This window comes from Tiliqua scincoides, chromosome 5 (assembly GCF_035046505.1).
Source record: "Tiliqua scincoides isolate rTilSci1 chromosome 5, rTilSci1.hap2, whole genome shotgun sequence".
Taxonomy (NCBI): Eukaryota; Metazoa; Chordata; class Lepidosauria; order Squamata; family Scincidae; genus Tiliqua; species Tiliqua scincoides.
Window position 1 is genome coordinate 32611490 of NC_089825.1, and position 144179 is coordinate 32755668.

The following is a 144179-nucleotide window of genomic DNA, read 5'->3' on the forward strand; positions in this document are numbered from 1 at the left end:
CCCCAAAAAAAAAAGCCATTTATCCTCATGAGTGACTATTGCCATTGGCTAATATGAACGCATTGCTAAAAATGAATGAAAAGTAAAAATGCTGTAAAGTAGATATATACAGAGTTAAAATACATTTCTTACTCACTAGACAGTGTTTCTGTTGTCACTGTGTTTTTTTGTTTTGATTTCTTCAGAATATTAAATGTACTGACAGCATTGGCATTTTCAGTGCAAGCTAAAGCAAAAAATACCTGCCTGTTGTCATTGAGATGACAGACAAATCTGGAATGTTCAAAAGCAAGTTTATCTCCTGCTACCAAGGCACCTTTAAGAAATGGCACTTACTGTATTCATCTTTAAAAAAAACAAAAACAACCAAGGGTAGCAGAAATCATTAAGTCCACATTTTTTTAATTATTGCCAAAGTCACTTGCATATGTTAACGATGTCCATGTAAGGCTTGCTGTGTTAGCATGTCTTTCCTGAGAACGGAGCTGCGACTCCTTCGTGTGTTTATCATAAGTGCGCGTGGTCCGAGCTGTGATCGCTGTGATCGCTGTCATCGTTTGCTAGTGAGTCCCCTGTGTGCTGGAGGCTGGCTGCACCAATCCCAGAAAGCTCCGAGGGGAGCAATGTGCCCTTTTTCACGTTCACCAGTTCTTTTTCTCTTGCCGCAGCCCCTTGCTGCCCCCCCTTTACCCGCTTCCATTTCATCCGTCTGTTCTGGAACCACACTTTTACCTTGAAGCAAAACAACAACAAAAGAAAACAAGGTCACTGAAGGTTTGTCATATAGCAATACGTGGTCACATTACTGACAATGAACCATCTAGAACTTCCAGCCCTTGCAAAGGGGAGAATATTGATCAGTGTTCACTCCAGCACTTGCCAGAGTTAATATGGAACATTGATGTAAACAAAGGCAAAGGTTGCTTTCAGTGGATGCTTTTGGTGGAACGGAATACAGAGAAACAGGGCCATAGACACAGGGGGCTAGGCAATCCTCAGGGTAATTCCAAGCCCTTCTCTGAATTTATGACTTTCATCTTTTCAGACATAAGTCTTAACCCTGTTCGCTAAGGGAAAAGGAGAAAGCAGTCTTCCACCTAATTGTCCAATAAGAAATAAACCTGATCCTTTCCAGTTTTTTCCCCACCATGAACGCAGAAAAGACCCTTACTTTTTCATGTTATAAAATTAAAATTTATTGTATTCATATTTCATACATGGACACAACTTTAAATATATTAGGACACAATCCAGCCCTTGACTTGGGTCAGTGCAAGTCCCTTGCGCCAGCCCAGGAGGGTCGCAAACGTTCCTAGGGAAGAAGCTGGGCCGGCACTGAGAGGAGGCTTCCTCTGAGTGCCTTGTGACAGTGTGGCTGTGCCGACACAAGGCTCTGAGGTAGGCGGGGGTTGGGGAGGCGGGAGGGAGGGAGGCGTTCCTGGGCGAGGGGAGGGTGGGCAATGGGTGGCTCCAGGGGGGTGGGGAGCGGGAGGTGCAGCTGGGATTCGGCAGGTATGCCGGATCACAACCCCTGTTCCTGAGGAGAACAGAGTGGCTCCAAGCTTCTCTTCTTGGACTTGCGCCACCTCAAGAGGTGGCACAAGTTTGAGGAGACCCATAGGGGCCAGCAGTCCTTACCTGGAGGTAAGGGGAAATGTTTCTCCTTGCCTCTGGCTGAGCCGCTTGTGGCCCCTGTCCTGCACTGGATACAGCGTAAGCCTCTTGGCTCGCCTAGTCCAGTACAGGGTAGGATTGCGCCCTTAGACTAATGGAGGCTAATAATGGCTATGCACTGCCTCCAGGTTATGCACCAGTATCACTCTAAATGTAATCATGGCAAGATCAATGGCAAGATAGAAATGTCCTTTTGTCTCCTGCTTGTGGGCTTCCCAGAGGCAGCTGGTGGACCACTTCAGAAACAGGATGAGAGAGGTCTTTGGCCAGGTTCATCAGGGCACTACTGTATCATTTGTTTATTGGTCACATTTTTATATTGCCCTTCCTCCAAGGAGCGCAGGGTGGAGTATATGGTTCCTTCCCGACTTTTTAACTTCACAACCACCCTGTGAGGTAGGTTTGACTGAGAGATAGTGACGGACCCAAGGTCACCCAGGAGGCTTTGTGACTGAGAGAGGACTTGAACCTGGATCTTCCAGGTCTAACTATAACACCAGAACCACTACATCATGCTGGCTCTTACACTTTCTCCCAACAATTATGTGAGATAAGTGAAGTTGAGTATTACTGATTGGCCCAAGGTCACTTTGGTGAACTTCATTTCAAAATTGAAATGTATCCCTGGTCATAGTCTGACTTGCTAGCACTACACCACACTGAACCCTCATATCTATGTTATTATGGCTGTTCTACCATTATTCCTCACCCCTTTAGGCCTCCTAAGATTATCAAAATGTCTGATTACAGGCATGCAGATAAGGAAAGAAGGCTGCAGAATTTCCTGCAGAGGGTGGCAAAGTCAGTCATTTGCTGGAGCTCCAACACCAGCAATCGGCACCCATCACAACAGTGCAATGTGTAGAGACGGTGAGAGAATTTTCTCTACACATGCCCTGTCCTTTCCTGGTCAAGAGGTCCGTCCCAATGAGTGGGCTCCAAAAGTCCAACAGTTTTAATTTAGAATAAAGCAATCAGATGATAAGCTTTTATGTGAAGTTTTGTAAGCTTCCCCTTGTATGTTTTATCATTTCCATGTGGTCATCTGAAGTTCCTCTTCTGCAACAGCTGTATACATTAATACATTTCATTTAAGTCATATTTTTGTAGCCAAGAAAGAGAGTTCCAAAAAGCTAGAGGGTCTTCTGCCAGTGTTAGCCAATGTGCCATCGTTAAGAGTTTCAATAGGTGACATATTGGCTAGCCATTGTTGTAAAATCCTGGAGCACAGATGTTCATTTGCAGAACTGGAAAAAGAGAAAGGTATTTTTCTTTTGTACACCATTACATATACTGCTCAAAATGTAGCTTTCTAAAACAAAAGCTGGATAGAAAAGTCTTACAATATTGAATGCATTAAAATAAAGTTGGCGTGTCCTTGGCTATGATACCTTATTTGTTACTGCTGAAGGAAAACACTGAAGAATATTTGCAAGAAGATGCATTATGTTTCCAGAAATTGGAGGTGAGAACTTTTTTTGGCTTCTTTTGTCTAAGCGGCCGTGCGTGCATGTGTTAAACCATCTCACACCTTTCAAAGGCTGATTTAACTCTGCAAGAACATTCTTACACTCAATCTGTAGATTTTATAAGCTACAATTACAGCTCCCACAATATGCCCCTCCTCCATCTGTTTACTTATCATCTGATTGATGAAGAGCCCAGTAAGATTCAAAAGCTTGCTGGCTGATATACTGTTGTTTTGGTGCAAATAAAGGCATTATTCAACTTGGAATTGTGAATTTTTATGCTACATTATTAGTAACATAAGCAACCACATCATTTCTGCAAGCCTAACATGGTGTGCATATATACATTGCCTCCACACAACTTTGGCTAAATGAGAGAAGGAAATGGCCATTAATGCAGTCTAAGCTCTGCCTCTGTTGTCCGGTGCGCTCCAAAGGGCTTCCTCCCCACCCTGAGGGATGGGGCAAAATGCTGACCACATTGAGCCTTCATGATTGGCCCCAATTTTACAGTTGAAAAATAGACTTTGAGAATTAAGTTTAGATCTATGCCATGGAGTTTACATTCACACTGATGAGCTTGTTGCACTCTTATTTGCTTTGCAACTACATATCTTGAAACAGGGTGCAGTAACTCCAGATTGATTTGAAGTTCCTAGATCTTGCCTACTACTCCCTTTCTTCTATGCCAGTGGTTCTCAAACATTCAGCACTTGGACTCACTTTTTAGATTGAGAATCTGTCAGGACCCACCAGAAATGATGTCATAACTGGAAGTGACATCATTAAGCAGGAAAATTTTTAACAATCCTAGACTGCAATCCTACCCACACTTTCCTGTGAGTAATTCCCATTTACTATCATTAGTAAAAGCATATACACAGTAGTCTGTTAAAAGTACAGAGCTGTACTATTTCCCCAGATGCAGTCATATGCCATGGTAGCATCTAATATATTAAAAATAAAGTATTGAAATGAATGGGGTCCAACCTGAAATTGGCTCACAACTCATCTAGTGGGTCCCGACCCACAGTTTGAGAAACACTGTTCTAGGCAGCTCATTAGAGCCAAAACAGCTGACTAGTAAAATAAGATAAGAAGGAAAATACTGCTAGCTGCTCTGATGTTAGGAAATATTGATACCCCATCTGCCAAAAGCTTTCACAAAACCAATGTCAGAGGGCCTATAACATATGTACAATTCATGCTGTTCTTTGTGGTAAATTATATATGTCACTTTTCCAATGAATTTCCCCTAGTAAAATAGTAGTGCATTGCTGGTGCCAAACATTGTATTAAGCTATAATACAGCTTGGGGCTGATAGAAATCGGATGTTCAGTGAGCTGTGGATTATTAGCGAGTCTTCCTGTAAAATATTATCACATTTCCCTCATTATTTCTGTATTGTTAAATGTTGCTTAATGTATTATTTATTATTATTAATGCCCCTCACACACATGCACATGGTAATACAACAGAAAAAAAATTAGAAGATTAAATCTTCCCCTATAGCTGTGGGAAAGTACTGATGAAAAATGTACGGCAAGTTTTTAAATCACTGTTTGTGTGTACTATAGCACTACACACATCATTGAAAGCCAAAGGAAAGGTGAACCAGGACTGTCTAAGTTCATCTGCTGCATGTTTCCAGTGCCACTTACAACTGTGTTCAAAACTAGATCTTGCACAATAGCTAAATATAGGATGCAGTTTAAGAGGTGCATTAAGGACATATACATTTCACACTATTATAAGAACAGAAGAACAGCCCCACTGGATCAGGCCATAGGCCCATCTAGTCCAACTTCCTGTATCTCACAGCGGCCCACCCAATGCCCCAGGGAGCACACCAGATAACAAGAGACCTCATCCTGGTGCCCTCCCTTGCATCTGGCATTCTGACATAGCCCATTTCTAAAATCAGGAGGTTGCACATTCCTTCAAGGAACTCAGGGGTAACAAATGTGAAGTTACTCTATTTTATTTTCACAAAAACCTTGCAAAGGTAAAGAAATAATGCGTTCTCAAGGAGAACACCCAGTAAGCTCCATAAGTAAGTGAGGTTTTGAATCCACTTCTTATCCCAGGATAAGCATTCAATCTATGATACCACAGGGGACACTAACGAGCATGAAAAAGTCCATAAATCAGAGAGCTGTACCAAGGTGATTCCCTACATTCACTAATAATGTTGGGTGATCCATGTTTAATTTTCATTCTAACTACATTCTGCTATCAGTATGGTTAACATTACCCTGTTGGGACAGAGGATGAGAGTATTGGAAAAACCAATGCAGCAAACAGCAGAGAGGTTATTCACAAGAATCATGAGAGGTGAGAGCGATTAAGAGGCAGAGCTACCAATCAGGACTTCTCTAGTTCAAATCCTGCCTCTGCTTTGAACTCACTAGGTGGCCTTCAGGATATCGTTCCTGCTCACTCCTGTCACTCCAATTCCCAGCTGCAATAATACTTACTGGCTTACAGAGCTGTTGTAAGGTTTACATCAAAACAAGTGGTTTGCTCACTCAGAAAATGCTACACAGATCTTAAACAGCATCATGATAGGCATGAAGAGTGAGGCATTCAAAATGTGAATGTGATGGGAAGCTGTCTTATACCCAGTTGGACCATTGGTGCATCTCGCTCAGTATTGTCAACAATGAACAGCAATGACTCTCCAGGGTTTCAACTTTTTTTTTCTTATCTAAAGATGGAACTTGGGATCTTCTGCAACTTATGCACTTCCATTAAGTGGCAGCCCCTTCACAAAGAACTCAGGGTGTATCTTAAGAAGATGGGAAAAAATAATGTAAATACACCCCAAACACAAGGACCATGGTAATACCAATAGAAAGAAAACTTAACCAATGAAATTTTCAGCTCTAAGGCAGGCATAGGCAGAATGGGCAGGAGGTCTGGTCTAGAGGGTAGAGCCTCCGTCTGCCTGAAGATAACATCCACAAGGTCGCCAGTTCGAGGCCACCGGCACCGTGCGACCTTGAAGCAGCTGACAAGCTGAAGCCAAGCGATTCCATCTGCTCTGAGCGTGGGAGGATGGAGGCCAGAATGTGAAACCAGATCAGAGTGAAACACCTGGACTGTTGTGGTTCTTGAAAGACAGAACCTTCTTTCAATTGTAAAAATCCCTACGGGGATTTAATCAGCCTGCCTATGTAAACCGCCTTGAATAAAGTCTTGAATAAAGACCAAGAAAGGCGGTATATAAATACCTGTTATTATTATTATTAATGGGAAGAGGAAGGAATTCTGGCAGAGATCAGGGTAGGGAGGGGTATACAAAGGCTGGAAAGGAGGCAGTATTGGCAGCAGAAACTCTACCAAAATATCCTATTCCCCTTCTCAGCCTCGATCTACCTTCTGGGTCCATTTGGACTTGTGCCAATTGCTACACATTCAAGTAGACCCATCACAGCAGTTGAGGCTTACCTGGAGGAGACCAATGTGCATAGTTCTTATAAAAATGATTAGCAAGGAGAACATACAAGTCTGTTAATCTAGAGCAGGGGTCTCCAAATCCTGGCCCGGGGGCCAGATGTGGCCTGCAGCGAGTCTCTATCCGGCCCACAGCCAGCCTCTTGTCCTCTAAAAGCCTCTGGCCCACTCAACTGAACATGACCAGAGCTGTGCTCTGATTGCATCTGGAGGGTGTTCTGAGGGCCAGAGAGGCCGAGTGAATGAGCCCACTCATTCATTTATTCATTCATCTAAGTTCCATCTCTAATTTATTTATTTACATTTTATATTTAAATTATTTCTGGCCCTCAGCACTGCGCCAGATATTTCATGCAGCCCTCTGGCCAAAAGGTTTGTAGACCCCTGATCTACAGAATGCATACACAAATTAATGACAGATAACATATAGGTTAGTATGTGGAAATGATGCTAGTATCAGCAAAAAGCAAGAAAAATTAATTTAAACATGTAAAATGTCACATGTTATTAACTTTTAACGGAACGGTACTCTTGCAATGTGAAGCACTGTGATAGTTGGGATTATTTATAGGTCTGCAGCCATTGGGTAGGCTAAAGATAGGAAAACTCACTTCACTCTCGTGAGGCATAAAGCGGTAACAAAGAATCTTGTAGGTTATGGAAACTGGATGCCAGTCTAGACCAATCTTTAGGAATGATACAATAATATCCTGCAGAAGGAAAAAAAATTGACTGGTCTATTCTAATAGCATTCTTATTTTCTCATTGCCTATGAGAGTACAAGTGTGTCTAAGTAATTGTATTTTTATTTTGAATTACAGAGGAATGGCAACGAGAATGGAAAAATAGATAAAACTGCTTGAAATATAATAGGCCCAAATTGCAAAGGTCATATGTAAGAAGAGGTGTAAATTGGCAGGGGCCTGTGAGTCTAAGGAAGTGAGTAAGCCTGAGGGAGTCTAAGTCAATCTCAGGGAATCTACATTGGCTAGCACATACATGCACGGACTGGAAGAAAGCATAAGTTAAACCATCTGAGCCTTCCTCTAAATTTAGATGCCTTCTGGCAAAATTCAGAAGTGGTCTATGTAAAACGAGACAAACTTTTTTCTATCTGAGCTTTTCTCTTTACTTCTCCCCCCCCCCCCCCCATTAGACCTGAGACTGTGAATAAGAAATCTCAATTTGTGACTTGCACTGATTTTGGTACGGTGAAGGCAAATTAAGGGCAAGTGCATAAATAGTTTGGATAGACTGTCAGTTTGATTCAGTGTTCCCTGAATAAGGGGAAATGAAGGCACGGGAAATCAAAAGCTCAGTTGTTGCGCACATGTCTTGCATCGCGCATATGGTCCTACAGTTCAACTCCCAAATCTTAGGTAACAGGACTAGGAAAGCTCCTTACTGAGAGAAGATAGTACTGGACTAGAGATATCGCAAGCATTTTACCTTGAAGCTTAAGACATTGTTCAAAAGTTTGCCAACAGAATGAAAATGAATGTTGATGAGCCACAAAACTTTGAACCTTGTGAGCAAATTGACGACTCACAAAGATTCTTTTTTTTTTTAATAAAAGTTTTTATAAGCAGTTGATGAGCACAAAGATTCAGCCCTTTGTGGACCAGAACTGTGAAGTGGGGTGCAGAGGGACAGAGCCTTCCCACTGGGGTCCTTCGAAAAGCAAGATTTCTTTCTACTGGTATTACCATGCGGCCATGTGAGGCACCCAAGCACCCACAACCCACGCGCTCCACTTTTCAAAGGACTCCAGTGGGGAGGCTGTGCCTCACCTGCCGCTCACCCACTGCACTTTCCTGTTGTGGACACATTCAAGACTTTCTGAGAGATAAGGTTCATGGTTTGCAAAGTCTCATGCTTTTGTAGCCATTTGCTTGAAATGTGTGCAACAGCGCAATTTAACTGTAGGTTGAACAATGAGAACCAGTTGTGCATTGCTTAACAACAGGGATGATAACCGGCACCCCTGTTGTAAAGGGAGCCTTGACAAAGTCTCCAAAGCTCTGCTCCCCTGAGCCCTGTAGAGGCAGTGTGCCTCCAGGGGCTTCCCCAGGCCTCCAAATCCCTTATAAAGCCAAAAAAAAACAGTCACTTCTGGTTTCCCAAGGAAACTGGAAGTCATGTCTTTTTGGTTGTTTCAGCCATTCTGAGCCTTGCAGAGGCAGCATGCAGATACACACTGCCTCTGTGGGGCTCAGAAAAGCCCCCAGAAGCGAGGGAAGCAGAGCTTCCTTCAGCTTCAGAGGTTTGGGGGGAAGGGGACAGGGACCCGCGGCAGCTGTCGCGTATGCAGGCTGTTGCTGTTCAGAACATCGCTAAGCACATTCACCTGTACTTGTGTATCCTTATACTGGGCTAGATGAACCAATGGTATGGCTCAGTGTACGACATCCTCACATATATGTTCCAGCTAACTGTACCATAATGTGAAGGTGAGTGGATATTGCATACTTTTCGGTAAAGTCCATCTGAAGCCCAGTAGTAGTCATTCCAGGGGTGTGTATTATTCTATTTAATAGACAATAATTTAATAATTTAATTTAATAATTTTTAAATAATAGACATACGGATTCCCTTACCTTGAAGAGACCTCTGGGACTGCCCCCACCACCACGGGATGCAGTGCACACCCCATTGGCATAGTTGCATCAGTGCTGGAAAGCAGGATAGGATTGGGGCCTAAATAGAACTGCACAATCAATCAATCTGTCACTATGTCTCACAGTTCTTTCCATTTACTGAAACAAGCATATGCAGATCCTGAACATACTCAGTTGAAGCAAACTTGGCGAGTCACAAAGTAAGAACAGAAGAACAGCCCCACTGGATCAGGCCATAGGCCCATCTAGTCCAACTTCCTGTATCTCACAGCGGCCCACCCAATGCCCCAGGGAGCACACCAGATAACAAGAGACCTCATCCTGGTGCCCTCCCTTGCATCTGGCATTCTGACATAACCCATTTCTAAAATCAGGAGGTTGCGCATACACATCATGGCTTGTACCCCGTAATGGATTTTTCCTCCAGAAACTTGTCCAATCCCCTTTTAAAGGCGTCTAGGGTAGACGCCAGCACCACATCCTGTGGCAAGGAGTTCCACAGACCGACCACACACTGAGTAAAGAAATATTTTCTTTTGTCTGTCCTAACCCGCCCAACACTCAATTTTAGTGGATGTCCCCTGGTTCTGGTATTATGTGAGAGTGTAAAGAGCATCTCCCTATCCACTCTGTCTATCCCCTGCATAATTTTGTATGTCTCAATCATGTCCCCCCTCAGGCGTCTCTTTTCTAGGCTGAAGAGGCCCAAACGCCGTAGCCTTTCCTCATAAGGAAGGTGCCCCAACCCCATAATCATCTTAGTCGCTCTCTTTTGCACCTTTTCCATTTCCACTATGTCTTTTTTGAGATGCGGCGACCAGAACTGGACACAATACTCCAGGTGTGGCCTTACCATAGATTTGTACAACGGCATTATAATACTAGCCGTTTTGTTCTCAATACCCTTCCTAATGATCCCAAGCATAGAATTGGCCTTCTTCACTGCCGCCGCACATTGGGTCGACACTTTCATCGACCTGTCCACCACCACCCCAAGATCTCTCTCCTGATCTGTCACAGACAGCTCAGAACCCATCAGCCTATATCTAAAGTAGAATCTACTTTGATAGCTATCATGTCTGTCAATTCAGCCAGAGTGAGCAAAGGCCAACAAAGCTAGCTTCAAGCAGGCCAGTTCACTGATGAGGCAGATTGAGCAGGTTGCCTCAGGTCTGGCAGAGCAGAATCACCATAGCTACCAACCTCTGCTGCTTTTGCTCTTTCATATTTACCATTTTTGAAAAGGAGGAAAATGGAGCAAAAGAGAAAGTATGGAGGAGAACAAAATGGCAGGCCACAGTATTTCCGAACAGATACTCCAGTCTACTACACACCTCTCCTCACATTTCCTATTCCACTCCATCCTTCTCTTTTTCAAATACTGTACAGTGAAGAAGAGAATGGAGAGACATTTCACATGCTGCCACTGAGCCAGATGGTGGAGGATGGCAGGGTGGCGGCAGTAACAAGAAAAGAGTGGTAGGCAGATGGGGCAACATCAGGTATCCTGAATCATGTCCCAAAATTTCTTGGGCTGCTTCTCCTGCGACGCCTGCGACGCCGCTGGAACCAACCATATTGGCCTCTGCCTTTCCATTGGACCATTTCAGCGACATGGAGAGGGGGGATTTGCTGCATGGGTAACAGCCAATCCTCCATACCTACTTTACCCAGGCTTTGCGCACTGGAGAGGACACTCTGTTCCAGAACCACCATTCAGAGCGCGATACCATAGTCTTCCGAGACTGAAGGATGCCAACAACATAGCTTCTGGCTGTCTGGCAGAATCCAGTGAAAAGCAATATCTGAAGGAAGCCATGTAGGGGAAGGAATGACACATTGACAAACAAATGTAATAAGCAATAAGCCAGTCCAAATGGTAAGAAGAAGTTGATGAAATGGTGGTCAAGGGTATTCTGTTGGAGGTGAATTAAAAGGAGTCCTGATGTTAAGTGGACATCTAAATTACCTGTTCCTAGATGGACCTCTGAATTATGGAGAGATTAAGCGGGGAGACTCCCTTAAGAATTTGGCACTTCCAGGAGTCTTTCTGGAGTCTTATGGGAGTTGGGGAGAGGGGACTTATAGGACAATCTTCTAGGACATGTTCTGACATCTCTAACAGTAGTGGAAGCTGTCTGATGTTCCCTTGAATCCCACCTGCTTCCACCAGTGCCCCAAATAGTCTTCTTTATTTTTCAAACATTTCAGCCACTTTATTGGTAGGGACTGAGTCCAATATAGGATCACTAACGGCCCAATCCTATCTAACTTTCCATCGCTGATGTAGCTGTGCCAAAGGGACATGCACTGCCCCTCTGTGGTGGGGGACAGTCATGGTGGCCTCTCCAATGTAAAGGAGAATTTGTTCTCTTACCTAGGGGCTTCATTGCAGCTGCATCGGCAGTGGAAATTTGGATAGGATTGGGCCCTAAAATTTAAACAAGCTGCATACTAACATTGTTTTGGTATCACATGCTGCGTTTGAGGAGGCATTGATCTTTGAGGTCACTGAAACATCGAGATAATTAGATTCTTTAGAATTCATTGGAAAGAATTCTCCAACTTTCTCATGGGCAGTATTCTAAATAATTTTCTCCCACTGTTCTGGTGTTTATCCAATGCATATTGCACAAAATGGTGTAAAATACTAATACAAAGAGCAACAAAATTAATAATTAAAAATAATTAAAAAAAATCCAGTGTTTCCTTTGGGTTTCAAAGTGTCACTTTTAAGACACTTACTAACAGATTTTAAAATGCTAGTTTTATTACAAGGTGGCTTAAATTGCCCATTTAAAATTGATCCAGATTCCTATTTGCTTCACTGAGTGCCATTACACTGTCAAATTCTTTCATCTTATTTTATAAATAAGAACGACTTACACTGTTATACTTGGAAAGGAAAAAAATATAGCGTCAAACCACTTTTATCACTTGTGTGCTAAATATAACAATCTGTGAAGGATGTTTCATGTGCTATTTCCTCCAGAGATCAAATTCAGAGGGATGAAACATGAACTTCCTTTTGGATTTCATAGAAGAGTCAATAATGGAACTGATACATGATCCTGCTACATTTTAGGAATAAGAAGGATGTGTGAATTCTGAAAATCAGTTCTCTTGAATTCCTGTGAGCCTACACATTATAGAGTTCCTGTACATCTGAAACTGTCAAATGACTTGTGTTAATATATGCGTCAATATCGGCTCAGGAGAAATAAAATGGTCAGCATCCGAGAAAGAAATAGGGGTTCTAGGAAAAACAAAACAGTGGTTTTAAGGAAAAAACAAGTATGTGCAGTATAATCTTGTGTATATTTATTCTGGAGTTATGATTAAGAAGATTTATATTATTCTATTGCAGGGCTCTCCAGAACACAGATCTGGTGCCCAGCCTTTTCCCTCCCCTGCTTGAACAGCACTTACCATTCCATGGGGGAGCTGTTCTTCCCCACCACTGATCTTCCCCAAACAGAGCTCTGGCCCACAGCTTCCAGGTCCATTACCCCAGGAGCTACTGCACCCAGATTTCTGGGCAGGTGCAGCAGGCTGGAGCTCGGTTTGGGGGAGATCAGCAGTTGGAAAGGACTGCTTCCTGGCAGAAAAGTAAGTGCTGGGCCACCTTTCCCATTGCGCAGCAGTCTCCAGTTTGGAGACTAACAATTTACTAACTTAGAATATTGGTCCAAATACAAACTAATGAAAACGTGACCTTTTGTCAGTATTTTTGTGCAACTTCCAAAGCTCTTAAAGCCCTAATTTTTTTTTAACCTGAGCCACAAGTCACTTCTATTTATGTTATTCATATAATATATATTTCTCATTTCTAGAAATGTTTTAAGCAGTTTAAAACAATTACTCAAATTATCATAAAAGGAACCATAGAGAAAGGAAGACCTCCTGAAAGATGTTAATTTTCCCCAACATTTTAATGTGTGAAGTTAAGCTGATTAGCACTCCATAAGCATTTCTAGACTGAAACGCCTATGTTATCAAGCATATTAAATTAAATCAGCACACTTGACATATGCAAGATACATGTAAAAAACAATGCAGATTCCTGAGCTGATCCCAAAGCTCTTAGAATTCACTGAGGCTGCATATCAATGGTGGTGCCAAGCTAGCCTCTAGGCACCAGGCTCCTATGCTAGAAAGTTCCACTTGATTGAGGGACTTATTAACAGCAGTATAAATATTTTACTTCCTGTGTTGGTGCTATTGTGGCTGAGGGTGGCTGCCATCTGGAAAGGCTCCCAGTTCTCACATAGTCTCACATAGTTTCTCAGAAATCAAGCATGATTGATTTTAGTGGAATGAAGTGCAAAAGCTTATCCTATTAATATTAATTATTATTAATTAATTATGCAGCTGTCTGATTCCTACCCTTATAGCACAGTACTTATGATAAACCAGTAGTGGGAGATCACTGGCAGGGCCAAACCATTCTAAAATGGATTCAACAATGATGTACCAAATTGGAATCTTTCAGTTGGATCCAAAGGTGCCATTCCACTAATGGACAGCCATTTCTAGTCATGGAAGATTTGTTTCCAATTTAGTGGGAAAGCATTGCATAAGGAAAGTGACTGCATGTTCAGATAAGTTTTTTCTGCTCCTTCAGTTAGTTCTTCAGTTAGCACAAGAACTTTTGAAGATCCAAAATGACCCACTAGGATTTAGATGCTACAGCTTTTATCTTCCTGATTCTCCATGGTTCTCATATTGGAGTACAACTCCATGGAGGTGCCATAGAGCTAGTGGTCTTTTGCTAAATCAGGGGTGTCCAAACTTTTTGGCAGGAGGGCCACATCATCTCTCTATAAAAGTCCTTGCACAAAGCAAGAATGGCCTTTCCTTTGCTGTCACTGCTGCATCACAGATGTGAAACAGCAAGCAGTGGAGGGAGCCCTTGTGCCACAGCTCACGCGAAAGGTCGAACAGTTGGCCATCATGCTGAGAGCAGTTGTATCAGGCCAGCGCAGGCTCCAGTAAGTCCCTGGAGGGCCAGAGTCTCATTGGAGACTGGGGATTCCCTGAGGGCCAGATTGGGAGTCCCCAAGGGCTGCCAGTGGCCCCAGGGCCAGGGTTTGGGCACCCCTGTGTTAAATGATTGTAAAACAATTCAAGGAATGGAACGAAAACATTTTCTCCTTCTGCTAATAGTTCTCTGGATCCCAGCCATTTGTTTGGGACAAATGTTCCAGACCATCACTTCACCATTAAAGGGATGAAAGAAAGAAAACTGGTCTTTATTTCCAAATGATGGGCACAGTTCTGCAACAGTAAACATAAAGAAAGTTCTGTTTTCCTAACAGTATATTGGATCAGGAGTGTCAGACATAAGGTCCAGGAGCCAGATACAGCCCACAGAAGCTTTTTATCTGGTCCTCCGTCTCTCAGCTGTTGAGCAGTGCTGAGGTGTCACTGCTGAAAGGGCGACTCACATGATAATTGGACCCCCCCCCCATATCTTGAAATATGATCAAGGTTTGTGTATTTTTTCTTCTGTCACTTGCAGCTAATGAGTTCCTAAGTGAGAAAAAAGTGCTTATTTCTGGTCACGACCTGTTTAATGACATCATTTCCTGCTGAATGACATCATTTCCAGCCCTCAGCAGGCATCATGAATGCTATTCAGCCTGCTGTATGAAATGAGTTTGACACTAGATTGTGTTGACACATTTGGAAGAGCATATAAGTCACTTTAAAGCTTAATAATTCTACATAAGTGCATAAACAGTGGACTAGAAATAGGAACATGAGTTGCAGAAACAGTCATTTGATGGACTGAAGTGTCCCTTTTCAACAATTCTTTAAGTGAGAGGTGGCGATGTGGTTTATCCGAATACCTGCTAGTTGTTGTTTCACACCTTTATATGTTCTACATAGTACTAGGAACAAGACAGCTATGTTAGAGGAACCATTACAGCATCAGAAACTATTTCTAAATCAGCAATTATAAGCTGTTAGGCACATTTGCTCACTGGCATGTAAGCACAGCTTCCTTTCCCTTAGTTGACAACCTGGTTCATATTTAGGCTCCCCAAACTGATGATTAAGCTGTTGCTTAAATAGGTTGAGGAATATATGACCTCGTGCTGAACATCTCCTTGGGAGCAAGCACCAAAGAAAAATCTCTAGCTATGTCCGCTATATTTTGAGGAGCGTAGAACAGTAATGGGGGAGGGGGAAATGATATGGTTTGGGAGCCTGGGACAGATATATTGTTTCAGTGGTACAGGGCAGGAGCACAAAGGGAAAACACTTGATCAAAGCTTTTCCTCCCAGGGTTCAAACTCTGGGCTAACTTCAATGCAGGTGGCTTCCCTATAAAGTCCATAAAGTTTCAAGAAATGTCAGTGAGTGGAGAATTTACTCAGTGCACTAAAATGAAACCTGATTTTATATATATTAGTTTTCTCTTCCTCAAAATAATCTCTTTTTTAAATCCAGGAAAATAATGTGTTTTTGCATGCATGAATATGTACCCTAAACTGTACTTAGCCAGCTGTCATGCAGGTAAGCTCCAGCAGACATTTCCACTGGGGCCTGATCTCACATTCCAAGGCCAGAAAGGCAGGAAATGGACACCATTTCAAAACCTAAATAAAACATAAAAACCACACCCCATAATTTTTTGTGATCACTCCTTCAAATATGGTGGTTTCCTGACCCTCCTAGCAACACATTATACAAGCCTCCTGTCTGTTTTGCTCCCCCTGCCAGGAATGGCTCCAAAGGAAGGGGCAGCTTGCCCCCCGCCAGACTGGGTGCTCCGTCCCCCTCCAGCTACACCACCGGTGGAGGATCCAGTTGTTTTAAAGTCACTCAAAAGTATCAATGCAGTATAAACATGTACCACTATAAACATGTTTGCTTCGTGTTTCAAACTGTACAGAACGCCCTCCTGACTGAGAAACAGCTCTACGACTCATGAAAACTGGTACATCTATCCATGGCTTTGCCTTCTTTTCTAAGCACTCATTTCCTGTTACACTTCTTCGGTTCCACCACATAAATGTCTCCTGCTACCTCAGATAACTATCCCTTGCTGTCCCATAGGCTTGTAACTGCCTTCTGGAACACATGTGTGATGTCTGTTAACCTTGCCTCCTTTAAATTCAGTTTTGAAACCCACTTGTTGTGAAGAGATTGGAAGAATGCTTTACACCCCATTCCTTACTGTATCTAAGCCTAAATGCATGCAATGGAAACTGTTTCACAAAGTGATAAGGGAAATAAGAAGTGGGGTCTCCCAAGGATCTGTTATGGTACCCATGCTTTTTTAAAAGGTTCATAAATGATCTGGAGTTAAGGATTCAGGGGATGGATAGACTACAGCAGGGGTGCCCAAACCCAGGCCCTGGGGCCACATGCGGCCCTCAGGGAGCCCCCAGTCTCCAATGAGTCTCTGGCCCTCTGGAGATTTGTTGGAGCCTGCAGTGGCCCGATGCAACCGCTCTCAGTTTGAGGGCGACTGTTCGACCTCTCACGTGAGCTGTGGGATGAGGGCTTTCTCCACTGCTTGCTGTTTCACATCTGTGATGCAGTAGCGGCAGCAAAGGAAAGGTCAGCCTTGTTTTGTGCAAGGTCTTTTATAGGCTTTGAGCTATTGTAAGACCATCATTCATTCATATGAGTTCATCTTTAATATATTCATTTATGTATACTGATGTAAATGTATTCAAACTTTAAATGTAAATTAATTCTTTTTTCCCCCCCCCCGGACCCCAACACAGTGTCAGAGAGATGATGTGGCCCTCTTGCCAAAAACTTTGGACACCCCTGGACTAGAGAAATGTTCTTTTCCATCTCATACAACACCAGAACCAGGGGACATCCACTAAAATCCACTCCCGATACTATCAGGAGAGTTAAGTCAGACAAAAGGAAATATTACAATTAGTCTGTGGAACTCCTTGCCACAGGATGTAGTGATGGCATCTGGCCTAGGTACTTTTAAAAGGGGATTGGACAGATTTCTGGAAGAAAACTCCATCACAGGTTACAAGCCATGATGGATATGTACAGCCTCCTGGTTTTAGAAATAGGCTACCTCAGAAGGCCAGGTGCAGGGGAGTGGCCACAGGGTGCAGGTATCTTGTTGTCTTGTGTGTTCCTGGAGGCATCTGGTGGTCCAGTGTGAGATACAGGAAGCTGGACTAGATGGGTTTTTGATCTGATCCAGCAGGGCTCTTCTTATGTAAGGATCAACACCAAAGTGGCCAAGCTTGCAGGTGAAACAAAACTATTCAGAGTGGTAAAAACCAAAGCAGATTGTGAAGTGGTTAACAAAATGGCAAATGTGATTCAATGTTAATAAAAATGTAAATTGATGTGTTGGGCAGGAAAATCCTAACTTCATACATAATTGATGAGGATTGAACTGTTAGGGATGAACCAGGGAAGACCTGGCCCAATGATCACATCACCTAGTGCACAGCAGGTATGAAGACTAATTCCACCCTTGGGTTCCTTCAGAAAGGAATTGTGAATAAGCCACTTTGGGTGCCCTTTGGAGAGAAAGGCAGATTACAAATCTAATAAATAAAATATTATAATGCCCCTATACAAATATATGTTGTAACCAAGCTAAAGAGTCTGAAAAGCTCTAGCCTTCCCTTGTAAGAAAGATGCTCCAGCCCTTTGATAATTTGGATAGCCCTTTCTTTCACCTTTTCCGGCTCCACAGTAGCCCCCTTGAGGCGTGGTGAACAGAGCTGCACACAGTATTTCATACCATGGTCCAGATACTTCCTCAGCAATCCCTCACAGTGTGATTCTGAAATGGAGTTTCTTCCTCATGTCTATATGGACAGACAAAATGTCAAGCCACTGCACATGAAACTCACAAATGCTCAGGGAGCTGCTGTTAGGTTATTGCTTTGTCACACAAGCCTACCAGGTGAAAATTTACCACTGCTGTTGGATTGCTGATGGAGCTGGAATACAAAGGACATGATCCAATGCCCCGTTGTGCACTTACACCCTTTGGTTTAGTGACTGAAGAGTGCTTAACCCTTCTTGGGTTTGGGCCATCATATAGCCCTCTACTCTCTGCAAACCTTTGCAAGCCACAATACCATAAGATATAATTAAAGTTTTGCCTCTGCTTCCTTTCTTATTCAATTTGAAATTTCTGGGGATTGTAAATAGTAAAATAGCTTTTTTATGCTCTTGTTCAGGGGTGCCCAAGCTCTGGCCCAGGGGCCACTTGGGAGCCCACTATCTCCAATGAGCCTCTGGCCCTCCGGAGACTTGCTGGAGCCCACACTGGCCTGACACAACTGCTCTCATACTGAGACCTCTCACATGAACTGTGGGACAAGAGCTCCCTTCACTGCTTGCTATTTCACATCTGTGATGCAGCAGTGGCAGTGAAGGAAAGACTGGCCTTGCTTTGTGCAAGGCGTTTTATAGGCCTTGAGCAATTGCAAGACCTTCATTCATTTATATAAGTTCCACCTCTAATATACTCATTTATGTAAATTTATTCAAATTTGAAATGTAAATTAATTGTTTTTCCTCAGCCTTTGACACAGTGTCAGAGAGATGATGTGGCCCTCCTGCCAAAAAGTTTGGACACCCCTGCTCTAGTTTCATAGCACTCAGTCACTTTTAATTATTGACTAGCAAAATTTATGTAAAAGTTGATAGGAAAAAGAAGGATGGAAAACTTCAGTTCCTTTCTCTCTATCTGTCACCATTCCACATTTTTTCATACCTCTCTCCAGCTCCTTTCTTCCTCCAACACTTCATGGAGGCAGCCCACACAGTATGCAGAAGAAAGGTATTATTTGCCAAGTTGCTGAAAGTCCAGTAGACCATGGCCTCACTGCCCCTGCTGTAGTTTGCTTGGTGTGCTCACTGGGCCAAGTGCAGTGAAGGAAGAGTATTAGATTTCAAGATTACTGTACAGTCTCCAGCCATGTTTGGCTTGGCCTGGCACTATGAGCTATGTGGGTGGGGAGGGAGACCAGGTCTTGCCAGGTGAGTGTGTCGCCCATCCCTGGAGCTGCTGTTGCTACTTAGCTAAAGTACTGGTGCCTGGAAGAATATCTCTCCCCTTTCCTTCCCCTCAATTACCTAAACAAGCAGTGATAACTTCAGAGACCGAGTATCCCAGGGAACTAGTATATTTTTCAAAATGTATCCTTGAATGTTGGATACATGTATACATGAAAGTTGAATGTATCCTTGTGCACGAACACCCTGTAATGGGTGAACACAGACTGAATCAGATGCTCAGCATAACCAAGACATGGAAGTGCACTGCACTTTTAAAATATGGTGGTATATATCTGAAGTGAGAGTATATTATAAAACAAATTGAATGAAATGTATTCTGTAATTAGATATTTTAGAGACCCCTTCATGAACTGCAGTATGTGTTGAAACTACCAAAAGGGCAAAGGACTGGGAAGCAGGATAATCCCTTGCTCCTCCTTTGTCTTCCAGACAAGGGTAAATAAGTAAATTAAGGAATGACTCCTGCTGCCTCAGGAGCAAACACAAACAGTGAGTAGACAATGGAAAATTTAGGGAAGAGCTTTGTGTTGCAAGAATATATGGGACTGCAAGAAGGAATAATAATAATAATAATAATAATAATAATAATAAACTTTATTTATACCCCACCCTTCTCCCCAAAGGGACCCAGGGCAGCTGTCCTGAGAAAAAGGCCATAGGAGAAAAAGATCTGAAGCAATTCACATTGCTATCCAGAACTGACTAGCTGCAGGTTTCTAGTTGGAGAGTATAGCCACTTCACTGGGATTTTTCAAGAGTGGTCACAGCAACCATGGCTAAGGAACATGCTAAGTCCATCAAACAGTTAAGTGAGGGGGGGGGTCATTGACTGATTTTAGGTATCATTCCTAGGAGACCTAAGAAGGACCCCAGGTAACAGAGATATGGAGATATTATAAGTCTACCAAGGACAAGACAAGAGATAACCTATAATCCCTCCTCCTGGAAGGAAGTAAAATAGTTAATGATATATGTACTAGTAAGAAGCAACTATGTACTAACAACACGTTAAGAATGTGCTGCATGGACCTTTTGAATGTATAAAAAGCTGTTGAAAGCAATGGTTGGTATGCAAGCTTTTTAGGTACCCACTGACGTGCATCCTTATATTGCAATATAAGATTTTTAAAACCCAGCGCTGGTATTTTTGTTTATTTCTTTCCGCACACCAGGTAGAATCCTCAACTTTCTAGGTCCCTACAGTTCCTCTCACAACATATCAAGTACCCAATGGTTCTAGGTTTGGAAACATAATGACACCTACTAAAGTGTCATCAAAAGTTTTTTAAAAAAGTTACTAGATACTTTTGTATGTGTATACTGATGTACCATTCTGAATGCTATCAACACTTGATGCCTGATCTTGTCTGATCTCGGAAGCTAAGCAGGGTCAGGTTTGGTTAGTATTTGGATGGGACACTGCTTGGGAATACCAGGTGCTGTAGGCTTATATCATAGTCTTTCAAAACTGAAGGTTGCCAACCAACCAACCAACCAACCAACCAACACTTGATTTACGCATGCAGAATTTTAAAACAAGGCCCATAATATCTTTGCATGCTATTGTTATAATTTGTTAAAAATTCATACAATTTACAGGGGGTTATGGTTTTGCACACTACGCGAAATCTTCAGAAAGCAAAGAAATCCATTTTTAATGAAGGTTATAAATTCTGCAGGCCATTATAATTGACTGCTCTCTTCAATAATACCCATAATGGAGGGGTCATGAGTGCCTGCAGGAAATGCTGTAAGCCTGATATCTCATTTAAAACTGGTCACCTTGTCTGTGAAAGCAGAATTATAGTATGCCAGGGATTTGTTTCATTTTATTTTAAGAATTGATATCCCACTGTTCTTTACAATGAAATCAAGGTGGGTAACAAAATATTAAACAGCAAACCACAATGGCCCGGGGTGGGGTGGGCGGGATTGGTGACAGCCGCGGACACAGTATCCTTATCCCTGTTCCTGGGCCAGGCAACCCTGCATGAGCTTCCTGGATTTGTGCTAGCTATATAGCTGGCACAGATCCAAGAAGCCCCATAGGGATAGCTGGAGCTTTATTTGGAGTAAGGGGAAATATATCCCCTTACCCAGGGTGACCAGATACAATGGAGGACAGAGTGTCTATCCCTTTAACCATTATATAGAAGAGGGAATTTGGGCAGGTGAAGCTTTTTAAACCCTTCCATGTTGAGCTGTACCTGGACAGGGATAGGCACTCTGTCCTCCATCTTGTCACCCTGCCCTTACCCCAAGATGACCTCCAGCTGCATCCTAACCTACATAGGATGCAGCGCAGACCATGCGGCCTAGCTGCGCCAGCGCAGGATTGGGCTGCCTGTTTTCCGAGGATGAATAGCTTCACCGAAATCAGTGTGACTGCTTCAAATAAGTAGCTTGAGGAGGGAAATCTGCATCATTGCATCAGAAAAAACAGTATAACTTCCAAGTTTATAAGAAGAATTAGGAAGACTAATGTATAAGAATTTAAATTAATTTTCTTCAACTGCTACCAAAGAAAGAAAGAAAAGAAGAAAGCCCTAGTTTTTGCATTCCAGGTTCCCCTGGAGATTTTTGAAACCTGTACAGCAAAGCAAATCTGAGAAATATCTTTGGCTCAGCAGTTTTGGAGGCTGCTTTTTCTCCTTGAGAGCTCCTAAGGTTCTGATATATCTCAAGTTATGCGGCAACAGCATGATCAATTACTCCTTTGCAGCATATTGAATCAAAACCTTTGAAGGGTTGCCTGTGGGACACAGAAATCATCTCATCATACCGTTGCCTCATTCTGCCCTTTTTAAAAACAGATCTGAAAACAATGCGCCGTATTCAGTCCCAAATCACTGTGGAATGTTCTTGCAATGAAATCAAGAGACAGCTTTGCTTTCTTATGCCAGCAGTCAACCAGCTAATTGCCAGGCAGCCGGGTTTAGCAATATTTCTTCTTTCATTAAAAGTGAATTCCAGGTCCACTACTTGGGATCTTTACTGCACCAAGAAAGTTAGAAATGTCCATCGATAAGCAGTAGATTTTGCACACCACAGTAAAGTGTAGCATGTCATGTGGTTCTTCTACCTGATGTGGAGAGTCTTCCACATGATGAAGAATTGCAAGATAATTGCAGGGCAAATTGCAGTGGCAGCACAGGAAAGCCATCACATGGGAAACCGTTTTAAGCATCGCTCAAATGATAAAAGTATACTAGTGACCCAATCCTATTGTAGCTTGCGCTGGTGCAGTGGCTGCTGCACCAGTACATTGTAAACATGCTAGCCATTGTAAACATGCCATAAAGTATATTTGCAATGACTTGTGAGTAGGCTGCACTGTCGGGAAGGCCTGGGCCATCCCACCAGTACTGAATCCAGACCTACAGCCACTGGAGCAAGAAAGGGCTGCTCTGTGTGGCACAGGGACAGGAGGGGGTGGGACAGAAGCAGGGAGGGAGCGTTTTGGGACAGGGAAGGGCAGGGAGGTGGTTATAGGTGGTTCAGGCCAGGAGAGGGGTGGGTCAGGAGAGGAGCCTCCATCATATCCTAATCCCTATACCAGGCCTAAAGGGCCTACATGGGGCTACTCGGACTTGTGCCAACGATTTAGCTGGCACAGATCTGAGTAGCCACACTGGGCAGGCTGGAGCTCAACACAGAGTAAGGGAACAAATGTTTCCTCACCCTGAGGCGACCTCCAGCCTGCTCAATGTCAGCATTTGATATGGTGTGGGCCATGCGGCCACGCCGTGCCAGTGCTAAACAGGATGGGGCTGTAGGTCTTTGAAATAATGTACTCAGACACTGCTCAGCAGGGCCAATGTAAAGAGCGACCGCATTGTAAAGAGTGACAGCAATTATACACAGCAATGTACAATCATCTGTCTCTGGACAATAAAGCTATACCACATAGTTATTAAGGCCACAATGCAGTGCAGAGTTAACTACACTTGACCTTTGATTTCAGTGGACTTGAGTGCACTTAAGTTTGTACTGGATTGTGGCCAAAGAGAGTTCTCTGTGATACATTTCTGTTTAATTTGGCATAAAGTATTACATCTTGTGTAGGGAATGGAATACTATGAATTTTTTTGTGAAAAAAAATCACAAAACTCCAATCTGATTGGCAGAATCAATGACCATTAATTCTTAAGCACTCTGCACATCAAAACTGAAGCAAATAAACCAGTGACCGAAGCTATTGCCAGTAAATATGATTGCATTTATTTTAATTGTAACAGAAATGTTGATCTCGGACTAGTTCAAGCGGTTTAAAATTAGACTGTGAAGACTCAGGCCTTGACACCAGGCTGAAGCCTGGGTTTCCCAGAGACTCTAGAGCTAAATGCCCCAGAACTGGTTACCAAGTTTCACTGTGCTTGTGAAATTTTGGATGCAGCCACTATTCAACTTCAGTATCAACTGAGTATCAACACAGAATAAAAATTAGACTACCATTACCTCTCCAAAAAAGTTATAATAATGTTGAATTGTGCTTTCTCTAGTGCTGGGTAGTTAAGATTTTCCATCAAAAGACTCACAGTACAATCCTAATGTGCTTGTGAGCCAGTGAGGCTGTTCCTGCATTGGCTCAGAGTGTCACAAATATGCCATAAAGCACATTTGCAACTACTAGTGAACCAGCAGCGCCAGCTCAAAGGCCTGCACTGGCCAACCAGCAGTGCTTACAAGTGCATATGTCAGAAGGCCAGATATGTCAGAAGGCCAGATGCAAGGGAGGGCACCAGGATGAGGTCTCTTGTTATCTGGTGTGCTCCCAGGGGCATTTGGTGGGCTGCTGTGAGATACAGGAAGCTGAACTAGATGGACCTATGGCCTGATCCAGTGGGGCTGTTCTTATGTTCTAAGCGCAACGCTGGCCAGAGCAGGTAGGGTCATACTGACTAGTGCAAGGGCATGGGGAGGGTGGCGGGGAGGCAGGGTGTGGTGTTTTGGGATGGGAGAGGGCAGAACAGGGGTGGATCAGGCCCGGGAGGGGGTGGGATTGGAAGAGGCCTGCTCTGTTGTATCCTAACCCCCTTCCCAGCCATCCTGGCATTACACTGGACTTCCAGGATTTGCACCAGCTAAATAACCCTATAGGGCAGGCTGGGGCTCAACACAGGGTAAGGGGAAAAATATCTCCTTACTCCAAGGAGACCTCCCACTGCCTCCTAACTTGCACTGGATACAGCCCAGACTATGCAATTTGGCATATATACATTTTATATATGAGTATCTTATATAGAAAAGTTTAACAGGTAAATTATCCTCGAGCTGTGAACCTTAAAAATAAAACTGCAGTAGGCAGTCAACCAAATACTTGTTCATCTTTAAATCTGAATTAAATCTGAAAGACCCAAGGACACAGTAATGATCCCTGGGGTATGGGGTTATCTGTATACCATACTCATATGAAGACTGCTGCTAGAGCACCTTGAACATACATTAAGAGTGCAATCCTGACCAACTTTCCAGCACTGACCTAGCAGCATGCAGCCCCAGGGTAAGGTAACAAACATGCCTTTACCTTGAGGAAGCCTTCTCCCGATGTACTGCACCTGTGTGCAAGAGCCAATGCAGCCTTCCGTAACTCAGATATCTGTAACTTGGGGAGACCCTGTAGTTACCTGGGCAACGGATTTAGTGATCTTCCAGCAAATCTTACGCATGTCTACTCAGAAGTAAGTTTCACTGTGTTCAATGGAGCTTACTCTCAGGAAACTGTGTATAGCCTTAGCCATAAATGAAAAAGTGACATGTACAGAGTGAAAATGTAGTAATCTGGGGGACATTTTTAGAGACAGTTAAGTACTAAAATTATGACAGATGAATCCAGGAGTAGTACTGATTGAATTTTGCTCTTTTCCCCCCAAAATATATATCTGGATAAGATTCCCCATGTAGTCTGCTTCCTAAACCTACATACCCTATGTTGTTGTTGGACATCCTTGTCACCAGTTGTGTCTGTATTTTGTTTTAATTTCTAGAATTAATAGAGTGGTGGAGTGGAGGAAAAAGGTTACAGTAAAAGGTACTGGAGAAGGAGAATAAAATGTATTACTATTGTAAATCCTTCTATTGAAAAAAAAAGATAAATTATAAGACAGGGTGAATGTTAAATGGGCAACTTGAAAATGCATTTATTCTATTCTGGCAGACAACAGCACTGAGCTCATTAATTTTCCATGGCTGTTACAATGTGCTAAATGACTTTATAAGTATCTGTTTCAAAGATAACATTGATGTTATCCCATAGGTATACAATATAAATGTCATGTTAGAATTTTATTTTATCCCACACATTATCAAGTCTACTTCTAAATGAGATAGATCTGGTCTGAAGCACCTTGCCTGCACTTAAAACTCCATTAATTTCCATACATACATACCTGTCTTTCAGTAAGATCCAAGTTTACTGCTATCTCGTATCTTCGCAGCCTGGTGAGGTAGTTGTGGTGGGCAAATTCTGCTTCCAGCTCTCTGATTTGCTCTTTGGTGAAAGCGGTTCTTTCCTTCCTTGGTTTACTGTTGACTTCTGATTTATAATTTCCCTCTTGAGAATCTGAAATGAACACAATATCAAATCAGAAATGATGACACATGAATGGCTGTTAGGGTACAAACATCACAAATTAAAATGTCCACCAAAAGGTCTACTTAAAACAACACTGAATTGACATAAGAAGTCTCATGCAAGAGATAGTCGGACAAAATCATGGGCACCAGCTGTAAACTACTGAGATCATTGATGAAACTTTCATTGATTGTAATGGAGCTGGATTAAAATATTAAGGATCTCATCTGGTGATATATATCCACAGTATAGGGATTTTCCGCCTCTTGCTGCATATCACTCTTCACTTAGCCACCAATACTTGGTACATGTTGGCAGCCATGGCAGAATTATCACTGGTTTTGGCAACCACCATTTTTTGGAGGAAGGGAGTTTGGATTCAACTCTACCCTACCAAAAAGTAATTAGTATTGTTAAAGTTGACACTAAGCTCCAGTGCTGCATGAGTAGTTCCCTACTTTGTTCTGGTAACCCCAAGCAGAGTCCTGACTTCTGAATGCAGAGACCCATACTTGGGAATAGGCAGCCCAATCCTAAGCTTCCTGTGCCCACTGGAGCAGTAGCACCAAAGCAGCTACCACTGTATCCAACAGGCACTGGGAAGCTGCTAGGAGTCTCCTTACATCCCCTTCCCTTGGGGAAAGCCCCATGTCCCACAACGGGGCTTCTCAAGTCTGCACTGGTTATTTGCCAGTGCAGGCTTGAGAGACTCTGTGTTGGGCTTTTTAGCCCAACATGGAGTTCAGAATATGGCACAGCCCCATCTTCTGCCCCATTTCCTGCCTGTTCCACCACCCCCTACTCCATTCCACCTACTCCCCACCCCCTTCCACATACTGTGCTGGCCTTATCTGATCCAGCAGACTTCCCAATGACCTCTGGTGTGTGCGAAATGCTCTGGCCTTCCTGCTGGCACAGCAGCTGCTTCTGCTGCCACGAAGTGCTTTATGGCACTTTGGGGCAGCCTGTGCTGGCGAGACATGTGTTCTACCGGTGCTTTCTTTAGTGAGGATTGGGCTGATAGTCTCCTTTTTGCATCACTGGGGCTGAGTTAAGCCTTTTCTGAAACAACTTACAGCCCAATCCTATTGGGCTTTAGCGCTGGCGGAACGAGCATGTTGCAAGTGCTAATTGCCTTACAGCAGCATGCTGTAGAAGGCTAGAGCCTTCTCCCACATCCTGGAGGATCAACAAAGACTTGCCAGCACAGGTAGGGCCCAAACCTATCCAACTTGATTCAGCGCTGATTCAACCGTGCCAAGGGGGGCATGTATTGCATTCTGAGATGGGGCAGCTGCAGAGGCCTTTCAAAATAAGGGAGTGTTTGTTCCCTTACCTCGGGATTGCACTGAGGATCACTGCTGGATCAGTGCTGGAAATTTGAATAAGATTGCGTCCATAAGGCAGCGGGGGAGGTTGGACGGGGGGGCGGAGGCGATGGGGCAAGTGTGAGCAGAATAGGTGGCAACAGGTTCAGGGGAGGGCAGATTGGGTCCAGGGTTCAGTGGCAACTGCAAAATCCTAGTGCCCTTCCCAATCCTGATTCCATGGCATGGGTCCATGCAACCCTTTACCCCTGTATCAGTGAATTTGCTAGCATAGGTCCAAGTAGATCCATCCACACTGCGGAGGCTTACCCTGGGTAAAGGAACAAATGTCTCCTTACCTGGAAAGACCACTGCAACTCCCCCCCCCCCCCACACACACACAAGATGCAGCAATAGCCATTTTGGCATCACTGCATCGGCAGGGAGGGAATAAGATAGGGTCATTGGCTAATGAGAATCTTCATCTATGAGTAGATGTAACAGCAGATCCCAAAAGCCATTTTCTACATTGGGAAATGAAAGCTGACTCACTGCTTTGCTATTTTTAGGTTAGTTCATGTTCACAAATGAACGTGTTCCTGCATGAAGGTTTTCCTACATGGACATCATTTCTATTTGGAAAAAGCTTGTACTCCATGACCTCTGACAAACTCATGCGCATCTATGTTTCTGTATTTGCGGAAGTTATGTCTTTGTAGGAAAATCTCCATGTGTGAAATGGCCCTAAATCAAGTTGTGACCCGTGTATCAGATTACTCTGGCTGCCCACATTTTACAGCCATTTGTTTCTAATCTTGGCATGCTGCATGTTGTAAATCCAAAATTAGCTAGCGTTCAGCATGAGAATCACTAGTCAACTTTTGGCTTCCTCAACCATCTTAAAAATGTCACAGATAAATTCACACTTCAGCTGCTGATTTAAATAGAAACCTGCATCAACTTCCAAGCAGACAAGCCCATAAGCAGTCCCTTTATGACTTTCGCTGAAGGATGAGTCATCAGCATTTCTGAGATTGCCTTGCTGGCCACAGAACCCAATATTGAGAGTTAGATCTTATAAACAGACAATGAGGATGATTGGGATAAAAGTTAACCACTTGGTTGTGAGGTGTGCGCCTCTGTGAGTAAGCATTTTTAGACTGACCAGCAAGAGCTGCAAATCATTGCCAGTAGTCCTAATATCACTAGAAATTACGATGGAAATCTCACAGGTTAATCTACTTCAATTGTGGCATATATGTGTGTTAAATACAAATGAATTATGCATTTGTTAAAGCAAGCATGGTATAAATTCTAAATACTATTAGAAAATGTTTCTAATCAAGGCAAGAGGAACTTGGCAACATTACAATCCCCAAAGGGGGAAAAATCCTCTCCAATAGCATATAGAAAGCTTACTGTACTTCTGTCCCATCAAGTTCCCTTTCCAAATTTAGAAACCTTATGCCCACTTTAGGCTAATTAGCTTTCCTTATCCCAAAATAGCCAGCCTTAGTTATGTGCAAAGCCCTGGTGAACCCAGCCACTGACAGCCACACAACAATCTCTGGCAATCTTCAGTGTCTATACTGTGGTAGCCCTGCCCACACATATGTGTGAGCACACACCCCCTTTGACAATGATTCTTTCACCTTTATCTCCAAAGTCCTCATTATCCCTACTAGGTTACATGTAAGCCTCACCCATTGCAATCCAAAGTTCTAGTGTTAACTCTATACTTCCCAGACCTGTCAACACAAGGAACCACTGCTGACACCACACACTATGTCCTCATTATCATTCACATTTCCACTATCAGGAAATGCAGAGGACACAGCCTTGGCAAATCACCAATGACAGCTCCAGCTGTGTTGCTCAGCTTTCTAGAATGATTTTCTATACACCTTGAGTATAGGGCAACCTGGTCCTATCCTGTCCTGTATGCAATAACAACTTTGTATGACACAAACAGCCCATTCCTATCTCCCACCAGCCTGGAGTGTAGGCTGCATCCTATGGGCCAGCTAAGAACTAGATAGATAGAGAGATAAACGCATTTCTTTAAACTCACCTTCCCATCAGCTGCCTACTCTCTAATGGGTCTCCTCAGCTTTACACCAGCTCTTTTGCATGCATACATCTGAGGAGACTCTGGGGGTAGGTCTGGGCTGGGAAGATAAAAGATTTGGCATGTATGGCTGCCACCAATACCCATCCCCCTTCCTCCCTGACCCAGTTCCATGCCCTGATCCATCCCCACTGCTGACTTACTGGCAATAATGGAGATTCTGTAGGCAGGTGTCGCTCATGTATGGCCTCCAGGGCCTTGAGCTGGTGGCAGTGGCCCACAGAATGGTGCAGCCTCTGCCATGCCAGCAACTCAGGCCTTATTGTGAGATCTGCCAGCATAAGACACAGATAGGATTGGGCCAAAAGAAGGGTAGAGTGGGACAGCTCAACCCTGCTTGTCTCTATAAGGATGGGGGCGGGGATGAGTCAAGTCAAGGCCTTTTAGGAGCTTTTAAACCTTTTTTTTCACCTTTTAGGAGCTATCAACCAACTCCGTAGGCTTTAAGGCAGAATGTAAGGGACAACTGAAACCCCTTCTTTATCCCCCAAAGTTCTTTGTAAGTGTTCCTGTGTTTCTAAAACCTATCCTTTGTGGTACACCAACAACTGATGCTTTGGTAAAGGTTGTGGGACAAGCTAATCTTGCTGGAGACAGGAGGGTATCTTCACTAACTGTTTTCTCAAGTTTCAGGGCAGCTGTTGCAATATCCGCTTTGCTGGGGATAATGGTAGGGCTTGACTTCTAAATCATGTAACGAGGTAGTTTGCACCTGATTAAACTACTGCTTACTTTCTTGTGGCAGTCTTTTATATGTCTGGGCAAACACAACAGATATCATTTAGTATCCCTGCTAACCAGGGAAAGACGCAGCTTTTAAATTCTCGCTTATTCTTTATTATTTAGCTTTTTATTAGCTTATTATTTAGCTTATTCACTAAATTCTCGCTTATAATTCTCGCTTATATTTAGCAGTGGAAGAGCAACAGTCCCTCTTTACCCCAGCATACTATCTTTTCCAGTCACTTCTGTTTTCTTCTTCATCTTTTTTTTTTTTTTTTAGATTGGGAGCCATTCTTAATAATTATGATTCTTATTCATAAGCCTGCTAGACGAAATAGCATGGTGAAGTATTCATAAGAACATAAGGACAGCCCCACTGGATCAGGCCATAGGCCCATCTAGTCCAGCTTCCTGTATCACACAGCGGCCCACCAAATGCCCCAGGGAGCACACCAGATAACAAGAGACCTCATCCTGGTGCCCTCCCTTGCATTGGCGTTCTGACATAGCCCATTTCTAAAATCAGGAGCTTGCACATACACATCATGGCTTGTAATCCATAATGGATTTTTCCTCCAGAAACTTGTCCAATCCCCTTTAAAGACATCCAGGCCAGATGCCATCACCACATCTTGCGGCAAGGAGTTCCACAGACCGACCACATGCTGAGTAAAGAAATATTTTCTTTTGTCTGTCCTAACCCGCCCAACACTCAATTTTAGTGGATGTCCCCTGGTTCTGGTATTATGTGAGAGTGTAAAGAGCATCTCTCTAACCACTTTATCCTTCCCATGCATAATTTTGTATGTCTCAATCATGTCCCCCCTCGGGCATCTCTTTTCAAGGCTGAAGAGGCCCAAACGCCATAGTCTTTCCTCATAAGGAAGGTTACTCACTCATGAGTAGGTGTACTATATATAGCTCGGCTACACCTATAGCTACCTGCATTGTTACACCTTTGACCTACCGTCCTTGTGTTTTTAGCCTACAAGTCCTGACACCTCCCAGGAAGAAATTGTTAAGGAAAAACAGCATCACAGATTCCTCCGCATCCTGCACAGCCTATTTGTACAGGAAGTAAAGACCAATGATATGTGATTTGGAAAGGGTTTAGCAAATCTGATGCATACCCTTCCTGATAAGAAAGCTGCATTTAAACAGTGAAAAATGTCAGTGAAAAATGCAGATCCCTCATTGCACACTTACCTGTTCAATTTAATACACAGCAGGTCACATTTTGTTCGCTCAGAAAGTTCCTGCATGAAATCTCAGGCTCGCTATTTACTGGATGGTATGTGACTATCCTGCTGTAAAAGATTTTTGGCAGTAGCACTTCTGTCAGCAGCAATTGGTTTCACTGGCAGACGGGCACATGGGTAAAGTCTGAATTGCAGTTTTATTGCATATTACTAAATGTGCCTGTGTCATAAGGCATCTGCTCTTGGCAAAGATCCCCTTGGCTGATCTACACTGGATGCATTCTGCATGGTGCTCTCAATGCCACATATCTCTTGGCTTTATGCTAACTTGTTTGTCTTACATGACCAACGATGCTACTCTGTAACACTTTTCTATATACAAAAATCTTTGCATGTTGATTGGTAACCTGTAAATATAGTGGCACAACTCAGACTTGTTTCCATTTCATAAAATACATCGCTATTATTAATCACACTGACAACTATTGTTACATCTGTAACAACACAACACAACATGAAATGGCAGGGAAGAAGTAAATTTTGCTTTCAACAAGTGCTACAAATAAAATACATTCCTCATTTTCTGACTCATTTTCTCAATGCTAATTAATGTTCAAAGATTCAGCGGAAAGGAGAAAATATTCAGTTTTGAATTAATTTTAAATATACTAGCTCTTGCGTAAAGTTTGAACAAGTGTATGGACCTGTTACCATTTCATTATACAGATATGGATATTATGGATGAGAGGTAAATAAAATAAAATAAGTAATTTATCTGGGGATTTGTACATTGCCGTTCCAGCTCCTAAGAAGCCATCAAAAAGCTTACATTTGGTTAAAAATCCAGTTTATGCAGCTTAGCTTTTGAAAAGCAGAGTAGGTGGAGGATAAAAGTGCTGGCTTTCCTTCTGAAAATGATTTGCTCAAGACCACCTCATGAATGTATGGCTAAAATTGGAATATTCCTAATTGCTAATCACACTGAAAAACATTGGTTTCTATATGTCACTGAAAATTATGGCACGGGATTTCTCCATTTACTACAACACTGAGTATCATGAATTATAATCTATGACCTTATAGTTGTTCTTTTGACTGGTTGGGGCTATTAAATTAATTGAAATGTGAAACTGTGTTTGCTTTAATTTAGTCGAAAAATGTTCTGCCTATAATAGCACCTTGTAAAATCTAAAATGGCAAGAAGAGGCAAGAGAAGAAGGTTATATTAGGACTAGTACAAACAAATTCTAAAATTAGAAATGTACACAGGAATATTAGACACTGACCACCAAGTTCTGGTAACAAAGCTTATCCAACAAAATTATAATACTTTTAGTGACTGGGTTTCCCCAAAGGCCTGGCTGTCACTCAAGTTTCAGTGCTAACGTTAACTTGCTTTACTCAGAACTTCATAAACCTACATTATTTAAAGGGATATGCCAGTTTAACCGCTTTCCTTTGCTATCTCTAATTGGCTCTCTTTTTGTCAACATTTATAATGTAAGCTTCTTGTGGGAGGGATCTGTCTTTTTTGTGCTGAAGTCTGCTACTAAAGCACCATGTAATGGCACTAAACACAACATTAAGTATCTAGGAAACAAGATATAGAAGATGGAAAATCTGGAGCAGAAATTAAAAGAAGATAATGAAGCAGACATTTCAATTTCTCCTCCAGATTTTCCATCTTCTTTTATCTTGCTGCCTAGATATTTAATTTCTTGTAGTTGCTCAATAAGAAGAAACACCTAGTGACAGCAGACAAGAAATTTATCTCTGGTAACAAAACCACATACATATGGAATAAAGTTCTGTGAGAATGTGGCATTTAGTCAATGAGTAAAATGAAGAAAGGAGATGGCATTTAAAATGTAACATTGAAGAGGAATGTGCAAAATGAGTTGGATAGAAAGAAAGATAGAGATTAGATAGGATTAGGAGAGGGCAAGAATGATGCAATGGGGGAATAATTCATTGAAGGAATAATTGTAGGAATAGGAGAAAAACTAAAAGGTAGGGAAATAATAAATCTAGAAATAAAGAGGGGGGAAAAGGATAGGGACATATGTGAACCCAATTCCAAAAGACAGAAAAGAGTGGAAAATATTCAAGACCAATCAATGAGTTCAAACACACAAGATGATTTACTCCTGTGTATCCTAAAGCATGATGATCTAGATCTAAATGATCAATTGAAAACCATAAGTGGGTTCTGATTGGTGATTGAGGCTATTTGCAGCAGCAGGGAGGCTCACCAGAAAATCTGTGAGGACCCACCAGAAGTGATGTCATGACCGGAAGTGACATCATCTAGCAGGAAAAAATTTTCACAATCCTAAACTGCAATCCTACCCACATTTACTGAAGAGTAAGTCCCATTGACTATCATCGTTAAAAGAATATAAATAGTAGTTTGTTAAAAGTACAGATATGTAACATTTTCCCAAATGCAGTGACATACTATGGTAGCATCAGGTCTAATATGTTAAAAATAAAATATTGAAATGAATGGGGACCCACGAGAAATTGGCTTGTGATCCACCTAGTGGGTCCCATCCCACTGTTTAAGAAACACTGATCTAGACCAGGGGTGCTCAAACTTTCAACTTTAGGGATCCTCGACCTTTAAAATTGTGTAGGAGAGATAATTTCAGCAGGTGCAGCTTGTCATCTGTGGGATGACAAGTTGCACCTGCTGAAATTCTCTCTTCTATACACTTGTTAAAGGTCCAGCATCCCTAAAGTTGAAAGTTTGAGCACCTCTGATCTAGACAATCGATCAAAAACCAGAAGTGGCTCTGATTGGTGATAGGAGCTATCTGCAGCAGTGGGGAGGCCCCCCAGGTGCATGTAAAAGCCTCTTGGTTCTGGTGCTGCCACAAGCACTGTGGTGCCCTTGGGGCACCCATTTCTGGGCCACTCCCTTTAAGGGGGAATGGCCTGGTTCCCCTGGTGGTCTCAACCCAGCAGTTTTGGAATCACTGCTTTAACCCATTTCTGTCCACAAGCTCTACAGGCAGTACCTATATTATTCATTCATTAATTCACTCACTCATACCCTGCTTAGGGCCAAATCCCATCCAATTTTCCAGTGCCAATGGGACGTGCACTGCTTCCTGTGTTGGGGAGGCAGTCTCAGAGGCCTCCTCAAGGTATGGGTACATTTATTACCTTACCTTGGGGCTGCATTGCAGCTGCACCGGTGCTGGAAAGTTGGATAGGATTGGGCCCTTAATCTCCCAATGGGCACTCTAAGCAGCTCACAGCAATACAAATATTTTTTAAAAGTTGTGTGTGTATACCTGCAGGCACAGACATAAACAAGAAAATTGTGATACAGTACTGCTATGTAGTTGTGACACTGAAAAAAATACAGATTTATTTTGAACGGTAATGGTGTTGAATCCTCTTGTAAATCTTTGACATGTATCTAATCCTTTTCTTTGTGCCTCAGTTTGCCATCTAGAGAAAATCCAATAATTTCCTAGAAACCGAGGGGCCATATGTAACTTACCAAATGTGTAAGGTATGTTCCTTTAGAAGAAGTGATAATCTTTGCTCTCGTTTTTCCAGATAAAATTAATTACCCTTCAAAGCATTGCACAGTTTAAAGAGTAAGCAAAGCAGTACTTCGAAACAGGTTTGTAGGTTTCCCCAGTATTAGCTGTCTAGTTTAGCTAAGTAAGAACAAAGTTTGCACAGAACAAAGGCCATCAAACTAAGCATCACATGATTACTCATCTAATCATGTTTTGTGAAAATATACATTTTGTGAGCTGGAGGCAGTGCAGAGAACAATATAAGCTATATATAATGCTTTATGTTGACGCTTTATGTTAATCTCAGGTGTTATAAGCCATATGTTAATACTTAAAGTATTATAAGGGGAAAGGGAGTGTATTCTGGGGCTGGTCTTTTTTTTCTTTTTTCTCCTTTTGCAGCAAGCTACACCTACCATTTGGCACTGGATAGACACAGCAGAGGAAAACTAGGGGTTTTGCCTCAGTTGTAACAGCTGCAAAACAGATGGGAAGCTGACATGAAATCTGCCAGGCAACTCTTCCAGGTTTTCCACCCATTTTCCACCAAAGAGAAAACAATTCAGGTGATACTGCATATAGACCCTGAGGTCAAAAAAAGAGATGGAATCTCCCAGTCCTGGCAGTTAGGAACTGCTAAGAGAAACATTCCAACACAACAAAAATTACTGCACTGGAAATCAAAACAACCAGACTTTATGGAGGCAACAAATCTAAAGAAGATCAGGAGTAACTTGATTTTAATAGAAAACAATGGGGGAAAGAGTTCTGCACAGACCTCAATAAAAAGCAGTAAAACAAAGCGGGGAAAGCACAGTAAACTATGCAGGGCTTTAAAAGTCATACATCTTACTTAAATGTACTTTTTTTCCCAGAGTGTACTTCAGAGACTCTTTGGTGTTAGCTACTGAAGTCTACTAATGCCGTGAAATGCTATCATTATCATCCCTGGAATATGAATCATGTTGTGGTGACATGGTTTGTGAGCCCCTATGATCCTGAGTGCTATGCCAGCAGTTGAGTCTCTCAGGCTGGACAGTTCAAAGGGGAGTGATGCCAGAGCAATCACAACCTTCAGTGCTGGAAACAAATTGCTGGTAACCCTAGGACAAAGTTCTGCACTAGGTCACCTCAGGCACCCCATGCTAACTCCCTGATGCAGCTTTGGGGACGACTACTGTCACCAGTACTGAGAGTTCAGGGATCAGCCCACCTCAGCGGGTTCTCTGATAGACGTAGTGATAGGTACACTGGTCAGGAACAGTGTGGTTAACCCTAAGAACATTCATATAATGCAGAATGCGCTACTAGCTTTACAGCCCAATCCTGAGCTACCTGGTGCGCAGTGCTGGAGCAGCATTGAAAATGGCTGCCGCTGCATCCAGTGCACTCCAGGAAGCCACCATTTCCTCTTTGGGAGAAGGGGACTTTTGTCTCCTCACCCCAGGTAAACCAAGTAGGCCCGCAATTCTATGATGACCTGAAGGTCGGCGTAGAATGTAGAGCTTCTGTGTTGGGCAGCCAGCCCGACACAGAAGCTCTGGATTCGGTGGAGCAAAGCTCCACTGATCCTGCCTCCTTCCCTCCCCACTCCCATCTCTCCACCTCCCACCATGTCCCCACCTATCTCTCTGCTGTGTGGCGATCCATGCAACTGCCTAGCGGCGGAGCTCTGGTGCTCCACTGAGCTCCACCAGCAGAGCTCCGCAAACGTGCCTTACAGCAGTAGCTGGTGGAGCTTTGCTGGAGCTCTGGTGCTCCACTGAGCTCCACCAGCAGAGCCCGCAAACATGCCTTACAGCAGTAGCTGAAAAGGTGAAAACATGTGATGCTAGAGGTCATAGTTCATTCCATCATTTGTTTATTCCTTACAGTTAGATAACAGCTGTAGGAGGACTCAGTCAGCATTGGAACCACGGATATGAGGATGGAGTATTCTCTGTGAAAATCATCCCACCCACAAGGTGCTATTCATCTGGAAGGAAAGCTATGATTGGCACCCCTTTCTGCTGTAATTTTACCAAAGAAAAATAAAAAGTCTAATGACCTTTGAAACATCATATGTGTTTTAACCCTATCATGTGCAAAAATCCAAAAATGCTTCCTAGGAATTAAGGAAACACTGCACATGCTAAATCAAAAACTTTATTCAAAGCTTTTATTTTTATTGTTGATTTTAAAAATCAACAAATTTTTATTGTTGATTTCAGTTTGGCTGTACTTGTCGTAATAGGCGACTAAACAGCCACTGGGTAGATGGGACTCGTTAGCCTGGGAAGGCAGCTCATCCGAGAGAAGGAAAACTCTGATACCAAACCTCCATTGCCTTGTGGCTACATCCAGTTACGGAAAAGGCTTCAGGAGTCAACTTCCAGGCAAAATCCGGAGCCGGAGTCCCTGAGGCAGTTCATGGCTGAACACAGTCACGTTCTGGCAACTCCTGCGATGCTGCTGGAACCAACCGTATTGGCTTCCGCCTTTCCATTGAACCATTTCAGCGACATGGAGAGAGGGGATTTGCTGCATGGGTAACAGTCTATCCTCCATATCTACTTTACCCAGGCTTTGCGCACTGGAGAAGGCACTGTTCCAGAACCACTATTCAGAGCACGATACCATAGTCTTCCGAGACTGAAGGATGCCATCCCATGATTTTAGCTATGAAAATGTACTATTCTAAGTTAAAAGCTTAATAATAGTAGCAACGGCAGTTCAACCCAACCCCAGGCCAGCACCAGTTTCCGGCACTCTGGCTGGGAGCCTGCCATCACAAAAGTGCCGTAAGGCACTTCGTGGCAGACAGAAGGAGGGAGGTACATGGACAGAGGCCAGCACAGGCAGGTGCTGGGTCTCCATGTTGGTCAAAAAAGCCCCAGGAGCTGTCAGCAGTAAGAATGCTGCTGAGTGGATTGGGCTGTAGGCTTCCCTGCTGCTCCAAATAGCCTCAGTCACCAATTAGAGCCCACTTATGGTTTTCAATTGATCATTTAGATCTAGATCATCATGCTTTATGATACACAGGAGTAAATCATCTTGTGTGTTTGAACTCATTGATTGGTCTTGAATATTTTCCACCCTTTTCTGTCTTTTGGAATTGGGTTCACATATGTCCCTATCCTTTTCCCCCCCTTTATTTCTAGATTTATTATTTCCCTACCTTTTAGTTTTCCTCCTATTCCTACAATTATTCCTTCAATGAATTATTCCCCCATTGCATCATTCTTGCCCTCTCCTAATCCTATCTAATCTCTATCTTTCTTTCTATCCAACTCATTTTGCACATTCCTCTTCAATGTTACATTTTAAACGCCATCTCCTTTCTTCATTTTACTCATTGACTAAGTGCCACATTCTCACAGAACTTTATTCCATATGTATGTGGTTTTGTTACCAGAGATAAATTTCTTGTCTGCTGTCACTAGGTGTTTCTTCTTACTGAGCAACTACAAGAAATTAAATATCTAGGCAGCAAGATAAAAGAAGATGGAAAATCTGGAAGAGAAATTAAAATGTCTGCTTCATTATCTTCTTTTAATTTCTGCTCCAGATTTTCCATCTTCTATATCTTGTTTCCTAGATTTTTAATTTCTTATACTTGGTCAATTTGCTCTCTCTCTCTCTCTCTCTCTCTCTCTCTCTCTCTCTCTCTCAGGTTTCATACTTGTTACTAAGGGAATGAAAGAAATTTGCATTCATCTTTAAACTGAAGTTCTGTTCTGTGAGGTGTACAAAAATCAAAATAGTTGTATATGGGATTGTCACACATGATGAACTATATTTATGTTGGATTCACCAATATGGTGGTTCTTTCCATGCAGAAAACAATATATGAAATGGCCCTCAAAGGCATAGGTTAAGACAGGAGATACTTGCAAAACCAAGTCTTATCAGTAGGCTAGTCTTACTTAAGCAAGCATCTGGTATTCAATTATGGAGGACTATTACATGCCACAAAGAAAGTAATCTACTATCAAGTATTCCCATCTATTGGTAGTCGCAGGTATAGAGATTAATTGGATATTACTTTGAATTCATTTGTGGTCAATATTCCTTTTTAAAACTATCTCTCCACCCCTCTACCTGAGTATACAACTGATATTCACAGCATTACAATCATTCCATATATAAAATTGACTTTATTGTAAATGTTAGTGCCCACTTATTCTGCATTAGGTAATGAGAAAGAGCACATAGTTTTTATAAAAACTTAAGAACAGCCCCACTGGATCAGGCCATAGGCCCATGTAGTCCAGCTTCCTGTATCTCACAGCGGCCCACCAAATGCCCCAGGGAGCACACCAGATAACAAGAGACCTGCATCCTGGTGCCCTCCCTTGCATCTGGCATTCTGACATAGCCCATTTCTAAAATCAGGAGGTTGCACATACGCATCATGGCTTGTACCCCGTAGTGGATTTTTTCTCCAGAAACTTGTCCAATCCCCTTTTAAAGGCGTCCAGGCCAGATGCCGTCACCACATCCTGTGGCAAGGAGTTGCACAGACCAACCACACGCTGAGTAAAGAAATATTTTCTTTTGTCTGTCCCAGCTCTTCCAACACTCAATTCATTTTCATTCTAACCCACTATGCACAAGTTTATTTAAATCAAACTCTTGAATTTACTAATAATTGCATAAACTGTGATTCACAGTAACTGCCTCAGTGATCAACTAAATATATTTTAGTCCAGCATTTCTTAAACTCTGGGTCTCAACCCACAAGTAGGTTGTGACCTTATTTTCGGTGAGCTGTTCAGCCCAGAACCACCACTACTTCCAAGTTGTCAAATTTTTGCATTTTTTAAATGGGGAAAACCTTCTTCCAGAGGATTCTTGATGATGAATGTGCTTTCTTAGGCAAGAACATGGTGCAAATTGTCCCTGAAAAGGTCAAAGACCGCTGAGCATAAAACAAGAATCTGACACCACCAGCTAAAGGGTCAAACTACACATAAATGCTAACATCTATACAGGTGGTCTGAAACCCCTCCTTTTTCAGGATGAAGGCACTTTCCCTACCTGCCATTTGGTTCTCAAACTGTGGGTCCAGGACCTACCAGTAGGCCATGACCATATTTTTGATGGTTTGCGATACTGACAGGGCAGATTAGGCGATGAGCATCAAAGATCAGCTACTTGGGGAGAGAGGCACTGCTACCCAATCACCATTATAGCCACATTCCTTGGCATTTGTAAATCAGGCAGCAACCTCTAGGGCCTCTAAAAAGTTTGAGAACCACTGCTTAGATCACTGCCCCTAGTTTTTCTCTCCACAGTCTTCCAAACACATATTAACTAGGGCAAAAAATTTTTTAAAATGCGTTGGGAGAGCAGAGCAGGAAGCCCTTTAGGATGTAATGGAGCAAGGAAACTGAAGGGGAAAAATGGCAGTTTCCCTTTCCTCCTTCACTACAGTTTCTCTGCTCTCTCCTTTCTCAAATTATTTTTCCACTTACCTCCCCCCCCCCAACAAAAATTGGTATTAGACTGTCAATGCACATGCTTGAATACAATGTATAGTTTGACCCTTTGCCACTCTTGAACCAGTTATTCCCTTCTTTATCCTTCAAAGCAAAGTCACACAGGAGATAATGCACACTATTTGACTGGGAGAGTCCAATGGGAAACTTCTAATGATTAGGTGAGAGAATGACAAAGGATCATGCTTCAGATGGAATAGTTAATGACATGAGCTGAGCTCTGCGCCGGCATAGCTGAGCTTCGTGCACTGGCTTACCGCCTAATGCCAGGTGAGTGCCCGGGCAACTGCCAGGCCTCTGCCACTCGGCGGTTGCATGGACTGCCGAGCAGCAGAGATGTAAGCAGGGGTGTGGGGAGAGGCGGGAAGGAGGTGTTCTGGGGAGGGGGAAGGCGGGCAGAGGGCAGGGAGAGGGCTGAGAGGAGGTGTGACAGAGAGGCGGGGAAAGAGCGGGGGAGGAAGCAGGAAGGGAGAGAGGCGGGACCAGTGGAGCGTCGCTCCACCAGATCCAAAGCCTCCATGTTGGGCTTGCCACCCGACATGGAGGCTTTTACCTCCATTATGGGGCTACTGCGCTTACCCGGGGAAAGGGGATGAATGTACCCTCCTCCTGAGGTGCCGCCGGTGGCTGCCTTGGACATTCAGGATGCGGCAGCAGCCATTTTCAGTGCCGCCATAGCTGCGCACCCCGGGCAGCTCAGGATCGGGCTGTCACACTCCTATTATTAAAACTCCTTCATCAGTCAGTATTTTTATACTTAGCAATAAAAGACTGTGCTCTTCACAAACATCACAGTACCATCTATCCATCAATGAATTGCTGCAATAAGCAGTACACTTTGAAAATTTCAAGAAGGCTGCAGACTTACAGCCCAATCCTGAGCTGCCCAGCACCCAGAACTGCAATGGCGCCAAAATTATTACCTCTACATCCCAAGAGGCTGAGAAGCACTACCAGGGCTACTCAGAGTAAGGGAGTTTATGCTCCCTTACTCCATGTAGTGACCAGGCAGCCCTGATGGGTCTCCTCAGATCTGTGCCTGCTATTTAGTGGGCAAAGATTTGGAGAGATCCATGTTGGGTCTCCCACAGTGGGAGGAATGTCAGGATATGGCGGCAGGGCCTGCTGCCATCTCCACTCCCTTCCACCCCACTTCCTCACCCTGTCACACATTCCCCTGTCCTCCCCATGAAGGACAGGAACACCTATCCCTGCCCAGATTTACCTCTCTGCCACCCAGCGCTCACCTGGAGCTCCGGGTAGTGGTCCTCTGTCCGTTGTCCGGTGGTGGCCTAGCACAGGCCTGTGCTGAACCAGCTCTGGCGCCAGCCCAGTGCAGACTGTTACAGGTGTGCCTTACGGCATGTTTGCAGCAGTGAGCACTGGCACTGGGCCAGCGTGCGATGCTCAGGATTGGGCCCTTATAAACAAAACAACATTATCTCCTCATTGGATTCCACAGTGGCACTGGTGTTTTTTTTTTATTATTAAGAATCAATGCTACTGACGATCTGCTCCGCAGGAGAATGTGCTTTGAATAATTTGGTGCTTATGTGTTACCTGCTACCGAATTGCTACAAACCGCAGTCTTTCAAAGATGAAAGCAAAGGTCTTTATACATTGAGGAACAAAGGCAAAGTGCCATAGCTGGACTTGAATTAATTTACTTATTTGGACACAGAGAAAGAACTGCAAGTACCCTTTTAAAGTTTCTCTACGCTTATTCTTTCTTATGCACGTCCAGAAGAATGGCCCTGATTTGATTAAAATTTTTATTTTCTTAGGCAGAAAATTCCTTATGCAGAGGTTCACCCCGCACCAAATATGAGCGTATGAGTTAACTCAGACTTTGCTGGCTTTCCAGTTTTCTTTTTCCCCAAATGCACGAGCTCCCATCTGACCAAAAATAATAAATAGCATGTAAGCCAAGGAATGCAGGCTTTAAGTTTTCCATACTTAGCAATAAAATTGAAACACTCACAAAGTTTAATGCAGGTTGAGTTTCTTTGGGGCTTTTTATTGCTTTGCTCTTTTTTTTCCTTCTAAAAGTCAGCTTTTGAAGTAGTGTTACGTGAAAGACAATGGCCACCTGTATGAACAATTCAGGGACACTTAACAGCAGAACTGATACAAAACGACGACGGAACTGAACATTGCATGGCACATCCCAGTTCTGAGCAAGATGAAATACCCAAGGGAGAACCACATTGGGCAGTAAGGCTCCAAAAGACAGTATCATCCTCAGATATTGGGTCGTCAGAAATATTCACAACCCAGGCTGATGGCTTTTCTTCAAAGAACACAGAATGTTCCCACTCTCCTCTTACACATTTGCTTAGCACTTAGGGTCAAACTAGATTGACCCTAAATATGTAAGTTAACCCAGCTTTTTAGTGATTTCTCCCCCCCCCCCCCAGTAAATAGCATATGGGGAATTACTAAATGGGTCAAAACAGCAGTGGGAGATAGGAGGACTTTAGTACTTAGCTCCCACTGCGATTCTGAAATTGACTGTGACTCCCCAATGCACTATTTTTAATGGAAAAAAGTTTCCAGTTGCTTTCAATGGAAACTTGTTTCCCATTAAATAGTGTGTGGTGGGACATGATCAGGATCAGAACAGCTGTGAGGGCAAAGCACTAAAGTTCTCCTACCTCCCTCTCCATGGTTTTAGCCTGTTTCATTGTTCTTCCGCATATGCTATTTACTTATTTAAAAAAAATAAATCCAAAAACTGCATGGTTAAGGTTGCAATTTTATACACACTTTCCTGGGAGTAAGCTCCACTGAATATAATGGGACTTATTTCTGAATAGACATGTCTAGGCTTGTGCTCTAACGCACTCTATTTAGGGTCACAACTAGTTTTATCCTAATAGCATTCTAAGGGCACAATCCTAACCAGGTCTACTCAGAAGTAAGTCCTATTTTGTTCAATGGGGCTTACTCTCAGGAAAGTGTGGTTAGGATTGCAGCCTTAGTTCCAAGCTTATTTCCAGTATAGAGCACAAGCAACAACCGGGGAAGAATGAGAAAGGAAAATTGCTTCCATCTGTTATACAAGAGGCATCCCTGAATGAAGAGTGAGTGGAATAAGGGGACGAGCTCAAACAGGATGCAGGTTGCGTCTTGCTGTCTTGTGTGCTCTGTGAAGCGTTTGGTGGGCCACTGTGAGATACAGGAAGCAGGACTAGATGGGCCTTTGGCCTGATTCAGCGGGGCTCTTCTTTTGTTCTTAAATGTTGCTGGCATCTTGGCATGTTGGTTCAATCATTGGCATCTCTAGGTAGGGCTCTAAAAAATCCCTGAAGAACCCCTGCCAGCTGAGTGACCTGGCTCAATATAAAACAGATTCCCTAAAACATAGGGAAGTGAGCTTTTGATGTCAGTGCAAAATCTGAAAGCAGCACCAGCATAGAGGAATGCGGACCCAGCAATTAGGCATGAATAGACTCTCATATTCAACATTTCCACATTGTATCATGTTTTCCTTCCTTGTTGTAAGCAGTTGGCCCAATGTCTGTTTTCAAAAGTTCATGTTACACATTAGCAGCACACATACTATCTAACTTAACCAAGCATCCACAAATCATGTTCTATGGGCTAGACTCAAGCTGCTTGTTACTGTGCTGTCTAAATCATGCATGCTAATCTCCACTCTTGCCAATTTCACCTGTTGAATTCAACTAACCTTTGTAGAGGGTGCTGCAAGGAATTAGAAAAAACATTCATGCTTGTGAGCCTATGTCCTTCATTCACATGTGCTTCATTTACATATTTTATGTATCTTACTACCCCTCAGAAAGCATTAAAAGGAAACCCAAAAAGGCCAGCTGTGCTCATAAATGTAGGTTAGTAAGTACCCAGACGTTATCTGTTTTTCCTTTTCTCAAAATCCACAGGGTTGCCAGTGTGTGCATATTATACTATTTCATTCACAGTTTCCTTTTACAGCATTGTCCTGAAGTGCAACACTTGCCATAAAAAAAAAAAAAAAAAAAAACAGTGGAAAGTACTTTCCCACATGCAATTAAATGTCTTTTAGGAGAAGCCAAAATAAAAAGAGTTGTAAAACATTAATAGTTTAAACATCTGAAAAATGGCTTATTGCCCACATTCATATCAAAGAGTAACTTTTTTTTTTTAACTAAAACCTACTAAGTACCTGCAAGTATTTGACAGATAATGAACAGATCGGGATGCTGTGGTAATAATAATGAACAAACAGCTTATTTCCCTTTAAATGAAAACAATTCAAAACTTTCACAAAATAACCATTTCCAATATTACCCAATATTGGAAAATATTTTCTGTAGTCTTTTCCTACATACTGTGGGGGAAGAAGGAAAGTATGAAACAATGCACAACTATCAGGCTCAACTTTTCTACCATGAACACAACAAAAGGTTCATGGGTGTGTACACACATAAAACCCAAATCACATCAACATTGGTAAGTCAATTCTTAGATTATAACTGCATCTTTGCATCTACACAACCTTCTCTCCTTTTTAAAAACTGAGTAAAGATCAGGCCTACTCTCCAAACTGAGACATCTTGGACAGAAGCCAGACTCTACCCAAGTATGTGAGCTTTCTTTCTTTCTGGTTGTACTTCCTCCCTATCTGTTCTAGACCATACAGGCTCTTTCCATCTCTTACAGCGTAATCTGCTCAAAAGTAAGTCCCATTGTACTCTCTGGAACTTACTCCCAGGAAAGTATGTTCAGGATTGCAGCTTACACCTGGGAAATATACAAAGAATAGTCAATTATCCATCATTGGGCATAAAAGCACCCCTAAAAAAATTAGTAACTGCCCCTGTTTGGAATAAAGCAATATTTTGCACTCTCATTTCCTCAAGAACAATCTCTTTTTGGTTATTTAATCCAACATTTTATTTCTTTTTACATATATATTTTATATGTATATATAGAATATATATGTATATATAGAATATATAGTATATTTATATATATGTATATATATATTCTATATATATTCTATGTGTGTGTGTGTAAATAATACATAATGTCCATATAATGTAGTTTGCCTACTATACCACCCTTGATTTTTAAAAAATCATCCAGCTAAGGAAAAAGAAACATTCGTGACCATCCCATATACAATCAGGTAGACTGAAATTAAAAACAATATCTTTCTTTCTTTCTTTCTTTCTTTCTTTCTTTCTTTCTTTCTTTCTTTCTTTCTTTCTTTCTTTCTTTCTTTCACAGCACTCAAGGTGATTTCCATGGGCAGACTAGCCTAAACCACCATATTTTAATGGGGTTTTTACAAATATATTCTGTGAATCACAGAATCATCAGTCACCAGGTGTTGCCTTCGCAGTGTGGGTATCGCCTCTGGTTGCATACCATTGAGCTTCAGTAGTCAATTGTAAATACATGATCACAAGACAAAAGTAGTATTATTTCATTTTCTTGTTGAAGGAATGTACAGTCATATAACACAGCTGTCAATGTGGCTTTCTCATTATCAGATTTTTAAAATCCATTCCACAACTTTCCCATCTTCAAGGATACAAAATACATAAAGTTATTAAAATATGGTCAGAACCCTATAGACACTTATCTGGGAGTAAGTCCTATTAAAGTAATTGAGGCTTTCTGCGTAGACATGCCTAAGATTGCACTGCAAGTATAGTTGCCTTTCTTTCTTAAAAAGACACACACACGCACACACAAAACAGGTGGCTACCCAACAGCTTAAAAGTCAATGATGTTTCGCACACACAAACACACAAAATTATTTTTGTTTATTTTTGTTTTGCACAAAAATTAACTGTATGGGAAACCCAGTTCAAAACTGATTTTGTTATCTGATAAAATTGTAATAAATCTTAATGTTTCTCATAATTTGATAGTAGTTTCAAAAATATAGTAAATTCTGTATGATTGTTCAGGGCTCAGCTGCAGGCATTTTAATTTCTTTAAATTTAATCATTTAAATATACTGATCTTGGGTGTGTTTTTTGTTTTTGTTTTTAAAGAAAACACAATGTTCTAAATTAGGAGAATCAAAACATAGCCTGTTTCTCATCATATGAGCATTATCCTCATCTGGTCCTTTTACATCTAATAATTTTATATACCAGGAACAAAAAACAAACAGAGACTTGTGGTCTTGCATTCTTCCTGAACACACTTCAAGGTTTTGTTTGCTTTGTCCTAGCTTAGAGCCTCATGTGTGCCGTATGCTTTCTGGGTGTACATAGCACAGGTGGCCAAACCATGGGTCACGAGCCACATACAGCTCTTTTACACATAATATGCGGCTCATGGAAACATGTTGGCTGAGCTCCTTTTTGCATCTCAATTAATATAAAAGGTAAATGAAACATTTTCAAGCCTTATAATTATTTACCAGGTATAAACTGGGAGTTCACTGGATTAGAACATACATTTAATGTTTATGGTGAGTAACTATATTTAAGAATTTAAATGCTTAAATATCACAGCTCTCAAACATCTCTTTTGTTTCAACATCTCATCAAGCACCTGAAGTTTATTGTATGTGGCTCTTATCTTAAGTTTGGCCACCCCTGGGATATAGGTTCCCCCATTCACCTACTGACAGGAAGCGGTTTCTTTCACATTAGCTAAGATGATGCGTTCATTGAAATTAATGGGAAAGCCCTAATTTATTTATTTTTCACATTTTTATACCACCCTTCCTCCAAAGAGCTCTGCTCCCCTCCTTTTGTCCTCAAAACAACCCTATGAGGTAGGTGAGGCTGACAGAAAGTGACTGGCCCAAGGTCACCCAGGGGGCTTCATGGCTGAGGGGGAATTTGAACGTGGACCTTGCAGGTCTAAGTCCATCTCCCAAATCACTACACCACCCTGGCTCTAATTGGAGAAGGGCTCCATATACTCAGTGGCTAATGAGAAGTAAATTTCTTCATTCCCACTGTCTCCCTCTTGCCTGCCTTGTTTCATCCAAAAACATTTCTTTTGTGCTTTCAGAGAAATCCAAAAAGCCCAGCTGGTTTTGAGAAGTTAGAGCAGCAGCTGTGTGCTTTCTCTCTCGCCCCTTTTCCTGTGCACATCCCACTTGGCACAACTGACAGCACCCAAACTATGAATGGTCAGCATATCGGCAAAAATGAAACTCAAAACTCAATTTGAACAAGCTCCAAGCTTGACCTCCTACAAGCATTTAAGTAACACTGCTGTCATACCATTTATGAAAAATCTCTTCAAGGGCTGCATGAAGACTGTTAAAGGCGAGCTGCACTTTTACTTTAATGCGATGTTAACATTTCATTGAATTTTACGTCTTATTTATTTTTTTACTTACTATTTACTAGCTTACCTTTCTGCCAGAACTCTTACAGTTTAAAATAATGGATCCAGTTTAAAAATAAGACTTGCCATCTAAGGCCAAAGTGAACATTTGTGACTAGAACTCCCATCTCTCCAAATCTTTGTAAACAGCAGATGTGGGGAAGTCTCCAATTTGAATCATTAATAACTTTATACAAATACATCTAGCTACATGCCAAGGAACAAGCATAACATCAAAACATGTACATTTCAAAACCAATTTCTATTTTCTGCCTTTTATAATTATGGATATACAGTAGTATTTTCACAGCTGTACACAGAGGTACTTGCTCTTTTTCTTCTGGCAGTGTTCTATGCCAAGATGGAGATAGAGGTCTACCTTCACACTTTTGAAAAAGTATGTAAGAGTCAGGCAGCCCAATCCTAAGCTGCACTGGCACAGCAGGACTGCATGGCTGCTGCTGCGCCCAACGCAACATAGAGAAGGTTCAAGGTCCCCTCAGGGTAAGGAGATATTTTTCCCCTTACTCCAAGTAATGCCCCAGCCTGCCCTATGGGGTTACTTGGAACTCTGCCCGCTATTTAGCTTGCCGAAGCCTGAGCGGCCTGATGTAATGCCAGGAGGCCCAGGTTGGGAGTTAGGAGGCCTCTGTCAATCCCACACTCTTCTGGGCCTGATCTGTCCCCAGTTCCATCCTTTCCACCCCACAATACCTCCAAACCACCCTTCCTCCACCCCTCCGCCACCCAGTGCAAATTTTACCTCAGCCATCGGCCGTCAGGAGGGCTGATGCAGGCCGCCTTCTCTTTGGGTGTCGCATTGTGCCTAAACTGAAGATCTCTCTGAGTGTCTCATGTTCCTAAACTGAAGATCTACCAGAGCAGAAGTCCCAATGCCAGCAGAGGGTATTGCATGTTTGCAACACCCTCCTCTGGCACAGGGACTTCTACCTAAACTACTCAGTTTAGGAATGGGTTCTGTAGGAGGAATTTTGACTGTAAAATGTGCTACTTGTGGGTGGGGGGGGGGAAGAAAATTTTATTTCAAGACATGCATTTTAAGTTGGCAATTAGGTAACACGAGAGCCTCTTTGGTTGAAGACCAAAAGAATTTTTTTTGAAGAGTGAACAGCACATCTTGCCCTTCACAAATAATGCTGATCATTTCAGCTGTGCTATTTCCCATTTGGTTAACTGAGATTTATATAGTTTTAATCTGAGGATCATGCAAATTTGGTGTGAATTCAAGCCAGATTTGTCTAAATATTTCTGCATGACTGGCTGCTTTCTCTTGCAGCATACATTGCACCTTTTATGTGGCAAATGGGTCATCTGAATAACTCATCACAAGCATAAATCATCATTTGGCGCTCTACCAACTAAGCCACATTAGGGTCACTCAACCCACATGTTTCTGTCTTTAAACTCACTCCAGCCTCTGATTAGATACTTAAATATGTCAACGAATTAGAACAGAGAATTAAAGAGGTTATTTCAGGATGACTGATCATGTAAAGTCATCAGGACTGCTGACCAACTCATTATACTTGCCCAGGTCTTACTCCAGCTCCTGCAATTTCCATAGGCCTTGAATCCACCCTGAAACTATTCATTGACTAATCCATGTTATGTGATTCCAGAGAGAAATTTATTTGATACTGATTTCTCCTGCCAAGTACTTCACCTCTGATCCACAGGTTATACCAGGGGTGTCAAACTAATTTCATACAGCAGGCTCAATAGCATTCATGATGCCTGCTGAGTGCCAGAAGTGATGTCATTAGGCAGGAAGTGATGTCATTAAACAGGTCATAACCAGAAATAAGCACTTTTTGTCACTGAGGAACTCATTAGCTACAAATGACAAGAGAAAATACACAAATCTTGTTCATATTTCAAGATATGAGAGAGCTCAATTATCATGCAGGCGACCATTTCAACAGTGACACTTCAGCATTGCTCAGCAACTGAGAGCCCGAGGACCAAATACAAAGCTTCTGCAGACTGCATACAGCCCCTGGGCCTTATTTTTGACACCCCTGGGTTATACCCTCCATATACATTGCAAGTGACCAAGAATAGCAATCCCAGTCATTAACATGTAAAAATGGCACTGTGTACTGAATATGCTGAGTTTTAGTGATTACCATAATTAGTTGATTGCTCAGTAGTTATACCTTCTGTCAAAGGACCCTAACATTGAACAGATTTCCTATTTTCAAATGTTTGATAAATTTATGAGTCCCAAGATCAGCCAGCTGGACCCTTTCACGCACACCTCAAAACAGAGAGTTGCACTCCATCCATAGTTGCTCCATCACTATACAATCCATCTGGCTACATCCTTTTTGATTTACTAGCTCCACTAGCTCTCAAATGTAAAGCACTCCCACTACCTTGTCTCCAGATGAACTCCCACAATTCCTCTACTAATCTTCTTTCATTGTAGCAAGAAAGCAGAAGGCACATAAAGAGATCAATTGGCCAACTGGCCTGTTACCAAGTAGCTAAAATAAAGCAGTGGGATTCTAAAATATGAAAGAGGTATATACTTTAGAAGTCACTAACATGGCCCTCAAGCTTATGAATTACAAATATTTATAGCAGCATTTCTCAAACTGTGGGTTGGGACTCGTTAGGTTAATCGCTTAGCACCTAACTCAGCTGCCATTGAAAAAAAAGACCTAAAACTATGGGGTATGGAGCTGCTGGGCAGGACAGGCTCCCCATGAGAGATATCATGGTTTGTTGCCCTGAATAGGTGGAAGATGGGATGCTGGAAAGGGGAGAAGGCTGTGTGGTTGGAGAAGGATCCATGTGTGTGTTCTGCTACTCAAGGTAAAGAAGGAGGGCACATTTTTATGGATAGTACTGAATACATAACTTCGCAAAAATGTGATGCCCCTTTTATTACTTTATCCACAATCACCACACCCTGCTGCTACCCATCTAGTTCTAAGTTGAGTTTTCTAGTTTTATTTGGATTTTAATACTATTTCCATAGTGCTGGTACTTAATGAGTGATTGTACAAGTTTATTTTAAATTGTTGCAAAATCATGTAAGAATTTATAGGTTTCCTAGGGCAATGAAAACATGTAGTAAAGTTATTTTGCAGATGTAAACAAGAATATTACAGGGCAGGAGGTCTGGTCTAGAGGGTAGAGCCTCCGTTTGCCTGAAGATAACATCCGCAGGTTGCCAGTTCGAGGCCACCGTTACAGTGAATGGTGCGACCTTGAAGCAGCTGACAAGCTGAGCCGAGTTATTCCATCTGCTCTTAGTAAAGAAGCGTCTTGCCTGCCCTCCATGTGGGAGATGAAGGAGCTGCTTGTCAGCTTGCATGGGAGGATGGAGGCCAGAATGTGATACCAAATCAGAAAGAAACATCTGAAATGTTGTGGTTCTTGAAAGATAGAACCTCTTTCAATTGTAAAAATTCCTATGGGGATTTAAACAGCCTGCCTATGTAAATCGCCTTGAATAAAGTCTGAGGAAGAATCTGACGACCAAGAAAGGCAGTATATAAATACCTGTATTATTATTATTATTATTATTATTATTATTATTATTATTATTATTATTAGCAGAGAGATGGTCTGACTTGATATTCCACAACTCATGAGCTACTGTCAGCAACAGTAAATTTTTTACCTATTCTGTTTCTGATAAGAATGTTACATTTTCCCCATATCTGAAACCTCTGATTTGTTAGAGAGAAAGAGAAAGAACCCAAACCTAAACTGTTCATTCATAACTGGTAAGAAAGGAAAGATTAATTAAGAATGAGAAATGTCAAACACAAACCAACCAGAAAAGCCAAGCCATATATGGAAATGCCCCACTTTGTATCTAGAGCAGTGGTTCCCAAACTGTGACCCACCCAGTGGGTTGAGACCCAATTTTGGGTGGGTCACGAAAATGACAAGCTGATAGTTGACAAGAACACTGTATTGAGCCCTATGGAAACTGAAACAGGGCAGCACATGCACGTTTACTTGCAAGTAGGTAACTGTGCCTCAGTCTATTCTGAAGAGCAGGCTGATCCCAATCCGATAAAGGCAGGCTCCACATGTGCATGCTTATTCATGAGTAGACGTGCCTTCACTCTTATTGAAGGCCAGGTGAAGAGGACCACAAGGTCAATAGAATGTTCCTGATTTGATGAACTCAGAGTTCAACAATGCTCCAGGAGGTGGTCCTCCCTCCCACCATAGTAAAAAGGATAAAAACCACAGACTTGAGCGGCTGATAAAGTGAAACTATTTTTTAGTCTCATAAAGCTAGCTGGTTGCAGATAGAGCGTTGTTTTAAACAGCGGGTCCAAGTGCTAAAAAGTTTGGGAACCACTGATTTCGAGTGCTGAAGTGTGTTAACCTATTAAGAAAAAGCCCTTTGTGCACACTTGAGATTGTGCAAACAAAGATACATGCTTGCTGGATATTATCTGTCTGTACATCTCCTAACCAGGGGTGTGGTTTTTTTGGTGTTTTTTCCCCAAAAAAATTCTTAAAATAGCAGATTGTGGTGTCAAGTGTTTTCATTCCAAGGACACATTTTGGTGAATTATAATTATAAATTATATTTTCTTTAAAAATGTACTAGGTAGATGATACAGATGATATAGTGTCAGCAGATGCAGCCACAGTAATTTCTAACTGGAAAAAGTAATCTTAATTTCTGAAAAATATCTTAAACATCAAAATGCAGTGTTTTGTGTTTTTATTCAGATGTTTTAGCCCCAAAAAGGCTGTGTTTTGTGTTTGCATGCATTTTTAACAAGGAAAATAAACCACTCCTACTCCTAACAGATAGTTTGAAGTGATCTTTGACAACATGAATCAGAAACTGCTATCAGTAGACTACCGCAGGATTTTCCAGCCCAGGATATTTTTTTCCCCTTTGCACAAAATTTATTCCTAATTTTGCTAAGCTAATTTTAAAACACTGCAACTGGGGATGCACCAATGAATTACAACTCCTTTTTGAAAACTGAATCAGTTGCTTCATCTATAACACTGAATATTGGAATTGAAAAATTAGCTGAAAAATTATATTCTGAAAAAGATGGGCATAATCTTGTGCTATATGAAAGTACTCCCCCCACCCCCACCCCCCCGTATTGAGGACCAACACATTATATTTTCTTGAATTAGTCTGGTCAGTCTGAAAGCCATACCGATCCCCAGGTATACACTTGTTTGGAAGTAAGTTTCATTGGATACTGATATAATTACCAACTCTGTTTGAGTTGTACATTAGCCACATTTTTGTTTACCTATGTTTCTAAGCAGACAATGCTGAAAATGTATTTAAAGTACATTTGAAGTAAATGTTGAGATTCCTCCTCAGACAAAATACCCAAAGAAGCCAAAAGGTTTTGATTAAGCTAGTGGAATTTCACTAGGGTTTTATGCTACAAGCATTATTTTCTTTTTTGTCTTTTTAGTTTGTAACTTAATGTTACTCCATTTTGCTTCATACTGAACAACTAACAATGACAACTGTTTTATTAGTAAGAATACCTGCCACAGTTGTAAAATAACCCTTATGAAATCCAAAATGTGCTGCATTTGGCCACACTGGCTACAATCATGCTTCAACATACAAATCGGTCATTTATATTAATACATTGATTATAAATAAATAAATAAACAGGCAAGCAAGCAAGCAAATGAGTAAAATGAACATTCCACGAAGTATTATTATTATTATTATTACTGCATTCTAAGAAAGTGATTCCCGGCTGAAAACCTTCAGTCTCGAAAGACTATGGTATAAGCCCACAGCACCCGGTATTCTCAAGTGGTCTCCCATCCAATTACTAACCAGGCCTGACCCTGCTTAGCTTCCGAGATCAGACGAGATCCGGCATGTTTACCACTGAAATCAGTGGAACAGGTTAGTTATCATGGCTAACAGCTCAATAATTTCAATGGTGGTTAGTCAGGTTTCACTTTCTTAGGATATAACCCATTGTTATTAAGAATATATGTCAATTTCAACATAAAGTTCACAATGTCATTTAAAGACAAAAAAAGGAATGAGAAAATAAGAAACTGTTTTTTATCCCAAAGAGGCGTACAGTCTAAAAAGCACAAGTAACACAGCAGCAAACATCCACTGGGAGGAATGCCATGCTGGGTCAAATAGGGACAGTTTCTCTTATTCTGTTAATTATAGAGCTTTAAAAAAGCTTTAAAAAGTGTGCCTTTGCCTAGTTAAAAGGTTTTAGTCAATAATGTCTATTTCAAATGGAAATTAGCATACCCACCCAAACTATAATTCTACTTCCACAAAGAAAAATATGTAGTCATGGAAAAACACTGTGGCACAAATGTACATTAAGGACATTTCCGGAAAGCAACTTTTCTCCATAAAGTCATATCAAATAGAACATGCTAAGGGGCTATATCACACAAGTATACTGACTACTTGAAGTCTCACTACCACTTACAGCCCAATCCTAATCAGCTTTTCTAACCAGTGCCCCAATGCACCAACAGGGTACGCACTGCATTCTGTGGTGAGGGGCAGTCAGAGGCCTCCTCAATGCAAGAGAATGCTTGTTCCCTTACCTTAGGACTGCATTGCAGTTGCATCAGTGCTAGATTATTAGTTAGGGTTGCTGTTATTTATTTAAAAGGTTTATACACCATCTTTGCCTCATGATAATGAGTCTTATAATATTCATTAAAATATAATCAAAGAAAAGGTTAAAAAACAGTAGTCAGCATACAATATCATTAAAAATATAGGAAATGCATAGAATGCAGGAGCAACAATAATAAAATCATCTAAGGGCAGCACCTAACTCTCTGGACATATTTGCACATGCATGTTCTGTGCACAATTAACTTCACCAAACAGTAATGACAGAAAGTAAGAAAGAAGAGCCATCACAGAAAAACACCCTAATCAGAACATTTATTTCACATCCCACAGCCCCCAAAACAATACTTTTCCATTTTCTACATTGTGCAGCCAATGTACGACATATAATCTGATCAAGGGAGAACACGAATAATGAAACTCTACAGTGGTTTCAGTTCAGAGATTTTATTACGGTAAACACATGTACTGGCAATCTAAGAACAGTATGGACACTATTTGAAGTACCCAGAATAACCAGGAAAATAAAGGTTTATTGTCAAAGAGTTGCCACTTATCAAGCCTGAACAACTCAACTCTTTAGGTTAATGCTTCCTAATGTGAGAGATAAAATGCTGACAATCTGGTTTAAGATCTTCACAAGATGTCCTGCTGCATCGCTATACATGAAAAACTATTACTGGAGAGAAGAATGTGGCGATTGCCTCAGCTGTTGCAGTGCTTTTAAAAAGAGATGAGACAAATTCATGAAAGAATGTCGATCGATCACTATGAATCTGTCAATAACAATAAGAGCCAGGATGGTGTACCGATTCAGGAGTTGGACTTAGACCTAGAAGATCAGTGTTCAAATCCCTACTCAGTCATGAATCTTCCTGGGTGAAGTTAGGCCAGTCACTATCTCTCAACTTCACCTACATCCATCCTGGTAAGCAGTCTCGGGCTACCTGGTTCAGATGCAATGAGGTTTTTTTGTGGGCCATGCAATATGGACCATTTAATACTAACAGCTTTATAAATAATAAATAATAATAAATAACAGTGTTATTTGGAGTATATGGGCAACACAGTGAGGCTAGCTGATTACCCTCACAGAGATGGGTTGAATTTTTGACTCTTCACCTAACAGCTCATCAGTGAGCATTTTTTCACCTTCCCCAGATTGTTCTCAGGGCGAGCCAGGTTGATCACAACTGACAGTACAGTGAGACATCAGGAGTTGTGTGCTGTCTCCTCTACGAAAGGGGCCTGCACTTCAGAGTGGGTCAAAAGACCCATGATTCCCCATAAAGAATCTGTAGATCCATTTTATGTTCTAAAACAAGGTTCTCCAAACCCTGGCCCAGGGGCCAGATGCGGTCCACAGAGAGTCTCTATCCAGCCTGTGGCCAGCCTCTGATCCCGAGAGCCTCTGGCCCAGTTGACCAAACACAACCAGGGTTATGCTTGTGGGGTGGGGGAATAGGGGGTCCATTTAAGTGTGTGCTTTTTTCTTGGGCTGTGTTGGTGCTTGGACATTTGAGCACATTCATTCATTCATTTCATTTCATATCTATCTTTAAAATTTATTTAAAGTTTATACTTAATTTTTTATCCAGCCCTTGACACTGTGCCAGAAATTTGATGCGGCCTTTTGGCCAAAAAGTTTAGAGACCCCTGTTCTACAGTGTGTACAACAAAGGAAGCTGATTGTTTCCCCAGTACCTCCAAAATGTCAATATCCCTGTTCCTGAAATGTACAATGGCAGAGGACAGTTTCTCCAAATTGGAGAACAAAATTTCTAGATAAAAGATACAATTTCACTTGTTCACATTTATGTGGCCCTAAGCACCATGTATGAATTTGTTTGACAAAAGAAGAAAATCATGATTATTTAATCATAATTAAGTTGGGGGGAGAGAAAACATCTGTAAAATTAACTGTATTTTGCCTTTCCATATCTTTTTTCAGTCCAGTATGTATTCCATTGAGGGTGCAATCCAAAGGGCCTGTTCAGCCGACGCAAGTCCCTTGTGCCAGCTGGAGAGTGTCGTGAAAGTGTTGTAAAGCACTCTCTTCAGGGAGACAGACACGGGCCCTGGGGACGGGTGAATTCACGCTGGCCAAGTTCAGTCAGTGCAGGAGTCAGGAGGGTGTGGGGAGGGTAGGAAGGAGGTGGGAGGGAGGCGTTTCGCAATGGGAGGTGGGTATTACTAGGGGCAGTTGGGCGGGGAGCGGGAGGCAGGGCCAGGGCCATTCCCAGGCAGCCTGGGGCAGTCCCGGGCTGCTCAGATTTGCATCACCCGCCACCCTGCCTATCCAGCACAAGTTAGGATTGACCTACCCAACCTTTAAGTAGCATTTTGCGGATTAGTCATTTTGAATTAATTTAAATTATCTGAAATGCTGCAAAAATGTAACTACAAGTAAATAGGGCCGCTCTAATGTATCTTCAATTGCTGAGTGGTGAAATCACTGCTGGAATATTGCTAAATGGTGAAACTGATGAGTTACACAAGAATGACAGAAGACAAACAGAATACCAAACACTCTGAATGTGTATGGTCTTTATTAATTGTTGGTCTTAAGTACAAAGATGAACTATTTATAAAGGCTTTTAACTTCCGAGGTTGGATTTTTTTTGGTTGTTGTTCATATAATTTGTTTTTGGTTTTCTCTTCCTTTTGTTTTGACGTATGATGTGTTATTTGAAAAATAACCCAGATTTAAAGAAAAGAAAATCCACAATGCTGTTCAATGAAATCAGTTCACACATTTGTTTTCAGGCTATCTAGTAAGAGGAAATCAAGTGGTGTATAGACCTGTGTGAACTATCCACTGAACTGTCTCTACTTGAAAGATTGCGCTGGAAGCAATGTTCCTTCATCAGGACAGAATTATGTGAAAGAGACTCTGTAGCATAAATTGGTAAAGACCATCTGTATTTCTTCTTAACCCACTTTATACCAGACACATATCGATCTCATCATTACAAAAAGCTACAGAATGAACAGACAGGCTTGAAAATGTCAAGTCCTTTTCAACTCTATTCACAATGAAATTTTAGCTAGCTTACAGCCCAACCCTATACTAGTACAGTACCAGCACAGTGACTGCTGCACTGGCGCTAGCCATTACAAATGTGTCATAAAGCATGTTTGTGACAACTCGTGAGCACGGAGTGCTGGTGGGAAGGACTGTGCTGTCCCTCTGATGCTGAATCCAGACTCATGGCCACCAGTGCAGCGCTGAGCAGCTCAGGGGTGGGGGAAGGGTGGAATAAAGGCAAGAAGGAAAACCTCTAGCCTGCTCAGTTTCAGTGCTGGGTACAGCACAGGCTATATGGCTCCGCTGCACCTGCGTTGAGTAGGATTCGGCTGTTAATCTCAAGGCTCATTTGTCTCTCCCCAAGTGATCCAACTGCTAGTGTACAGGGGATTTTCATCAACTTATCTACTACTATTTAATTCTTCACAGAGTTTTTATCACCCTTGTTCTCATTCTTTAGCTGGCATGAATCAGGAAGCATTGACTGCTGGGAAAAGACATAGTGAACCCAGGAGACAACTCTTGACCTTGTTCTCCTCTTTCTCCAGGCATACTCTTGAAGCATTTGGGGGTTCTATGCCATTTCCAGATTCCTTCACAGTCATGGTAGCAGAGAAAGCTCAATTCTAAGTTAACGGGCATGCCTCTGGACATATGCCCAGCATCTGCAACTGGCATTCACGAGTCTTCATTTTTCATTCATTATTACTCTTCATTTTCCACTACACATCTGGGAACAAAGACACAGATGCTGGAAAAAAAAATCATGCTGAAAATAAAAAATCATGCAGATAAAAAGGAAGAGTTGGGGGCTCCCTGCAACACTACCAACTTCAATTTCTCATTGAAGACAGAATTTTTAAGTAGATGCAAGGACTGAATTTGTGCCAAGTCTTGAGTTAAAGAAGCAGGATGCATCCTTAGATTATATGATGTATCAACAAAGAAGAAAGGTCATTTCCCAGGGCAAAACCACAGCCAGTTGTCATGCATCTGGGATTAGAGACAGAAGAACAGGATTAGTTCAGCAGTGGTAGTTCAGTGGTGGAACACATGTTTTGCATTCAGAGGTTTCCAGGTTGAATCCCTCGTATATCCAGGTGGGGCTGAGAAAGAGACCTATCTGAAACCCTGAAGAGCTGCTACTTACTGAGCTAGATGGATCAATGGGTCCAACTCACTGTAAAGTAGTGCCCTATATAAAAAGAGGCATTTGAGAGGTTTAGGGTGCAATCCTAACCCCTTATGTCAGTGCTTTCCAGCTTTCTAGCACTGACATAAGGGCAATGCAGCTCTGAGGCAAGGCAACAAATTTCCTTACTTTGAGGAGGCCTCCGTGAGTGCCACCCAACTACAGGATGCAGCACATGTCTCCTTGGCACCGCTATGCCAGTGCTGGAAAGCACTGACACAAGGGGTTAGGATTGCGCCCTAAAATTTCTAGTTTAGAAACACTTCTAAAATTTCTAGTTTAGAAATTTGATTACTGAATGTGCCCACTTTTATTTTCCATAGATACACATCATTCAAAGATTATGAGACTTTGTTGAACAAAATAATCATAACAAATAATTAAGCTATTACTAATTAAACTCTTAGGTGGTGAGCACTCCACACACACGATGAATGCAATGTTTTCCAAAAAGTACATACAACTGTGGTCTTGCTGGCCTCAACAACCAACCCCAGTGTTCACCCATAGGTTATAGAGAAAACATCCCTCCCTCATATTTATTACAGAAGGTTCAACTATAAAAACAGGCCATGTGGTTTATAACTCAAAATTAATTTTGTTTATTGCTGTTTTACACAAAAATACAAAGATTGTCATCCTGAAAAACTTATGAGGGAATAAGCCACACTGGACACAATTACAATTTGCTTCCATTTAAATATGCATAATCTTATGTTGTTGGCAACCTTCAGTCTCGAAAGACTATGGTATCGCGCTCTGAATGGTGGTTCTGGAACAGCGTCTAGTGTGGCTGAAAAGGCCGATTCGGGAGTGACAGTCCCTTCCACACCGGGAGCAAGTGCAGTCTGTCCCTGGTCTGTCTCCCTGGCTATGGGCCTTCCTTCTTTGCTTCTTTGCCTCAGTCTGTTGGCCAATTGTCTCTTCAAACTGGGAAAGGCCATGCTGCACAGCCTGCCTCCAAGCAGGCCGCTCAGAGGCCAGGGTTTCCCACCTGTTGAGGTCCACTCCCAAGGCCTTCAGATCCCTCTTGCAGATGTCCTTGTATCGCAGCTGTGGTCTACCTGTAGGGCGCTTTCCTTGCACGAGTTCACCATAGAGGAGATCTTTTGGGATCTGGCCATCATCCATTCTCGCAACATGACCGAGCCAACGCAGTCTTCAATCTTATCTTCAATCTTCATAAGATCTTCAATCTTATGTTGAAGGCACATTGAAAGCAGGAAACTGCCAAGAAGGCAGCAGGGACAGTTGGATAACAAGGAAATAAAAGGGAAACAGTCAATTCTATCTGGGCCAGTTGCCAGCAGAATGTGCATTCTGTCAGCAGAGATTGCCTTATGGCAGTCAACAAAACCACTCTACCAGCATGTGAACCGATGTGCTGCAGGCAGTAGCGGAGCCGGGGGGGCAGAGCTATAAATCTCGTACATCTCAGAAACTTGCCATGCTCCTCCCCTTGCTCTCGGCGACATTCCAAGGAGTGAAATCAATGAAGAGGCATCTCCTCTGTGTTGCTTTCGCCTCTGGACAAATTCCAAGAGTGAGGGGGGGGGCAGCTGTCTCTGGCTCTGCTACTGGCTGCAGGACCATTGGTGAAAACGATGTTAGCAGGCTCTCATATGCTGACATATTATTGCAGGCCCAGCAACAAACTAAGCCACTGGTGGAGGCAGGATGGGCTGGGAGGAGGCAGAGTAGGGGTAAGGTAGGGCAAAAGGAGGAGACAGAGGCAGATTGAGCCCAGAAAAGGGGAGAGTTCACCAACAATGATGGCTGCCTTATCCTAACCTCCTTCCCAGACCCAATCCCATAGCACAGCTCCATGTGGATCTGCGCCAGTGACAAGTAGACCTGTCTGCACCATGGAGGCTTACCTCTGAGAAAGAAAATGTTTGTCTCACCCCCCACCACCACCACCACAGGATGCAGCAGTAGCCTTTTTTAGAACTGCTGCTGGTGGAAAAGAGAGAATTAGCCTACTGATGAGGATACAAAGATCACAGAGAAGCTGAATGAATTCTTTGCATCTTTCTTTAGTACTGACAGTGTAGAACAGGAGTCTCAACAACTCATAGTGCAATTTTCTTGTGGAGAATCCCAAATTATTATTATTAACAGTATTTATATCTTACTTTTCAACAAAATTTCACAAGGTGGTTTACACACAAAAAATTCCACACTGTGCTGGGATGAAAAGGAACAGTTGGGGTGAAAACTGCCAATGGGATATTGGTCAAACAGCATATAAGGATAAGGTAAGTATTATTTATAAGTTTATGTTAATGTGTTTGTTAGATACAAACATGTTTTAATTTAACTGTCTTAAAGACAAAGTTTATAAAATATAATGTGTCAGAGCATAAATAATGTAAATGGTATGAAAAACATATACAGAACATGATCATCTTTGACTTATCCAACCCACAAACTCTTTCAAACAATGTTTTCAGGGCTGCAACTTAATTTATTCATCGTAGAACAGGATTTTGCTTAAGAACCAAGAAGCACTTGGGCACTCATCCAGGAAAATGCATGTACTGTGGTACCCACAGATTGCTGCACACATTTATCTGTGTGTGACTAGTCACCCAACAGATGTTCAGTACTGCCAGTTTTTCATCATCTGTTTGTTTACTTATTGGATTTCTCAATTTATATCCAATCCTCACTCAGGGCTGCATACATGGGAAATGTTCCGTTTTTATTTTAAAAATATTCTAAGACGAAGGTTAAGTTGACAGTGTGTTACTAGCCAATATAACCAACCCTATGAGTATGAGAGCTAAGTAGGGATTTGAACCCATACCTCCCCAGTATCAGGTCCAGTACCCTAACCTCCACATCCTGCTGGCTCTTGGAGAAGGATTTCTGGGAAGGGTGCCATACTACATTTTCCCCCAAACATGATTATTACTCCTGTCAAAGGTGACACAGTGATGATTCATTTGGAGTTTAATAATATTTAGAATGTATATAGTGCTTTCAAATGTTCAAAGTGCTTCAAATATATTATATTGACATAGTCATAACACTTTAAGGTGAGTAACTGTTATTAACCCTGTATTGCATCTGAGGTTTAGTCCGAGAGGAACTGGTTTGCTTAAGTCATTTCTGCCCAACGTTGCATATACGATACAGGCATCAAATGTGTACACCTGTTGGCTGGACAGAAAGGCCACCTAGTGAATTCATGGCACAGGTGAGACTCAAACCAGCAAAGTCCTAAATTAGATTGGTAGTCTGAAATCTGCTAAGTGGCTTGAATTTTATAAAAGAACAATCCTGATCTTTATTTACATCTGCGCTCCCACAGATTTTAAGCTTAGCCTTGTATGAGATATTTAGATTTTTCCAGCTTAACTGGAAAATTAGTTTTACATTGTTTTCAAAAACCAACCAAGTAGGGAATTTTAAGGGAACTAATTAGCGATTAAATGATCCAGAACTTGGCTTTATCACTGTATCAAAATCCCTCAATCAACAAATACAAACATTCAATTAAGAAAGTCAGAAATTATTTTCAACTGCCTGATTTACAACATTAAAGATGCTTTGCTAGGCACTTAAAATAGGAAAAAGAAACCTTTAAGCATTTGGTTTTGTGCAAAGTTGAAATTGTGACTGTCCCTTTGTTGTGGTCATGTGGCCAATACCCCATGCAGTTCATAAAATGTAATGTTAAGTGTTTAATAGCCCTCCATTTTTTTTCTTCCTTCCTGCAGTGAGGTAGTTTAGCAGTTACACAAATAAATCATCCAAAGATGTAGTTAAAAACCTTTAAAGGATCTTTTTCATACTTCCTGAGAAACGCACCTGTGCTTATTTAGATTTCTTTGTTCCTTTTTCGACATTTATTTTGAAACCATTTTAAAGAGGTATGAAAATATGCATTTAAATACATTCGATTTCTATTTGGAAATGCCCGTAGCAAACACAGCAACGCTTGGTGGAAGAAAAAATAAATGTGAAGGAACAAAGATACTTGCTTGCATTTCTACAACACAGTGAGCAAATGCCACAGCAATGAAATCATGTGCATGAGCCATTCACCAACATGCATCACTGACAGGGTAGAAGCACAATGAAAACAATAACCATGTTCAGCATATGCCTACCCTCTAAACATCAGATGTGCCATTTATGCTTAGGAAGTGCTTGGTTTCTCTGTGTCAGTTCTTAGTGCCCTGCCAAACTTGTGTGTTTTTAAAATGCTAGATTTCATTCTAGAAATGAAGATATTTAATGATGTAATTGTTCAGTAGGCACTGATTTGCTATTCATATGAGATAGTTGTTCCAAGTTTCCCCAATGTTTTCCAGTGTGTAGTTTACCCTAAAAGCTGGTGATGGGAGACTCTTGTTTGTACACCCAGGGATAACACATCACATATAAGGGGCGATGTTGAGACCCAAATGCGAACAAAGTGTACACATAGTAGCACATACAAAAAGTACCTTGGTACCATCACTGTCATTAGAACTGAAAGGCTGGGGGACTATCAGACCAGGTGGGTCCAACTATGGTGTACAGATTGGAACCCACACCCATCTGACCCACCACTGATGCCATCCTTCCTTCTGAGATTTCACGAAACATTTCTGACCTCATTTCAAATCTTATAAAGCCTAACCAAAGTCCCTCTTTCAAAAGCCAATTTCTCAGCCTGCTGAATTCTGAAACAGACACTGGATCACTACTTTCATCTTTATATCAGTGCACATAGTCTTAGCTAGTAAGTGTTGAACATGCCCTAAACTAAATCTGTAACTTCACCACCTTCACCACCTTCAGGTAGTGAAAGAAAAACTTACACAATCAAAGTTTTACATTCAAAACCCTATTCTATTTTTTTACAGAACACTGTGCCATTTAATGAACAAATACAATGTATTTATTTAATTTATTTTTATTTTAAAAATTTATACCCCACCTTTCCCATGCTGAAGTAAATGCCCGAGGCAGTTTAGGGCCCAATCCTATCCAATTTTCCAGTGCCAGTGCAACTGTGCCAATGGGGTGTGTGCTGCATCCTGTGGTGGAGAGGCAGTCACAGAGGCCTCCTCAAGGTATGGGAACATTTGTTCCCTTATCCTGGGGCACCATTGTGACTGCAGCATGCTGGAAAGTTGGATAGGATTGGGCCCTCACAAAGCTATAATTAAGTATAAAGTATCACAACAAGTAAAAAACATTAAAACATTAATTTTAACATTGTATGTTGGAAGACAATATCAAAACAGAGTAACCAATAGAAAAGGAGATGAAGAATTTAACAGAACAAAACCCTTGGCAAGGAGAAAAGTGAAAAAAAAAATCATGACAGTTCCACAAATATGCAGTACACAAGGCACCTAGAAAACCACACACACATTACAATAATTATGCTGAGAGGACTGTGAATCGTTCTCAGATGCCTGCAATAGATATATCTGATGGCACAGACACAATGTACGGTAATGGAAAAAACAGCTAACTCAACGGACGTGATGGACCTAGCTTGGTTTCACGATTGCTTTCCACTTTCAAATTTCCGATGGAAACTGGCTTTATTTTAGCCCTCGGAAAGCCATACAATTCATTCCTCTGGCTAAGCAAGGTTACTTTCACCAAACACAATGATCTGAGGTTTGTTTGCATTCCTGCTGTGTGGAAAGATACTGTCCTTTCCAGCAGGTGCGAGATCACTGGGGCTCCTTCAGCTGCAGTTCATTTCCACTTACTGACTATTTTATCTCAATGGATGAAGCAAAAATGACTTTTGTGTTTCCTGGAAGTGCACGGCTTCAAAGGGTCTACTAGTGATTTGTTTATGTCAAAGGAAATGGGGGCCAGTCGGTGATGACAGATTTATTGGTTATGTGGACATCACACACACCAAAAAAGTCACGCTATACAGGCTAAATTCTTCTAACCACAGTATAAAGAAATCATAGTTAAAGGTGAATGTCTGCATTATGAGATGCACTCTCACTGCACATTCACACAGTGCTTTGTCCATTTCTAATAATTTTATAGAAATGCAATTTCTATAAAGTTCTGAGAAATCAAGTTAAGAGGTAGCACTTCAGACCTATTGCCCTTGAAGTACCACTGAATGTTACAAATGATAATAATCCATCAATACTAGGAAAATTTCTTTGTGATCATATCAGGTGAAACCGCAAGGTATTCTTATTAAGAGCTCAATCCTATTCTCCCCCACCAATGCAATGGTGCCGAAATGACTACTGCTGCATCCTGGGGGGGGGGGGAGTTGCATAGGTCTTCCATGGGTAGGAAAACAATTGTTCCCTTACCCAGGGGTAAGCCTCCACAGCTTGGGAGGGGGTCCACTCATACCTGCACCAGCTAAATAGCTTGTGCAGGTCTGTGTGGATCCACACCATGGGATCTGGACTGGAAGGGGGTTTGGACTGGGTGGCTGCGGCTGCCACTGAACCCCACCTTCTCAGACCTGATCTGCCCATCCCCTGCCCCCATTAGGGTGTATAGGACTGCAGCCTTAGGCTGACAATTCCAAGTGATGTTCCCTTGTAGGAATATAATGAAAACCTAATGTTGTATACAAGCATGCCCCTGTATTTACAGGGGTTCTGTTGCTGAAAAATCACAGTTAAATGAAACTACGGATATGGGTGAACACCTCCCCCCACTCTCCAGAGCCAAAGGGAGCTCTGCTCCCCTCACCTCCAGAGGGTCCTTTGAGCTCAGCGGAGGCTGTGGATGTTTGTCTGCAGCCTTTGACTGGCTCAGGCTGAGCCTTAAGTTTTAAAAAAGTGACTTCCAGTTTCTCTGTGTTTCTTTATCCTGAAGGCTCAGTCTGAGCTTGGCAAAGACTGAGGACAGCTCAGAGGATCCAGAGTGGGCATGCTCACGGAAGCCCCGCAGACCTGATCCGCGGATAAGTGAATCCGCAGATACGGGATCTGCAGATACAGGGGGGCCCTGTACTCTGATTTGAGGCTTGCTTCCTTGTAATGCATTTAGAACAGGGTTGGAAATGGATAAATTTCAGTAATTTATTTTCTCTGTTTGGTATCTAGATATGAACCAGTTTTCCATTCAGTCAGCCACTTACACTTGCACTTCCTATCATCATTAAATGCTGTTGCGAGGAGCAGCCTCTGAAGCAGCAGGGGTCATTTTGTGCTGCCTGTTGAGCTTCTGCTTTTCCTGTTAATATAAAGGAGTTATATTAACAGGAAAAGCAGAAGCTCAACAGGATGGATGTCCACCCAGGCTCCTCAGCATCATCAGATCTTTCCACAAGGACATGAAGGGCACTGTTGTCTTCGATGGCTCCACATCAGACCCTTTTGACATCCGAAGCGGAGTGAAGCAGGGCTGTGTTCTTGCACCAACCTTGTTTGGGATTTTCTTCGCTGTCCTGCTGAAGCAGGCCTTTGGAACTGCAACAGAAGGCATCTATCTCCGGACCAGATCAGACAGAAAGCTCTTCAACCTCTCCAGACTGAGAGCAAAATCCAAAGTCCAGCTGAAATGTCTGCGTGACTTCCTCTTTGCCGACGATGCAGCTGTCACTACCCACTCTGCCAAAGATCTCCAGCAGCTCATGGATCGTTTTAGCAAGGCCTGCCAAGATTTTGGACTGACAATCAGCCTGAAGAAAACACAGGTCATGGTTCAGGATGTGGACTCACCTCCCTGCATTACAATCTCTGAGCATGAACTGGAGGTTGTCCATGACTTTGTGTACCTTGGCTCAACGATCTCCGACACTCTTTCTCTCGATACCGAGCTATACAAGCGCATCGGTAAAGCAGCTACCATGTTTTCCAGACTCACAAAGAGAGTCTGGTCCAACAAGAAGCTGACGGAACATACCAAGATCCAGGTCTACAGAGCTTGCGTCCTGAGTACACTTCTGTACTGCAGCGAGTCATGGACTCTTCGCTCACAACAGGAGAGGAAACTGAGCGCTTTCCACATGCGCTGCCTCCGACGCATCCTCGGCATCACCTGGCAGGACAAAGTTCCAAACAACACAGTCCTGGAACGTGCTGGAATCCCTAGCATGTATTCACTGCTGAAACAGAGACGCCTGCGTTGGCTTGGTCATGTCGTGAGAATGGATGATGGCCGGATCCCAAAGGATCTCCTCTATGGAGAACTCGTGCAAGGAAAGCGCCCTACAGGTAGACCACAGCTGCGATACAAGGACATCTGCAAGAGGGATCTGAAGGCCTTAGGGATGGACCTCAACAAGTGGGAAACCCTGGCCTCTGAGCGGCCCGCTTGGAGGCAGGCTGTGCAGCATGGCCTTTCCCAGTTTGAAGAGACACTTTGCCAACAGTCTGAGGCTAAGAGGCAAAGAAGGAAGGCCCATAGCCAGGGAGACAGACCAGGGACAGACTGCACTTGCTCCCGGTGTGGAAGGGATTGTCACTCCCGGATTGGCCTTTTCAGCCACACTAGACGCTGTGCCAGAACTACCTTTCAGAGCGCGATACCATAGTCTTTCGAGACTGAAGGTTGCCAATACATAAAGGAGTTATATATAAATTCAAACACAGATAGTACAGTATATATGTCTGCAAACTGGAAATAAGAGTGAATCATGGGAGCAATCTGACTTGCCCAGGGAATAGTAGAGGATGTTCCACCTTTTTGCAGTTGCAATTGCCCCACCCCATAATTTACATAGTCCTACTGTTAGAGGACAGCTCCCTCTGGCCAGTGGGATTCTGGACCTATCAGTTCTTCCTCCTCTTTATGTAGCAAAAGTAAGGGACTGTGAGGATTTATCGGTCCTCTGCATTAGCAGTTGAGTGGTGCCAGAGTTTGGGGAGATTGTTGCAGGCTCCCCCCTTCATTTGTGTCTTAATTTTAGGGGCCCCCTTCCCTTCCAATCACTGTGGCCTGGTCTCGATGAGGTTGCCTGTTTGCTAGCTTGAGCCTGCTGTTGCTGTCTCCAAAGCCTTTGTGGCCATCAGTGGCTACTGCAAATATTTCCATAAGATATACAGTAACGAGCCTTGGAGCTATACCCAATGTCGCTTGGGTTACTAGAGTAGTGGTACACTGAAACCATCCTATGGTTTGAGAATCCACTTCCCCAGGACCTTACAGTTCACCTGAGTGAGAATGACTCATAACAGAGGACCAGTGCTCCCAGTAAGCTGCGTACATTGAAGCCAAACTCCACAAAACTTAGTTTCTGAACCGGAAGTCAACAATGACAGAAGATGTTAACTGCACCACTATACAGTAACTGAAGAGATCTGCCCTGCTAAGGACTGGTCCTTCCTTTAGGCATGCAGGAATCTTGCCTCGGTTTAGTAGGATCCTGGAGCAATAATGCTCTGGTTGTGATTTTTGTTTTTTCTTAAGCTGTAGCTTTGGCCAATCTACAGTGCTTGACTGCAAATTTCCAGCATATGTGAAGATGTTGATTGGACCAGGCAATGAAATCCAATCAGTAAAATAATATTTGATTCAGATTAATTTTAAAATTTAAAAGTCTTGTTCTTTGGTTAAACATCTGCAAACCTGGTCATTTGGAAAATATATGCAATATCTGCTGAAACACAATATATAGTCCTGCATTAAATTTACAGTTCACTAAATCAGAACAATTCCACCAATAACCGCTGCATATTTATTTATTTTTATTTATTTTTCATATTTTTATATCACCCTTCCTCCAAGGAGCTCAGGGTGGTGTACATATTTCCTTTCTTCCTTTTGTTCTCACAACAGCCCTGTGAGGTAGGCAAGGCTGAGAGATGGCCCAGACTCACCCAGGAAGCTTCATGGCTGAGTGAGGATTTGAACCTGGATCTTCCAGGTCTAAGTCCTGAACCACTACACCATCCTGGCTCACTACACCATCCTGGATTATGGATTAGGAGCATTATAAAATTTTTCATACATGATGCTTCTTGAGTACCCTTTTGTGAATCAAAAATCTTATGTCAGAATCAGCCCTAAACTCATCTGGAACAGGATGCAACTGGAAAACAAGTATACATTTGCATCACTGCTAATAAGGAAGGGAATCAGATTGAAATGTCTAACCAAGTTTAAGGGTGGTTCTGCCATGATAGTTTTGATTACAAAACACTATTCAGAAAAATAATACATATGATAAATGTGGTTTCTACCTTAGAAATAGATCAGCGATTTTCAATCAGTGTGCCACGCAGTGGTGTAGCTAAGGAGGTGCAGACGGTAACAGTCACACTGGGCAACAAGCTTTAGGGGGGCAACAAACTGAGCTTGACACTAGTGGCCAAAATTGTGAAAAAAATTGGTATATATGAATAATACCATCATGTTATATATCATTGGAAAGGTAATTTAAAGCAGAATGCAATGAAACAAGCCCAATTTGGATGTCTTTATTCTATCAAAAGTTTTGGCCAATTAACCAGAAAACAAAAACGCAACTGCCTTGTGGAACAAAAAGTAAATTTTCTTAACTCAAAACTGACCCATGAGACTGATTGTGCTGAATGCCAGTGAGATGTTGTTATGATACAGCATGGAACCACTAAGGTGTTAATATGAGTCAGCTCTCATTTCCATGTATCATAACACAGCTACTCCTGCTAACCGGTAATGAGGCACTTTTTCAAGTGGTGCTCCTCTTATATTTAGCGGGGAGAGAATAACCATCTCTCTTCACCCCAACACAGTGTCTCTAACCAATAAGGGGCACACTTTTTATTTATTTACTTAATTAAATTTGATTTTGTCATGGAGGGGGGCTACAAAATCTTCTTTGATCCCAGGTAGCATATAGATGTTTTAGCTATGCCACTGGCTGGGAAGAGGTGGCAGATCAAGTGGATGGTGAACTGCTGGGAGGAGGAGGCAGGTTTCCCCCCAATTTGCATTTTTTAAAAAGCCTGACTGTGACGTCACTTCTGGTTGTGACATCACTTCTGGGGCATCATTTTGAGCTCTGCACCGGGCTACATGTTCATTAGCTACGCCACTGGTGCCACAGGAGTTTGGGGGAGGGTCATTTATTAGAAGGGCCATTGGGGATGTGAACCATCCACTGACAGCATAGTGTGCCTTGTTAATAGTAAAAAAAACAGATAGTGTGCCTTGATAATTTTAGCACCTTGTCAGACTGCCATGAGATGAAAAAGGTTGAAATTTGGTGGTTGAAAGGTTGAGAACTGCTGGCCTTGATGGTTCTGCCCCACTTGGTAGAAACAGGAACAATGCTATTTTAGTTTTTGTAACAAGCCTGCATATGTTAAAAAAAAAAAAGGCAAGGGGAAATAGAACAGTGCTTAGGGCAGGGGTGCTCAATAGGAGGATCGCAATCTACCGGTAGATCGCGAGGCAAAATCAGTAGATCGCGGAGTGCCGACCCCCCCTTCAGGTGCCTCTGGGAGGAAACGCCGGGAGTAAGGCCCATTGTACTCAATGGGGCTTACTCCCAGGTAAGTGTGGCTAGGATTGCAGCCTCACAGCCTAATCCTAGGCATGTCTACTCAGAAGTAAGTCCTGTTATACTCAGTGGGGCTCAAGGTACACCAACATACATTGTACACATAAATGTTATATGTTATGATGGCGCGAACATTGTAAAAAAAACTCTGGTAGATCTCCGGGCCTTGCTGGGTTTCAAAGTAGCTCTCGAGCCAAAAAAGTGTGAGCACCCCTGGCTTAGGGCATCAGCCTCCCAGAAAAAAGTTTCTGTGGTCAGTCTCTAGCATCTTCTGCTTGGGCTATGAAAGACAATTACCCAAAGCACTGGAAATCTACTGCCCATCAGTTTAAGTGTAAACAATACTGAACAAGATAGACCAGTGGTTCTCAGGCTGTGGGTTGCAACCCAATTTTGGTGCGTAGCAAAACCAACAAGCTGATAGGTAACAAAGAAAATGTTCTGAGCTATATAGAAACTGAAACAGAACAGTGCATGCATTTACTCATGCCTAGGTGAATGTGCCTTGGCTCTTATCAAAGGCCAGGCAAAGGGAAACACAAGGCCACCACTATGATCCCAATCCAATGAACATGGAGATCAAAGGCTCCAAAAGGCGGTCTCCACATCATAGTAAAAAGGACAAAAACAGAGACTTGACAGGATGGTAAAGTGAAACTTTTTGTTTTTGGTCTTGCAAAGCTAAGTGGGTCCTGATAGAGCAAGGTGGTCCAACTCGAGGCCCGCAGGTTGCATGAGCCCCATAAGGCATTTTGGGGGGACCCTTGAGAAGCCCCCACTGCACCTACCACTTCTTCCTGCTCCAGCGACTTTTCAGTCTCTCTGCCGTGCTGTTCTGTTCTCCAAGGATGCAGTGGCAGGGAAATTGAAAAGCCTTGCCACACTTCCTTTACCTGCTTCAATGGATCAGAACCCAGAAGTAATTACTGGTGACACCATCTCATCACTGCCAATTACTTCTGTGTCTGTGCACTCGGGGTGAGGCAAGGGCCATGCGGCCTTGCTATTAAGAAGTGGAACCGCCCTGCAATAAAGTGTTGTTTTAAAAAGTGGGTCCTGGTGTTAAAATGTTAGAGGAATACTGAGATAGACCATTTTTCAGACTTAGTATAGGCTATTCACATGTTCAAGTTAATAGACTCATACAACTGAGTGGGGTAGACCCATGCAATTTGGTTGTACCTACAATTTAAGCACTTTCACTGAAGCAATGTTGCAGTGGCCTTTGCTAGCCCATATCACAATGCAGAGGTGCTGCACAAGTGTAAATTGGTTTTCATCCTGCAATGGTAGTATCAAGATATAACAGTCAATCTTATATGCTACTGTGGTTGGCAGTGTAGGTCACAGGACCGGGTTTAAGTGTTTCTGTTCCAGTGCTCCAATTTGTGGATCACAGGGTGAGGAAATGAGCAAATAGCGGGAGTTAAATATGTTCTAAACCTGGCAGAGATCATTTCCATCCACAAGAACCTGAATATTTAGGATATACGCTCATTTTCCATAGCTCCTCCATTTTGCTGCCAGCTCTTCCTAGCTTCTTGAGTATTTAATATACTGAGGTGAATAAAAAAAAGTTATTTCAACAGCATGTCCTTTCAGAGATTTCATTACATTTACTACTTCTGGCCTATTAGCAGACAGCAAGTTCAATAAGTACATAGGCACAGACAATAACAAGCCTTCCAAAGTAAGTATTTAAGAGGTGTATAGACTGGTGTAAAAAGTCTAAGCCCACCTTACTTGGCAAGGGACAGGATGCGAATGTAGGCGCTTGGGTAGACTAAAAGTCAACACGCAAGGAAAAGCTCACAGCTATGAGCTAGTGAGAAGTCTTCCAATACAGCCAGATCAAAATGTGAAGGAAAGAAAGGATAATATAGCTGCAATGTCTGAAATTAGGGCAATGTGGACCTTTGGAGCATGCTAACAACTTTCAAAGGGGTAGCCATGTTATTATTATTATTATTAACAGTATTTATATACCGGTTTTCAACTAAAAGTTCACAAAGCGGTTTACAGAGAATAATCAAATAACTAATGGTAGTCTGTTGCAGATGAAACAAGTGTTATGCTGAAATGTGTCAATGTTCAAGATGTTACAAGACTTGTTGGAATATGCTAGAATCTTTTAAAGCGATAGTTCTCAAATCTTTTGGTCTGCTGAGCCCTTCACATTTCTAAAAATGGTTGAAGAGCCCCAAAGAGCTTTTGTTTACATGGGCTCTACTTATCGATGACTACCTCATTAGAATTTAACCCTTGGCTTAGGCATTAAAACCAGTGGCATACTAGGGCATTTGACACCCAAGGAAGGTTGCTTAAAGTCACAGGTAAACCTGGCCTCCACCTCAAGATTCCTCCATCCCTGAAGCAAGGACTACCAGCTGCTCAAAGTGAAAGGTAGACCTAGCCTATGCTTCAAGAATCTCTCTTCCCCCAGAAGAGAATCTCAAAAACAGGTCTTCCAGCAGTGGCGGACCTGCCATTCACTTGATGGGGCAAATGCCCCAGGAGTGGAGCTTTGCACACCTTTAGGACTCCACGGAAGCCTCTCTGATGCTCCCGACAAGGTTGGAAACTGTGCTTCCAGTTTGCCGGAAGCACAGTTTAAAGCAATGGGGAACCTTCAGGAGGCTTCCACGATGTGTCCTGGAGTCGTATGAGACTCAGTGCACTCCAGGTAAGTGGGGGGGCAGATTTGTGCAGAGGGGTGTCATTCCATGGGGGCACCATCACAGAACAGCCCCAGGGCACAGGGCTGGGAAGATGCGCTACTGTCTGCCAACAGCTCAGTGGTGCATTTGATGCTAGGGGCAAACCACCCTGTCCTCAGTGCAGCAATGATTAAAATGTATTGGGTTAGGGCAGTGGTTCTCAAACTCTCTGGGAGAGTAAGGGCCACTAAGTTCTTGCGTGGCTGGGAGGGGGGAGACAGCAGGGGTGGGGGAAGGCAGCAGCGCTATCCCCAGGATCATGCCACTCAAGGGGGCTGTACCCAAGCCCCTGTAGCCTCCCGGGGGTGCGGAGAGCCCAGCGCAACCTGTAGCAGGGCTCCCTGCAGCAGTGAAAGTAGATGCGAAGCAATCAGTTTGTGGGGCGCGATCGCTCCTTATCCCACCAGAAGGCCTTTGGAGGGCTAGAGGATGCTGTATGCAGCTTCCACAGCCCTCCAAAGTCCTTCTGAGGCCTCTGAAGGGCCTTTAAATAAGGCACCTCCACCTTACTCTTGCCACCAGGAATGGCTCCGACAGTGAGGGGAAGAGACAGTTTACACAGCAAACTGAGGCACCCTGCAAAACTTAATGTGTGTCCCTTATAGTTACTGCTTATTTGAGTCCAATTCTACCACAAAAAAAAGTCAGAAATGAATGCGGAGCTTCTACATTTCCAAGTAGGAGTCCCTTCACACACCTTCTTAATGTGGGAATGTGTTTGTGTATGCATGTTTTGAGACCATTTCGCCTCTCTTGCTAATCTAAAGAAGAAAACCAACTTCATTACGCAGATGAAATGGTAGGGAAAGGGATGAGATGGTTGGTTTCCTTTCCCTTGCTTGACACCTCCAGGAATTACCAGATTGTCCTCAGTACTCAGTAAGGGTGTGTGTTTGTGTTTGTGTTTGTGTTTGTGTGTTTAAAGGCAATTCCACTTTGCTTCCTCCAGCAACAGCTGACTTTGCTTATTCAGAGCAGACCAACCATTGCATAAAACCATCTCTACTAGAAGCAAATTCATCACAATTTGCAGCTGTTTTAACACACAGATTTAAGACGATAAACAAGAGATAAAATAGTTGATAAGATTTGTAAGTGCTTTGGCAGTTCATCAACTATCACCCAGAACTGTAGCTTTGTCTGGTCTGAATAAAATTATGATTGTGTTCTTCCCTTACTTAGTGCTTCTTATGTGGACAAGGTGCCTAACAAGAAATCAGCACAGACCTTAAACATCTGTGAAATCTTTTTATTGTCTTTGGATAATGTCTTGATTTACTGTTGCAGGCTGATCCCCGTAAGATTATTATTTTACTTCACAAAAGTACCCTGAAGTTTGGCTTTTTATAAGTAAGATTAATTTAGCATTCATAAAAATTAGGTGATTTATTCCTGGCTAGAGCCAGGTGTAGCTCAGACAAAAAGCTGTAAAAATGTCTCCAAAAGTACTCTGTGAAAGCATCTCAATCCTGACACTCAGTTCTCCAGCTATTTCTGTCCTGGAACAGAAGCCTCTGGACCTGAGCCTTTAGTTTGTGCCAAACTGTGTGGCGGGTTTGTGAGATGGAAAAAAGTCCTCTGGGGACAGGCCATAGAGTAGCCAATTTATATGATCTAATTCTCATTTCAGCTAGAGACCTCAGAGTTAAGATTCTAAAGCCTTATCCTAAACAAATTGACCATTTAACTCCCTTGAAATCAATGATGCTTAAGCAACCTCTGCACTAGCTTCAGACCATTGGGTGTAATCTAGAGGAATTTAGGCACGCCGAAAATGTACTCGAATGATTTATCACCCAGTCCAAGCTATCTGGAATAAAGTCCAATTAAACAACAGGACTTAAGTAAATATGCACAGGATCTAACTGTTAAGTCTATTACTATGGGGCAACAGTATATTACTTTATGGGGTAAACCTGAGAGAGTTAAGTAGACCCATTCATTTAAGAAGGATGCAAGTGAGTTTAGCACTCTTGATTGCACCTACTACATGGTCATTGTGTCTTATTGCACGATTACACCCAATTTCAGAATTTGAAAAAGAAAGCTCAGGATATGAATTTGCATATTTTGTCCAAAGCCCAATGAGCCTTAGCCTCCTGCCTCATGTCTAATTCAGAATAGACATTATGGACATTGCACCATCCTCCTCTCCACATGCTACATCAGCCACCCCCTTTCTTTCCCATTCAAGTTTATCAAGTGATGGTAACAGCAGCAATGGTGTTCTCACTACAGAACTTCAATTAGACCATATCACACTGCTCTGGCGGTAACTTGTGTGCTAGAATCCTCGAGAAATTTAATCCCCAGCCTCCCAACTAAGAATACTAGGAATATTAGAAACTACATTTCCTAAGAATCTTTGCCAAGTTCAAGGTGGAGTGTTTTTTTTTAGGTCAATGGAGATCAGTTACAAACCCCACTCCTCTCACAACCAGGTTAGATTTAAGGAAAAGGAAGTTGTGGTGATGAGGATTCTGGGTTCATTGGATTTAGAAGCCATAGTAGAGGGAGATGTCCTTGGTAACACAATGATGTCCTAGATAATACAGTGAAATTTTGGGCTCAGTTGAGAAATGAAACAATTTCTTTTCTGATTTATTTTAGCTGAGACAATTCCAAATTTACTATAGATATCAGACCTAGTATGTCACTACACATAAGTGTACATGTTTTATACTTTTCTAAATCAGAAAGAAACAAAAGGCTACAATGTAAGAGATCATCAGCTTTGTTAGAGAGTGCTGAAAGTAGGAGAAAGGTGCCAGTTGTACCTATGTATTGTATAACAGTATGCAAATAAATGAGGCATCAAAGTTCTAGTCACTGTTAGAGGGTGCCATTTAATTCCATGGGATTTAAGCAGCCTAACTGTATGCAGGCTTGCAGCCAAAGTTTCTACAGTCCTATTTTAGCTGCTGCTATTTTAGTGAAAAACTATGCTGGCCTTTCTGCAGTTCATTTCTAAGAAGCTTTCTAGAAAAGCAGTTCTCAAATTATGAGCTGATAAGAGCTTTCTGTGTGCCAAGCACTTAATAGGGATGTAACGAAGCAGACCAAAGTGATTTCAGATCAAGGTACGGGAATGACAGGTGACACTGAATAAAGACCATTGCTAGGTCTCTTGCTTGGACATCACTGATTTTGAAATCCACTAAACACATTTAACCCATTTCTGCCCAGCCCACAGATATACACCTTTGATCCCTGTTGCGTATATGCAACGTTGGGCAGAAATGGTTTAAGATTAAAGCCTTTAGATTAAATTGTTTGCCCACTCTACCTATCTTCTTACAATGGGCTTTGGTTCACAAATAAGTTCATGAGCAAACAAATCTTCACTGTTCCACATAAGTTGTATACTTGTGCATACATACCTATACATAATTGATTGCCATACTTAAGTTGAAAAAGATATTTGTCTCTATATTTAAATTATAATAGTAATAATAATAATTGATTTTGACAGCTCTAAATATGCTGACATTTCTAAATGTGTATGGTGTTTTATACAGAATGAGGCATCACCAGGGGCTCACAATCTAAAAAGGGATACAAAGAACACAACAGAGTGAAGTGGAGGTAAGGGAAAACAATAAGAAAATGGATTTACAGTATTTCATGTATATGTATTGAGGATTAGTTAAATATTACATGGGCATTGAGTTTAAGGTAAAAGGTGGTTGGATAATGAGATTTGAACTTGCATAGATCTCTCTATGATATAATTGAAATGCATTCACAGTTTAGTAAGGGAAAATTATAGTAACATGGTCTACAACCTTCCTTCTGAATGCATTCTACAAAACAATTCTGATCTTAATTTCTGTTGCATTTTTACTGCCCAAAATCGTCTTATGATTCACCCACACAGTAAGACTGTAAGGTATGGCATCTTTACTAGAGTCTGAGACTTAGCAACTTGCCCAAGGCCACTGAGCAAGTTTCATGACTTCATCCATTTCTCTGCGTAATGCTGTGTCCACTGAACTATACTAGCTCTTACCAGAAAGCAAAGGCATTGATACTTTTCCTAGCTTTATACAACTTGTACATTATGTTATTAAAATTCATTGTTGGGATAACCTCATAATTACTTGTGTCAAACAAAGAAAAACAAACTGGATCTTAAATTGGTTTATATAATGTCAAGTTAAATTTCTGTAGCTTATATGCTTGTTTTACAGACCCAAAGTAAAGAACCTGGTTTAAAAGGCATATCAAAATATAAGGTACAAGTGATGACTGTAGGGAAACAATGTAGAATCATTTTCCTGATGAGTGCTTAATATGTTGTTCCCTCACACACAAGACCAGTCCTGAGGGCCATCTCATCACAAGCTAAAGGCCATATATACAGGTGTGCGCCACTTAAGGACGGGGATACGTTCTCCCCTTGTTATGCGATTAGGTCATTAAGTGAACATTCAGTCCAATCTATTGCCTTTGTCTTGTAAACAGACAATCCCAGTCAGACAATAGCCAGCTGCACAGGCTGCTGGAGAAAGACTGCCTCTTCTTTGCATTAAGCCTCTCTGTTGTGTAAACAGACACTCTGCTGCAGGCTATGGGAGACTCGATTGCTTAATTAAGAGCATCTTTACTGTGGTTTGACCACCATCATATATGCAGTCTGTCATTAAGCAAATGGTTGTTAAGCGGCACACATCTGTACTAGGAAGAGAAAAAAGTTACTGACAAAGTACTCTTCATTTTATTGTAGCAATTTACTTGCTGGAAAATGTTTTGCTTTTTGTTAACAGCTACTGTGTCTGGGCGCAATCCTAACCCCTTATGTCAGTGCTTTCCAGCACTGACTTAAGGGCAATGCAGCTCCGAGGTAAGGGAACAAACATTCCCTTACTTTGAGGAGGCCTCCGTGAGTGATACCCAATGGCAGGATGCAGGACACGTCCCATTGGCACAGCTATGCTGGAAAGTACTGACATAAGGGGTTAGGATTGCACCCTCCGACAAATATACAATTGTTATAATTAAGAGATTTAAAAATGTATACATAAAAGATCATTGCAATTTGCACCATCATGCAAATTAACCCTCCCATTTCATTATAACACAAATATAAAACCATTTTACTGGTTGCAAGTTCCAGAGCTTTTAACAGATGTAACGGTATTTCGAATCACAGATTAATTTTAAAGTAAATATAATTTATTTAAACTTAGCATTTACTGACTTGCATTTATTGTAAAATTACCATGTTGTAGGAAATACATTTCTTTTGGTTATTACTAATGGAATGCTTGGCTGCCCATATAGTGAAAAGTTCTTCTATAAATGCAATTAACAACCTGGTCTTATGCATTTTTACTCAGACGTAAGTTATTCTGCATTCAAGATCACAGTCTAAACGCTTCACAAATAATCCCTTGCAGGCACATGGTAATTTTTTCCAGTAAATGCACACAAAAAGCCCTAATTCCTGCAGTCCTAGATACAGCAAAATTAACTTCAAAGCCTGCCCAAGTATTGAAAGAAAAAGTTCTAACTACAAAGCCAAATGTTTCCTTGCCCAAGAAAAATATACAATCATAATAAAATGATTCATCATCCTATTATTTAAATTTTGTCATATCATTCTTATGATTCCAGAGTTTCCAATGTCTTCATTTGCACACATTAAACAGTCCTTTTAAAAAAAAAAAAAAAAAAAAAGATCATAATCACGGTACTGAAAACCTGAAAACAATTTAATGCACAAATATGTTTTCTTTTCTCTAAGACTATGTGATTTCAACCCAAGGTTTATTTCTTATTTAGACAGCATAACCTTACTATCCAAGTTCTATTACAGCACAGTCCTATGCATGTTTACTCAGAACATGAGATTGGAGCGGAGACTGGGGTGGAAGAAGGACAGATCAAGGCTGGGAAGGGGGCGGTATCAGTGGCAGTGGCACCACTGATAGTCTATCCCCCTTCCCGATCCTCCTTCTCAGGTCCACATGGACTTGTACCAGCTATATACAGGTTGAGACTAATTATTCGCATGGGTTCCATTCCAAGCACTCAGGTGGATGGTAAAAATCGCACTATAGCAAATCAATTTAAAAAACAAAGTTTCTTTGCTCTAGTGATTTAAAAACAGCCTTGCTGTCCTTTGTGACGCAAGAAAAGAGTCTTTAAGAAGACAATCCATCAATCAGTTGTCCTCCAAGAGCTTATAAAGATGCTTCACTCAGCCCCTCCCTTCACCAATGCAAAGTTATCACATTTCTTTCACATGCTCAGGGGGAAGGGAGGGGTCTGCTGGGGAGAGAAGGACTGATGGATTGTCAGCCACCTGTCCTCTCTCTCTCTCTCTCTCTCTCATTAAGGAGGCTATTGTTAAAGGACTGTTCAGTTTTTTAAACTGATTTTAAAGGGGTGCATTTTCCCCTTCTCCAGGGATCAGCACACTCCTTCTCATTTGCAGGGGCCATTCGTGTTGAGTCAAATCCGTGTATAAAAAATCCGTGTATAAATAGACTGGACCTGTAGTTGGTGTAGGTCTGAGTAGAGCCAGCGGAGCAGTGACAGCTTATCCCTGGATAAGGGAACAAATGTTCCCTTACCCAGAGGAGACCTCTGGCACTGCCACCCTTACGGGATGTAGCATATGCTCGGTGGTGTGGCTGCGTCCGTGGGGAGGAAAAATTGAAGTAGAATTGGGCTGCCCATTTCTTAGGTGAAGAATAATTCTACTGATGAAGATAATGATCATAAAGACATGCTCTGTTTAATTTTATCAGATTTACTGCCTGCATAATTGTTTGCTCAAGCTAGATGAGAGTTCAAGAATGGGGATAGACATTCAAAGATACAATTTATTCAAAGCTGTGCATCTAGAAGCATGTACCACTGAAAGTAATAGATAGCATTCCATTTGGATGTGTATTATAATACATATTTTGATTTATGTTCCCACTTCTAAAAATATGGATATCCAAGACATTCCGTGATTCTTTGCTGATATCCAAGACCACAGTAAAGCAAAGTAAAAAACTCCAGGAAATAAGCATAAAGGTTTCATTGTCCCTTTAGACAGCTATTAGATATACATACATGTGTGTGAATGTGCGCATTTGTGAGTGTGTGTGTGTCCAAACCACAAATAAGTTTCCTATTAGCACAATTTTCCAAAAATGCATATTTGGCTTACAGTGTAATTTCATTAGGTGGCTTAATAAACCAATGCTCTTCTTTCCTAATTTAATTTTTGACTTATTAATATGAGACTAATTTTTTTGGTATCCATCTTGCCAATTTTTCATTTATGCAAAAAAGTAGCATAAAAATGCAGTGGAAATCCAAGTGGCAAAGATAATTTATTTAGATTAATTTGGATGTCTTCTTACAGATTTTTGTCATTCTATTTCAAATGAGTTCTATATGCAAGTTCCCCAAAACATATATATTTTTGCTACCCTCCCACCAGGATGATCAGCAGCAGCAAGGCACCCAGGAGTGGCGTCACTGCCAACTGCTTCGGCGTGGGCAGATTTCAAGCCAATCAGACCCAAGAGCATGCAATGCAGGGGCAGCAGGTGAGGCAGAATCACCCCATTGCAGTTGCCTGCAGTTGCCTGGAAAAGCACTGCAGCTGCCTGCTCACTTACACCTGAGGAGGCGCTCCTTACTCCCAAGAAAGTGGGTTTAAGGAGAGCCTTCTCAAGTGTAATGAGAGCCTCCTCAGGTGTAAGCAGGCAGGGCAGCTGCAATATTTTTCCAGATGAGAATGGGGCAATTCTGCTTCACCTACTGCCTCAGCACTGCAGGTCTCTGATCAGAACAGGGCAGGAGGGAGGGCCATCAAGTTGCAATGCTCCACTTGCTGCACTCTCCTCACGACACCTCAGCATGGAAGATTCCATTCCAGAGCGCCAGCTGCAGGGCAAGTGCTCAGTGGCATCGCTAGGGTTCGCATCACCCGGTGCGGGATGCCAGCACGCCACCCCCATGCAGTGGGCGGGGCAACACCCCAAGTGGTGGGCGTGGTGATGTACCATCACTCTGCCCCCACTGGTTTTTGGGCTGTAACATTTGACAGAACAAAGATAGAATACATTCTGCATGAAATTACGCGTTGATTGATATATAACATGATGATATTATTCCTCCAAACTGTGATTTTAGTGATTTTGGTCACTAGTGGTGTCACACCCCTCCCCCATGTGTCAACTTACTAACACTTTATTGCAGCAGTTCTCAAATTTTTAGCACTGGGACCCACTTTTTAGAATGACAATCTGTCCAAGATCCACCAGGAGTGATGTCATGGTGGAAGTGACATCATAAGGCAAATTAAAATAAATAAGTCTAAATAATTAAAGTAAAACAAATAATTAAATAAGCAGAAGCTAGTCTGGTTCCACCAAGTGAATTTCCTCTGTAGCCTGCCTGCAATAACACCCCCCCCCAAAACCAGTAAGGTTTTCAGCCCTACCCAGTGCCCAGTTCAATTTAAGAACTTCTGTTTAAACCAGATCACTGCCAGGATCCACCTGGCTCTGCAAGTCTCAAAAAAGTTCACCTTATCAGCTGAAGCCTCTGTTTTGATCCTTTTTAGTGATGGTGGTGGGGGGGCTGCCTTCTGGAGAACTTGTTTAGCTCCAGGTGCTTAGGATCAGGACCATTCTGGTAGCCTTGCACTCTCCTTCACTCTTCCACAGCAGCTAAGGCATGTTTGCCTATTCTCGAGTAAACTCGACTGTGAGACTTAGTTTTGCTTTCCATAGGGCTCAATACATTCATCTGTTTGGAGGGAGGTGTTTTGGGGGCTGCATTCATTGGATCAGGACCATTCTGGTGTCGTTGGATTCCTCTCAACCTGCCCTTTCCGACAGACTAAGGGCCCAATCCTATCCAACTTTCCAGCTCTGGTGTAACCACAATACAGCCCCGTGGTAAGGGAACACATGTTCCCATCCCTTGAGAAAGTCCCAGTGACTGCCCCTCCACCACAGGATGCAGCACACACCCCACTGGCACAACTACACCAGCACTGGAAAATTGGATAGGATTGGGCCCTAAGGCAAGTTCGCCTACTCGCGAGTAAATGCACGTTACGGCTCACTTTCCCTTTCCATAGGGGTCCATGCATTTTTTTGTTCTCCGTTTTTTGTCCATAAATTTTGATAGAAAGGAGATATTTCACTCAGGTTTATTGAATTGCATTCAGCTCAAAATTCCACATCCAACGGTATATAACATGATGGGGTTACTCCTACACCACCACAATTTTAGCATGTCACCCCCCCAGTGTGCGTCACCCCCCTGTGCAAGTCACCCAGTACAGCCTGCATCCCCTGCACCCCCATAACGACACCACTGCAAGTGCTGGCTGCAATCATTCTGCTTGCCACCTCTATGTGGGGCTCTTCCAGGTGCGGGGCCCAATTTGGTCAAATTGTCCTAAGGCCAGCCCTGCTGTCCTCCACCTACTCCTGGAACAGCAGGCACATCAAGCCTCACTTAGGCTGCATATTTAATGACTGAGCTAGAGGACATGTTAACTTAATCTGTCTAATTATGAGCATAATTTACTCTAATGCGGGACCTCATAGTGTAAAGATAGAGGGTGTTTAAATCTTTAGTTTCAGGATTTTCTACCGAAAATTGTCCCCTCTGGAAAGATATTTAACCTGAAAAATGTGATTGTAGCAATTTACACTTTCAGGTTTAAATAGCCAAGGGGTGGGGGTCTGTAATGAAGACTGTCTGTAAATAAAGAATTAAATGTCCCTTCCCTCTGTGTTGTGATCCCAATCTGAATCATGGTTCCATGCAATGTTCCATGCTGCTTTTGGGTAAACTCACACCTGACTAGAGAAGGATGCAGTTTATCTATAGTTTGGTCCCAAGTAAAACAAAGGACATGCATTAAATTAACTGGTTTACTGATTTACTAGGCTTTGCTCCAGAAAGAAAGAACCACATGTGTTTTCCCAATCCCACCCCTAAGCAGGTCCTGTGGCAGAGAGAGACAGCTGTGTTCAAAATGAAGGTCAAGCCACATTTTTAGGTCAAGACAAGCCTTATTCAAATAGTTCATCACTTGTAAATAGTGAAATCAATGCACAGGATTGCATTAAAATGTCTTACACGCAGCTAAAATCTGTATGAGTCAGATACACAAGACGACCACAGGATGAGATCAGCCTGCTAAATTATAGTTATATAACTTGTATACTTCTAGCATAAGGGTGAAAACACAAGTGCAGGATGCTCTTCCTCATTTTCTCAAAGCAAGAGATTACTACATTAACAAAGTATATACAAATAATTAAGTCAATTTTATATCTATAATTATAACTATGGCATTTTATATGGTAGATTAATGGCCCAATCCTACCCACCCCTACCCCAGCCCACAGCATGCAGTGCTGCTAATGGAGCACACATTGCACCTTATGGTGGGGGGAACATAAGAACAGCCCCACTGGATCAGGCCATAGGCCCATCTAGTTGCGCTTCCGGTATCTCACAGTGGCCCCAGGGACAAATGCCCCAGGGAGCACACCAGATAACAAGAGATCTGCATCCTGGTACCCTCCCTTGCATTGGCATTCTGACAAAGCCCATTTCTAAAATCAGGAGGTTGCACATACACATCATGGCTTGTAACCCATAATGGATTTTTCCTCCAGAAACTTGTCCAATCTCCTTTTAAAGGCATCCAGGCCAGATGCCATCACCACATCCTGCGGCAAGGAGTTCCACAGACCAACCACACGCTGACTAAAAAAATATTTTCTTTTGTCTGTCCTCCCAACACTCAATTTTAGTGGATGTCCCCTGGTTCTGGTGTTATGTGAGAGCGTAAAGAGCATCTCTCTATCCATTCTATCCTTCCCATGCATAATTTTGTATGTCTCAATCATGTCCCCCCTCAGGCGTCTCCTTTCTAGGCTAAAGAAGCCCAAACGCCGTAGCCTTTCCTCTTAAGGAAGGTGCCCTGGCCCAGTAATCATCTTAGTTGCACTCTTTTGCACTTTTTCCATTTCTATTATATCCTTTTTGAGATGTGGCGACCAGAACTGGACACTCCAGGTGGCCTTACCATTGATTTGTACAACAGTATTATAATATTAGCCGTTTTGTTCTCAATACCTTTTCTAATGATCCCAAGCATAGAATTGGCCTTCTTTACTGTCGCCGCACATTGGGTCGGCACTTTCATTGACCTGTCCACCACCACCCCAAAATCTCTCCTGATCTGTCACAGACAGCTCAGAACCCATCAGCCTATATGGGAAGTTTTGATTTTTTGCCCCATGTGTATGACTTTACACTTACTTACATTGAAACGCATCTGCCATCTTGCTGCCCATTCTGCCAGTTTGGAGAGATCCTTCTGGAGCTCCTCACAATCACTTCTGGTCTTCACCACTCAGAAAAGTTTGGTGTCGTCTGCAAACTTAGCCACCTCACTGCTCAAAACTGTCTCCAGGTCATTTATGAAGAGGTTGAAAAGCACCGGTCCCAGGACAGATCCTTGGGGCACACCGCTTTTCACCTCTCTCCATTGTGAAAATTGCCCATTGACACCCACTCTTTGTTTCCTGGTCTTCAACCAGGTCTCAATCCATGAGAGGACCTGCCCTCTAATTCCCTGACTGTGGAGTTTTTTCAATAGCCTCTGGTGAGGGACCGTGTCGAACACCTTCTGAAAGTCCTGATATATAATGTCCACGGGTTCTCCCGCATCCACATGCCTGTTGACCTTTTCAAAGAATTCTAAAAGGTTTGTGAGGCAAGACTTACCCTTACAGAAGCCATGCTGATTCTCCATCAGCAAGGCCTGTTCGTCTATGGGAAGCAACCAGCCGGCCCAGGAAAGGTAAGTAAAGTCGCTTTTTTTTTACCTCCCTATAGGCCAACTGGCCTCCAATAGGTCTCCTCAGACCTACACTGTAAGTCCAAGGTGCCTCAGGGTGTGTGCTGGGCTGGGAAAAGGGGATAGGAACTTGGCATGCCCTAATGCTGCTGAGATCTTCTCCCTCCCATGCCTGGTTCAGCTCAGTCCCTGCCCTGATCCTACTGTTGGTCCACCAGTGCCACCTCATCAGCTTCAGTCATGCATCTGGCAGCTGCAGGCACACAGATGGGGCCAGTGGCCATTTGCACCAGCAGCTCCAAAGTGCACAACAGCAGTACAGCTTTCACACAATCAAAATCAAATTATGATTACAGATAGCAAGCATCCCTCAGCATAGCTCCATCAGCATAAGCCCAGCATTAGACTGGGCTGTAAAGCTGCAATTCCATTGAACTCATAGGATTACACTGTAAGAGTAATTATCACTAGCCATACAAAATACCTATTCAAGATCAAAATCCAGAGAAGAATTTTAGACATTCATGATGTCTTGTACATGCACAAAGAGGAAAAAAAAAACCCCTTCCATGACAGTGCAACAGAAACTGTTTCAGGAGATCATATCTATGATCTCTATAAAACTCTTTTGTCAATAGATTTTCTGAAGATAACACCATGCAGCACAATTTTATGCATGTTTACTCAGAATATTTCCTTCGACAGTGTGAAATGGAGGTTATTCTCCAGTACGTTTGCACGAGTTTATTGTCTAATGCACCATATCACAAATTATGTAACTGAGGAATTAATGCATTTGTCAAAGATACTGTTGAGAATAACATTTTGAAAACATTTTCAGTATTTTCAAAAAATCCAGTGAAAAGCATTCATGAGAAATTGTTCCTAGTAGAATATTTGAATAACTTCTTTTTAAAAATATCGTGGGTTTTGGTCACGCATGACCCTAAAGAGATCATCCTGCCCCCAGTTTCTATAGACTATTTTCACCTGAAAATACAAAAGAAATTAGAGAACTCCAGGTAAGAAAGAAAAAATTTAATTTTTAACTGACAAACTTTTTAAGTTCTAGATCAGCAATTTTCAACCTTTTTCATCTCACAGCACTCTGACAAGCACTCAAATTGTTAAGGCACACCATCAGTTTTTTGACAATTGACAAGGCACACCACACTGACAATAGGGGCTTGAATCCCCCAGTGGCCCTATTAGCAAATGATCCTCCAACAAACTCCCGCGGCACATCTGAAGACCAGGACCTCTGAGAGGAATTTTATCAGGGGGTACAAAGTTTCTTTGGGGCCCCTTTGCAAAAGGGGAGGGGTGAAACAGAACGGGGAAGGGTAAAGAGAGCTGGAAAAGTCTTTGGAGCCCAGGTCTACCAACCCATGTGGCATCAGTAATGTCCCCAGCATCCCATGTGGGCAAGAAGTCGAATAGACAGGAAAACATAAGATCTCACAAAATTTCTGGGCCCCTTCCTTTGGCTCCTGGGCCCCCCTTTTGACCCTGGGCCTGGGTACAAATTGCCCCCTTTACCCCCCTCTCCTAGGCCCTGCTGCAGACCATCCATGGCACACTAGTGTGACACAGCACACTGGTTGAAAATGACTGTTCTAGACCAATAAACATATTTAGGGCCCAATCCTATCTAATTTTCCAGTACTGGTGCAGCCATGCCAACGGGGTGTGCACTGCATCCTGTGGTGGAGAGGCAGTCACAGAAGCCTTCTCAAGGTATGGGAACATTTGTTCCCTTATCTAAGGGATGCACTGCAGCTGCACCGGTGCTGGAAAATTGGATAGGATCGGGCCCTTAAATGTTATACTTTAGCACACTTGGGTACTCAAACAAAACTTCCAGGTTCTGAAATGCATTGCAGTAATTTTTTTTGTTTTTGTTTTTGTTTTGTTATCAGCCAATGCACATTCTCCATTATTTGCATTTTCAGATATATAGAGAAATGCTAGTAACTACAGAACATTTTACCACAGAGCAAAATCCAAACTAGATTAATATTCAAATACTACACCACATAAAAACACTGTGCAACTTAAAATACACTCCCATTCATGCACCCCATGATGACAACCCTGCCCTGGCCATAAATTGGCATATGGTATTTTAATGTTACTATAGTGACATGTCATATCATGTAGTAATAATCTCATATTATTTACTTGGACATTTCTTTATCTCCCCCCACCCATCCCACCAATGCGGAAAAATACATTCAATCCATGCAACATTTTTCCAAGCAAAATAATTCAAGATTGAGATGTGAATAGTTTAATGAGTTAATCCAAAATGGCAAAGTGCATTGATAGTACACTGGAACCGAAGCTTTTCTGACACTTATTCATGGGGCAGGTCCAACAAACTGCACAACTGATTTTGAGCATCCGTGGCTGTTTTTATTGTATTGGTCTTAGATGTCTCGAACAACAGTTTTTTTTCAAAATGGGGCATGAACGGAGTAAAAAAGTTGTTTTAAAAAATCTCACCCTGTGTCTCAAGCTCTTGAATATACCTAAAGTTGTTCTTTGGCACCCAGCACAAGTACTGTATGAACATTTAATAATAAAACCTATAAAGCCAAAATCGCTCACTGTTAATGCAGGAACGTTGATGATCTAAAAACATTTTGTAAATCATGTAATCTAATAGCAAACTCAGGTAGTCATCTATCAGACTGCAAACAAAATGGGACTGCTGCCAATGTGGAAATGGTTTCTACATACCGGGGACACTACCTATCTACAAGTTCAGAAATTTGTAAATTAGAAAAAAATGAAAAGGTAAAGCAAAAAAACAAAGAACATCCTGATTCAGACTTCAGCATGCTTAGTAGCTGCAAGAATCAACAGAATGATCAGGTGGAAGTAAAAACCAACAGGAGCAATATGTTGTGACAGATCCCTCTTGCAGTTAAAGGCATATCACAACGCATTCTATACTGTATTGTAATATCTAGAATACCATACTGACACAATTTGACATCAAGTAGGAAGGCATTCAAGTTATGAAGCCATTTTGGACTTGTTTCTCTTGAAAAGCAACCTCCAATACCAATCTCCAATACAACATTAAAATCTGCTTTTGTACCAAAGAAGTCTTTCAAAAGCAGTTTATAATACTGTAGGGAGTGAGCATCAAAAGGGGGAAAAAAATCAACAATTCCACTGGGCACACCCAAAACTTTGGCCAGAGTCTAAAAAGCTACTTTAGCTGATTGCGATTAATGGTATGGACGTACCCTGTGTAATTTTGTCCTTTTTGGGGAGGAACAGACAGATCCTATCATGCCATATTAAAACTGCTTTTTAAAGTTCCCTTCATTTCACAAGCGACATATGGAACAGTTTGAGGATGCAATCCTATACACATTTTACTGGGCGTAAGGCCCACCAAATACAATGGGCCATACGAGTAGACACAAATAAGACTTAGCTGTGAGAAACATAAACCCAAAGTACCCATTGGCATCCAGACCTAGTTTTGTGTTTCCTGAGATCCTGACTTTTGGTACACCTGAAGAAGCAATTGGATCCACCTATATGCTTTTACTTCTCTGTTGATGATAAATGATATTTTTGGTAATAGAAACCAACCACAATTAACAATTAGCTCTAGCCAAACCAAACAAAAAATCCCTAATGCATATATTTTCCTTGTCTGCTAGCAGCACACTAAAAAATTTTAAAATGTTGATGAATCAATGAATCAGTTTACGCTGTTAATTTTGAATATATATATGCATGACTCATTTTTCTTAATGAAATGTTTGAAGAATAATCAGAAGTCACTAAAAGCAATGACTTCACACAGATTTGTGAAATTATTTTCTCAGAAGTCATCTTTTTATTTTGGGTACAATGGTGAGCATTTTTTTTTTTTTAAAGAAAGGATGCCTTGGAAGATGTATCAGATATTTAGAGAGTGGTCCATGAGACACTACAGCTGGACAATATGTGTTTATTGGGTTTTATACAATATACCAGTGCAATGAACAGTTAAATGAATGGCAATTGTGCAACAACTGTACCTGGTAAGTCACATTATGTATACCCAGTGACCATGTATTACTAGAAAATGAAAAGTCACAGTCTATCAAAGGCATTCTTTAAGCCATTGGATTTCAGTGGATTTAAGCATGCCTATGTTGAATTACGACCAATATATTTAAGATCAGGATATGAAATAGTTTGCTTTTTAAACACTGAAAATCGTAGCTTCAGCTTCATTAATTTTAAATACTAGGAGGGTCCTTGCTACATACAGGTACTTGGAAATAAATCACTTTGGGCCGAATCCTATCTAACTTTCTAGTGCCGACACAGCCACACTGCAGCTCTGCGGTAAGGGAACAAATGCTCCCTTACCTTAAAGAGGCCTCTGTGACTAGCCCCCCCATCCACCGCAGGATGCTGCATGCACTCTGTTGGCATAGCTTCATTGTGCTACAAAGTTAGTTATATACCAATAAAAGTTGCTGCGAAGGAAGTATGTTAATTAATTAGAAAAGTAGAGCATCAGTATGTGAGAAAACTATTGGTAAAATTCTTGCCACATGGAGAATATTTATAGGCCTATCCAAAATACAAAATTAAACTATGTTTTCCTCATTAAAAAAATTAACACATATTTCAGAGAAATATGGGATGAATTAGAGGTTATTTTTATATAAAAGTCAAATTGCTCTCCTTCACTCTAAATTTTACAGCGCACTCCTATACATGTCTACCCTGAAGTAAGAGTAGCCTTAGCGCTTTCCAGCAAACAACTATCTGCTGATGGCTAATTAAAAGCACTATTAAGTTAACAGACTTGCTGAGAACTGTGTGAGTTTCTGAATAGTTATATGGCTTCATGTAGAGCTTTAATGATAAAATCCACAAAAATTTCAAAGTGCAATCAGGGTATATGTAAACATTATTAATAAAAAAATACTACCAAGAAATTTCTAAACACTATAAGTTTTAATATTTTTATGAAATTGCCTCACCATTTCCTTTCTCCCTCCAAGTATTCCTTACAATTTGTGGTATTTGAGAAGATAATAAGAAGGGAAAATTTTAAATAATGAAACTTGCTTCATTATTTGCATAACCCTTATCTCATTATATGGTCACATGATCCACTGAATTATGGGCCTTTTATTTTTATAATATGTTTAGGATTGGATAAGCCCTCTATGACAGCTCTGTGATAATTAATTGCTTGTGTGTGTCTTCAAAGGTGAACTATAAAGATCTGCCTTTAAAGTTATTCACAGTGAATGCGAGCTAATAATAGTACTAAACACTATATTTTTAATGTGAAAGATGTGTGATGACTGGCAACACAGACAGATTAGAAGAAAATAAGTTAAATTGTCTGAAGATTGTTGTTCTCTCAGGTTACCCTACAAAAAGTGGGTATATTCTGTCAGCAATAGACACTATCAAGAGAAAAGCGCATTCAGACACATGAGGAAACTGTCAGCAGTTGTCTGCTCATTTTGACGACTGTATTTTCCATCATATCAGACACAAATTGTTTTGGAAACAGATGACAGTTTCTCTGTGCAAAACAGAGAGGTCCTCTTAACCTATTGAAAGGCAGTACAAGAGCAAAAATCATTTGTTCATTTGACTGCGGTATAAAGATCTATTCACTCATCTAGTGTTATAAACATTGTGTCAAAACACAAGTTTATTGTTTTCTTTTTTTGCAGTCCTAAGATTCAAACTCATTTTGATGCAAGCAGGCCCTCACTTTTGTGCAACGGCAATGCCAGGGGTAGGAAATTAGTTATAATTGTTCATTGTCAGCGCATTGGAAAGAAACAATGTGTGCAACTCTGTAGTGTTTTATTAGAGATACACAAGTTTTGACAAACGTGGTGTTGTTGTTTTAAACCTCAGATTTGTTTCGTATTTGCATGCAACACATTCCTGAAATGCAAGTGTGATAAACGTATGTTTAGGTACAAGTACATATGTTTCAGGAAAATGAAATCATAATTTAAAATCAATTCTATCTGGAAAAGTGATTTCTGTTTCAAAATTCATGGTTGAAATAATGTCAAATAGTTATTTGAACTAGAAACCAAAAAAATTTAATTCACATCCATTTCTGCATTACCTGCACTCTCAAAGGACCTGTAAGAACATTTGGCAAGTATAAAAGTATGGCGTTGGAATGACCTAAGACTAGGATTTGCTGCCCATTGTTACATTGGTATTAAAATACTGTCTTATACTAGCATGTGAACTATGCTTATTACTTTTGTATAAAGATGACTAAATTGAATTTTGGACATTTGTATATATAGCATTTTGTATAATGCTGTAGGATGTAAAGAAAATTCCCATCCAATTTATGCCAACAATATTACTACCCCAATCTTTTATATATATTTTTGTTTGTTTTATGTATATTTGTTAAGGATTACAGCTGTTTATATATAGGTAGGAAATCAGTTCTAGTGTTCATTTTTTAATGTTACATTTATAGGATCTGGGTGAACAGCTGTAATGCTAAACAAATTTATTTAAGATACTCATACCCTATGAATGAGTTTAGGACTGGATTGTACTTTGACTTAACTGTGCTGGAGATTCAGCTGTAAGGCAGACTGATTTTCTGAACTTCAGTAAAACACAAAGGACAGGAATATGTCCCTTGAATTGCCATGTAAAAGGTTTTCTTAATGCTTCATTATAATTAGTATTATACTTATTCAGTGGCCAACTAAAAATTATTCCCTGCAGAAATAATTCACTAATCATTATGATATTGTTCTAGAGCATCATATGATAAAAACAATAAAATTTACCACAGCTTAAATGAATATACAATCATTACCTGTGGAAAAATCAAGGCTTTAAGATTGATAGGATGCAGATTTTTATATATCACTACAGACAAAACCATCAGAAATTTTTAGCTTATTATTAAATTGCCTAGGTTTCCTGTTATAACTGGTTCAACAATTTGTTCAGAAAGGAACTATAGCTTCAAAGTTTTTTTATGTTCATTGTCCATGCTGCACTACTTTATTTACCTTTCTATTCCAAATGTGTGTGGGATCCTTTCCTTCAGGTGTTTTATCAAACCTATCAGACTTTCAAACCTAACTGTCCTCTCGGATCTTTGGTAGCATATGTTTAAAACATAATATACAAACACACAATTGGTTGCAGGCATATCTATTACAATACAGCTGACCACCTCAATTTTACTTTTCAAAACTATACATTGTATAATTATTAATAATTATACAATGTATAAACAACTGTACACTGTATAATATGTACAATAAACTTTTAAACGAATGACACTCTCAGTGTGTATTGGAAGTAACATATCAGAGTGCAGATTATATGTAAAGATGTATAAACAACTATACATTGTACAGTATGAAGTACAATAAACTTTTAAATTTACACTTTTTAAATACACACTCTCACCTGTGTGTATTAGAAATAACATATCAGAGTGCTAAGAAACTGAAATTTATTAAACTTCTAAGTAAATGCAAATTATATGTAAAGAATAGTGCATTTTAAACTTTTTTATGTACACTGGATTGTGTTAGATACTTGACCCAACATTGGATTTCACATCTAGTTCTATATATGTGTTATAACCTGACTACAAGCATCTGCAGAAAGTATAAAACATGTATTTTGCAGTAGGTATTGCAACAGCATACATACCAATTAGTCTACAACTCCTGAACAGAAATGATAAAAAGGCAGATAAATTTGTGTACAGAATACTAGTCTCATAGGTTTGTAATATATTTGTAGACACACACATTATGCATGAGCAACATGTTCTCCTAAGAAATTCATTTTGTGCACTCCTTTGGAGGTGGAAATCCCTTTCTTCTAATCATTACTTGCAAAATAGTTTTCACATTTATGCAACATGTACTTAACTATAGACCTCTCCAAAAGAATCAACACAAATTTCTCCCAGTGTGAAAGCATCTCTTCTATTGCACCTCAAGGGAAAGTGGACTGTCCCACTGATGGGAAGTGGGACTCTATCCAAGCCTGCCTGCCTCCCTCTGCTGATGGAGGAGGCGAGTAAAGGAGGACTGAAAGGAAACCCAGGTGGCAGAGAAGAGCAAAATCAGATTCCCCGCTTGACTGTAAGGAAAACTGGAGAGATGATTTCGCAGTTTACCCAGGGTGACCAGATGTCATCACCATCAAAGAGGACCAGGCACCCCAAAATGGAGGACATCCAAGAAAAAATGGAGGACATGATAAAAATAAAAGCTAAAACATATTGATTTCATGTGGTTAATTTAAACACTGTAGTACTTATTTAATTTAAAACTACATTCCATACAATTTATTACATATGATGTATTCATTCCAAGAAGGCTCTGTGCTGCCTGTTCCCAGGGAAAAGTTCTTTTCCAGGACAGGAGGCTAAACAAGAGGATGTGTCCTGGAAAAACAGGACGCCTGGTCACCCTGGGTCTACCGCATGGTCGCTGCTGGCCCAAAGCGTTCCCTACCTTTGTACGCAGAGGCAGCGTGCGCTTGTGCGCCTAGAGCCTCCCCAAAGAAACTTTGCATCCTATGCTTGAAAGCAACTTCTGGGGAGGCTACAGTTCCCAAGAAAGCAACTCCTTGGCAGGTCCCTCCTGGTGCATTCTTCTCCCACCAGACCCCTGCCCGCCCCCCAGGCCCGGAGAGGGGCGCGTTTACCTGAGCTGTCGCTCTTCCTCTTGCCGGCTCTCTTCTCCGTCTCCACCGGGGACAGCGCCTGCCTGCCGTACTCTCCTGGCGCGCCCGTCGGGGTGCTGGTGCCCAGGCTGGACGCGTTGGAGCACAGTCCCGGGGGGCTGCCGGCCAGCTCGGGGGGTCCCCCGGAGTCGGGCTGGAGGCAGAGGCTGTGCCTGGCCGAGGCCGCCGAGGGAGGGGGCGGCGGCGGGGGCGAAGCCATCTGCGGGATGTGCCAGTTCGTCTGCAGGGGCTGCTGCTGCTGCTGCTGCTGCGGGGGCTGGTGGTGGTGGTGGTGATGGTGGTGCCCCCGGTGGTGCTGGCCGCCGAACATGCCCCCCTCCTCGCCGGGATAGCCCGCGATGATGCAGGAGGACGAGGAGGACGCGGAGAACTCCGGGTAGGACATGTGGTCGGAGCGGCCGTGCAGGGCCAGAGCGGACTGCGAGAAGGGGTGCAAGCCCTGCCCGGGCGCGTGGTGCGGGCTGCGCAGGCAGCCGAAGAGCGTGTGGTCCATGGCGCGCACCCGCGGGGCTCCGGGCGGCAGGGCCAGGGGAACCCTCCCGGCAGGTCCGAGGCTCGCCGGGCTGCTCTGCGCTCCTCCTCCCCCTCCCGCCAGCCACCCCCAGCGCCAGGAGCTGCTGCTGCCGCACGCGTCGGTAATCCAGGTCTCCGGCGCGCAATTTGCCCGGGGATGCTCCGCGGCTGCAGCGCCCGAGCAGCGCCCGCAAGCCAGCCCTCCTCCCAGCGCGCCCCAACCAGCGGTGCGCAGGCAAGCAGAAGGTGGTCCCGCACCAGCGCTCCGAGGGGGAAGCGGCTCGCCGAGGTTATAAATACAGGAGCGTGTAACGTGAGCCGGGGGCTGGCTTAGCTGCGCGCCACCGGCTCGCTGACCACAGGCGAGCTGCCTCCCCAGCAGCCGCACCAGCCGCCCGCCGCTCCCCTCGCCCTGACCCCGGCGCTGCAGCCTCGCCTCCGCAGCAGCAGCTCCTTACCGGGGTGCGCCTGGAGAGCGCTTCTCTGTGAGCCCCATCCTAGGCCTGTCTACTCGGAAGGAAGTCCCATTCTAGTCAATGGAGCTTACTCCCAGGAAAGTGCATAGGATGCCAGCCTGTGTGAGCCCAACGCTATGTCTGTCTACTAGGAAGTAAGTCCCATTATAGTCAATGGAGCTTACTCCCAGGAAAGTGCATAGGATGGCAGCCTCTGGGAGCCCATGTCTGTCTACTGGGAAGGAAGTCTCATTATAGTCAATGGAGCTTACTCCTAGGAAAATGTGCATAGGATTGCAGTCTGTATCCCCAGGGTGACCAGTTACAGTGGAGGACAGAGTGCCTACACCTTTAACCATTGCATAGAAGAGGGAATTTTGCAGGTGCAGTTTTTCAAACCTTTCCATGTTGAGCTGCCACTGCCAAATTCCCTCTTCTATACAGGCACTCTGTCCTCCACTGTGTGTGTGTGCCCTTCCCATCCCCAACTCCCCAGGCCAAGGACAGGCACCAGTTAAAACAACCTGTAAATAAAACCCCATTCCCTGGCTCCTGCATGCTTCCTCCCAGTGCTGCCCAGAAAAAGAAGGCAAGAGGAGAAGAAGAGAGGTGGCTCACAGCTCACCAGTGGACCCAAGCTGGCTGGCCAGAGAAAGGATGGGGGCAAGTGAGAAGGCAGAGACAGCTAGATTGGACTCCTGTAAGCCTCTGTCTCACCCTTCTCTCTGGTCATTGTGCTGGGCCCAATCTCCCCACTGCTGCTCTCCAATGATGCCAATCCCTTAGGCTGATCCTGGTGAGTCAGCATCACCTGCTAAGAAGCCTTTTTCCACCCTAACAAGAGTTTTCAGTTCTTCCTCTCATTCCTTTCCAAGTCACTCTTTGACAAATGGGACACCGAGGCTCACTTGCCTGAGAGCACTTCACATATCACATGTCTTCTAACCAGAGAGCACTTGAGGATGGCAAGTGAAGTGAAACTGTCACCTGGATCATCACCTGTGGTGAGAGCATTGAACATAGAATATGCAGCAGCTTTCTGTTGACTCAGAGCTTTCATTCATCCAGATCAGTATTTCCTAAGCTGACAGGTTATGGCTCTCCAAAGTACAGCTCATTCCATGTATCATGTCATGTATATGACACAAAGGGAAGAGATTTGGCCAACTGTATTTTCCACCAAGTATGCACTCATTCACTGCTGTGGCACCCTGCAGATTGGCTAGCTATGTTGGGCTTTCTGAAACTCAGGGTCCCACCTCCATGCTGCTTGGGGTCTATTCAGCCCAGGGAGGCCACTGACAGCACTGACAGGCCCTCATCTGGGTCTCCAATTCACTGACCAACTCAGGGATCGTATCCAGGTGGGATGCTCCATGGAGCAGGGCTCTGAATGATGGCGCATCTCTACCCAGGAGGAACTGGTAAGACAGTCCTTCAACTCCAAGGAGGTCCACTGCCTAATCAGCTCCTGCATAGTGTAGGATGACTTGAACCTTTGACAGACACTGTGGGTGGCGGTGGAGATAGGCAATGGCTATCCACCATTTCTCAGGCAACTGGGTCCAAATGAGGTTGGACTATGTCATCAAAACAGCACTCCCAGAGTCCAGAAAGACTGTCAGTTCTCATCTGCCAAATAGGCCTTTGGCTAGAAGGGGCAGGTTGCGGAAACTCCAGACCCAGCCTAGCTCGGTGGCCATACACCCCAGCTCATATTCCATGAACAAGCATTATTGTTTATAACGGCCCATTTGGCCACACAGGAAATAGGGCCTCTCCTGACAGCCTCACAGCCTTTGCCAGTGGGCTCCCAGGGTCCCATCTTATTAGGGGTCTCGTCCAGCCTCTGCCACCATGGATATTGAGCCCCTGGAGTGGCTGCCTGTATGCCCAACCCAAGAGGTTCCAGCTAGGGCCCTCCTTCTTTGGGCAGCTCACATTGCTGGGCTCCATTCAGTACTCTTTTGGACTCTCAGGGACATCAACCATGAGATAGTCCTAAAAAGCCTGACTGGGGTCTTCAACTTGGTTGGCTGGTCCAGCTTCACCAAAGTCAAGCATCACCTGGCATCATTTGATAGAACTTATCTATACTGCAGGTCTTTCCTTCAGTGACCAGCTTCAGCCACCATAGGTCCGCCTCATGTATCTTGGCAAACACAGCTTGTGGTCAGTTCCTCACCTATACCAGGATGATATAGTGGTTTTGGAGACCTGGAAGATTCAGGTTCAAATCCCTACTCAGCCATGTAACTGTGGACCAAGGACTACCTCTCAGCCTCACCTTCCTCACAGGGTTGTTGTGAGGACAAAAGGAGGGAAAGAACCATGCACACTGCCCTGAGCTTCTTGGAGAAAGGGTAATATAAAGATGTGGAAAATAAATATTGGACAACTTGGAATCTTGTTCTAAATAAGTGATCTGAGATGCCATATTGGTCCAAAATTCTTAGAGGGCAATGTTCGTGAAAGCATTTGGGCAGCCCCTATCAAGTAGGGCCCCATGAGGTACAGTCATTGTGGTGGTGGTGCACTCAGAGGTCATCAGGAAAGCTTCTATGTTGTCTTTGGGCATTAGTTCCATGATGCAGTACTGAGGAGTCATCCTGAAGGGGACCATGGGGGCCCCACCTTGTCCAGTGGAATCTGCCAAGCCCTTCTTCAAATTCCTAACCAGAGCTGCCTGGTCAGCCTGGGACTGCTGATAAAGTTCTGGCACCAGCTATTTGAACAGAACCATGGTGGGTTTTACCTTCCCTTCTCCCTGTAATTTCTGTATGACATGCTGCTTTTCATACCAAGAAAACTTTCAAAAGTCTGCTGTTCAACAGAAAACAAAACTAAGAAAAGAAAAGCACACCACCAACTGTGTGCAAACCAAACCGTTGGGCTTGGTTGATGCATCTGGATCCTGGCTTTCAATGCCTGGAGAACCACTGTTGGTCAGAGTAGATGGTAATGAGCTAGATACACCAGTGGTTCACATCTGTACATTAAAAGCAGGTTTCTACATTTCCCATGGAAAATGATACATGCACATAAACTTGCAAGAACATTCTATGCATGCATGTAACTTGTTTATATGCAAGTGTCAGACACCCCCAAGCCAAGAAGGGAGCCACAGAATGCTTGTTTGGAAGGGAAAACAACCTTTGGAATAATGAGAACCAATGGCAAATAGTTATTCCAGAACACAAACTCTGTAGAACGGATTAGGACAGCCATACTGAGGGTAGTGTCATTCTGAATGTCAAAGACAGTACGGCATCTAACAAACTAGAAAAATTGGGGAATTCGACCCTCACACAGAACTAGGCTCAAATAATAATTCAGTCATGCAGACATACTATTGCTCTCCCAGTCAAAAATGCTGGATGGATACTTGGCTTGGAGAAAGAGATCAGGGAGACATCCAAAAGAGAAAGTATTATAGTAAAGGGGACTTCAATAACTCTCACATAGTCTGGGTAAATTCATGTTCAGGACATGACAAAAAGAGATGTCTAAATATGCCAAATGACTGTGCCCTAGAACAATGTTTTTCAACCAGCTGTATTCGTACCACCGGAGATACTTGAGGTGATATCCTTATCCGGTGGTAGGCATGGGACCCCCAGACCCCTGCCACCTGGCAACAAGACCAGCAGTGCATTGCAACAAGCAGCAGTAAGAGGTTTGGCTCAGTGGGCAGAGCTCCAGCATGTGTTTTCACACACTCAAACCAGTAGGAAAGAATGGCACTATCTGGTCAAGGATGGCTCACAAGTGGAACGAAGGAAGTTATAAAAGGAAGAGTCAAGATGTTCAAATCTCTCCAGGGAAACTGTAATAAAAGCTCAACTAGAATACACACAGCTAAATAGAAATGGCACTACTAGATCCTTCAGAAAATCAAAGTCCTGCCTAAATAAGAGCAAAACAAAAAACTATATACTATAGTTATACTATAACAAACTATAAGTTGATAATAAGGAATGTGAAAACAGAATATGAGAGAACAGAATATGTTAGAACACTTCTAGGAGAACAACAGAAATTCCTTTAGGCTCCAATCCTATCCACACTTACTTGGGAAAAAGTCCCATTGACTATATTACTTCTGAGCAGACATGCATAGGATTGGGCTCTTAAAGATATAAAAAACAGGGAACCTGTTAGGAAGAAAGTTGAGCCATTAGATAATGGGGGGGGGGGGAGAAACATGCTTAAAAAGGATATGCAGATTGCAGAGAAGCTGAATTCATCCTTTGCATCTGTTTTTACTACATATGATGTAGGGAAGATACCCATGGCTGAACTTCTCTGAAAGGGAGTCTGAATAGCTGAATCAAGTAGATGTCTCAAGGGTTTCAGTTCTAGAGCAACTTGACAAATTGACAAAAAATGAACACATCTCTGGTCCAGATGCACCCACCCAAGAATTCTGAAGGAATTCAGCTGTGAAACTGCTGAACTTCTAACAGAAATATGTGACTTGTCCTTTAAATCAGCCAGAGGATTGGAAAATGGCCAATGTAGCACTGATATTTAAAAAGGGATTCAGGAGGAATCCAGGAAATTATAGGCTGGTCAGTTTAACATCTGTTCTGGATAAACTGGTGCAAAGTATAATCAAAGATAAAATTATTAAGAGTATAGCAGTATAACAGCCCAAGCCTATGCAGGTCTACTCAGAAGTAAGTCCCATTTGAGTCAATGGGGCTTACTCCCAGGAAAGTGTGGATAGGATTGCAGCCTCAGACTTGCTGAAGAAAATCCACATGGTTTCTGCAAAGGTAAGTCCTACCTCACTATCCTTCATATGAGTGTGTTAATAGGCATGTGATGTTGTATACTTGAACTTTCAAATAAGTTGCTAGGTCTCTCAAAAAAGGCTCTTGAGAAAACTTTGCAGTCATAGGATACTAGACAGGTTCTTTTGGACAGATGGTGAAAAACCAGGGAATGGGAATAAATGAGCAATTTTCATAGTATAGGGAAGTAAGAAGCAAGTTTCCCCAAGGATTATGTATTAGGCGTAGTACTCTTAAACTTTTTTATAAGTAATACAGAGCTAGGGATATATAGCAAGATGGCCACCAAACTATTCAGGGTAATAAAAACCAATGCAGATTGTGATGTGCTCCAAAAGGATTTCTTCAGATTGGCTGAATGGGCAACCGATGGCAAATGTAGTTCAGTGCAAATAAGTGTAAATTGATGTGCATGAAGGTAAAAAAAAAATCCCAACTTCTCATATCTTCTGATGAAGTTTGAGACGTCTCATAAATCAGGAAAGAGGTTGTGGTGGCTGGCTCAATGAAAACATTGACCCAGTGTGTGGCATTTGTGAAAAAGTCAAATTTCATGCAAGGATTCATTAGGAAAGGAATTTAGAATAAGATGTCCTGATACCAATCTAGAGTGTGGGCATAGTTGAATGTTGTGTACAGTTCTGGTCATCACACCTCAAAAAGGATATTGTAGAGCTGGAAAATTTACAGAAGATAACAACCAAATTGACAAATTTGCTTCAAAACTTCTTTTTTCTTTTACAAGGCTAGAGTATTTAGAACTTTTCAGCTTGGAAAAAAGGTGATTAAGGGATGGGACATGACTGAGACATAAAATGTGAGGAAAGTGAGACTTTTTTCTTCCTTTCACAGTGCTAGAACCAGAAGTCATCTAATGAAATAGATTGTTGCAATATTTAGGATGGATCAAAGGAAGTGCTTCTTCACAAAGCCCTTAATTAGTCTGTGGAATTCTTTGCCACAAGATGTGGTTATAGGTGCTAGTTTGGAGGGCTTTGAAAGGAAACAGTCCAAACTCAAGGAGAATGAGTCTATCAATGGCTACTAGTCAGGATACCTAAGTGCTACCTTTCGCTATGCATTATTTCTCTGAAAACTGATAGCAGGGGAGCAATGGAAGGAGTATTGCTTTCTCTCCCGCATGTGGAAGATGGGTTAATTTTATTATATGTGAAATGGATTATAGACAGCAAGCTTGCCTTTCCCAAAATCACAATTCTTTGCATACTTACAAGTCTCTAGCAAGCATGAAGAGAGGCTCTCATGGCTGCCTTAGTTTCAGATCTAAGGGTCTTGCAGCTTCCTAAAGAAGCAACACAATTTTCAATCTTTGTTGTCTTTTAAATAAAAAAAATTACTTCTTTTTCCCAAATATGATCTCATAGCTCTTCAGTTTGGGCACTTTCAGCTAAAACTCTCCCTCGTTTTTTATCCAACATGGGGCCTGCCCTGAGGCCTATTTCAGTCAAGTGAATGCATTTCAATATGGCAAACAGCTGGTGTGAGCACTTACTTTACGACACAATTACATGTGCAGACAATTGATTTTACAGCAGCAGGTGACCCACACCTGCCTATTACTTGATCACCATCTTGACGGTTATTGGCTCCATGGCTAGCACACGTGGCACAAAAATGATCAGATAAAACCCAGCCTCCAGGGTTTCTCAGGCAAATTTATCCCACTGAAAAACCCTGAGCTCAACTAATCTTAAAGATTTCACTTTGATCTTCTAGCTAAATTGTCTGACTGTCAAAGTGTGCAGGCTAGTGTCCACTGATGGGGTGAAATTCCTCAGTGACCTGACAAGTCCACCTTTTCCCTTCAGGTTAGCATTTTCAAATAGCATGACAGAAGTTGTTGCCACCCTGTTTGATCTGTCCTAAACTAGTACAGAAGGTGTGGGAACCTTGTTATTAACAAGACTACATATCCATGCCAAACTGTTGACTTCTGTTGGAACAGAACAGTCATTTTGTTGGCTACCTCACAAACACTAGCTTGTACCTGACAGGGTGAACAGATATCCTCTTTTTCCAGGACATGTCCTCTTTGTTAGTCTTGTGACCTGGAAAAGATCATAATTGTCCTCCTTTTCCCTGTGAGCAGGCAGCACAGAACCTTCTTGTAATTAATAAATTATATACATTATAGTTTTAAATTTAATAATAAGTAATACGGTGTTTAAATTAACCACATGGAATCAATATACGAGTGTTTTTAGCTTTTATTTTGTCATGCCCTACATTTTTCTGGAGGGCAGAAATTTCAGGGCACCTTGTCCTCTTTTGTGGTTGTGACATCTGGTCACCCTTTTCCCTGAAAAGGGTTTGTATGTTTTTGTCTTGTTTTTGTTCAACTACAGTAGTCTGGCTTGCAGCCTTCTGCAGAAAGTCAGGAATCTGAGTGCATGTTATGTTGCAGCTTTGATTTTATTCTCTGTTTTTATGAACATTCTTGTTTTGAACCCCAAGGTCTTTAGAACTGGGAAAGTGGCTAGGGAAGTTCAGAGTGTCAGAAGTCCTCATTTTCCAGGATATGTCCTCTTTTTTTACCTCATGTCCTGGAGAAGAACATAAATGTCCTCCTTTTCCCTGTGAGCAGGACCCTGCAGGCAAAGCAGTGCCTTCTTGCAATTAATAAATTTTATGTAATAAATTGTATCTAATATAGTTTTAAAGTTAATAATAAGTAATATAGTGTTTAAATTATATTAAATTTAATATTTAATAATAATATCATTATTAAAGAGCCAGGGTTGTGAGTGGTTTGGGAGGTGGACTTGGAGCTGGAAGGCCCAGGTTCAAATGCCCCCTCAGCCATGAAGCTTCCTGGGTCACTTTCTCTCAGCCTCACCTACTTCACAGGGTTGTTGTGAGGACTAAAGGAGGGGAGCAGCTGTGTACACTGCCCTGAGGTATGAAAAATAAAACAAATAAATTAACCACATGAAATCAAGTGAGAGCTTTTATTTTGCCGCATCCTACATTTTTCTTGCATGTCCTACATTTTTGGGGTGCCGGGTCTTCTTTTGCAACTATGGCATCTGGTCACCCCGGGGAAGTGACAATTCAGAAATATTTGTTGTTGACTGATGTCAGCTATTAATATTTAAGTCCTGGAATAATACAGAGAAAAAGAGTCGTGTGTGTGTGTTGGAAAACAAAAGCAGAAGCTTCAGGAACCCCTTTTCTTCCAGGCTGAGAGGGACATTTGGTGTGCGCGCGCCTGGCGCGCGCTGGAGGCGCTGGCGCCCATTTCCCGCGCGAGGCGCCCCGGGGAATCCCCTCACCTGCACAGCCACGTGACGGAGCCGCCTTGGCGCCCCGCCAGAGTGCGCTTTGTTCTCTTTCATTGGTCCCTTCCCAGCTGTTGGCCTCCCCTCAACGTTGGCGCGCGCGCTCCATTCCCAGAGCGCAAGGCACCCAAGTCCCGCTTGCTGCACTAAACTATTTCGGGGGGGGGGAGAAAAAAAGAGTCCTCTCTGGAGCATGCCCCTCTGGCAATAATCAATACTGTATGCTGCAGTCCCCCTGTGGTAATCTCCCAGGTTAGAGTCTGAGAAGAGGCTTGCCCATTTCTGCACCTGAGCTCCGAAGGAGAGCAAAGTGGCTAGGATACAACTGCAACTGAATTGAGTCACTAAGGCTGCAGTCCTATACACAGTTTCCTAGGAGTAACTCCCATTGAACTCAGTGGGACTTAGTTATGAGTAGACCTTCATAGAATTGACCCCTAAGTTACAAATCTTTCCCTTCTCTCTGCACTGGCACTCCTCTCACCAAATGCATTAGAACTGCTCTGGGTCCAAGGGATGTGAGGTGGGTGGGGAGACAGGTGAGGCAGAGCCTCCCCACCAGAGTCCTTCGCACAGCCACCATGGGAGATGTCCAAGCACCCACAACCCACACACTCTGCCTGCCTGCTCTTCTGCCCTCCCTGCTCTGTGCGTGGCAGTGGTGCTTTTCGAAGGGCTCTTGTGGGGAGGGTCTGCCTCACCTGCATCACCTGCCTTCTCACCCACCTCATGTCCCCTGCCTGGTCCCACCATCATTTGACCATGACTGAAATTCCCAAGGTGCCCAAACAAGTCACAGATCCTCACTCTTTCAAAACAGCATCTCCTGCTCACCCCCCCCCATTCTCCCCCTACATTGAAAAGTTTGTTTTGTGCCCTTTGGTGGTGGTGTTTGTATTGTCCCAGGTGCCTGAGGAGACCATTTGAAACAGCAAATGGTGACAAGGCAAAGTTAGTTGACTTTAGAATCAAGTTCTGCTGATGAACAGTAAAGGCACTACTAAGAGAAAAGTTGTTAGTTTTAGTTAATTTCTTTTCCTCCCTGAAAATCTTTCATAAGAATAACAACTAGAAAATAAAACACAATAAAATACCAGACCTTTAGTCCCATTCAGTAAGATACCACATTCTTCTCTGTATGAAACACACACACACACACACACACACACACACACACACACAGAGTCATTTTCATCTGCCCTGGGAAAAAAAAGTCAGGGATTGTATGAGATTTGCAAGAGGTACTTGCTTCAACGGAAATTGAGTCCTATTTTGTGGGAAATTAGTTTTGCAGACTTTCTTTTAAAAAAAAAAATCTAAAAGTTTTGTTCAGCAGCTGTTTCAGTTCTCCTCACAGACTGAACTGGAACCTGCAGCACTCTATGGTCGGTAAGAGTCTTTCCCACTTTCTGAGATCTATTTCTTATTATATTCATAATTATCTTAAACAATTCTGAAGGTCAATGTTACTAGTGTCCTCCTAGAGGGACTAGTGGTGATCATAGTTTCTGGGACATCTAGAACTGCATTTCTTTTTACCCTTTAGGAAGAAAAATCTATAGTTACTATCCTGAATAAATATTTGCCTTTTGTTTATTGTTTCAATATGTGCTCATATATATAATTTGAAGGAATGCAAATACAATGGCTGAACATCTTTTTAGTTCTTATGACTGCTGTTTCTGTTTCCTTTATCACTCTTCAAACACTTACTGAATATAAATACACCTCTGTATTTATCCTTCCATGGTCACATAACAAGGGGTTTTATCTAAACATGATGCAGTGTGAGAAAAGTAAATCTAAAAGACTAAAGATGAAATGAAAAACTGTGGCAGAGGTATTTTAGCTGTTATTAATAATAATAGCTAAAATAATAATAGTGAGTTTGTGAACTTTTTTGTTGAAAAGTGATATATATTTTATTATCACTTTTCAGCAAAATAAGTTCACAAACTAACAATCTAAAAAGCGATACAAAAGGGACATGCACAAACAGCCACAGGGTGGATAGGATTGAATATAAAAGAAACATCACTTAAAAGGTGCCTCTTAGCCCAGTTAACATGGGTAGTTATGACCATGGTTTTTAATAAAGGAAATAAGAAACACAAAAGAGCATACTGGTGTTCCAGGTGAACAGAAAACCATGTGAGCAGCTTTCATCTTTAAAAGGTGCAACTTCTCCTAATGTGCCCACTGATTGGGCTCCCTTTGCCCAGTGTCAGATGTTAACATGCCCTGAAATTTCTTCCCAACCTGTTGCTGTCAATCAGTTACTGTCAATGTAGAACAAGGAACCTTGAATGGAAAAAAAAAATAGAAAGGCAAAGAGGGCGACAACTCAAGTCTGAGCCATAAAATGCTTCAGCAGCTGAGTAAAGGGGTTAAAATAGTTAATGTTCCAGATAAAAGACAATACAAACCATGGCTCTTCTGTGCATAGGAAGGATGCTGTCATTTGCTTTTAAGGCAAAGCTAAAGAAGAATACAGAAATTACTTATCAAAGAAAAGCAAAAGGCTAAATGAATGAAGCCACTTCTTTGGGGAGGGGGGAATAAAAGAACTGAAGGAGAGAAATAATGAGACCAATACTTTTAGTGTACTATATTCAATAGAAGTTTTTGCATTATTTTTCTCTCTTTTTCATAAACATCAGATAACTCGTATTCTTTCCCTCTCTTTTTCTACTTCCAGCTGAGAATATTCTTATTCAGATTTGCTATTACACTGGGCAAGTAGTACAATACACACAGACGAAGCTAATTTACAATTTAATTATCAGAACCATATTGTGCCAAGTAATTAAGAATTTAAAATTAAAAATTTATCATACTGGTACTTGTTCAATTTTCCAAATTAGTTCAATAAATTCTTAGGTTTTTAAAATATTGATAGATTTTTAAATAATCTAGATGGTGGTTGGACTTCAGTGTTGTTGATTACAAAAAAAACATATTTTGTATATCTGGAATGGAAATATGATGCGACTCAGTAAAAGAAATGAAACTAAGCTCAGCTATTTCACTACCATCACATAATTTGCAGTGAAAATACTGAACACATCATGAAAGCAACAAATTATTAAAAAATACAATCTACTAAACTTGAAAAAGTTATGCATACCAAACAGCACGGGGTCATTTTTCTGTGACATATTTGTTACATTTCAAATATCCAAATATAAGTTTTGTACATCTGAGATGAACAAAAATGCATGAAACATATTTTATCACTAAGTAAAAGGCTTTGAGTTCACATAGCTATTTTATACATCAGTTTCCAAAATGCAAGGAAGGTTTATATTTTGTAGATCCATCTTACATTTTCAGTTTAATATAGCTATATACTTTATTTTCCCAAAGGATTTACAACCAAAGCTCTAATTTTATTGTGTTGTCTATGTTTAACCATGACTACCGTGGTTTGTTTTCAAATGTATTTACTACAGTGGTTCCCAAACTGGTGGGTCATGACCCACCAGCTAGGGAAGTACTTATCCCTGCCCCTTTAAAGGAGCAGGGATAAGGCAGCAATGCAATTCCCAGGTTCATGCTGCTGGGAGGGTTTTTTTAACTTACCTCCAGCCCGTGCTGGAGTTCTGGGAGGTTCAGAAGGTCTGGAGCGTCCTTCACAGAGCTTCCCAAGCCCCTGTAATTGTGAAAAGAATAAAGGGAAAAAAACTGGAAATACCCTTTTCCTTTTTTTTTTTTTTTTTTTTTAAACAATTACAAAGGCTTGGGGAGCCCTGTGGAGGGCTCCCCAGACCCCTCAGACCTTCCAGGATTCCAGCACTGGCTGGAGGTAAGTAAAAAAAACACACACAAAAACACCCTCCCATCCCTGGTAGTAGTGCAATCCTGGGGATTGCGTTGCTGCTATCCCCCTGCCCCAGCAAATACTTACATGGTTACCTCCTCCTAAGGAGGACTTTGGGAACCAGTGACTTACTATATACCTGCAATTAAATGGAGCTCCCCACGCTCTCCCATCCAAATCACTGGTTTCCATGCTAAATATACCCTGTCTTCATCAAACCCATATCCTCACAAGCAGGTGAAATAGGGACTGCGAGAACACTGCATCTAAATTATATTTCAAAGATCGTCACACATTTTTTTTGTTACAAATTTTTAAACACACTGTTCACAGTGTTTCTTCCTGAAATAAACTAGCCATCTAATTTCATGTATTTAAGATGGCTTATTATTTAGGAAGTGTCAAAGAGAATAAAACCACCTACAAAATATCTGAAATGCTAATAATAATGAAAAAAAAAAGTATTGACATTTGTTCTGTTTTTCCTGGAAAGCAAACTATCACATATCACTGGTGTGCAATCTCTATTAATTTAAGCAGCGCATTCATTTTGTGAAATGAATGGATGCAATGCTATAGTACTGCTTTGAGTATTGCTACTACAATCTCAGGAAGCACCAACTGTCAAGTCTAAACTGGTACAAGATGTATTATGAGTGGAATTTATACAATACATTTAGAGCAGCGTTTCTTAAACTGTGAGTCGGGAGTGAGCCAATTTCAGGTGGGTTCCCCTTCATTTCAATATTTTGTTTTTTAATATATTATACTTGATGCTACCATGGTATGTGACTGAATTTGTGGAAATGTTACAGACCTTACTTTTAACAGGCTACTATGTATATGCTTTTAACAATGATAGTCAATGGGGTTTACTCCTGGGTAAGTGTGGATAGGATTGAAGCCTAGGATTGTTAAAAATTTTCCTGCTTGATGATGTCACTTCAGCCATGACATCACTTCCAGGTTAATGACATCACTTTCTGTCATGGGTAGGGTAGAGGGTAGGGCCTCCATTTGCCTGAAGATAACATCCAAAGGTTGCTAGTTCGAGGCCACCGGCACTGTGAACGGTGAGACCTTGAAGTAGCTGACAAGCCTAGCTGAGTTATGCTGAGTTATTCCACCTGCTCTTTGGCCGCTGTCAGCCTGTGTGGGAGGAAAATGGAGGCCAGAATGTGATACCAGATCATAAAAGATCCCTCTGAAATGTTCTGGTTCTTGAAAGACAGAACCTTCTTCAATTGTAAAAATCCCTATTGGGATTTAGTATAGCCTGCCTATGTAAACCGCCTTGAATTAAAGTCTGAGGAGAAATCTGACGACCAAGAAAGGCGGTATATAAATACCTGTATTATTATTGTTATTATTCTGTCGGTCACGACAGATTGGTTGGCAACCTTCAGTCTCGAAAGACTATGGTATAAGCCTACAGCACCCGGTATTCCCAGGCGGTCTCCCATCCAAGTACTAACCAGGCTTGACTCTGCTTAGCTTCCAAGATCCAGCATGTGCAGGGTAAGATTATCACTTTAAAAAGTGGACCTCAGCCTCAGTGCTAAAAACATATATTTGATCTAAAATTTATTATGTACTAGGTCACTATGAATATAAACAATGAAAAGGTACATGATAATTTAAATGTTAGTTATTCTTAAAGGTATGCAAGTTTATTTAATTTTTGCTGCATCAGGACAAAGATTTGGTGATGATTATATACTCTTTAATTTCATTCTAATAAGGCTGAAAGATCTGCCACACTAATTGCCCAATCCTTTTCCCCACCTTTGGTGCCATTGCAGCAGCACTGACAGAGTGCATGCTGTGTCCAATAGGAGGACAAGCAGGAGGCCTGCCGGAGGTACATAAAAATATGTTCTACTTGCCTCTGTGTAGGCCTTCTGGAGGCCTGTGGGTCTCCTCAGACACACATGAGCTATGTAGCTGGCATAAGTCTGAGGGTGGGAGGGACTGAAAAATAGGGAATAGTATCCAACGTGCATGACGAGATTCACCCACTTCAGCCTGCTCCCCCTCTCATTGCAAGCCCGTAACACCCGCAAGTCTCTGCCCCCACTGCCTTTCTGCCCCCACCACCAACTGACTGGCACTTGGCAGGAACCACTGCCTCATGTGCTGCACCACTTACAATATGCGGCAGTGGTCCAGCAGTGTGAGACAGCAGCCTGGCTTTTGTGCCACTGTAAAGAATCTCATACTACCAGAACATGAGTTCTGGCAGCATGAGGCCCCAATAGGATTGTGGCCTGTTAGCCCAATCTAACGAAATTATCTCACAGTGATGCAGAGGCACTGTCACAGCTTCTACTGCATTCCACAAGGGAATTTTGACTGCCAGAGTTCTCCTCAGGATACGGGGACATTTTTCCCCTTACCCCTGGATAAGCTCCAGCAGCCAAAATGGGTAGACTCTGACCTGAACAGCAATATCGCTGGCGCAAACCTGAGCTGAATCGTGTTGATGGGTCAACCCCCAGAAAGACACAGCACATGCCAACACTGCCAATTCCACCTGCTCCCATGCCTGATCCTCCCACCCTGCCCCTGTCGCCACTCTCCACCACCCTGTTTCATCCCATTTCTGTCCTCCCCTCTGGAAGGCTCTGGCCTTCCTGCTTGCACTGCTGGGAGTAGCACTGCGGCAAAGCGCTTGACAGCACTTTTGTGACAGCCCATGCCCTGGAAAGCGCATAGTCCATAGCCACTTGTCCATCCTTTAGCTATGTGTTTCTGATTTTTTTAAAACACCCCTCTAATGACAGGTTCTTAGGTCTTCCAGAAGACATTCTAGAAGGTTGGGAGTCCCACCGTAAGTGACCCCCAAATGCATCCTGAGAGGTTGTAGTCAGTAGAGGACAACACTTTTCCTTTTGCCGCATAGTCTAAATTGTTAGAGTGCATGCTGCATCCAGTGGAAGGACAATCAGGAAGTCTGCCAGTGGTACATACAATATTTTCTACTTGCCTTTCCCTTCATCCAGAAATGCACCCTCCCTGCTTCCGATCCACCCTCCCTCCACCTCTCTCCACTGTTGAGTGTGACTCTTACCTGCACTGGCAGCCGATTCACAGGATGCAGTGTTGGCATGTCAGTGCAGGCCTCCCTGCTGGTACTACTTACTCTCAGGGTGCCACAAATGTGCTTTAATGCGCTGGATCCAAAGGTGCCCCAATGGATGGGTTAATTCTAATAGAAGGGCTGTTTCTTTCCTAGCAGAAAGGCACTGTGTGAGAAAAGTGACCTACAGATTCAGGGTGCAATCCTAGCCCCTTATGTCAGTGCTTTCCAGTGCCAATGGGACATGTGCTGCATCCTGCAGTTGGGTGTCACTCATGGAGGCCTCCTCAAAGTAAAGGAATGTTTGTCCCTTACCTCAGAGCTGCATTGCCCTTATGGTGGTGCTGGAAAGCACGACATAAGGGGTTAGGCTTGCGCCCTCAGAAAGATACTTCTGTTTGTGCAAGCTGTTGCAAAAGACTTTGCATAAGCTCTCTTCAAGAACTTGATATGGCTCATTTGACTTCATATGTTTCAGCTTGTCTTCTGTATTATTCATCATTTTAATACTGCAGTTTAAACCACGATAAATTGTTGCATTACATGGAGAGAAGTCTTCTGTTAGCTACCAGTTGTATGAGAGTTCATGGAACAGCACAAATACATTTTCTCCTTCTGGTCATGGTTCTTTTGATCCTAATAATTATGACCATCCGTAAGCATTGCTAAATAACACCATGTTCCTTCAGGACACTTACTGGTATGAAAATGCCATTCATTATTTCAACTTTGCAGTAAATTCTTTTTCATTTTATATTGGAGTGTGGATCAATTCGAAATTAAAAGTATTTAATAGTACAGTATTTTGCATACGAACACATCTGCATGGCACTCCCATTCAATTCAATGAATTATATTTTTACCTGAGTTTGAGTTCACAGTAAATGCAAGTTATTTTTCCACTTCTTGTTACCAGATCTATCTAGGTTTTAGATTGTAAAAATTTGGGGGCATGTCTTTTTAATGCATTTTTGCATGACCTGAATTAATAGTTCAGTTTAGTTGAGGTCTTGGCCTCCTTTACATCAGGGACCTGTCAGCCTTTCATTCTTCTATTATCAGAAGCCAAGAACAAGTCTTTTACAGGAGCACAATCCTTCTACGTATGCCTATGCTATATTGAGGCAAGGCTGATTGCTCATTCCTGTTTGATGGGGACCAGACTGATTAGTTGCACCTAGTCTATTGAGGCTAGATTGGGACCTGAATTCTCTGAGGATCATTTTGGTTGTCCCACACTTAACCCTGGTTAGTGTTTGAGATTTTTTCAGTAAGCTATTTCTAGTACAAGCTGCTCAATCAAATTTCTAATTTGAAATTCTTTTAATCAACTCCTTTTTATATCCCACTGTGGAAATATTTATTAATTGTATAAAATTCTTTTATATTGTGGATTTTGCTATCATTATTTTGCTGTCATTTAAAAAAATTAGAATACATCATATTTTGATTTTTTTGCATGCATCTATTTTCTATTTATCTTTGAATATAGTGGTGACAAGTAAATCATATTTCATATAACTGAAATTTACTAAAAAATTTAATAGCCTCCCTGAATAATGTACATAGTACATTATTAACAATAAATATATGAATTTTGAAAACTTATTATGTTCATTTACACAGAGGTCTGAAGGAAGATCAATGTTATATCTCAGAATTTTTAAAATGCTACATAAGCAATATTTGGCCTAAAATTTCTTATTGTCCCATAAGTTTACCCCTGCTGGATAAGAGGATAAGAATGGATAAGAATGGATAAGAGGGTGGGTGGGTGCTCTTTTCAAGTGGGTGCTCCTCTTTTATTTAGCAGGGAGAGAGTAACTGGCCCTCCTCACCCCAGCAGTGTCTTTTCTAGTGGTTGTCTAGTGGTGTTCTTTTGTATCTTTTTAGATTGTGATACACACACACACACACACACACACACACACATGGTTGGAATGACTGAGACACCACTGGTGACCCCGGAGTTGTACTCCCCCCTGTCTGCTGTAGCGTTTTGAGGGGGGAAGGGAGCCCCATGGAATCCTCTGCAGCAGTGGCATAGCTAAGGATTTGCAGGGAGTAGCAGTTGCACTGGGCACCAAGCTTTAGGGGGGCAACAAGCTGAACTTGACCCTAGTGACCAAAATTGTGAAAATCTTTGTTTGTATGAATAATACCATCATGTTATATATCATTGGAAAGGTAATTTAATGCAGAATACAATAAAACAAAGAAACTGTATTGGAATATCTGTATTCTATCAAAAGTTATGGCCAATTAAGCAGAAAATGAAAACAATTGCCTTATAGAACAAAAAGTAGATTTTCTTAACTCAAAACTGACCTATGACACTGATTGTTGTTCAAGAAGTTCCCCTCTTATATTTAGCAAGAGAAGAATAACCATCCCGCTTCACCCCAACACAGTGTCTCGACACAGCCGCTATCAGGGGCACACTTTTTATTTATTTACTTAATTAATTTGATTTTGTCTGGGTGGGGCTACAAATCTTCTTTAACCCCAGGTAGCAGATAGATGCCTTAGCTATGCCACTGACTGGGGGGAGGCAGCAGAGCAATTAGGTGGCAAGCTGCTGGGGGGAGGAGGTGGGTTCCTCTTCACTTTTTAAAAAAGCCTGGGTGTGACGTCACTTCCAGTTCTGACATCACTTCCGGGGCAAAATTTTGAGCTTGGACCGGGCTACACGATCATTAGCTACGCCACTGCTCTGCAGGGGTCCCCGTGCTCAAAACATTGAAGAAGTGTGATTGTGACCCACTTCTAGTTTCAGACAGGAGTGAATACAAAACAAGTCCTTAGGTCCCTGCTGGTAGCACAATCATTCTGATTGTGTCACTGCTACGCCCTGCCCTGCCCCGCCCCACCTGCCCCGCCCCTTAAAGGTGCAAAAGCAGAGCTTCTCAGGCTGGGGCGTCATGACTCGCCAGTTTGAGAACCTCTAAATTAAGGTAAAATACTCAGATTTATGCTGATACTGCTTGAATGAAATCTGACTGCTGTAAACATGAGCTGTGGATAAGACTATGTAGTATTTGGTAAGAAAAATATATTCGAACACAAATAATCCCTTCTCCCTTCTATCCCTTTTATGATCAGGCTGTTTTCTAAGAGAAATATTATATTGATATGTGCATAAAACACCATATACTGATACTCATATTGATACCAAGGAATATTTTGATCTTAGGTAATATCATTTCATAGAATATGCCCTGCCTTTAACTAAAGTACGCAGAACTGTATTCTTCTTTTAGCAATTGAAATAAAGTATTGTAAGGGGGAACAAAGATAAGAAGACTAACAAAAGTATACCCTGTACTTGAAAAATCTTATCAAGGCAAACCAGAACATTCACTGAACTCAAACAGTTGTGTTGGAAAGAAGCATCTCATCCATCCTTTATGATGGAACAGCAGTCTCGTACAACATTGGTTTCTGTGTGATTGAAAATCTTAGCTGTGTATATCACAGTCATAAAATTGCACAATGTAGTCAGAAGTGATATAAAATCATTTGCCATGCATTTTACTTTGTTCTACTAAAACCATTTCAAAAGCTTTTTAAAAAAATATTTTAGTCCTTTTAAAATGTATGTTGTCCTGTTTTTCCATGAAAAATTGTACTGCAGCAATGGTAACCCAATTCCTTTTTCAAAATATACCTTGACTTGATGTTGAAAATATCTGCCTCCAAAAATAGGACATACATTTCAATGTCGATCTGTCAGAAATGGCATCGGTCCAGAGATGTGGGCAAAAACGTTTATAGTTACCCAAACATTTCCAGCGAGGTCCCATAAACACAAGCAGGCATAGCTTGTTTGTTTTATATTTCAGTAAAAGTTTCCTCTATTGATATTTGCAACACTTCATTTCAAGTATAAGGAAATAAAACCACATCACATTAAATGCAGGGACACACTTTCAGGCATTTATTGTGTATAACTAGGAAACATTTCCTGGCAAACAGTTTTGAGCATTCATAAATTCCATCCTAATGCTACTTCCGTAGTTACGTGCATGCACCATACACAAGGGTATGCTCACTCTCTCTTATCCGGAAAGGGTGGATTGGAATAGAAAGGACTTCACCACCTCCTTTTTTTGCACCACATGCCTTGAAAAGCTATCCCTTCTCAAGATAAACTACGCCTTCTCAAATCCATTTTGTGCATCACAAAAACTTTTGCTGTCTGCAAGAATTCAGTCTAGCATCATTTCTAAGTAGCAGGAACATAGCAGAACTTGTATCCCACTGCCATTAGCAGAAGCTGCATGAACCTACAGGGAAAGACTGGAATGCCAGAGTTAAGACCAATTACACCAAGCAAATTTGTGGCGGAAAAATTGCTCCAAGGTCATGGGTGGGGAGGGAAGGAAGGAAAGGAAAGGATAAAGCTCTTACAGCAGAACTGTTAAATTTATTCCTGATTCCCTGGATGGTTACTTGGCCAGTTAATTATTGCTATGAAGTCAGCTCAAAAACATATTGAGTCTAATTGCATTCAAGATCCTGCCTAATTATGTTTAAAACTTTTAAATATTTTTCCTAGCTTACTAGGAGCATTGAATAAATTAATTTACAAATTTCTTATTTGTACTAAACTTCAGTAAAAATGAGGTGTTTTACTCTATAATATTTTACATCAACAGGTAATATTTTGTTTTATTAATTCTTTAACCTAAACCTGAGGCCTCAGAAGTGAATGGATAAGTATCATTGCCTTATAGCTATAGCTTGTTCCAGCAGCTGAACCGTTGATTTTTTCTTCTGAAAGACAGTGACTCTGTCTGCAATCCCATACACACTTACCTGGGAGAACATCTTCTTGAGCTCAATGGAACTGAGAGTCCAATCCTTTCCACCCCTCTTTGATGCAGCTGTACCAAAATAGTGATCAGCTGCCATAAGTCAACTTACGATGGTGCAAATGTCACGCAACTGTCATGTGCTATGGAGCCATTGGAGTATCTGTGTGTACCAAAGCTGCCCGGATGCTCTGTTGGCATAGGTAAAATGGTGGGGGCAGTTCTTGGCAGTTTGGGGGAGGATAAGGGTGAGGAGTGGGCCAAACCAGGGGGATAGTTCAAGGGTGGGAAGGAGCATGATTTTTATGTCAGCCATGCACATTGGATCCTATTGCCCTTTCTTGGGTCAATAAAATAGCTGGAATAAAACCAAGGAGACCAATTGGTGACCAGGTAGCCTACCAGGATGCAAGTAAAAACTCTTTTTACTTACCTCTTGCTGGCCATCTGATTGTACACCCCCCCCCCCCACATCATAGCATGTAGCATGGCAGCATTGCATGCTATGAACTGGAGGGGGATAGGATTGGGCTGTTAATGTACCATGACTACTTAAATACTTTTGTTCCATGCCTAAAATGAGTCTTAGTTGCCCAATTTGCTGTTAAATTTGAAGATATGACATTATTAGGGTTTTGCGTGCATTTAAAAATATTTATGGCTCCATTGTTTTTTATTACAGTGATATAGTGGTAAATGTTGAAGTGACCAGGAGGAGGGCAGTGACCAGGAGGAGTGACTGGGAGGCCTCCTCTGCCGGATCCTATCCTCTGTGTTGGGCTGAAAGGTCTGTGTTGGGCAAAATAGCCAGCACAGACTAGAGTAGCCCCACTGCAGGGCCTAAGCTCTAACCAAGGAGACCTCTAGCAGCCTCCACGGGGCCACTGCATGCAGTGGTAGCCCTTTTGGCACTGCTGCAGCCAGTGGCACCACAGTGGTCACAAAAGAGGATTGGATGCCAAAGTAGCAAATGACATCAATAAATAATGTATTTGTAAAAGTGTATTCATCACTTAGTATTTACGACCAGAGCCTCTGGATTATGCCTGTTTGAAAACAACTCAAAGTCAGGAGTGCTTCCAAGTTGCTGTGAAACATCTTAGGAAAATTTATTCAACATTATCCTTCCTGTCTTCAAGGATCTTGATTTTTAACTTTCTCCATCCCCTGTGCCCCCACCTCCAAATTTTCATGCAATATAATGCACATTTTACTTTTTCTTGGGAGTATAAAGCAGCCTTATTGTAATTCATCAAGTACTGCCAGATTCTGTGTGTGATTTATATGACAGAGGTGAGACTTACAAACCCAAGGATTTGGGTTTTAGTGATGCGTAAAATCTCACTTTTCTCTGGTTGCTTTCAAATCTGTCCTTTCTCTAGACATGGCCTTTATAATTACTAACTTTTTTCCTTTTTCTTCTTTTAACTGCAGGTTGATTGCTACATCATAAATACAATTACATACTCCTCATGTGCCTAGATTTTGGCTTCCTTTTGGACAAGAAATCACTGGCGGTGAATGGGTTCTTATATTTGGTGTACTTAATAATTGGTGGTGGATCATCTCCATTTACATGAGATGATAAGTGTGACAAGTTGAAACTTATGGCACTTCCTAAGTGGCAATATAACTGTATGTGTGTTTGCGAGAATTAGACTTTCTAAATCACTACTTATTTTATTGAATTTTGTTCTTGACTTCCTCTTATTGTGTGATTTTCCTTCCAATAAATATTACTTTTTCGCACCTAAATGTTTTCCCCTCATCTTTGTTAAATGCTATTTACCATTGAGGTGTACCACATCCTATAGATAAGACTCCTGCATATATGTTTGTTCCCTGTGTGTTTATGCTATTGTGTGTGTCATACAGCACATCTGGTTACAGACAGTCCTCTGAAAGTTCCCCATCAAGTAAGCCTTGGAAGGCTGTGGGAAAAGAGGATCTTATTGGAAAAAATAACCATGAAACTTTCTATCAAAGTAATATCTGACAGCAGCCATGAAAGCCTTTTGGACAAAAAACTCTGAACCCTCAAACTACTTTTCTAAAGGATGCAAAAGATTTTCTGAAAGCTCTTGTATTCTTAAATTACAGAGCTTTGGGGTTCTTGGCCATGGTTAATGGGATAAGAAAAGGAGAAAAATAATTGCCAGATGGCTCTAGTATTGACAACCTTCCAGGATTTGCCTGGAGGCTTCAGGAATCAGCATCAGTTTCCAGGAGATTGCGGAAAGCAATTCTGAAGATTTCAATCCTATCCTTGGGGCCGAATCCTATCCACCTTCACAGCACTGATGCAGCCATACCAATGGGGTGCACGCAGCATCCTGCAGTGGTGTGGGCAGTCATGGAGGTCTTGGGGCTGAACTGCGGCTGCATCAGCACTGGAACTTTGGATAGGATTGGGTCCACAATGACATTCTGTCATGTTGGGGAAACAAAATCTTCAAGGATAGCTTCAGTCAGGGATCCCTGACATGCTCAAACATATTGGAGACTGACAATTCCTTATTGAATCGTGATTATTCAGGTTCCATACAACAGGTTCCATACAACACTTAACAGAGTTGTATTGTCCATCCATGTCCTTCCCTGAGACCAATGTCCTGTTATAGCTTGGATCCTAAATGCTACTAACTGCACAATCCTATGCATGTCTACTCAGAAGTAAGCCCCATAATATTCAGAAGGGATTAATCCCAGGGAAGTGAGGTCAGGATTCCAGCCTTCGGCATTTATGGCCATGCTCTGTGGAATCCTTTACGTCTTCATAGATCCTCTTGTTACATTGCAAACTGCTTCTGACTTTGAGATAGTTTGAAAAGCATTTTGTGATCTGGCTTTGGGATCAAAAGGAAGGCATAAAAGATTCTACGGGACATGCTCAAGCCCTGCAGCTAGTCCAGGTTCCTCTTTGGATCCAAGCTGTAAAGTTTGCTCATAAGCCTGTTCACCAAAGTACTTTTTGTGCTAAATGAAAGCCTCCTCTTTCAGGTTTTGCCCCCTCTGCTGCCTCTTGTTGATCACAGGTGATCACAGAGCTGAACAGCCTCTTATTTGCATCTTGAATAGCTTTTCTTAATTTCACCAATATCACTTTTTGTTTTCATAGGCAGGAAGGCTTTAATTAATGGTTTTCTGTTTACCATGTTATTCAACAACAGCATGACACCACCAGTGGAGATCATCCAGGAGTTTGGAGTTGGTGTCACCAATATGGGGATGACACCCAGCTCTATCCCTCTGTTCCACTCAATATTGGGGAAGCTGTAAAAGTCATTGGCTAGTGTTTGAGGTCAGTGAGGATGAGGGTTTGGATGAGGATTTGTGATTAAAAGTGAGTGAAGAAAATGGAGCCTGTGTCTAAGCAACTCCTATTAGTCCAAACAGATGCTTACAAGTTCAATGTAAGAGACACAATCCAAAACAGCAAGTGTGATAAAAGCACACCACATTATAGGTATTTATCCCATGTGGCATTTTTTATCCTCATTTTTGGTTTAGCACTAAATAATGAGTGGGGGAAACTGTCTTATGGACATATATTGGCAAACTTCAGTCTCGAAAGACTATGGTATCGCGCTCTGAAAGGTGATTCTGGCACAGCGTCTAGTGTGGCTGAAAAGGCCAATCTGGGAGTGACAATCCCTTCCACACCGGGAGCAAGTGCAGTCTGTCCCTGGTCTGTCTCCCTGGCTATGGGCCTTCCTTCTTTGCCTCTTTGCCTCAGACTGTTGGCAAAGTGTCTCTTCAAACTGGGAAAGGCCATGCTGCACAGCCTGCCTCCAAGCGGACTGCTCAGAGGCCAGGGTTTCCCACTTGTTGAGATCCATCCCTAAGGCCTTCAGATCCCTCTTGCAGATGTCCTTGTATCGCAGCTGTGGTCTACCTGCAGGGCGCTTTCCTTGCACGAGTTCTCCATAGAGGAGATCCTTTGGGATCCTTATGGACAAGCTCTAAGAAAAATGGCATGATTTTAATACTCATTACTTTTTCCTAGGTGTGTGGGTTTTCCCACTATACACCCAACGATCATAAGGTCATGGAGCAGGGTCGTAGATTGGAAGTAGGTGATTATAAAATGAGTCTATAAGGTCACAATCCTAACCAGCTGCACCAATGGAGCATGTGCTGCATCCTACAGTTGGGTGGCTGTCATGGAGGCATCCTCAAGATAAGGGGATGTTTGTTCCCTTCGCTCGGAGCTGTATTGCCCTTACCTTGGTGCTGAAAAGTTGGTTAGGATTGCACCCTAAGAAAGGGATAATACAGAATGAGGCTTTAGAATAAATTCATTATTTTTTTTCTGCAAGAGTGGTAGACAAGAAACAAGAAATGAAGACTGACAGCCCAGTCCTAACCAACTGTCCAGCACTGATGCAGCTACAATGCAGCTCCAAGGTAAAGGAACAAATGTTCCCTTACTTTGAGGAGACTTCCATGACTGCCCCCCACCACAAAATGCAGCATGCAACTTGTTGGCATAGCTGCATTGGTGCTGGAAAGTTGGTTAGGATAGGGCTGTAAATGTAAAAAATGAAATAAATGTATGCTCTAGGGCAGTGGTTTTCAAACTCTCTTGGAGAGTTTGCACCGCTGTAAGTCCTTGCGGGGGCAGTGGGGAGGCAGCGGGGGTGGGGGGAAGGCAGCAGAGTGATCCCCAGGATTGCGCCTCTCAGGAGGGCTGCAGGGACTGGGATGCACTAACCAGTACCTGCAGCAGCCTGTTGGGGGTGCCAGCGTCTGCAGGGCTCCCCAGCTCATCAAAAGTGAAAGCGGAGTGATCACATTCCACTTCTGGTTTTGCGCGATTGCTCCACTTTCACTTTTGACGAACTGGGGAGCCCTGCAGACGCTCTTGCAGGACTCCCTGCACCCCAGGACGGCTGCTACAGGGACTGGTTAGTGCATCCCAGTCCCTGCAGCCCTCCTGAGCAACACGATCCTGGAGATTGCATCGCTGCCTCCTCCCTACCTCCCCCAGCCCCCACCTCTTAAGGGGAAAGAGGCCAGGGCCTTCAGGCTGGGGCATCACGACGCCCCAGTCTGAAAACCACTGCTCTAGGGACATACTATTTCTTGACTGATTTTTTTTTCTTTTGGAAGAAGGATGGAAAAGGAGAGGGAATCTGTGAGTGTGAAGAAAAACTATGGACAGGCTAAGTTATTGAATGCTGCTTCACACGGAAACCCCTGCTGTGGGATCAGCATTTTATGGGGGTGGGTGACTGAGGAGAGGCTATATACTATGTCTTTAGGCCAAAGTGTAAGTCTCCAATTTTGTTCTGTTTTTTTCAAAATGGGAAACGATACACACCTTGACTCCTGCAAAAAAAGATCTCTGGCAGAATCATAGAACATCTGCTAAGTAACACCCAGAAGGTAGCTCTGTGCATTCCACTTGCCAGAAATAACTCACAGTAAGATGAACACACAGGAAAGTCAATAGGCTATTGTAACACTCTAAGGGGAGCTGTGGCACTGTGAGAGCTATAAGAGGCAATGTCCTTGTGTTGGTCATTGTTTTACGCCTGCGCAGTAGATGCAAGCATGAATTGTATTACAATATTTAGTGCACTGGAACTTTGTATTGTGAGTTAGAGCCTTTAGGAACCTGAAAATGGTTCAGCCTGTGGAGAATAATGTAAGCAACAAGGCATTTTGCAGATGGCATTTAGATAACATTAAAAAACATGGTTATGAAGCATATGAATTTCTATGAATTCTTGGCATCAAATACTGACCTTCCTGAAATGGTCCGAAACTGTGAGGTTTCTTATTACTCATTTGGTGTGTTTTTTCCCCCCTCCAAATAATCTGGAACAAGGATTGCAATTTGATTAAGGTTGCCTTGCCAACCAGGTTTAAATCAGCATTAAGTAACTAGTTCTGTGAATATCATGGGTTTAGGTTCTGGGATTCACCCACATATCTATATGCAAAGTGACATAACCACTTGTGAGCATTCTTGCATCTGGCAAAAACATTCATATGACTGGTCAAAGATTTAAACCACTTTGACAAAGGAAGAAAAAGTCAACCAAGTTTGAGAAAAATCCCTAATGAAAGTCGTGTGTTTCAACTATGCGGTGCAGGTTTTTTCAATATGTTCAGACATATAACATATCTAAAAAACTCAGGTTTTTAATATGTTCAGATATGTCATTTCGTCTTCAACAAAAACCAGGTTTATTGGGTTGGGGCAAATATACACGGCTACAAAGAAACACATTAATTTGCACCTTTGAGAATGGAATTCGAGAGATGGCATGCTAAGATTCTAATTCCCAGGGGAGGGGTATAGGATTGCAGCTTGAGGGCCCAATCCTATGTTCTGCACTGTGCTGTAAGGCAAGTTTTCGGGGCTTACCGCCGGGCTCCCACTGGAGGGGGCTTAGCTCTGGCCGGCACTGAGCCACCACCCGATGGGCACCCGTGTTCTGCAGCTCGGCGGTGCCTGCAACCGCCTGGCTGCAGAATGGCAAACGGGGCAGGGACGGGGGTGTTCCAGGGAGCGGGGAGGCCAGTGTGACGTGGGGAGGGGGGGCATGCCAGAGGCGTGCCTGGGGGCAGGTGGGAGGAGGATCCACGGAGCTCTGCTCCGCAGGATCCTAGGCCCTTATGGAGGCTGCTTGCCTTACACGAGCGCCTTTACTTTAGCGGTGCCCTTTGTGCGCCGCTACAGAGTGTAGTGGGGCTGCCTTCCTTATCCGGGGGAAGGGAACGAATGTCCCCTAGTCCCAAGGTGTCTCCTGCGGTAGCATGGGAGGTGCTGGATTTGGCGGCAGCCCTCGTGGTGCCGCCGAGCAGGGGTGCCCTGGGTAGCTCAGGATTGGGCTGCCTGTTAGGACTGGGCTGTAAGTAACCATTATATGCAAGTGTTTGTAACAAAAGTCCAATGACTGCTTTTATATCTGAAGAGCTCTGCTGGATCAGATCAAAGATTCACCTAGTCCAGAATTTTGTTTCAGGAGTCAGCCAGATGCCTCTAGGAGCTCACAGGCAAGAGTGAAGGCTCTGCTGTTTGCTACCCAGGAACTGGTATTTAGTTGCATGCTACCTCTACATATTTTATTGATTGATTGATTGATACTCACTCTGCCTTTCTCCCAAGGTGTCCCACATGGACGTTCCACATAAAGGGGGCCTGTGATATCTGCGAGTTCAACATCCTGATAGCCTTCCGGAGGGTTTTCTGAAGCCTATAGAGGCCGCATACGAAACCACTATTTCTAGTTTTATCATAAAACTGGAAGTGACATTTTTATAAGATATTATGAGGCATGGGGAAGCCCTGGGGGGCTTGATAGCCCTTCCCTGGGCCTCAGGACTTCCCCAGGTCTCAGAATGCCTTATAAGGCAATAAAATAGGAAGTAGCTTTTTTTGCATTCTCTGACATTCTGAGGTCTACAGTGGCGGCTGGTACCATGTGGCCTCTGTGGGCCTCAGAAACCCTCTGGGCCCAACCAGAGCCCAGCTGTGGTTGGGTCAGAGGGTGGAGGAGTCCCGAAAATCACAGGTTTTAATACCCGTGGAATGGAACCCCCATGAATAATGAGGGCCCCAGGTAGACATCATAACTAATAGCCACTGATCCATTGATATACCATTCTCCATCAATTTGTCCTAGCCTCTTTTAAAGTTGTCTACGTTTGGGTTTGTCACCCCATCTTGTGGCAGATTTCCAGAAATTAAGTATGCATTATGTGAAGAGGCATTTTTATCTGTCCTGATTCTTCAAATCTATCTTGCAAAGTTATTTTCCCCTCGGAAAAGAAGCCATCGGGTTTTCATCTTTAAAGGAACTTGCCTGAAGTATGATTTTAAATGGTGGAAGAAGTAAAACAGGTCTGCTTGTAAAAGAGATATGGAGGAGATAAAAGGACTTGTTCAGATAAAGATGGGAGGAGAAAGGGCCCAATCCTGAGCTTCCTGGGGTGCGTGGCTGCCGCGGCGCAGATAATGGCTGCCGACGCATTCTGTGAGCTTCAGGCAGCCGCTAACAGCTCCTTGGGAGAAGGGGATTTTTGTTCCCTTCCCCCAGGTGAAGAGAGTAGCCCTGCAATGGGGCTACTCACCACCAAAGAAAAGGTCAGTGGTGAATCAAGGGTCTCTGTGAAGGGCAGTGAGCCCATCGTGGAGGCTCTGAATCTGGTGGAGTGTTGCTCCACCGGTTCTACCTTCCTTCTCCCTGGCACGCCTTCCCCTGCCCTCTCCCCACCTCCCACCTTCTCATAATGCCTCCTCCCCACCTTTTCCTTGCCCTCCATCCCCCTCTCCCCCTCTCCGGAACACCTCCTCCCCTCCCCCCACTCCCCCGCTTACCTCTCGGCAGTCCATGCAACTGCCAAGTGGAGGATATCGGGCGCCTACTTGGCAATAGCCTTGGCAATATCGGGCGCCTACTTGGCAATAGTACCAGCCAGCACTGGGCTACCACTGGTGATCATTCGGCGGTGGAGCCCACAAACATGCTTTAAGGCACCTTTGCAACATTGCACACCAACTGTGAGCCAGCACGCTGAGCCCAGGATTGGACTCTTAGAGAATGGAATGGGAAAGGGAGAAACAAGTTTTCCAAACATGTAGTAAAAGCGATTGAAACATGTATTGAAGATTCTTGACTATGCAAAACAAACAATAAACTCAGAGAAACGGGTAAGAAAGACAAATTTCTGAAACCAACAGTCCAATCCAATGCTGGGCTTACACTGACAGATCTTACTATCTGTCAGCATAAGCCCCATTTCTGTGGTGGTCTATTTTTAGTTTGCACTGCCATTGTGCACTTGGGGCAACCACTGCAAACAGCTTGAGTTCCTGGGCACACTCCAGTGGCTCACCCATGCTGGAGCAGGTAAAGTGGTGGCGAGGGCAGTTTGGGGGAGAATTGGGGTGGAGAGTGGGCTGAACCAGGAACAGGAGAAGGATGATCTTGGCTGCAGTGCTGCACACCCCTTTCTTCCTGGCCTGACTTGCCTCTTGAAGTTCTTTGAATTTACACCAGCTAAACAGCTTACATAGGTTCAAGAAGACCTTTTGGTATCCAGGTGGCCAACGGGGAGGTAAGTTAAAAAGATTTTTACTTACTTCTTCTGGGCTATCTGGTCATACACCCCCCTCCCCACCATAGCACGCAGCATGCACTTCATCAATGCTGTTGCAGAATGGTGGGGGATAGGATTGGGCATAAGTTTAGTATTAGTTTTCAGAAGAAATAATGTTGTTGGTAGGCAGGGGAAAAAAACTTTTTGTTAATTCCCAGTGTCTTGTTGCTTGGAGCCTGGCTTTTGTATCAATTGACGTAATGATATTCAGCTCCATTTGTTGGTGTTTAGTATCATTTAGAGCACTTCTTTTAGTCAGGGTAGGAAATGTAAAATCCATTTGGGATCTGTTTGTAAGGAGTGGGAACACAGCTTTTAAGCTTACAAATGTACTATGTGGATTACTAAGGGAAAACAAACTCATTACCAGTGAGTTTTCTGGCACAACTCAAGATGCTGGCTTTAACCTAGAAGTCCTAAAGTCTCAGTCCAGAAACCCTGCAGAGCCACTTCCTCTGTGTTGGCCTCAGGATTGCTCTCCAAGACTACTAGCCAAAGTATGTATGATGTGACAATTCTTGTGATTGGGAATCTGCTTGTGTCTTTTTTATTTTTTTAAAAAGGCAGCTGTGGGGAGGTTCAATTTGCATTGGGGCCATAGCATAGGGCTGCGGTTTTCAAACTTGCAGGGAGTTTGAATCCCGCAGTAAGTCTTTGTGGGGGCGGGGGCGAGGCAGCGGCGTGATCCCCAGGATCGCGCCGCTCATGGGGGCTGCAGGGACTTGGTGCACTTGCCCAAAGCCCCCTGCAGCTGCTGGGGGATGTGGGGAGCCCTGCACGACCTTGGGCAGGGATCCCCGGGTCAGGGAAGGTGACAGCGGAGTGATTGCGCCCTGCTCCACTAAACCGGAAGGAGTGTACGATCGCCCCACTTCCCCTTTTGACTGGGCTTCAGGGAATGGGGTGCACCCTCCAGTCCCTGCAGCAGCCATCCCTGGCCATGAGGAGCGAGGCGCGAGCACCTGTAGGGCTCCCCAGGTCAGGGAAAGTGAGAGTGGGGTGATTGTGCTCTGCCTCCGCAAAATGGGAAGCGGAGCGCGATCACCCCACTCTCACTTTCCCTGACCTGAGGAGCCCTGCAGGCGCTCGCATCCGACTCCCCGCAGCCAGGGATGCTGCTGCAGGGACTGGAGGGTGCACCCCAGTCCCTGCAGACCGGTCAAAAGGGAATGTGGAGTGATCTTTGCATCTGTCTTCACAGCAGACAGATCGTGCACCGCTTCCAGTTTAGCTTCAGTTCCTTAATAACTCTAGGGTGGATGCCATCAGGGCCCGGTGACTTATTGATCTTTAATTTATCATTGAGGTCTGAAACATCTTCTCTTTCAACCTCTATCTGCCTGAGGTCTTCTGCTGTGAAGACAGATGCAAAGAACTCATTTAATTTCTCTGCCATCTCTAAGTCTCCTTTTATCTCCCCTTTCCCTCCCTCACCATCCAGAGGGCCAACCGCTTCTCTGGCGGGTTTCCTGCTTCTAACATATTTGAAGAAACTTTTATTATTCCCCTTAATGCTGCTGGCCATGTGTTCCTCATAGTCTCTCTTGGCCTCCCATATCACCTTCTTACATTTCTTTTGCCACAGTTTATGTTCCTTTTTATTCTCCTCATTAGGGCAAGACTTCCATTTAAGGAAGGAAGCTTCCTTGCCGTTTATGGCCTCTCTAACTTGGCTGGTTAGCCATGTGGCCCCTTCCTGGACTTAGTCGAGCCCTTCTTCCTTTGCGGTATACACTTCCACTGGCCCTCTATTACTGTTGATTTGAGCAACCTCCATGCTCTCTGTAGAGACTGGACTCTTTTTACCTTCCCTTTCAACCTCCTTCTAACCAGCCACCTCATTTGAGGGAAGTCTGTTCATCAGAAGTAAAGGGTTTTTGTGAGAGATTTGCCCAGTATTCTTCCCCCGAAGTGCATGTCAAAATGGATCACAGCATGATCACTGTTCCCCAACTGCTCAGTAACATTGACATTCCTAACCAGGTCCTGAGTGCCGCACAATATTAAATCCAGAGTCACCTGTCCTCTGGTGGGCTCCATGACTAGCTGCTCTAAGGCACAGTCATTTAGCATGTCAAGGAATATGGTCTCCTTTTCGTGACCAGAACACAAATTGACCCAGTCAATATGAGGATAATTGAAGTCCCCCATGATTACAACCCTGTCCCTCCTTGTCACCTCCGTGATCTGTTTCCTCATTACAAGGTCCCCTTCCGGTTTCTGGTCTGTAGGACGATAGTACGCCCCCAGTATTACATGGCTCCTCAGGCCTGGTAATTTAACCCATATATATTCTATGGAGTCGGACCACCTTCAATCTCTACTTTGCTAGATTCTATCCCTTCCTTCCTTCCGATACCGAGCTAAACAAGCGCATCGGTAAAGCAGCTACCACGTTTTCCAGACTCACAAAGAGAGTCTGGTCCAACAAGAAGCTGACGGAACATACCAAGATCCAGGTCTACAGAGCTTGCGTCCTGAGTACACTTCTGTACTGCAGCGAGTCATGGACTCTTCACTCACAACAGGAGAGGAAACTGAGCGCTTTCCACATGCGCTGCCTCCGACGCATCCTCGGCATCACCTGGCAGGACAAAGTTCCAAACAACACAGTCCTGGAACGTGCTGGAATCCCTAGCATGTATTCACTGCTGAAACAGAGACGCCTGCGTTGGCTTGGTCATGTCGTGAGAATGGATGATGGCCGGATCCCAAAGGATCTCCTCTATGGAGAACTCGTGCAAGGAAAGCGCCCTACAGGCAGACCACAGCTGCGATACAAGGACATTTGCAAGAGGGATCTGAAGGCCTTAGGGATGGACCTCAACAAGTGGGAAACCCTGGCCTCTGAGCGGCCCGCTTGGAGGCAGGCTGTGCAGCATGGCCTTTCCCAGTTTGAAGAGACACTTTGCCAACAGTCTGAGGCTAAGAGGCAAAGAAGGAAGGCCCATAGCCAGGGAGACAGACCAGGGACAGACTGCACTTGCTCCCGGTGTGGAAGGGATTGTCACTCCCGGATTGGCCTTTTCAGCCACACTAGACGCTGTGCCAGAACCACCATTCAGAGCGCGATACCATAGTCTTTCGAGACTGAAGGTTGCCAATACAATACAAATACAATCCCTTCCTTAACATAAACGGCCACCCCACCTCCAACATGCCCCTCCCTGTCCCTCCTGTAGAGTTTATAGCCCAGGATTGTGGTATCCCACTGATTCTCCGCATTCCACCAGGTTTCCGTTATGCCCACTATGTCAATGTTTTCCCTAGTCACCAGACATTCCAGTTCTCCCATCTTTGCTCAGAGACATTGGGCATTTGCATAAAAGCATTTGTACATGGAATGCCCCAGGATGGGCTGTTTATTAGCTCCTTTGTCCCCACATCCTCTCACTGTGCCAAACCGTCTATCACATCCCATCATGCTACCATTCCCAATTTCTTCTCTTACTCTGCCTTTACCTTGTTGTTTTCTAACCTCCCCATCCTTGTCCCATAGGGATGAGGAGTCCTGAATCGGATGCCCCTCGGCTCCTGTCGGCTTTCCCCCAGGGATCAGTTTAAAAGCTGTTCTGCCACCTTTTTAATGTTATGCGCCAGCAGTCTGGTTCCATTCTGGTTCAAGTGAAGCCCGTCCCTCTTGTCCAGACCCCGCTTGTCCCAAAACATTCCCCAGTGCCTAATGAATCTAAACCCCTCCTCCCTACACCACCGTCTCATCCACGCATTGAGACCCCTGATCTCTGCCTGCCTAGCTGGCCCTGCATGTGGAACAGGTAGCACTTCACAGAATGCTACCTTTGAGGTCCTGGCTTTCAGCTTCCTGCCTAATAGCCTAAATTTGGCCTCCAGGAACTCCCGACTACACTTGCCCACGTCATTGGTGCCGACATGCACCACAACCGCTACCTCCTCCCCAGCACTATCTACCAGCCTGTCTAGACGAGAAGTGATGTCCACAACCTTCACACCATGCAGGCAAGTCGCCATGCTGTCCTCAGCCATGCGGCCATGATTTAATGAAGATTTTCATTTCCTAATATTAACTTATATGAATGTCATTTCTATGGAAAGCAGTTGGATTTAGTGCTAATTCTAGAAACATTGGGTTGTGCCCTATGGTTTCCCTTCTCTTCTGGAATGAGCTTCTGCCGGTGGGAGTCTTTTATCACCAGAACAAGTCTTTCTGCAGGAGAAACTCCTTCCACAGGAGGAAGGAAAATTTAGGATAAAACCCATTCTCTTGGTAGCCATACCCCCCCCCCAAAAAAAACATACCCCCCCCCAAAAAAACAAACATAACCCAAAAAAGAAAAAAGAAAAAAATATCTTGTTGACATGGTTGAAGTGGAGTTTCTGACATGCTAACTAGTCTTTTGAGTGACTCCAAATTTGTCAAAATGATCCAAATGGTTTTTATTTAACCATTTCTTGAGGATTTAAAGCAACAGTGAGCCTCAACCTCAACATGTTCTAATACGTTTGCAAAAACAGCAGCCACGACGCAATCATCTGAAAAACGTAATTCACTGTGATTTTGTCCTGTAATCAACGTGTAAAACTGGCTTGTCAATTGGCACCTACTCTTATCTAAATATGCCTGCCATGCAGCCATTATTGAGTTTAAACTATTTATTATACTTTGATTGAAAGCACTAAATTTGAACTAATACTGTGTACACTCACTTCAAAATTGCACAGTGTACTAGTTAGCACTCTACAGAGAACGGGGGGGGGCAGGGGGGCGAAAGGCTTATTGCAGTCATTCTAGAAATTCCACAAGGTGTTGGTTGAAAATGGTCTCCAAATGATTTACATTTTACAGAATAAAGTGATAGGGAAAGAATACATTTTTAAAATTACATTAACACTCACTACTTGCAAAAGTATTTGTATAGTTATGCAGGTCTCTTGTGGGCATTTCAGCTAAAGTCCGATCAGAAATACACTGGAAAGGTGCAGTTGATTGGGCTAACTGCCAAGTTTTGCTACAACTGTATGGTATCATAAAACACCTTGGCCCTTTCCACTAGTCACAGTGATACTGTATTACAGAGCAGTGTATTTTTTCCAGATAATTCACATTTTTTAATCGTTACGTTGCTTGAGTCATACATGGATATAACGTTAATGTCACATCAATTTTAAGGAAAATGTACTGGAAAAGAATTTTAAAGAACAATTACTGGTATCTAACAGAAAAGCCGCTATAGTTTACTTTAAGAACTGATGGGTGTCAGCAAACCCCCCTTGGTTTGATTTGTAATTGTTCTAGAATTTATGAGTTTTCTTGGCAAGCATTCAGAAAAAAAAAAAAATCATTTTTTTAAGAGTTCTCTTCTGGCCTGTAATAATGGTGTGCATACCCTGATGGCGCAATGGACATGGCCTTTCTCATTTGTTTCACTTGCCTTCTGCTTGCTCCTCAGCACCTGCTATGGTAGATAGAAGCCTGGAAATTCAACCAGCCATATACACAGAGGATAACACAAAGCTTTCCATTTGGATGAGGAACAAAAGAACCATAAACTGTTTGCACTAAGCAATTAAAAAGTGTAAAAGATGTCAAACAAAGTGCTGTTTGGTTATGTAGTCTGGTCAGCAGCAATCAATGAGACTTTCATTGAGAAGAAGAGCTTAAAAATGTAGGCAACCCACCCCAAGAAATTTCACTGCATTTTTAGAGACTCATCTGGCTTCCCTAAAACATTCTAAGATGTTTCACATTTATTTCATACTTGTAGGAAATTTCAGAGCAAATCCTAGGAATATGCATAATCCCCCTGAAAAATGTTGCTTGCCTTATATAAACTCATTTGAAGTTGAAAATTCCCAGATGTTTTTCCTTGGGAGGAACCTTGAACATTGCCTTGAATTTCATTTCTTTTTTCTTTTTCTTCAGAATTCTGTTGTCAACCCTAACATTAAAGCTTCTGTGAATTCACCTACAGATCAGCTGGTTTTATGGTTGGCATAGTTTCATGGCGATCAATGAGAGTTTCATCAACAGTAAGGGATTAACATTCAAGATCTTCCAGTTTTTAGAGCATAGATTGCACATGTGCAAAAATCTCATTCAGATTTTTAGTTGGAGAAGTTATGAGGTAAGTAGCACTGAATTACTAATAAAGTCAAACAATATGAACTGGACATTCACATTCTTACAGCCTAACTTGTGCCTGCCTGCAGGGCACAGTGATACTGGCATGGGCTCCGCTTTATCGTACAGGCAGACATGTTGAGGCAGAAAGGTAAGTAAAATAAAAGTTTCACTTATTTGACATTGCCTTGCCATGGTCCCCAATAGGTCTACCAAACAGAGTCCAAGTAGAGCCAAGGGGGCATGTCGAGGCCATGTGGGAATGGAGGATATCAGCAGAGCAATTTCCAGTAGCTCCCCAGGGTTTCAAAATTACATTTTAAGTACTAAGGCCCAAGTCCTAACCAACTTTCCAGCACTGGCATAGCAGTGCCAAAGGGTTGTGTGCTGCATCCTGCAGTTGGGTGGCGTTCATGGAGGCCTTCTCAAAGTAAGGGAATGCTTGTTCCTTTACCTCAGAGCTGCATTGCCCTTATGTTGGTGCCGGAAAGTGGGTTAGGATTGAGCCCTAAAACATTCAACTACTGCAGCAGGCTGTTTTTGTCCACTCCAACATGACCCCAGAGCAGGGGTGCTCACACTTTTTTGGCTCGAGAGCTACTTTGAAACCCAGCAAGGCCCGGAGATCTACCAGGGGGGAAGGAAGCGTCTGACAGACACCCCCTTTGATGTATGGAGCCCCTGCTGGACCAGGTCAGAGGAGGCCCACCAAGTCCAGCTTCCTGTGCCCCACAGTGGCCCACCAGATGCTTCAGGAAGCACACGGGAGGCCTCTCCTCTCTCCCCACCCCACATACTGGGGGCAGCCACAGGTCCCCCCAAGAGGCACATGCCCAGCCTTGCTGCACTACGGGGGGGAGGAGCTCCCCACTCCCCGCCCTCCCCAAACTCTTTGTGGCTGCACCCCAAGACCAGCAGGGAGAGGGAGGCGTTGCAGGTCCTCCTCGGAAGGGGCGGGGGGCTTCCCCGTTTCCATGGAGAGGGGCTGCGCGTGCAGGCGGCAGGCGGGGGAGACACTGCTCCCACCGGCCCTCCTCCTGCAGCGGCGTCTAATCACTAGACTAGACTAGTCACTAGACTTTCGTCTAGTCACTAGATGAAACTGACATATTAACAGTTTGGAGAGACAGGGCTTCGTGATCTACTCATTTTGCCTCGCAATCTACCAGTAGATCGCAATCCACCTATTGAGCACCCCTGCCCCAGAGGATCTCATCCTCACCCTGTTCTCCTCACCCCCTGCCTTGTTCCACCCAACCCTGCCATGATCACTTGCTTACCTTCAGTGGTGGAGGTAGCTGAGTCCAGTCATGAACTTCCAGCAGTGCCACTGTTTGCAGCGATCATTTCAATATTGCTACTGGCAGTGCATTGTGTGTGTTGGCTTACGGCCCTTTATGATAGTGGAGCTGTGTTCCTCTGTAAATGCCTAGTTAGGATTGGGCTATTAAGCAGATAAATATGAAATTGGGTATGGATGCCAATTTAAGATTTTGTTTCATCCTAGAATATCCTTGCTAGGCGTAACAGTGGTGTAGGGGTTCTGGGGTCATTGTTATGTTTTTGGTACTGCTATGCAGACCTTCCGCAGATAGAACTCATGCTCCATAGAAGGAAGGCCCAGATGACAGCACATGCAACAAGGCCATCAGCGTGAATGGCAGGCAACCTCATGTGCATGACTCTGGAGCGCCCAGCCACGGCTAGTACCACTAACTTGGCAGCAGGAGTGGGTTGTGGGTGAAGATAGGGAGGATCAGGATGGAGATATTAAAATTTCAGCATCCATTTCTCATCCTTGTCTTTATTTGTCTGCACACGTCAAAGCTCCAAATTCTTAATAGTTTAAATGCAACCACATGGAATTGTATGCCGCTATTACAAAGATACTTGATTTTCTCTCATTTTGATAAGACTCAGAAATGCTTTATGTATGCATAGAGGCCTTTCAATCAATTTCACATGGCTTTTGCTGCAGAGGTGTCCACTATTTTGATCTGAACTATTCTTATGATTCAACTTGGCTTTACAGAACCAGAATTTGGGATTAAAATGGAAGATAAATTCTGTCTTGCTGCTATAACCGAACCTCTTTCTGAATTGTGGCTTACTAGAAATATTATCCAGTTGTAACTGGATTCCTTTTCAATAGTTCTGCGTAAACCAGTGTCACGCTTTCAGTACTAAAGACAGATAACTTGATAGCACCCTAGGGTTTCCTAGTTACATTTTAAGTACACTAAAGTACTCTTCTGATGCAGCATGCTATTTTTCTGAAAATCCCCAAGCTAACACTAAAGAGGAGCTATAGATAAGAAGACAGTGTGATAAACAGTGTTGAGCCAAGTGTTGATAACTCCATTTCTGTAATATGATAGCCAGCAGTTTCGTGTATGCGTGTGTATGCCTGCATGAGTGCATTTGTAGCTTTAAATGTATTAAAATGTTATAATCAAAAAGAACATACACTCTACTCTGATAGTTCCATTCCACACAAAGGTTATGAAATGGGCCAATCCTAGTCAGAGGCTGCACTAATGCCAGCACAACACCCATCACATCCTAAGCCTGTGCTGCTAATGCCACAACTATGGCACCTATGGCACACTGATGCTGGTGCTATAGGACTATCGGCACTACCAGGGAGGGACACCTGCCCCTGGGGTGACCGATATTGGGGTGTCGCGAGAGGTTGCCACTGGAACGTCACCCACTGATCCTCCTTCCTGCCATCAGCCTTGTTCAGGATCATTGGCTGGCCGGCATCCTACTGGCTAGCCGGCCTCCTCCATACTGCCCTCATCATCAGCTAGCCTGGGGTTATATGGAGCATCTCCACCATTTGCTCCACCCCTTCCCTGCTGGGCTGCATAAGCCCAGGCCCCTGATCCTGTGAGGACTCACTGCCTCTGCTTTTCTGAAGCCTGCTGACAGCGGCTCCACTCCCCTTGCCCCAGATGTCAGTTGCCTGACTGAACGTCTCCCTCAATCACAGGGGGACTTAGTCAACTGTGATCAAGGTCGAAAGGGTGGGGCTTCTGCACATCTTGCCTCCCACTGTCTAGGTGGGCCGGCCCCACTGTCTACATGGGGAGGCCCTGTGTTGCTGCTACCGCCCCCATGGAACACCCCGCTGGGTGGGAACTTAGCCATGTCAGGCAACCTAGGTGAGCAGGGTCCCAGGCCAGTCTCTGGATAAGGTCCAAACGTCAAGCCTATCCTGGCAAAGCAATGTGGGTGTAGCCCTTTCCACGTACACTCCCAGTGTCCATGGAAACACCAATGCAGCCCATTATCCATGGAGCAGCATCCTAATATTGGTGCATCATTGACAAGATGCTGGCCCATCATCATACAAAATCACCATGACATTGGCGCATCATTGTGTGACATCCATGTGTTATTGCCATGATGTTGGTGCATCATCCATGTGACATCTGTGCAGTGGCATAGCTAGTGGGGGGCGGGGGGGTGGTATACCCTGGGTACCACCCTTCGGGGGTGTAACACCACAAATGCCCCAAAATCGCTAACATTGTGAAGGTTAGGTTTAACCCCATCATGCTATATACCATTGGATGTGGAATTTCTAGTGGAATGCAATACAAAAAACCAGATTGAAATATCTCAATTCCATCAAAAGTTATGGCCAAAAAACAGGAAACAAAAAAATGCATTGAACCCTATGGAAAATGAAACCAAGCCATATCGTGCGTTTACTCGCGAGTAAGTGAACTTGCCATAGTTCATCAGAAAGGGCAGGCTGAGAGGAATCCAATGACACCAGAATGGTTCCTATCCAATGAAAGTAGCCCCCAAAATACACCCAAGAAGGAAGTCCCTCCCTCCAAGCAGACGAATGTATTGAGCCCTATGGAAAGCGAAAGCAAGCCACATGGTCGTGTTTACTTTCGAGTAAGCAACTGTGCCTTGGCTCCTGGTCAAGTCAGGCAAAGAGGAATGCAAGGCTAACTGCGTGGTCCCCATCTAATGAAAGTGGAGCTCAACAAATACTCCAGAATGCAGCCCCCCCCCCAACCCCAAGAATAAACCAGAGGCTTGAGCTGGTAAGGTGGGCACTGGGGAGGGCTGAAAATCTCACTGATTTTTTGTGGGGGATGGTGTTATTGCAGGCAGGCTACAGATAAAATTCACTTGGTGAAACAGGGCTGGCTTCCCCTTATTTATCTGTTCTTCTGTAATTTAATTATTTATAATTATTTTATTTTGCTTGATGATGTCACTTCCAGTCATGACATCACTTCCGGTGGGTCCTGGACAGATTGTCATTCTAAAAAGTGTGTCCCAGGTCAATGAGACATCCGGGGGGGGGGGGAGGTGACACCCTAGTGACCAAAATTCTGGAAATCGTGGCTTTTAGAAATAATACCATCATGTTCTGTACCATTTGATGCAGAATTTCATCCATTGCTTGTGGGGAAATATTCACTGCATTTATTTTTCTAGCCACTATTATTATTGTCATGTCATGACTATTACTATCTCTGTCTCACCTACCTCACAGGGTTGTTGTGAGGACAAAATAAGGGGAGGAACCATGTACACCACCCTGAGTTGCTTAGAGGAAAGGTGTTATAAAAAGTGAATCAATTAATTAAACATTATAATTAATAATTAATTATTATAATTGAGTAATTAAATTAATTAAGTCATATGGGATGACAAAAATTTATGGGCCCCGGGTGTCAAATGACCTAGCTACGCCTCTGCATCTGTGTATCCTTTGTGTAATGTCCAAGAACGAAGCTCTGCATCCAAGAAATCCCAACATTGTTAGTTTGGGGGGGGGGAATATGACTGAAATTTAACCTATAAGTTTTAACTAAACTTTTGCTTAAGTTATAAGTTTAAACTGATCTAAACTTAACCTATAACCTTAAACTTACTTACCAGACTGTGAGCCCCACTGAATACAGTGGGACTTACTTCTGAATAAGCATGCATGAGATTGTAATGTAACCAGAGCATGGCCTCTCTGCACATGATGTGACCCATGTGGCTCAAACTGAGTGGTAGGCTGCAGGAAAAGGTAAACACACTGAGCATCTTTCATGTCTAGTCTGCCACCTTCTCCTCTTGCATACCATGGATCATGCTGCTCTGATTTGCTTTCCATTTGATAAAAGTGTGAATTGTACTGTGACAATCCAGCTCCCACCTCCTCATGTTTCTCCTTCTTTCTGAGATACTTTTAAACAAATCAAGAAGTGTGGAATGCATTGGGAGAAATTACTATTGTGAGGATATAAGGAACGGGATCACCACCTTCCATGCCATATTTTGCAGGGCCAGACAGTAGTGGATTGGGGGCAGCTTTGTCAAGCTCTTCAGGTCAGGTGGTGGATCAGTCACCATACCCTGTGGGGTATGGTGAACTACGTATGATAGAGATTTATAAAACTATTATTGGTACATTATTCTTCACAACTCACTGTTAGAAAATGGGAGTTCCCAATGGAACTGATCGCCATCAAACAAAACAACAACAAACAAAAAAAGGAAAACAAAAACAAACAAAAAAAGGAAAGATTTCATACAACACTGTTAATTTATATAATTCACTGCCACAGGATAAGGTGATAGCCATTAATTTAGAAGGGTTTAAAAGGGGATTGGTCAAAATTCAGACATGATAGTTAATGGAAACTTTATACTCAGTCAGTAAAGTTATATCAGTTGCTGGGAGGCAAACAATGAGTGAATACTGGTTCTACCTCCTCCAGGCTGAGCCTTCCTCCCCCTCCCCCCAAGAGTATGATATAGCAGGGTTCTTCGTATGACATTATTGTCCAGGATTTTTTCTCTCACTCTTTCTCACTATCTATATGTTTCTTTTCTCATAAATAAAGGAAGTATCTAGCTTCTGGCTAGTGAAGATAGCCTTTATAATGTAAACGAAGTCAGTCCAGCTTGCGGAGTTGGCGTCCTGTTCGCTGAAACAATAGCTTCAAGAGAAAGTAACTTCTCCATTCATCATAGTTGGCTGTCATCAATGAAGCATAAATATAATTAAGTGCCAAAACTGTTAAATACTTTGCTATCTGCTATTGAACATCAAACTTGCTTTTACTTTGATCATGTCCGGATGTTCCTGCCAGGCCCTGAAAGCTACGAAACCAGTAACATGTCTAGACCATGTGCCTTGGCGCAGGGAAAATAAGTAACATCCATTTTTAAAATGTTGATCTAGCCATTAACCATTTCAATCTGTTCACAATAAGATTTCATAAATTAACACCACTAACTCATCCCTGATGGGCAACCCATTCCTAACTAATTTTCTGTGCTGCAATGCAGTACTGTCCAAACAGCCTTCACTGCATCCAGTACAGAAGGAGAGGTAGCTGGAGGTCTCCCTGAGGTAAGGAGATATTTGTTTCATTTCCTCCAGGGTATGCCCCAGCCACCATAAATTTTGCAGATGCAAGTCGGAGCAGCCTCATGTCAAGAAAACAGGCCCAGGAAGGGAGAACAGCATATAGCAGGGGTGCCCAAACCCTGGCCCTGGGGCCACTTGCAGCCCTTGAGGCCTCTCAATGCAGCCCTCAGGGAGCCCCCAGTCTCCAATGGGCCTCTGGTCCTCCAGAGATTTGTTGGAGCCCACACTGGCCCGAAGCAACTGCTCTCAGCATGAGGGCGACTGTTTGACCACTTGCGTGAGCTGTGGGATGAGGGCTCCCTCCACTGCTTGCTGTTTCACATCTGTGATGCAGCAGCGGCAGCAAAAGAAAGGTCAGTCTCGTTTTGCGAAGCTATTGCAAGACCTTCATTCATTCATATAAGTTCATCTTTAATATATTCATGTATGTAAACTTATGTAAATTTATTCAAATTTTAAATGTAAATCAATTCTTTTTTCCCCTGGCCCCCGACACAGTCTCAGAGAGATGATGTGGCCCTCCAGCCAAAAACTTTGGACACCCCTGGCATATAGCATTAGACCCTGCCACAAGTCCTTACCTCGTCACCAATCCCTGCCACCTACGGGCCTGAGGAAACCTTACCTGCTCCAGTAGGAGCAGGCCTTCGACTGATGCCAACAGGCTGGCTAAAGCTTTTCTGCCAGAGCCACAATCATCCGTGCTGTCACAACATGCTTTACAGCATGTTTGTGACAGTGCATCTGCTTGTCCCTCTGGCAGAGACTGTCATAGGATGGTACTGTGAGACACATTTTCTTTTCTTTGTTTCCATAATCCTGAACATCTTCCATTAGTTTCCATAAATTGGAGTTTCTGTCTTTTGGGGGAGCCTGTTAAATTCCATTTTAAATCCAGAACGTGCTTGTTCCATCTTTTCAATTGTAAGTGCTCACTACGGACAACCTGGATCACAATTTAGCTACAAAATTTCTCTTAATTCTGTGCTCCAAGAGTACACCTGCTCTTGTTTATGCCTCCAAATTCAGCAATTGATCCTAAGGATTCCGTGCTGGAGAATACAAACTCCATATACAATTTCAGGTACAGTTGCTGATGGCCCCCACCTGGCTTCCACAGGTACTGCCTAGTTCAGCACTTTTATTACATGGCTCACACTGATTACAGCAGACTACTTTCACATAAGAATGTTGACCATCACAACCTTCTTTGTTTAATCATGTATCAAGTGTCTTGAAGTTTTGATTGCAGTTGTTCATGCATACATGCAAGTGCGAGTGGAAGACACACATACTATACTAGTTCTTCTGACTGCCATAATTTCGATAAACAAGGTTGTGAGAAACCCCTTCCCACTTCCTAGGTTTGCTGAAACACTCAGCCCAGTTTTTCTCCCCTCATCTTACTGCTCTGAAATCAGACCACCAGAAGCAGATTAGGCAAAGTTTACTGATATTTTGGTGTGCACCAATCACAAGAGCACAATGAAGATGAAAAGTAGATCAACTCTCAAAACAAAAGATAACAAAAAAAAATAGCAATTTATAGAAACTGACACATTATAAATGAATATAGCAGAGTCTTATAGCAGAGTATTATAGCAGAAATGAGGAAATGAATTTAATAACCTGCTTTTATCGTGTGTTCACGTTTTAGCTTGTTGTGTATTGCTTTTTACTTGCCACCGCCTATGGGTTTTTAGAATTACTATTTATTTATTTATTTATTTATTTATTTCCTGCCTTTCTATTCCAACAAGGGGCACTCAAAGGCAGCTCACAAATAAAATCATACTATATTTAATAAACTATATTACTTGCTATGCTGGTTTTAAATAATGATCTAGATTTTTTAAGTGTTCATTTTATAATCTTATGTTGTACTGTATTAAGTTTTGTGAGCTGCCTTGAGCTTTGGGAAAGGCAGGGTATAAATGTTTTAATTAAAATTAAATTAAATTAACCTCCAAAAAGATGTAATCTGAGGACCAAATCCTATCCAATTTTCCAGTGTCAGTGCAGCTGTACCAGTGGGGTGTGCACTGCATCCAATGGTGGGGAAGCAGTCACAGAGGCCTCCTCAAGATAAGGGAACATTTAGTCCCTTACCTTGGGATTGCATTGCGGCTGCACCGGTGTTGGAAAGTTGGATAGGATTGGGCCCTATGACATTAAATGTAAATTGGAATAATGTTTTGATGAGAGGACTAATACAGAGGATAAGCAAGAGCTTATCATTTTAAAACTTTGAAGAGAAGAGATGAACTTGTCTGAGAAGGTCAGACTGAGATAGACGTGACTTATTGATTCCATATGACTCACTGGTTCCATTGAACAAATCGAAGGCCAGGACACTCATTCCTCAACATGGCTACTCATTCCAATTTTATTTTCTCCTCTTTCTTGACAGATCCTTGGCAGGTTTATAGGTACTCTTGGAAATACCCCAGCTATGTGAAATCAACAGTAAACTTAAAATATTCTGTACTTCTTACTTCTATTTTAGTATTCCTAACTGACTTGGTCTTCAGGTTGTGTGGTTCTGCATTGTGTTGTAGGGTAATTAAAATGTGCTAATTAAATGCTATTTTATACTTGTCCCCTTCTAGGTTATTGCATCAGCTGCAACTGTGAGGTTGACCTGCATCTTATTCACACCTTTGCACACATGAAGTCTCTAGCAGTTTGGGAGATTTATAGTTCTTATCAAAGATGAGTCATCCTCCTCTGTCTTCCATATTCTGGTCTATTTCTAATAGCAAAGCCCTGATAATGATTGGATATAAATAGTCAAATCCTCAAAAATGGCTACTTGCTCCCCCAAAGCAAAGATGCAGGTATTTTTCTCTCCCTGCCATTGATTCAGGAAGTTGTGTTTATCTCAGGCATTGCACAGGGTGGTAATAGTCACACTCCACAGAGCATTAGAAACAAATAGCACAGAAGTGGTGGTAAGTAGCTTGAAGGATTGTCATGTAATTATCTTGGGAAGGCATCTAGTGCTTCACAGACTGCTTGCTTCCCCTCCCCCCCCCGACCTCTGCAGATTGCAAAAATTAATAATTGAGCTGGCAGAGGACAGGCAAAATATCTAGCCTAGAAACCTAGATCTGTGCATTTAGCCCAGCGATTTTCAACCTTTTAAAATTCACAGTACACTGAGAAGGTGCTAAAATTGTCAAGACGCACCTTCAGTTTTTTTTATAATTGACAAGGCACACTGCACTGCTCGTGGGGGACTCATATTCCCCAGTGATCCTGCTAATAAATGACCTTCCTCCAAACTCCCGCAGCACACCTGCAGGCCATTCATGTTCACCATGTGCATCAGCACAGTGTCAAGGGGTGTGCCTATAATGATGATTGGACAACAGCACAGTCCTTGAAAATAGCTGCTTCAGCCCTTCAGCAGTGAATTGATCCTCTAGTGATTAGAGTGTGCCAATTATTTTGTATAAATATTGTATTCTGAAAATAATATTTTGCAATAGATATGGCCAAAAGTGCTGTAGCTATGTCTGTTCTTATTATTTACATTTTTGGATAATGTGCAAGCGTATTGCACCTTCCAATTAATTAGAATTGTCCCAAGGGGCTCACAGTCGAAAAGCTAGACACATGGGCTAGCAAAGGAAGGAGGGAAGGGGATGAAAGAATTCTGGGCAAGAATGTGCTGCTTGGCATATCGTAAGCCACTCGGTGCACCATTGTTTGTGGGGAAACTCACATAAAAATTAAAATCTAATCTAACGATGCCCATGTATATGCACTTAAATTTACCAGCAACAGAGCATGGGGACCAGGAAGAGAATTTGGCCCAAAGCTTCACAGAAATGGTAGATTCTGTTCTGAAGACAGATTTAAAAGAAATTAGATGGGTGGCATCATGTAGACGTTCTGGAAGGCAGTTCAAGTCATAAGGAACAGCAGAGCCAGCCTATCCATTGAAGCAGTCACCTCAGGCAACAGAGTGGCAGGGGGAAACCACCTACATACCTCCACGGATCCTCTTCCTCCCATTTCCTGGACTGGAAAAAGAAGAGGGTAAAAAATGGAAATGTGAAGAAGAGCAGGGAGGTGGGCTAGAGGGTAGGAAGAGGAGCAGAGACAGGCACATCATCAACTAAGGGGGGCAGTATCTACCACCTCAGGCTTCAGAAGGTCTTGGGCTGGCCGTGCAAAGGCAGCAAGGAAGAATGGGCAGAGTCATTTGGGAGACCATGTTTTCTTTCAGTGGTTGAGGGTGATGAAGGTGGACAAGCAAAGGTCACAGACAAAGATATGGTGGGATATGAGAGAAAAAGAGGGGTAAGGTCATGGAGCATTGGGAAGGTAAGAATGAAGGGCCTGTGCAAGATGATGATGATGATGATGATGATGATAATAATAAAACTTTATTTTTATCCTGCCCTTCTCCCTAATGGGACCCAGGGCGGCTAACAACATATTAAAAAACAAATTTTAAAAACATTAATACAAGCAGATAAAAACATTTAAAAACACACTACAGAGGCTATAAAAACAGTAGTCAGATTAAAAGAGTAAAAGAGCAGATCACCGAGGAATCAAGCCTGTAAAACTAAAAGATTTTTAAAAAGTTAAGAAGGCCAGAAATCAGAAGGCTTGTTTAAACAACAGTGTTTTCAGGCCTCGCCGAAAACTCTCAAGAGAGGGAGCCATTCTCAAGTCAAGGGGAAGGGAGTTCCATAATGTTGGTGCCACTACCGAGAAGGCCCTATTTCTTGCAGCCGCCCCCCGGACCTCCTTAGGTGGCAGCACTTGCAAAAAGTCCTTCTCTGATGATCCGAGAGGACGAGCCGGATTGTACGGGAGTAGGCGATCTCTAAGATATCCTGGCCCAGAGCAGTATAGGGCTTTAAAGGTCAAAACCAGCACCTTGAATTGGGCCCGGAAACGAATGGGCAGCCAATGTAGCCCCCGGAGAAGCGGGCTGACAGAGTCAAACCGCCTGGCTCCGGTGACCACACGGGCCGCCGCATTCTGTACTAATTGTAGTTTCCGAACCGTCTTCAGGGGCAGCCCCACATAGAGCGCGTTACAGTAATCTAACCTCGATGTCACCGTGGCATGGATCACCGTGGCCAGGTCTGCACGATCCAAGTACGGTCGCAGCTGGCGCACCAGCCGAAGCTGAGCAAAGGCCCCCCTAGCCACAGCCGCCACCTGGGAATCCAGGAGCAGCTGCGAGTCCAGGAGGACCCCCAAGCTGTGAACCTGCTCCTTCAGAGGGAGTGCAACCCCATTCAGAGCAAGATCTGGGAATTGAGTGGAAGGGATTTAAAGAGCAGCATCACCTGGTGAGGGCAATAAGGTGAATAATTTTTGCAGCAGAATGTTGCCTACTGGTGAGGAAAGAAACAAGAAGAAATTATTCTGTTTCTGATTAAATCCTGAAATGCAATAGTCACTAGCTCTTTTTCAAATATTATAGGGGATTAAGGATGAAGTCATAGAATCATAGTGTTGAGAGGTACCCATAAGGTTATCTAGTCCAACTTCCTGCCTGTTGCAGGAAATCCTCCTAGAACATCTCCAGCAGGTACCTATTGAGCCTCTGCTTGAGGACCTCCAGTGAGGGAGAATCCACCACCTCCCTTGGTAATTGGTTCCAGTGCCAAACCACCTAAACTGTTAAGAATTCCTTAATTTTTAAGAAATTTGCAATTGCAGTAGCGTACTCCTTCCTTGACCTGTGCGTGTTCATAAGAATTCTGGCCCCCACTGGCATTTCTTTTAAACCCCTTTAACCGCTGAAAAGGCCAACTGAAGGCTCTCACAATATAATGCTGTGCTGGTAATTTCCCTGCTCCCCACCACATTTTCCCCTCAATTTTCTTTCTTTAATATCACAGATTTATCCAAAGTTTACAGTACAATCATTGCTCCTTGCTGTTGGAGAATGATTTATTTGACTAGCTTTAGTTTTTATTCCAAAAGGCTGAATGCCAAATCATTACAGTATATCTGGTATTCTATTGTTAAAATATATGATCTAGCATTACAATACTATGCAGAGACTCAAAGAGCCGGAGAAAAGAACTGTGGTAAATCAAAGCCTCATAAGTACTTTATAAAGTTCTTTTTAATCTCTACCCTGATGTGCAACAAAAAGTAGTAGTTTATTTGCCATTATAATGACAGGATCTTGAGACTCTGTCCTCCCACCTTTGTTTTAGAACCAAATGCATACATTTATCCTTTGTAGGGACTAAAAAAAAATTCGGCAATTGCTTGTTGTCACATTATATTTCCTGGACTACAGCACTGTTAATATTTTGCTTTGTTTCTAACCTTTCCTATCCCACAGACTCAGACCACATAGCAAAAAAAAAAAAAATTGTAAAAAATATAACATATAAAATATATATTCCTACAAATACCTGCAAAATTCTATATACCCTTATGAATTCAGAAAGAAGTTCCACTGTTTTCAGTGAGGCTAACTCCCAACTAAGGATCCATAGGGTCAGAGAATTTCTTTACATGTGAAAACCTTTTGGAAAATACCTATGCTGTGTCTCTAGAGATTGCTTGGGAGTCAGACAGAAGCCATTTTGGAATGTCGTTTTTGGAGCAAACGTGTACATTTAAGGACAGTAGGTGCCATAACCTTCTCAGGAATGTACCACTTCCTAATGTAGGTGAGTATTTGGTGGTGAGGGCCAGGAATCCAAATGGATATTTGCTTTGGGTTTGACTTTATTAATCCAAAATTCTGTTTCTTTTTTCTGTCCCCTCTCTTACTTTTGTCTGGTCCCTATCTTTTGTCATAGATCAATTTTTTTATGCTTTCAATTTTTTAAGTGTAATGTTTTTAATGAACTTTTTTATTTTGTGAATGTCGTGAGGCACTTTGGGCATTCCAGTAAATTAGTGGGATGTAATCTATTAAATTACCAGTGAATTAATATTATTCACCTTGTCACAATCAGATAATGAGCAGTGAAAAATATTAATTAGTTATTTAATAGATTTACATCTCACTATCTTGCTGTAATACCCAAGTTACTCACAACATTCACAAAATAAAACAGAAACTCAAGCATTGAAGTATTTTCTGGACTCACTGCCCAATCCTATCCACACTTTCCTGGGAGCAAGCCCCATTGACTCTAATGGGTCTTACTTCTGAGTAGACATGCATAGGATTGGGCTGTTAATTTAACTATAAACAGCCAACACACACACACATACACAGGGTTTAGCTATTCATAACTAAGGAAGTTAAATTCTGAGTAAACATGCATAAGATTGTGCCATTAGGGCTTCCTTAGTCATAACCAATTAAATTTAGGATTCAATGAAACATTTGCTGATTTTCTATAATGAATTACCATCTGTAATATGGTAAGTAGATAGAACAGTTATTTTCAACCACTGTGCTGTGGCACATTGGTGTGCCACAGATGGTACATGGGTGTGCTGTAGGAATTTGGGGGAGGGACATTTATTAGTAGGGCTATTGGTGGATATGATCACCCCACACCAGCAGCGTGGTGTGCCTTGTCAATGATGGTATGCCTTGTCCGCACCTTATTGCCTTGTCAGTATGCTGCGTGAGGTTGAAAATTGCTGAGGTAGAATATAACTACATGGATGTAAGTTTTGCCAATATATATTTTAGAGCGCAATCCTAACTATGCACTCAGCCAGCACAAGTCCCTTGCACTGGCCTGGAAGTGTTGCAAACGTCTCTTAAAGCATGTTTGTGACTACTGTGGAGCTGGAGAGACTGGTGCAAGATGCACACCAGCCTCCCTGGGCCAGATCCAAGCCTAGTGGGGGTAAGCGCCGGCCTAGGGAAGCCGGCTTGGGGGGTTGGAGAGGGTGGCAGGAGGGTGGAATGGGGGCATTTTGGGGCAGGGGGAGGGTGAACCTGTTGGAAGACTGGGCCTGGGAGAGAGGGGGGACCAGCCTGGGTTTCCTAGGCTGTATCCTAACCCCTCCTCCCAGCCAGCCTGGTGTTATACCAGGGTGCTTGGATCTGCACCAGAGATTTCACTGGGGCAGATCTGAGTAACCACATAGTGGTGTCTGCCATGCTCAAGGGTAAGGAAATAAATTCACCTCCTACCCTGTGCTGAATACAATGCAGGCCAACTGGCCTGCCTTTTCTTGCATAGTATTAGATTGGGTTGCCTGTTTGCTTCCATGCCTTTGTCATAATTGCCAATGATTAATAACAATTAATTGTGATCAGAAATCTGATTTTAAATCCAGAATAAAACTGGCACCTGTCTTAACACGATATGTCTTAATGCAAAAGCAGAAATCAGGACTGGCTCAGTAGGTGGTCTTTTTGCTTAATTTGTGCAGCATCTGTATTTTCCTTGGAGTTCTCCCCAAAACTTGACAAGGTCCAGCCCTGCCTGTAATTTATGATACAAGATCACAACCCATGGTGATGGGAATTCTGGCACAGATATGTAAAAAAAAAAAAAGGACTGGTTAACAAATACTGTATGTTTTTTGTTACATTTCAATATTCAGTCTTACACTGTGTGGAACATGGCGATCAAAGAAATACTCTTGTGAGAGTCATGTCTGTTCTCCTGAAAAACATTAATTTATCTCTGATGAAGAGCTAGTTTAAAATTGGAATGTGGAGGTATAACTGTGTTGCCATAAATCTACTTTTACAGTAGTGATTTTATCTTTTTCAAGCTCTCTTTATTGTGTGCAGTGTAATCAATTT

General features: G+C 42.6%; 1 protein-coding gene across 1 annotated transcript; it reads right to left on the minus strand.

Moving 5' to 3' along the window:
* Positions 1-252: 252 nt before the first annotated feature.
* MEOX2 (mesenchyme homeobox 2) lies at positions 253-93566 on the minus strand. Its single transcript, XM_066628998.1, has 3 exons — positions 93035-93566; positions 25640-25812; positions 253-732 (listed from the first exon to the last, which is right to left on the minus strand). Exons 1-3 carry the CDS (start codon positions 93564-93566, stop codon positions 508-510), a joined length of 930 nt encoding a protein of 309 aa, XP_066485095.1. The 3' UTR covers positions 253-507.
* Positions 93567-144179: the final 50613 nt, after the last annotated feature.

Coding starts and splice junctions, on each gene's coding strand:
- MEOX2 (XM_066628998.1), bottom strand. CDS start 93,566: ATGGACCACACGCTCTTCGGCTGCCTGCGCAGCCCGCACCACGCGCCC. Junction 25,813..93,034: donor GAGGAAGAGCGACAGCTCAG/GTAAACGCGCCC, acceptor TGTTCATTTCAG/ATTCTCAAGAGGGAAATTAT. Junction 733..25,639: donor TGGATCTTACTGAAAGACAG/GTATGTATGTAT, acceptor TTTTGCTTCAAG/GTAAAAGTGTGGTTCCAGAA.